At 33.4% G+C, this 144179-nt stretch overlaps 2 protein-coding genes across 2 annotated transcripts; both read right to left on the reverse strand.

Moving 5' to 3' along the window:
• Window positions 1-12102: 12102 nt before the first annotated feature.
• LOC114337759 (prostaglandin reductase 1) lies at window positions 12103-29876 on the reverse strand. The gene is made up of 6 exons (XM_028288293.2): window positions 29688-29876; window positions 19705-19810; window positions 16546-16707; window positions 14384-14657; window positions 13838-13943; window positions 12103-12368 (listed from the first exon to the last, which is right to left on the reverse strand). The coding sequence occupies exons 1-6, from the start codon at window positions 29791-29793 to the stop codon at window positions 12139-12141; spliced, it is 984 nt and encodes a 327-aa protein (XP_028144094.1). The 5' UTR covers window positions 29794-29876; the 3' UTR covers window positions 12103-12138.
• A 7941-nt stretch (window positions 29877-37817) lies between these two features.
• LOC114337758 (prostaglandin reductase 1) lies at window positions 37818-105540 on the reverse strand. Its single transcript, XM_028288292.1, has 7 exons — window positions 105242-105540; window positions 89708-89842; window positions 79356-79467; window positions 60918-61097; window positions 49239-49512; window positions 48546-48651; window positions 37818-38229 (listed from the first exon to the last, which is right to left on the reverse strand). Exons 1-7 carry the CDS (start codon window positions 105336-105338, stop codon window positions 38000-38002), a joined length of 1134 nt encoding a protein of 377 aa, XP_028144093.1. The 5' UTR covers window positions 105339-105540; the 3' UTR covers window positions 37818-37999.
• Window positions 105541-144179: the final 38639 nt, after the last annotated feature.

Raw genomic sequence — 144179 nt, forward strand, 5'->3', positions numbered from 1 at the left:
TGCCACGATTGAACGAGCTAAGCGCCATAAAAAAATTTACTCAACTCGCGAGTGGTGTCTGCTAGTTTCGGCCTCTAGAATAAGACCAAGACAATACATTGTGGAAAATATGAAATTTAATGATTTATTTGATTTACAAAACCTGGTAAATAATTATGTTTTTAACACAACCATGAACACAAAAAAAGAAAAAGTGAATTGGCTAAATATTAAATGGTTGAGATTTGACAAAGAAAAACCATCTATAATGCAATATAAATACTGTTTATCTCAAGAAAATTTTGAAGAAATAGAAGTAAATTGTAAGAGAAAGGCTGGAAGAAAAAGAACAAGCACAAACCTTGAACAAAACCAAAAGTATTTGACAAGACTACCAGTTTCACATAAAAAGAAAAAACATTTGGAATATCTTTCAAATTCTAAAGTTATTCCCGATGAATACTCCCATTTTATAAAAGACATTCCAGTGTCAACCAGCAATATTCCAAGTCGAAATGACAATTCTCTATAAATATCTGATAAAAATATTAGCTTAGGATTTTTTACTTTGCCTTTGATAGAGTATAATTTTTTGTATTTGTGTCAACAAAAATAATTATTTTTTTCAATGTAGTATCAACTTCCTTAAAAAAATTTTTTGGTACTACAAAGGTGTTAAGTAACAGCAACAATTATTATTATTATTAATATTTCGGGACCCACTAACATTTTAAGGCTCTTTAGAACTTACAAAAGGTCTTCAGATGTCACAAAATATATGAGCAATTATTAATAGGTACATGATAAAAACTATAATTTTAATAAGATTTAAAAGCTTAATTTTCAATTATTGGAAAACCAACAAATTAGCACTTAGCACATTTGCACGCTAGGCCATCGATATTTGAATTTTAATTGGGTATAATTATTATTTTATTTTTACATCTCACATTGTTTATTTACTTCTCAAAAAATGAGAACTGTGTATAAAATATATGAGACAATGGTTTTTTCAAAAAGGTTTATACAATGACGATTCAAGATATATATCTAATCTCGAGTATCTTCTTGGAAGACCTTTAAAATCAGTTTATGTTAAAGAAACTTTGGACTTCACATGTGATTATAGTGTGTCAGGTAGATAATGTGTCAAAGGACGAAAAAATAAGAGTTCTGTTTTAGTTTATAGTAAATCTAGAATTTGTAGCACCCTGCAAATTTTTTATAATTTTGGATGTTCTATTCCATCGTCTATTCAACAATTTTTTAAAAATAAAATTTGTTCGTATGTTATCAAGAAAACATCAGTTTATTTTTTGTTTTTGTTAAATTAATAAAGAAAGCCTTAAAGCTTAAAGGAACAATAAAATTAAATGTAATAAAAATTACATGCAAAATACCAATTAACTAATTAATATTATTTACATTTAGATGTTCGAATTATATCCCAACTATTGCAACCAAGATGTAAAATAACCGCAAAAGTTTTTCAAATATTGTGCCTTTATTTTAAGAGATTTTTTTGTATTTTGCTCGCGCATTTGGAAAATAATAATCTATTTAGCTGAAAAATAGAGAAATGTGTTTTAAAAAAAATTAAATACCAACAATAATTTAACAAAAAGAGTTCGTAGAGGCACGTATCATAGTATAATAAAAACCTTTTTCTAAAATTTTTCTTTAACCTAAACATTTTTGTGAAAATGTGAAAAATGACAAATCGAGCACGATTTATCTACATACTTTCTATTATATTTTATTTTTATTGTTCCTCTAAGCTTTAAGGCCTTCTTGATTAATTTATCAAAAATAAAAAACTGATGAAAAAATGTACATATTAAAAAATTTAAAGTTAGGGGTTGTAACTAATGGATGAACATTTAGCGGATGATTTTTCTACGTCATAGAAAAGTTTATTAGAGATGGAATAATTATATCAGTTTTTGTCCCATTCGAAAATCTCAATTCGTTTAAGAGATACAGCGTGGATAAATTAGTCTAGGACACCCTGCATATTACAGAGTGTAAAATCCAAATGAAATAAATTCATTTTTTCGTGGATGGGCGATTTTGGAAATAAATCCCGACAGGTCGATTTTTATTTTTAAATTATCATTTTTCGGCATATATCATACTATCATTAATCTGAGCGTGAGAACGTAATCGTTGATTTTTTTAATGGGAATAGGGGCCTTGTGATAGCTTATTTGAAAGGATATTAAATTCTCTATTCAGTTATAACAACATTATAGTTATTTATGTATTAAGGGCGTAAAATAGGCGTCTATAGACCGCGACGTATAAGTAAGAGCCCGAGCCGACAGGCGAGGGCTATTAACACGTATAAGATCCATAAACGCTGTTTACGCCCGAAATACATACAAATTTTTATGCAAGACTGTTTTAATGAACATTTATTAATAAAGATACAAAATTCCTTGCACGATCGTCTTAGTGATTATTTTTTAATGCTTTTTTTCTTTCCACCTTTTGCGAGCAATTTATTATAAATACCGTTTCAAAAGTTGCATGAATTTTATAGCCCAATTTATTAAAACTCATCCTGTATAACAATTTACCGAATCATTTGTATTGGTTAGTAAATAAAAAATGTCATATAAAAGGCATTATATTTAATTTCGATTCAGAGATCATTACCATCTTTCTATGGACCATTTCGAACTCTTTTGTGATTATCAGGAAAGCAACTGTAATGATGCTCTAGAGCATCATTGCAATTGCTTTAGTGATGAGAACAAAAGAGTTCGAAATGGTCCATAGAAAGATGGTAATGATCTCTGAATCGAAATTAAATATAATGCCTTTTATCTACCTACGGTTTTACTCACGTATCGTGTACTAGGAAGCAGAGTTGTTGATCTTTACCTCGGTAAATTGATATGTTGTGGAGTGCAACTATGTAGACTCCCCATGTCTCTACGTTCATCACCCTTTATTTCTTGCAATTTTTAGAAGGATGGGAATAGGTATAAGAGAGAATCTGTTTCCGAATTAAGAAATCCAAAGATTTTATTATTTTTAAACATTTATTTGTTTGAAAATGGAGTCTTTTGGGTTTCGACATTTTGTTAAAAAATGTCATATTGAAAGAAATATGTGTAAGAAATAATAATATGATAGAACAGTAATCTATATACCTATGTTCGCGTTCCCTAGCAACAAAGTAAATGAGTCAAGAATAGTAAGTCGCCATTATTTATCATATTGAAAGTTTCATAACACATTTTTTAAGAAGTTCTTTTATAATGGAAACTAGTGACGATGAAACATTTTTTGGAACATCACCGGAAATTTTTAAAGCAGCAGAAGATGCAAAATTAAGTTTCATCATCATCATCAACCCGTACGCGTCCACTGCTGGACATAGGTCTCCCTCAGCTCTTTCCATATTTCTCTGTTTTGAGCGGCTTGCATCCAGTTGCCGACAATACGTTTCAGATCGTCAGCCCATCTGGTTGGTGGTCGTCCTCTGCTCCGTAGTGCTTCTTCTCGTGGCCTCCACTCGACAATACGTTTTGTCCATCGGTTGACTGACAATCTGGCGACGTGTCCTGCCCAATTCCACTTAAGCGACGCGATTCTTTCGACGGCGTCCGCTGTTTTTGTTCTACGACGTATTTCTTCGTTTGGGATTCGGTCCCTCAGGGAGACACCCAACATCTGGCGCTCCATAGCCCTTTGAGTAATGCGAATCTTGTTCACTACCTTTTTTGTGAGTGTTAATGTTTCCGCTCCATAAGTGAGTACAGGCAATACACACTGGTCAAAGATTTTCCTTTTCAGGCATATGGGTAAGTCCGATTTAAATGCATAGCTCAGTTTACCAAACGCTGCCCAGGCTAATCCTATGCGACGTGGGAGCTCGCACGTCTGGTTATCTCTTCCCAACCGAATTTCATGTCCCAAGTACTTATAAGATGCAGTCTGCTCAATATTCATTCCATCAAGAACAATATTACGATTTAGCACCAGATTAGTCATTATTTGCGTCTTGTTGATGTTAATCTTTAGTCCGACCTCTAAGGAAGCGTGATATATCTTGTTCAACATTATTATTGCATCATCCATACGATCGGCTATAAGGACGATGTCATCTGCGAATCTCAAATGACTGAGCTTCTCTCCATTTATGTTGATACCATATTCGTTCAGATCTGCCTTCTTAAAACTGTGTTCCAAAAGGGTTGTGAACAACTTTGGTGAGATGGTGTCTCCTTGCCGTACTCCTAGCTGTATACAGAATTTATTTGTTTGTTGATCAGATAGTCTTACGCTAGCCGTTGCGTTGTGGTAGATATATTTTATCATGTTAGTATAGCGATAATCTATTCGGCATTCTGTCAATGCTTTTAACATTTTCTGCTGGTTTATGGTATCGAACGCTTTCTCGTAGTCCACGAATATCAGTGCCAATGGTTTGTTGTATTCCGCAGACTTCTCGATCAAGTTTTTTATTACCAGTAAGTGGTCGTTAGTGCTGTATCCGGATCTGAAGCCAGCTTGTTCTCTAGGCTGATAGAAGTCTAACTTAGCCTCCAGTCTCTTTTTGATAATTTTTGTGAAAAGTTTATATATGTGTGATAGCAGACTGATAGGACGGTAGTTTTTTAGATCTGTTATGTCACCTTTCTTGTGCAATAAAACAATGACTGCATTGTTCCATTGAGAAGGCGTTTTTCCTTGGTAAATGCATTCGGTGAAAAGTTTGGCCAAAACCTGGATAATTTTATTTCCACCTTGTTTGATTGCCTCGATCACTACTCCGTCATCGCCAGGGGATTTATTATTTTTCATTTCTGAAAGTGTCTTTTTAACTTCGTATGGTGTTACTTCTGGCATTAATTCTGATCCCTGGTTTGTGATTTTGGACAGGAGCTGATCTTGCCTTGCGTTGGTGCTCTCATACATTTCGCGATAAAACGATTCGACAACCTTAAGGATTTCGGCTCTATCCGTAGCAATGCTGTTGTCTTTATTTCTTATTCTGTACATATTTTTGTTGCCAATGTTATTCGTATTTCGCCGCAAAACTTTTAAACTTTTGTTTTCTTGAATTATTTGAGTTATTTCTCTTGTATTGTTTTCTCTTATGTCTTTTCGGATCGACCGGTGGATATCTTTATTTAATTTCTTCAGTGTTGTGTAGTTGGAGTCGTATTTTTCCGTCAGTTGTCTTCTTTTACTTATTAACTCTTTGGTATTTTGGCTTAATTTTTCTTTATGGGTCACGACCGTCGGGCAGCACTCCCTTTCGGTTTCTTTAAGTGCCTCCGTTATGAGATTGTTTGCTAGTTCGATGTCTTCTATTTCGTTTTCTAAGTCTTGTATACGTCTGGTTAGTATATCTTCATAGAGGTCGTTGTTTTCTGGAGGAATCCATTTCTTCTTTCGTGTTTTGAAGATCATCTTTGTTCTTTCCAAGTTGACATTTAATTGTATCCTTGCTCGGATTAATCTGTGGTCGCTTCCTATCGAAAATTTGTTAAGTACTTCAATATCTTTAATTATTTCTTTTCTGTTCGTTATGATAAAATCTATCTCATTTTTGACACTGCCATCTGGGCTTATCCATGTCCATTTACGCTGAGGCTTTTTATCGAAAAAAGAGTTCATCACGGATAAATTTTCCTGGTGTAAGAAGTTAAGCAGTCTTTGCCCTCGTTCATTTCTTTCGCCGTAGCCATACTTGCCCATTGCTACTTCTGCATCATCTTGTTTAAAGCCCATTTTCGCGTTAAAGTCGCCCATAACTATTGTGTAGTATGCTGGTGTAGTATGTAATGCTGTTTGTAGGTCGTCATAAAATATTTCAGTTTCTTCATCCGAGTGGCTAGTCGTTGGAGCATATGTCTGAATTATCTTAAGGTTATATCTTGCATTTAATTTGAAGATGAGGTACACAATCCTGGGACTTATGCTGTTAATTTTAATTATATTTTGGGTGTGCTTTCTATGTATAATGAATCCTACTCCACTATTTGAAGTGTCTTCTTCTCCTCTAAAATGAAATAAGTGCCCCGATTTAAGGGTAATTTGCGCTTCTCCTCTTCGTCTGATTTCACTGAGGCCGATGATGTCCCATTTTATGGTTTTCAGTTCTTCCTCCAGTTCCATCATCTTCTGGTCCGATATAAGAGTTCTAACATTATATGAGGTGATATGCATTTGTCGTTCTTTGTGGTAGCCTGATCTTTTCCGGGGATTCTTAGCACCCTCTGCTCCAACCCTTTTCCACCCGCTACTTTGGCTGGGGGTGTTGGAGCCGCCGGAGACTGAGGGCCGTTCAGTAGTTTCGTCTTTCATGGAAATTTGCTTTTGGGGTTTTAGCCATTAAAACGCCACGCTTGGCTAGTGCGTGTTGGCGAGTTGGTTAGGATGTGGAAGGAGGAAATGGTGGAGATGGGAATGCTTTGGGTTTGGACATGGTTTCCCCGGTAAAGGGATGTTGGGGAAATCCAAAATTAAGTTTACTACTCGCTAAATCTAAGAAAATATACGATAAGGTCTACGATGAATTTGTTAGTTGACCGTATTTTTAGTGTAATTGATAAAGAGCAGGAGTCACCAAGTTATCTCGACTTATATAGAAAATATGTTGCACTACGTACTACAAATATCAACCACCGACGTTTTTTTGTATATTACAATGATGGAAGATGTTCCAGTCAGGTCGTTAGAAAGAATACCGTTTGGTCAAATTCCTTGTAAAATAGCGACTTATTTAAAATTACCTACTCCAAAAGATTACACGGGCCATTGCTTTAGACTAGACGATCCTCAGCAACTTTGCTGGCTAACGCAGATGAGGATAACATAAAACGACATGCCGGTTGGAAGTCTACATCAGTAGCGGAAGGATATATTGAAGATTCCGTGTCAAATAAAATGAAAATCGCCCAAAAAATTATGGATGTAGGAAACTTATGTTTGATTGCTGAAGTTATAATTCCTTTATTAAAATAAAATACAATAAAAAAAAGTTTTGTGTTTCACTAACCACACCCGCCATCTAATATTACCGTCCGGCGGCCGATAAAGAAGCCCACGGGCGCTAAAGTGGCGGCCCGCCAAATGTATGCCTAATATAGACTTTATCACCCAGTCGTGCATAATAGATATTTATGATATAAGTGTTAAAAGTACAATTAATTTTAAGGCACGCATGTAAAAGTTTGCAGAATGAGCGAAGCGAATTCTGCAATTCACATGACTGCCTTAAAAATGTACTTTTTAACACGTATATCATACAATATTTTTTCTACAAACGTCTTATATATCAACAATTATAATTTATTCATTCTCAATTACAGGACAATACCTACAAAAACTTTTACTTGAACTTGACTGACATCCCATTTTTATATTTTTCTTGACATTACATCAAAACTGCCTATACTGTCAATACGTAAATCATAACAACTATAGCGTAACATCTACTTTTATTGTTGTATATTCTAACAAATTTTAATAGTCTTTTTCTACAAACGTGTTAAAAATGCAATAATACAGTTTAAATTAAATTTTAAAAAACCTTTTAAACCACCTTTTTCAAATTGCGCAAGTTGTACTATTAATAATAATGTTAATAAATTAAATATAAATATTTTGACGTTTCACAATTTGACAATTCACTTTTAAGAAGAGTGCCTTAAAAATTTTAAAGCACTAGTGCTTTAAAGTAGCATTTTTAACGCTCCTATGGAGTGCTAAAAATTGCATTTTTAACACGGTTGTAGAAAAATATAATTATTTACACAAAGTGGTCAATTTTTTTGAATTACATTAATTGACACAATTGTAATTTATTTAATTCAAAATAAACTTTGCTGCTGTAAAAAAACAAGAAAAAATGCTTATTTCGTAAATAAAAAATGCTTTTCATTTAAATTCAATGTTCAAGCTTGCCACTCACCTGCCTCTTGTCAGTTTGAACATTTAATTGAAGCGAAAAGCAGTGTTTATTAATTTTTCAAATAAACATTTTGTTATCTTTTCTAAGAGCAGTAAAATGTATAGGACTACTCTTTTTGATTCCGATGAAGAACAATACCCCCAAGAGAGCTTTGATTTATGTATTTGCAGTGTGTGTGTAATCTCTTGGCCTTGCATATTCAACGTCATTCCTCTTTTTTAATATCGATGTTGGTTTTGGCGAATGTCGTCAATCAGCGAGTATGGTAGGAATCCAAAACTATCTTTCAATACCATTCCATTGCAAAAATGAACTAAGACAGGATGATGGGTTATCATGCCTTTTGTTTAACCTTGTTCTAGACAAGGTAATTCGAGATTTCCAGATTAATACAAGTAGCACTATCTTTGACAAAGGGCCTAGCCGGGTAAGATGATGAAAAGTGCCCCCAACTCGATTCGAATCCCATATAGGTCACCGTTTAGCATATATGTATAGTGAAACTAACTTTCTGAAATTTGTAGCCCCCTAGGTGGTCATGTGACCCACCTAGAGCCTAATTAGGCTTTTTAAGTTTTTGTTTTTTATCTCAGCCGCATCGAGAACTAGCGAAAAACTTTAAATAAAAAGGTTGTAAGCTTTAATAATTTCTGTCCGAAAATTTTTTTTTTTTTATTTTTGGCGGGAAATTTAAATTTTAGAACGATTTTAAAATTTTAAATGAGTATCAAAAAATAACTAAGATATTCGTTTTCACGAAAAAAATATATAACGTGTATTTTTGCATAGTATTTCACCCTGAATTTTTCAAATTTTTAAAATTGGTGAAACGCACCTTTTTTTTCGTCTTTTGATACAATTTTATACATATTTTTCAAGAAAGGTAATACCGTCACTAGAATAGGTAAAAAACTGAAAAATAATTGCGGTTTGCTTAATAAAAATTTTTTGTAATCCCATCCATTTTCAATATACAGGGCGTTGAAGAAAACAAAATTTTACACATTTTTTACGATTTTGCCGAAACTACTAGGAACATTGTAATAAAATTTGGCGAGTTTTAAGAGATAGTTGTTGTGCATTTTTTGACATACAATTAAGAATTTTATATTTATCATTGGCGCGTATACGGGTAATAGTCTGAACTTTTTAAAGAAAAAAGATAGTACGCCACTGACATATCTCAAATTAACAATCCTTTTTGAATTCCTCGTTTAATTTGTGACAAAAAATCTGTCTTCCTATTTTTTCATACGACGCGCCATTTTTATTCAAAAAATAAAATAACTTAACCCTTACAAAGTATTCGAACTTCTATTAGTAGTTTCTACATCTACATACGTAAACTCGTACGTCCATTATAAAAACTAATTCGAATACTTTGGAAGCGTTAAGATATTTTATTTTTTGAAGCAAAACGGCGCCTCGTATGAAAAAATGATAAGATAGTTTTTTTTATCGCAAATTGAATGAGGAATTTAAAAATGATTGTTGATTTGAAATATGTCAGTGGCGTACTATATTTTTTTCTTTGAAAATTTCAGACCATTACCCCTAAGCGCGCCAATGATGAATATCAAATCCTCAATAACTACCTCTTAAAACCCGCCAAGTTTTATTACAATGTTGCCAGTAGTTTCGGCAAAATCGTAAAAAATGTGTAAAATTTTGTTTTCTTCAACGCCCTGTATCTTGAAAATGGATATTGTTACAAAAAATTTTTATTAAGCAAACCCCAATTCTTTTTAAATTTTTCACCTGCTCCAGTGACGGTGTTACCTTTTTTGAAAAATGTGTATAAAATTGTATCAAAAAACGAAAAAAAAAAACCGAAAAAATGCGATTTTTTATTTTTGAAGGTGCGTTTCACCAATTTTAAAAATTTGAAAAAATTCAGGGTAAAATATTATGCAAAAATACACGTTACATATTTTTTTCGTGAAAACGAATGTCTTAGTTATTTTTTTATACTCATTTAAAATTTTAAAATCGTTCTAAAATTTAAATTTCCCGCCAAAAATTAAAAAAAAAATTTTCGCACAGAACTTTTTAAATCTTACAAATTTTTTATTTAAAGTTTTTCGCTAGTTCTCTATGCGGCTGAGATAAAAAATAAAAATATAAAAAGCCTAATTAGGCTCTAGGTGGGTCACATGACCACCTAGGGGGCTAAAAATTTCAAAAAGTTAGTTTCACTATATATGCTAAACGGTGACCTATATGGAATTCGAATCGAGTTGGGTGCACTTTTCATCATCTTACCCGGCTAGGCCCTTTCTATAAATTGGTGGATATGCAGAATATATTGAATATCTTAGATAGGTCCATATAGTCTCGTTTCGACGCATTTCGATCCTTAACATAATCTGCATAAAGAATAGGCTTAAATATAAATTTCCAAATTCCCAAAGGACCAAATATATGTGTTGTAGGGGAGAGTTGGACAAAACCGGGTAGGTTGATAAAACCGGGTACCCCTTAATTCTTCTAACTGTCTGCTGCTATCTATTAGACAATGTTAAAATTAGTGTTTCTTTACCACCAACAGTCGTGTGTATTCATTTTTACCTCATTTGAGTAATCTGTGCTGGAGCAGTAAGACCTCACCTGTTTTTTGATGCAGGAAACTCGATTTTTAAGGTAAGTTGATAACTGTTTTCTCCTCTAATGAATAACTAATGGCCATTTCAAAATTTAATACATGTAACCTAGTATATTACCTTCAATTTGGCCAAAAATTTTGAATATTTTTTCATAATTCAAAAATTTAAATAACATTTAATGTCTTGTTTACGAGTTTGACAAAACCGGGTAGTCCGAAAATCGACAAAACCGGTTACCCGATTTTATCAGACCTCTTGTTACTTCCAGTTTCTGCAGTGTTTTTTTTGCTTTTAGTTAACTACAACGTGTGGCTTCTTCTGTTGAAGAAGCTAGTAAGGAAGCTAGTAGGAAAAATTAAAAAAAAAATTCCAGTCGTAAAAAATTAAAACTAAATGAACTGGACAAAAAAAAATAAAAAACGTGGTAAAAAGGGCTGCACCAAAAACAAAATTTTGGAGAGTTTGGAGGAAGAAGATAATAATGACGATGCGTGTCTATATTACAATTAACTATTTTCAAATTATAATGCTAAGGAAGGCTGGATAAAATGTGTGTCTGTCACCAAATGGGCTTATGACATCTGTAGTGCCTATGATGATGTAAATGAAGTTTTTATTTGTGTCTTCTGTTCATATATTTTCGATTTTTGTTCACATACTTTTAATAAATATTTTATTTTCTGCCCATTAGTATTTTTACATGGTAATTAAATTACTACCCGGTTTTATCATACCGGTTGGACAAAACCGGGTTTTTTGCAATATTTTCATAAAAATAAGAAATATTAAAAATCTAAGAATATTCTTAAAAATTGGCACTGGCATATCAAACTTAAGTCATTTGAGAATATTTCAATCTGCAGCAAACATTTTCTACTCTCACAGCAAAAGATACAGACGGTTTTTGGAGTGGTACCCGGTTTTGTCCAACTCTCCCCTAATATGTCAAGCAACCAGACATCTAGATGAATAATAATTGATTTAGAACTGGAAGGTGTGGATACCTTTTTATATGTTGGCTGCTTGTTGACTAAAGATAACAATGTCAGCGAAGAAATTAAAAGAATAATATAAGAAGAAAATTAAAAGAATAGTGCTTGTCACTAAGTGTTACTAGAAGAAGGCATACGGCCTCAAAACTAACCAGAAAAATTAAAGTGATTGTCTATAAAACACTAATAAGACCAGTGCTACCATAGGAGCAGAAATGTGATACAGAAGGTGCAAGGATTACTGCTTAAATGTATCGAGCGAAAAATACTAAGAAGACTATATTATGATGTTTTAAAATCTATTAGGTTAGCACGCCTTAATTGGAGAGGGATATAATCAGGAGAATGAAAAGAGCAACAGAAAAGTTTTAGACTGAAGAGGACTGATTGGACAACAAACCAAAGGAAGACCGATTTTTTTAGGTATCAAAATAGCTTAGAGGATGATAAGAATCTACTGGGGTTAGAGCATGAAGAAGAGATACCAGTGCTATGGTGAATGTTGGGGATTGTTCTGAAGAAGGCTTTGTTCATAACGAGTTACAATGCCTTTGATGATGATGATTCTGATGATAAGAAATCAAATTCTAAGATCTTTAAGGTAAAATAAATGCAAATATAAAAAATTTATTTAAACTTTTACAATTGCTTTTCCTGTGTTTTCTCCTTTTAACATTCCAGTAAAAGCTTTGAACATATTTTCGAATCCCTCAGTGATGGTCTCATGGTATTTGATCTTACCCTGTTTGATCCATTCCAGGTTCTGATTAATACCTTCCATCCATCTGTCATGCCATCTGCTAACGTTGAATCCTTCCATTTTGAGTTGTTTATTTGTAAATCCTCGTTGGAGCATAGGAGCTAAAAGAATATAGGTATATAATAAAATGATTAGAAAAAATGATAAGAAATAGTAAGTCAAACACAAAGCGGCTAGAATATGATTAGTAAAATAATTTAGAAAGTTATCTTGGCATGTCCTTGCATACGAAGATATTTAATTGTAGTAATATTATATTTTCCATGGAAGTTCTGCGTGTATATGTTCTGCAGCTCAAAGTAGTATCCACAACTTCATGTTTTGTTTTCACAAACCATTCCAAAGATGTTGTATACTATTTTCTTCAAAGATAGATAAACATGATTCGTCGAATTTGGTTAGTCATGTTGCTGATTCATATATGACTCTTGTTTATTAGCTATATTTTCTGATGAGACACGTGAAAAAAATTGTTTGCCACCTATTCTAATAGGTCACAATAGCTCCTGCTTTTGACTATGATATTATTTCACAGGTTAGAAGTTGATATGTAGATCACCTGTCAATCATTGCTCAAGGAAGTTTTTCCGGAGCAATCTCGAATTAGTGCGGGGATTAGTGCATACCCAGACGTAATATCAGATTCTGTTCCGAGGCATAATCCTGTTTCTATGAGCTGTAGTGGGCTTTCAGTAGGGTGCTAGCTTGTCTGTATACCCCCTCCTTTATTTTTGCTTGGGACCGGCAACAGTTCTGTCGAGCTACTCGATCCACCCAACAAAACTGTAGGAGGAGTATTGAACAAGCAGAATTATTGCACATAAACACGAAAAAGAAGTAGAACTAATACTAGTTGTCGCATCTACCAAAACAATCTTTACAAGAACTCCACCATTACTCAGGTGAGAGGATATTTAATTTGCCGGGACAAGTAATTAGAAGATCGACCTGAAGCTCACGTAAACAAAAACAGCAGTTTGGTACAATTTCACTGCTTTATTTCCTAATTGCTCTACCAGCATTTATTCCGACTCTATTCCTAATATTAACTTTCCCTACCTACCACAATTTGTACACTCCACCTATCTCTTTGGTCATTTTTTTCCACCTTTTCTCTTGCAAGCAATTTGTGGTCTCCTTTTTTTAGGTGCATATGTCCACTCAAGTCAAGTAGACTTAAACGCTACCAGTTCCATACAGGTCGATTCAAAGCTTGTGTGGCATGTGGGTCAATTTAAATGTCCTTATTTCAGTTACGAGTCGAAATAAGTTGAAGCTTTTTGTATACCGGACCATAAAGGAGGATACACTCCATTATTTGCCACAGAACCATTTTTCGGATGTCAAAAACATAAGAAAAGGCTTTGCGTTTTACCAATTACGCAACACATAAATGAGATAAGATTAAAAGCACCCATATAGAAATAAATTAAGAAAATAGAATTTCTGCCGGTTTTATTTAAAGAATGAAGAGACGGCTTTGCACGTCTGATGTGGCTGCGAAGGATTTGTATGACTACATAATTAAAAAAATATCCGAAATATTCAGAACTAATATGACTCTAATTACCAAGTGGTGTTTCAGTATCGTTGTAACTTGAAATTGATCCACATACTGATATTCTACCGTAGAGGTTCATTTGTTGTATAACTGCGGAACTAAGTACTCCGCCAACCTAAAAAAAAAGTTTCATGATAAAGCTTTTAAATGCCGGTATATTTTTGATTATTCACAATGAAATGAATTATTTTGTTTTTATTTATGTATTTTATTTATATATTTTCATAATATTTATGTGATTTAATTCTGGATCCTAAGTGTTGGCATGTTTGTCCAATGTAAACGACTTGACCGTTTAGCATGTCGAAAACTGTATGAATTTTTTAAATGTAATTTTACATTTACTGTTGATAAAAGACTTGTAGATGAATAAAAATCCCTTATGGGCTATTTATGTGTTATTTTTACCAAATAAATATTTCAACTGACGTTTAGTACATCGCAAAGTAAAATATTATTAAATGATTTAAATACTCAAAATATAAAAAAAAAACAATTGTACTTGGAACAGTTGCAGGAAAAATCTATCAAATAGTATAATATATTATTACTTACATTGTCAAAATAACAGTCTACGCCCTTGGGTGCAGCATTTTTTAGTTCTTCCGCTACATTTGCCGTTTTGTAATTGATAAAATGGTCAAATCCAAGTTCCTCCGTCAACCATTTTCCTTTTTCGTCTGATCCTGCAATGCCTATAACTGTGCATCCTTTAATTTTTGCAATTTGACCAACATGGCTGCCAACAGCTCCGGCAGCTCCTGAAACTACAACAGTCTCACCTGGTTTTGGTTGACATATCTCAAGAAATCCAAAATATGCTGTGTTTCTATAACAAATTACTAATTGATAGATGTAATAAAAAAAATGAAAATGTGATAGTACAACATCAAAATATAGATAAATTAAAAAGAGATAAATTAAATTTTGCACACAAAAATAACACGCAATTAAATTTAAATACACGCTTAGCGTGTAATATTCCCATAATGTTAATGCTATTAATTACTAGTGCATAACACAAATCACAATTTTCACATTTAATATCACCAAATATCTACACCAGAAGTGAAGAAAACATTCCGTATTCTGTTACCCCATAATAGGGTCCGAGATAATGGACATGTTATGGTAAATATAGAATTCAATCTGATCTTGCCATCACATCTATCTATGTATCTATGTAGCCCATGTTATCCATTTAGGACGTAGGCCTTCCCTTTTTGTCTCCATTTGTGTCTGTCCTAAGCTTAGTTAATCCATCTGGAACCGGCTTGCCTCGGTCAAAAACCAATCTCATCTGTGGTCTTCCTCTACTTCTTTTGTATTCGTATGGTGTCCAGTGTAGTATTTCCTTGTTCCACCTATCGTATCTGTGTCTGTTGTTGTGCCCCGCAAACTTCCATTTAGATGCGGCTACTTTTACTTTTTCTTTTATATCCTTCGACTTTGTAATATTTCGAATCCACTCGTTCCGTTTTGTCTCCTTCAAGCAACATCAAGCGTATTTGTAACATCTGTCTAGTTTATCTATATTATTATTGGTTAGTGTCCAAGTTTGCGCTCCATACATGATTACTGGTAACACACACTATTTGAAGACTTTTGACGATGCTTGTATGCATTGACGATTGTAAATTTCTTATTCTTCAGGATGTAGCTCAATTTGCCAAATGCCGCCCATGCTAATCTTATACGTCTTTTAATTTCTTCTGTTTGATTTTCTCTGCTCGCGTTTATTAATTGCCCCAAATATATAAATATATAAATTTATTCTCGTACTTGTTGTATTTCACTTCCTCGAATTGTGATAGCAGTATCTTGTTCTGTGTTTGTCATCGTCTTTGTTTTGCCTAGATTCATTTTTAGACCTACTGTTTTTGCCTGGTGTTCTAATTCTTCGAGCATATCTTTCAGTTCTTGCTGACTGTTAGCTATCAGGACGATCTCATCGGCGTATCTAAGGTGAAAGGTGACTTAAGTATTGTCCATTTATTTTGATTCCTTTATTTTTCATTGTAATTTCTTGCATGTCTTCTAATACATGATTAAATAGCTTTGGTAATATGGTGTCACCCTGTCTTATTCTTCTTTTTATCGCTGTAGAGTTTGTATATTCGTGCAGTTTTATTCTGATTGTAGTATTTCTGTAGACGTGGTCTATTATTTCTTTGTATCTGTAGTCTGCTACTCTATAGTGAGCTTTTTATAGCCCAATGCTCAACACTGACAATATGTTGATTTTCTTCTATCTACCTAGATTACTGTAATAAGTGTTGGTACGTTGCATAAGTTGTTTCTAAACCTCTTGGATTATTGTACAACAGGTTGGAAACAGTTGCTTTATTGTTAGGTCGGAACCGGTATTTTATTATAAGTATAAAAAATAACGACTATTTAAATAACCAACTCTAATTCCTCTGGAATCTGTTCCTGCCAGAACGTGTGGCACTTTGCATCCATGAACATGCTGAGCAGGTCTGTTCCAAATCTTAGAATGCTTGAGGCAAACTATAGTATCTGTAGCGACATACGTGCCGAGTTTAAGTTGTATCTTCTGTTCTTATTTGTTTTTTTGATAAATTATTTTTGTTTTAAATTCTTTATTTCGAGTTAATTTATACATAACTTTACACGGATATTATTTTTTAACAGTCTTTTTCATAGGCGATTTAAATTTTAATCATAAATTTTAGTACAATAGCTAATTTTCTTACCCTGGCATTCCTAGTACTCCAAGACAAAGTGAAGGAGGCAACCCTTCAAGATCTGGAACCAAGCGAAGTCGTTCGTCATTGGAAACTGTATGAGTTTGCCATCCAAAGGTACCAACAACGTATTTACCTGGAGGGTACTTTGCATTTTTGCTCTCTAATATTCTAATAAAAAAAAGGAAATAAAATTTAAAATTCTTAAGTTTTTTTAATAAGCCAATATAACATCATAAAATTGATTTAAAATAAAAACTCACATTTCATATTATAATGCCTTATTTTTACAAAAACTTAGTAGCTAATTCGGTTTATAGTAAGCAGCTTACTAGGTATCTAGATGGGATGATCCTTTATGTCTAAAAAGTTTAAACCGTTTCATTTTTGCATGTATAATTATTGATCTTTTACTATAAGCAGTGACCCCTGGTGCGGAAGGGTTACGAGGCTCCGCCCTCTCTAGACAATTGACGTACACATAATTAATTGTAATTCATATTTTCGTATCTAATATTCATATTTATCTCTTGAAAATGCTCTTCATTCCCTTTTCTGGTGTAACTTTATTCCATTTAAATATTATGATTACCCAATCAGACATAATTTTAAAATAATTACACCTATTTCAAATTTGCACATTATATTCGGGGCTGATTTCATTACTCCCGATAAAGGCATGCAGTTACAATGAAAACGACAGTCAGTAACTAATCTGGACGATCAGAAAACATACACTAGATAAAAATTATCAATTGATTGGTGAAGTACTTATTATACGCACAGCTGCGGCCACTGAATAGTTTACACCTTTATTTTTACGTTGTAATACTGTAAAATCTTAGTGTCGTACGGATTCACTAAACGTCAAAGTGTTTGTCAAAAATTTCGCGAGTACTGCAAAATAAAATAAAAAAGCTATACGCGTCCAAAAGTTGGATATTTTTAACCCAGACTTGTTTATGTAATCAATAACATATCCATTTTATTCAAAAACTTCTTTTTGAACTTATAATTTCCATTTTGTTACATTTTGTAAACTTGTGTTTGTACGGAGGTGCTCTGAGGAGATTTATGAAACCGAAATGTGCATAAGCAGAGAGTGGAAGCCCTATTCTGAAATGAACTCTTACTCATCTTTTAATTTTATTTTATTTTTATTCACTTTTGTGGGTATAAAAAAACTAGTTCACTAAAGATTATTATCACGGTGAACGACAAGGCGTGAATGCAATTATAGGTTTCATAAATTAATGCATCACTCCTTTCTGCTTTATATTTATATATTAAAAAACAGAGAGGATGATAATCCGAATTTTAGTTTCCGCCTTTTTTGGCTTAAGATTTATTTTATTTTGAAAAACTCATACAGAAGTAAAAACTTCAAGTTGTATACTGGTAAAAAATCGTTTATTCAAAAATCATACAGAAGTAAATGGGTATTTTCCCATTGATTTTGTTTATTAAAAACTTCATAAAATATCAATCGAAAGGATTGCAAAACGTTTTCGTTCTAATTCAGAACATCTTCAGTGCGTTCTGCTGAGTAGGTGGAACTAGCACACTATTTAAAGTGGCAACCTTATAGTATAAGGTTGGTTTACATAGTATATTTTAAGAAAATATGGTGACTAAAAGTCGATGTTAGTAGATTAAATTGAATACATGCTCAAAGGACAACCTGTTTCCCTGCTCGAAAATACTAGGTTCTTGCCAGTTCAATGGGCACGGATCAACTTTATTTTGATTTTTTAATTTTAATCGACCGATTATGGATCCACCACTGTAATTAACGTCACTGATGTAAAATAGTTATTTATGAAACAGTTCGTGAAGTATGCTTTTTGCGAACGCACGCGATGTTTAGAGCACGAGCGACAGCGGAGCGAGTGCTCTACATCGCGTAAGTTCGCAAAAAGTACTTCACGCACAGTTTCATACAATATTTTATCTACGATAAACAAATAAAAAAACTGTAACTCTTCGTCACTGGAATTTATTTCTATTCTACAATTTTTAGAACTTTGACATTTAAAAATTCTAACTTCTTTCAAATCACAAAACTGTCAAAACTTTTGTTGTAATTGATTGCTCACATGTCATCACCATGACAACGCGAAAGTTAGGGATATTTGATTATATGAAAGTGTGCCAAAAAACAGTGCGAAAAAGTAGATCAAATTTAAAATACATTGTTACTTCACGCACAATTTAAATCCTTCACGCACACTTTAAATCCTTCACGCACCGCTATCTATAATGACAGTTTTCACAAACTAAAAACTTATACATAATATGAGATAGAGTAGATAAAGTGCGTTTAAACGAGGTAAAAAGAGGTAAAAATTCAAAAAATCAGCTATGTACTAGATATTTATGGGTTTACACTTTAACGTATTCAGTGACCGGAGATGTACATACATACGTACCACATAATAATTGTTGTGTGTTGATATAGTTAACTTAAAGTCTTTAGAAATGCCACGGAAGGCTGTGCAAATTATTGAAACTATACTATAGTTCTAAAACTGTTTTGGAATTATATGGGATTAAACCAGAATTGGATGTAGTTAGTATTTAGTACATTTGTTTTTGATACTTCGATTTCTAATCCGGAAATTGTTAAAAAAACGATAATAGTAATATTTTGATATTTTTCAAAAATAAATTGTAAAATTTAATTTTACAAATTTTTTTTTGAAAACGCTTTTCGGATTAAAATTCGAAACATCACGAACATAATAAAATAAATTATTATTGAAATTAATTGTGATTCACCAACACCAATAAAATCACTAAAATTTTCGATTAAAGAATCTCGACTAATCATCCAAAACAAGAAAAAATGATTCCCAGCTCTGCTCTAGTTACTATTTTTTTCGATGGCTTTATATTTTTTGTATAAAAAAAAGGAATTTAATTACATATAGTCCGTCCGCTATAACTTTTTCCATGCAGTATGATTCATTTTCAATCAAATTAAGTCAAAACAGAAAGTGAAACATACGCCGATGTGTGTAGTATATAGTATACAGTATACAAAATGTATATACACATCGACGTTCGTTTCAATTTGTTTTGACTTTTTGCATGGAAAAAGTTATAGCGGACGGACTATATGTAAAATTCATGTAAGATTTAAACATTTTAATAAATATATTTACTAACTTAGCAACTTGAGTTCCCATCATGGTTTTCCCAACCACAGACATTTCAGATATGTAGGCTCTCATGTATGGGTCGACGCTGAGATAGACAGCTTCTGTTAAAAACTCTGAAAATAAAATGTTAAATTGATTAGTTTAAGAAAATAAGTACTTATTTTATAAGTAAGTATACTTATTTTTCTAAGTTGCTTCTTTAAGCGCATATCTGCCATTACTTTACAATTTTTATGCTAATTGACCTATAGTTCGGTTTTTAAATTTACTCTCTCTTCCGATGTGATTTTTGTAGGAGTAATACCAAGACACAAGCCCTCATCTCTTGGCATACCTACTGCTAATAAATACATACTCATAAATTTACTCGCTCTTCCGGTGGGGTCTTTGTAGGAGTAATACCAAGACACAAGCCCTCATCTCTTTCTATACATACTGCTAATACATAAATCAATGCTAAGCAGCAGATCCATTTAAAATACTACGTTAGCCTTTTTTAGCCAAGGCTAAGGCCTGAACCATCGACCACAAGATCATTTCACATTGAAATGAAATGATCCCCCAGCACTTTTAAATGTTGGCGACGATATTGTAGCGTGATTAGTGTAATTACTTCTAATTACAATAAAACCAGCGGTTCGTAATTTATATACGACTTTATTTTTTATTTATACAAGTTTACTTTACAAACTTTAGCTTAAGACTAACTCTATTTACAAATATGTCCTATTTATATATGCGATACAGATATTCCAGAAATATCTATATATCTCCAGCTATGTCCATGTGACTCGACCGCTTGCACGTCATCGGCGCTGCATCGGCGTATCTCGAAACATCGATAGTGTTCTGTCTGTGCGGAGACGGGAGCTGGTATACGAGGGTAGGTCAATAATTATTTTGTTACACTGCTCCCCTCTTAAGATCTGAGCGTCCCAATCAGCAACTCTAGATGGCCCAGGATGGCGGAATCTACAGGATTCTCCAGCTCTGCATACACCCCTAGAAAAGAAGTAACAGTCTACTGTCTTTGACGGGTATGACATCTTTGGGTTCATGCAACACACAGTAATCCGTACGCCAGTTTCTCTGAAGATCACTTCCAGCATGCTTCTCACAATCTTCCAATCCAGATTTTCTACTGCATGGCCAATTTTTGGTAAAGCCAAATCTTTGATGTCATAATTACAGACCATTTTCTTCAAATTAGTTAGAGCACGCCATATGTTCTCGTAGCTTGGCGTGTCCGTATAAGACTTCCTGGTCACTATATACAGCAAAGATCGAGGACCATCTTCCAATCGCAATACTCTTCCAATTTTAGGTTGTTGATTCCTTAACTCGTCCAAGCGGCCGAACTTTCTATTGAATACGGACGAGATTCCTTTAGTCATCTCGAGGTCTTGGGCAACACAGTGGGCTAGAGAGACGTTTTCTGGAACACCAAACAGATCTTGCTGAACTTCTGTGGTCACGCCGAATCTAGCACTCTTTCTTTCTGCGTAATTTGACATAAATTCCTTAAAACTTGGCTGTGGTGCATCTTTCATCTCCTGTTGGAGGACTCGGGCTTCCTCTGTTTCATTTGAGCCAGCATATGGTGCAAGACGATTTATGTGAATAACTTTTGGTTTACCGTTTGGTAACTTCTTAATTCTGTATATTACGTCATTTATTTTCTTCTTAACTTCATACGGACCTTCCCATTGTCTTTTCAGTTTAGGACACAGGCCTCGACGACGTTGTGGATTATAAAGCCAGACAAGATCACCTACTTCGAAGCTTTCATTCTTGCAGCGAGAATCATATTGATCTTTCATTCTGTCACTGGCTATCTGGATGTGTTGTCGGGCAAGTTCATGAATGTTGTTCATTCGTAACTTCAGGCGGTCTACGTATTCTTCGCCTGCAACATATTCCTCGGAAGGTCTGCAGCCAAACTCTAGGTCGCAGGGCAAACGAACTTCACGACCCAACATCAGGCAGGTTGGTGTTTGACCTGTAGTTTCATTCACGGCCGAGCGGTAGGCCATCAGGAATAAATGAATGTGTTGGTCCCAATCTCGCTGATGTTCAGATACAACTTTGGACAAGTGTTTACCCATCGTTCGGTTCATCCTCTCGACCATTCCATCTGATTGAGGATGCAGGGGTGTTGTTCTGGTCTTATTGGCACCAATCAATTTACAAACGTTTTGGAAAAGAGCTGACTCAAAGTTTCGCCCTTGGTCGGAGTGGATCTCCAAGGGAACACCAAATCGGCTAAAGAATTCTTCAACAAGTACCTCTGCAACGGTAGCAGCTTCTTGATTCGGTAATGCATAGGCCTCGGTCCATTTCGTAAAATAGTCCATGGCTACCAGAATGTATTTATTTCCAGCATCGGTTTCTGGAAATGGACCTGCAATGTCGATTGCTACTCTTTCCATAGGACTTCCAACATTATACTGTCTCATGGGTGCTCTCTTTTTACCAACTGGACCATTACCGGATGCACACAGTTCACATTTCCGGCACCATCTTCTTACATCATCTTTACAGTTCACCCAATAGAACCGTTCTCGAACCTTTTGCAGAGTCTTCGTAATACCAAAGTGTCCACCTGATGTACCGTCATGCAACTGACGCAATACTTCTGACACTTTACTTTTAGGTACAATCAACTGAAGCTTAGATTCTGTACCATCATCGTTCTCAAAGGTTCTGTACAGAAGATCATCTTTTAGTATCAGGCAATTCCATTGGCTCCAGTAGGCCTTGACTTCCGGACTACATGCACTAATGTTTTGCCAACTAGGTCTCTCACCTCGACGCATCCAATCCAATACTCTTTTTATACATGGATCGTCTTCTTGGGCTTCTTGTAACTGTTGTGGCTGCCATTGCTCATTAACGACGGTGGTTCGTCTCACGGGGCAAAATCGTTCCTCTAATTTGGCACAGTGATTACAATTTGCACTGCATGGTCGTCTCGAAAGGGCATCAGCATTTGAATGAACTCTTCCGGCCCTGTGTTCTATCTCATAATCATATTCTTGAAGTCGTTCCAACCATCTTGCCATCTGGCCCTCTGGATTACGGAATTGTATGAGCCATTTTAGAGCAGCGTGATCTGTTCGAAGAAGGAACTTTCTGCCGTACAAGTATTTATGGAAATGTTCGCAAGCCTTCACTACACCCAGCAGTTCTCTTCTGGTAACGCAATAGTTTCTTTCTGGTTTCGACAGGACTTTGCTGAAATAAGCGATGACTTTTTCCTGTCCATCCTGGATTTGTGAGAGAACAGCTCCTATGGCACTGTTGCTAGCATCGGTATCCAAAACAAATTTTCCTGCCTGTCCCGGGTAGCTTAATATCGGTGCACTGATCAGAGCCCTTTGTAGTTGTTCGAAAGCTTTTTGACACTCCTCACTCCATGTATATTCTTTGCCCTCCTCCGTCAACTTTGTTAGGGGCTTGGAGATATTGGCAAATCCTTTAACAAATCGTCGGTAATATGTACATAGGCCAAGGAAACTTCTAATTTCATGTTTATCTTTTGGTACTGGCCAATCTTTAATTGCATCAATCTTTTCAGGATCAGCTGTTACACCATTACTCGATACAATATGTCCTAAGTACTTAACTTCTCGTCGAAACATGTGACATTTCTTCGGACTTAACTTCAAGTTCGCTGCTCTCAATCGTTGAAAGACGTCTATTAGATTCTTGGCATGTTCATCAAAGGACCTTCCAACCACAATTACATCATCCAAGTAAACCAGGCATGTTTTCCATGTTAGACCTCTTAAAACTGCCTCCATTAATCTTTCAAATATGGCAGGGGCATTACATAAACCAAACGGCATAGCCGTAAACTGCCAAAGCCCTGATCCTATCGAAAATGCGGTTTTCTCCCGATCGGCTGGCTCCATGTCTACTTGCCAATATCCACTTTTTAAATCGAGTGTGGAAAACCAACGAGAACCGGAGAGAGTATCCAATGTATCGTCTATTCTGGGCAAAGGATAACTATCTTTTTTTGTTACCGCATTGAGCTGGCGGTAGTCGATACAAAAACGCGTTGAACCATCTTTCTTCTTTACCAGAACTACTGGTGATGTCCATGGACTGTTCGATGGTTCAATTACCCCTTGTTTGTCCATATCCTTGATAATCTCTTCGGCTTCATCTCTTTTCGCAAATGGAAGTCGTCTAGGCCGTTGTCTGATTGGCTGAGCGTCTCCGGTATTTATTTTATGCGTTACTATGCTTGTTTTTCCCTTATCCTTCGTGTCAATAGCAAAAACATCTTGATACTCTATCAGCATATATGTCACTTTTTCCGTTCGTTCATGATCAAGATCTTGGCATCTTTCAATGATCATCTCAACAAGCTCCTTTGGATACTTCGCCTTCGATGATTTCTCATTGGTATTCACAGAGCAAATTGAAGCCACGGGAACACACTGCCCGATCAAAGCTCCTCTACTTAACTTGATAGCAGTTTCCCTTAAATTCATAACTCTTACAGGGATCACATCTCGAACTTTTACCAAAGTTTTCGCCGTTAGGAACTCGACATTATCCACATCTTCGACCATCCTTAAACTTCCCTCTCGGCAGTGTCCATCAAGCATGGTCATCAGAATTTTCTCACTATTACCGGGTATGGTTACGTCGCATGTAGTAAGTAAGCGGATGACATCTTCTTTGTCGTCGTGAAAGGGCAACTCTTCACCATTGATCTTGAGAACTCCATTTTGAACATCCAATATTGCCCCCACTTTCCTTAGTACGTCCATCCCCAATATGAATTCGTCGGAGATCTCGGCAATTAATACTTGATGTTCAACTGTGGTCTGGCCAATGGATACTGACATATTAGCCTCGCCATATGTATTAATTAGCTCACCAGTCGCTGTTCTAAGCTTTACTGTTGCAGGTGATAATTTATTATGGTCTCGTACTACATCTGGACGTGCGATAGTTCTCGTTGCACCTGTATCCACCAAAAATGATCTACATCTATTACTGATACGACCTTCGATGTATAAGTTGTGGATTCCACCGGAGGACGTAAGGTTGACAGTTACTATGGGGGCTCTATTTCTCGAGGTCGGCAGTTGCCCCTTGGTGTCGACCCGCTCTAGTTTTCCGACGGCTGTACGATCTTCTTACAATTACGACGAATGTGGCCTACGTCTCCACAATTCCAACATCTAGGCTCGCGTCTCTTTGGCATCTGATTACTTAATACTCTCCGTATCATTTCCTCCAGACGTTCATCGTTGTGTTCGTCACTTTCTTCAATGGTTCTTACTCTATGGCCTCGTGAAGTTTGACTAGCCGTTTCGTGTTCCAATGCAATAGCAAGTGCTTCATCTAAAACTTTCGGTCTTGCTAGTCGTAAAGCTTTCTGTAGTTCATTATCTTTCAGCCCATTGACGAAGGTATCTACTGCAATTTCTTCTAAAACGCTGTCTGGCACCTCTGGATAAGCCAACCGCACCACACGAGCCACATCTGCTTCAAATTCTTGCAGATTCTCACTTGCTCGTTGACTTCTACTTCGCAGTTGTGCTTTGTATACTTGTTGTAGATGGGCATCTCCATAGCGTTTTTCTAGACGAGTGAACAAGGTCTGGTAACAATTTTCTTGACCCTTGGGAATTGACCTTAATATATCTGCAGCATCACCTCGTAAAGCAGCAGTCAAGGAAACAGCCTTTTCTTGTTCGGTCCAATGATTGGCGGTCGCAATAGCTTCAAACTGTCTAAGATATATGGACCAAGAGGACTTTCCATCAAATGGTGGTAATTTGAATCTCATATTATGCGACGTTTCGTCTCTCGGTAGTTCATCTTTCACTAAAGGATCTAACGTTGCTGCATTAACTGATGGTTGTACTTTTGTATCGGTTATCCTGCTCTCTAGCTGTTTGATCTTTTCTTCTACGGTCTCTACACTTTTCTGCATCTTATCGAATGTTCTAGAAACTTCTTCAAATTTCTCATTGTTCTGTTTACAAACTTCTTCTAGTTTTTCGTTGTTTTGCCTACAGACCTCTTTAATTATTTGAGAAGTCTCATCGAATCTTTTAGCAACATTTTCGAATTTCTCGTCGCTTTTTCTACTAACTTCTTCAAGTTTCTCGTCGCTTCTTCTACTAACTTCTTCAAGTTTCTCGTCGCTTTTTCTACTAACTTCTTCAAGTTTCTCGTCGCTTCTTCTACTAACTTCTTCAAGTTTCTCGTCGCTTCTTCTAGAAGTTTCATCGATCGTTTCAGAAACAGTTTTTAATTTCGATAAGATTACTTGTTCTGCTGACTGGAAGTGGAACGTCTTTGGGTCTTCTCCGTTCTTCGTGAGGACATCCTCGAGTCGTGCTTGTAGGACTATCTTGAGCCCACTGCTGTCCAGATCCCGTTCCTCGAGCTGTTCACGGAGCTGTTTTACTGTAAGTTCTTGTAGCAACATCTTTGGTCGGCACACACGTACTTTCCAAAATGTCTTTTAACAGTCTTTCCGAATACCGAACAATCAACGCACTTTAACTATTCCCGACGAATAAAGTCCAAAGGTCTTTTAAAGTCTCTCTGTAATTCACTTATTTATAACGCACTAAGTTAACTGAACACCGACACCAACTGTAGCGTGATTAGTGTAATTACTTCTAATTACAATAAAACCAGCGGTTCGTAATTTATATACGACTTTATTTTTTATTTATACAAGTTTACTTTACAAACTTTAGCTTAAGACTAACTCTATTTACAAATATGTCCTATTTATATATGCGATACAGATATTCCAGAAATATCTATATATCTCCAGCTATGTCCATGTGACTCGACCGCTTGCACGTCATCGGCGCTGCATCGGCGTATCTCGAAACATCGATAGTGTTCTGTCTGTGCGGAGACGGGAGCTGGTATACGAGGGTAGGTCAATAATTATTTTGTTACAATATATTTACTAAAAACTCATTTTCAATGCTAATGAATCTAAAGTTGAAAAAAATCTTTTAATTTTGAGACTTCGGCAAATGTTTTTATTATAACAAAGTAGCGATCTTATAGTACGCTGTTGGGCAACTGTATTACTGAACATAATTGAATAGACAGTTTTAAATATCACCAAAAGCACTAGTGGTCTCACGATTAAAATGCAGTTGCAAAATAATCGAAAAATAGGCAATGTTGCCAAAATGCTTGAGCGGTTTTATGTTCATAAATATTGTTTTCACAAAATTTTGAAAAATGTGGAAACATTGAATTATCCACGTTAGTCTGTACTTCCGTCCGTCTGTCCGTCCGTACACTCAACTCCTCTCCATTATGTCAGGAAGAATGACAAATGCGATGTCGAATAGAAGCTTATAATCCAAGAGAGGTGAGAAATTTGACCTAGGACTTTTGGTTTTAGAAATGCGATCGGGAGTACTGTTTTAAAGTCACCGGAATAGTACAAGTGATATATTATTCAACGCGTCTTAGCAAGGCGAGAACTAATATATATTTCCGGTTTCATTAATGCCTATCCGTCTGTTCGGCCGTCCGCGAATATAACTCGTTCGTTATTAATACAGATAGAATGATAAATGAGGTGCCGAATAAAAGCTTATAACCCAAGGACGGTATCAAAGATGAGAAATTTGACATCGGATTTTCGGTTTTTAAAAAATTGACTTTTTTAGAGAGTTTTTTGAGAATACCTCGAACAATATGCATTTAATCAAAAAAACTGTAGATATGTAAATTGTATCTTTTAGTAACACAAACCAAATTTTTTTTCTGTAATATCTTTAAGACCAATACAAACCGAGATAGAGCATGTTAAAAGTTAGCTGTTTTCGTCAAATGCATAATTTGAAATATTCACAGCCAAATAACGGAAAAACTTTGCATTTTTCGAGGAAAACTTAAATAATATTTTTTCAAGTATATAGTTAGTACTTTCAAAAAATAATAATAAAAAGTTTCTAGCCTGAAAATTAAGTGACTTATGATAAAAAAAATGGTCGGTACCTGCTTTTCTCTATGAAAAAATCAGTGAAAATAACCCCCTAACTACCCTCCTTACTAAAAATTGGTCCTCACCTTTCTGTAATTCCTTTTACATTTGTACTATCAATACACCCAAGAAGTTTGACCTATTTTAATGGCCTAATTTTAGAAAAATTTGAGTTTAAAGAAAAATGAATTTTTTGAAATTTCCAATTTTTCACCATTTACTTAAAAATATATCCGAAAATACTGGAGATACGAAAAAAATGATTGACCACGAAATTGTAGCTTTTTAAATTACTAAAATTTCCCTGTGCATAGATTGTCATTACAGTGAACAGTTAGTGAGATATAGCTGTTTAAAACCTCTATTTACAAGCAAACACCCCCTTATTCAAGCCCTTTAAACCCACCCTAATTGAAAACTAAGGGATCTTACGAAATTTAGTTTACACAGTCTTATAACACTTTAAAAATCCTATATAGTCAATTTTGAAAACACTTTTTATCGCCAAAATTGAAGGAGCTATGTTTATAAAACGAATTTTTTTTTCGAAAAATTCGAATAGTCCGCTTATGGATAATTTTCAATGTATGTATAGTACAACAGAACCGATTCGTATACTGGAACATGACTAAAAAACAATTTGTATTTGTATTTGTACATATTTGTAAATTCGTATTTTTGTGTAAATAAATGTTTTTGTAATTCTTTAATTCTACTTTTTTTCTGTATGGGTCTATTAAAATATCTACTTATAAAAACTGTAGTGTTATTAAGAGTGGTTTTTAAGGGTTGAAATATTATAATATTATAATATTATATACTAACGTATAAAACAATCAATATTTAACCAATCAAATCCAAATTTTACCCATATTAAAGTTTAAAATGTTTTTATATAATATTTGAAAATAAGGGGCAGTTTACTCCCCTAAAAATAATCAACGCCCTTAAGCATGATATAGAATATGAAGTACAGGGTGAGATGATCCTAATCCCAAATTTTTATGTAAATCGATGCAAGCCGAAATGATTCTTTTAGGATAAGTAAATTTTTTATATATACCTCCAACAAGGGTGGCTTTAAGGGTTGAAATATTATGATAGTATATCTTAAAGCAAAAAACAATAATTATGTAACTAATAAGAACCAAATGTTGACAATATTAAAGTTTAAAATGTTATTTTATAATTTTTTACCATTAGAGGTAGTTTTCACCCTTAAAAAACCAAAAGCGTACAACGACTCAATATAGAAAATGAACTAGAGGGTGTAATGAGCCTAATTCCAAATTTTTGTACAAATCGATGCTGGACGAAAAAATTGCGAGGTTTTGCCATTTTTTCAGATTCATTTTCTCGACTAACTATATTCATTGTAAAATATGATTAATTACAGTAATTAGGGCAAATTTTAACGTTTTATTATTTGTATTGGACAAACTAGTTATATGTTATGATTAAAATATTATCACATTGCCTTTCAGACCGAAAGATACCCAATTATGAGATATATAGGATTTTTAAAATATTTAAACTGATCTACTGAAAAGTTGCTTAAAATGACATAGTGTAGTTTACCTCCGAGGTCCAGAGTATATTTTTGGTTTTTATATAATGTTTGGTTAAAAAGTTCTAACCGGAAGTGTTATATTATAGTCGCGGAAATAGTACATGTGACATATCAATCGAAGAGTATTGAAAAGTCGAGCTTGACTCTTTAGTCCCGGTTTTGAAATCATTTCCGTTTTAACAATATTATGACCAAAAGTTTAGTAAAAATGACTCAAAATTAGTGAAATCGTATATAAATCAATGCAAAGTTACACAAATAGTTCAAATATTGACTTCATGTTCTATGTTCGATTACTTTAAGTAAAAGCCATGGACTTACGAAGTCCAATTACCTACTTGTTTTGTTTAGGTTTTGGTAAGAAAAAATAAAAGTTTGCTATAAGTAATTTATGTAATAATTTTATTTCAATATTTCAACTTACCTCCATATTTTATTGATGGCAACTCATATTCCTCCATTTTGAAGTCATCTTCTTTTGGAAATCCTTCGAAGACCTTGTTTAACACGAACCTCTTACCTTTGACCATGTTTAGAAACTCGGTTAAATTTTTAAGTAGTACTACTTCTACGGCAGATTTTTTATATTTTTTATTTCATATAATGTTTTAAACTGGAGTACACATTCAGAGATAAACTGATAATGGCGCAATGATTAGATATAATCATTATTACTTCAACTGAACATTTCACTCTAACAATAATTCTTGTGATTTTGGCTGGGGTAGAAATAAACTTACCAGAATGAAGGATGACTTCATTTAAAATTATCATATATCAAAAATACGTTTTCTATTAAAAATAATTTGCAGTGTTAAAATTTGTAGAATTATAAATAAAACTTTAAACAATTTTGACATACACAGTGATTGATTAGTGTGCTAAAGCTCTACACATCTAACAAAATTAAAGATATAAGATATTTACAAATAGGTTTGTAGTTTCATTATTTAATATAAGTTACAACGTTACAGGTTGTGTTGTTAATCTGTGCTAGCCAAAAGATATTATAAAACACCCTATATTTTAATTTAAATTTGAAATTATCCTTATTTCCAGAGTGCGGCAATATAAATCTGTAATTTGTTATACTAAGTAATTAAAAAATATAACGCAACTTCTATAAAAACTAACAAGTAAGTTACTTCTATATTCACAAACAAGTCTACAAGACCAATAATTTATTACAGACCTAGTTTTATAGTGTTGAGATAAAGCATGGAACCAACTAAATATCTTTAAAATAGAAATGACGCAATTCATGAAACTTTGCATTAAAATACAATCAGTGGCGAATCCAGAAATTTTTTTTGAGGGGCAGGGGTCGTGAATCTTGAGGGTGATTTAATTACTTTTCTCTGACGCAAGGTCACTTAGTCTTACCACCCCTAGGGTAAGTGGGTTTTCAATTATTGTTTTGTTTACATTGTTAACGTTGTTAACTCTAAAGCATAGTTTTAGAAATATTGACGAAAAACGTAAAACAACTACTAATTTACCGACTTCTCCCCCATCTCCCCCCAAACCGGATGCTCAAAATGGTGTAACTTTTTACTGAACAATATGTGGACCATACAAAACAATTTAGTGTTGGAGAAAAAAATTTCACTTTGGATGTCTAAGTTAGGCCTTTATTTGGACCAATTATACTATACTACCTTCGCAACTTTGGAACCGTTTATTTTTGAAGGATTATGCATAGGGTTTTTTTTAATTTAAAATTTAATGTAGAATATTTTTGTATAGAAGGTTGTTCATGCTAATCCGCATATTTTTAGAAATATTGACGAAAAACATAAAAAACTACAAATTTACCGATTTCTCCCCCCTTTCCCCCCAAACCCGACGCTCAACTTGGTGTGAATTTTTCTGAACATTATGTGGACCATATAGAAGAATTTGGTGTTGAAGGATAACTTTTACTTTGGATATCTGGGTTTGGGTCTAGTTATACCATATTATTTTACTTTAAAAAATTCATAACTTTTATTAGAAAAAGACTGAAAGCTTGAAGCATGTACCATTGTCTTCAGAAAGGTGAGAACTATACACTGTAAAAATTTCAGAAAAAAATATTTTAAAATGGAACAGAGTGGTAGTGAGGTAAACGCAAAAAAACGTGATTTTATTTTTTTTATTTTTAGGGTAAAACTGCGGTTTTGACAATGTTCCCCCACTTAAAATTTAAAATAAACCTCATTTTTGTTTTCAGCACCATGAAAAACATAAAGTATGACTAAAATTAGCCATTCACCTCATCGTGGTCAGTATCTCGAGAAATAAGCGTTTTCTTGGGGATGTGCCGCTCGTCTAATAGTTGTAGGGGAGCCCTAACGGGGATTTTTGCAGTTACTCGAGCGCTTCAGATTATGATATAGGGAGAAATCTTGTACCATGTAAATGTACCCCTACCATATATTGGATATTAATACAGGGGAGTTCGTTAAGGTGGGTCCGAAAAAACATCTATCCTTAGAAAAACTCGAAATCGTTAGATTAAGATAAGGTAAGTTAAGTACATGCATAACAGTGTATATTTAAAACATCTGATGGTTTGAGCGGGGCGTAAGGAAATGGGAGTCACAATGTTTCACAAGCAAAAAGCGAATATTTCGAGAAATAAACGTCAGATCGAAAAACTGCAAAATACAAGTATTCAATATTTTTGGAAAATATATCGAATGACATCAAACATGAACTCCCACGGAGGCGGGGTGGGGGGTTACTTTAAAATAATAAATAGGGGCCCCTTTTTTACTGCAGATTTGGATTCTTTCTTAAAAACAAGTCACTTTTATTCGAGACATTTTTTCGAATTATGGATAGGTGGAACTATAATCGGAACAAACGATTGTTGGTAATGGAACATTAAATTAAAAAATGGAAGGTCTCCACTTAAATGAAAAACTTTACTTAACTTTTTTGGTTTTAGGACCCAATCTTCACAACCCATTAGGTCCCCATAACGCTTGAGTAACTGCAAATTTAGCATACTTTCTACCCCTACTATAGTGATCGTGTTAGAACGGCATCCAAAAGTTTAATTTTCGGATAGAAATTGTTTAAGGTAGGCTTATATATCCGCGAATTTTCCATATCGATGGATTGGACGTAGAGGATTTATTGAGTATACTGCTCATTCTCCGAACCTTAATCCGTCAGATTTCTTTCTTTTGATTCGAGGGAGATGTTGTGCCGACTCACAGCAGCGGGATGTTGTGCGCAGCATTTTATTTTGGAATCTTTGTAACTTGTTTATTTGTGCCCCATAACTGGATCCCATAAGTCTTATATAATAAAATCTTGTTATCCAAAACCATTTTTTTTTGCGGGAGATATGAATAGTTCGGCAGATTATAATCCAAGTCATTGCGAAGGAATGTATCCTCCTCCCTGGAGCCCTTCTGCTGTCTATTTCCCCTTGGATAATTAGCTGTAGTACTCTATATTTATTGTGCCTCATAATGTTACATAAGTATTCCAACTTTGTTTTCTTTATAATTACATATTCATACATATCCGGCATAGTACCTCCTCGTTGGTCACCTCTATGGTCCAGAATATATGTACGTTATATACGTCGATAAGCCTACATTTCGAAGACCTCTAGTTTTTTCATTAATGTTGCGGTCATTGTCCACGCCTCCATTCCATATAGGTAACAAAACCGGAAATACATAACATAACATCGATGATCCTCTTATACCGTAAGGTGTCAAGGTGTCTTCTTTACTCCTTATTCTCTGCGAACTTACGCCACTTTTTTCGGTCCCTAGCTAATTCTTTGGCTTCCTGCCACGATTTTCCTCTATTCTGCAATATTTCTATCACACTGGTATTCCACGTTTTCCTTGGTCGGCCTCTGCTGTTTTTCCCTATCGGCCTCGCTTCCCATATCATTTTAACCTGTCTGCCGTCGTTCATTCTAAATAAGTGACCAGTCCATTTTAATTTCTTTTCATGAATTTTTTCCTTTAATGATTTTACTTTTAATTCTCTTTTAATGTCTTCTCTACGTCTTTTATCGGTTCTCCTAGCTCCCACGACTTTTCTTAAATATCTCATTTCTGCGGCTTGCAATCTCTTTTCTTGTTTGTCGTTTAATACCCAATTCTCTGCTTTATATATTGTGATAGGTACGTAAATTATCTTAAATATTATTATTTTGGTTTTCCTTGTTATTTATTTTTTATTTAAGAAGTTTTTATACAGCGAATGATATGTTCTTGTGGCTGCTTTTATCCTATTTCCAATTTCGTCTTCTTGTGTCACCTTCTTATTTAAAATTATTCCAAGGTATTTAAATGTATCTACCTGTTCTATTTTTTTGCCTTGGATTTCAATATTTAGGTTAACATAATTCTTGGAAATTGCCATTACTTTTGTTTTTTCCATATTAATTATTAGATTGAAATTTTTTAATTCTGCCTCTCAGATTCTTATGTTCTCCTCCAGAGCTCTTTCAGTTCTTACCACAATAACAATATCAACTGCAAATACGCAGGATTCGATTTTACATAACATTAAAAAATACATAACATTAAATACATAACATAAAAAAATAACGGAAATACGTAACATTAAAAAATGTTCAAGAAAGGCTCGCAAAGAAAAGAATGCTCCAGAATGACTGAATCGAATTAGCTAATTTCGATTTTAAAACATTTGTAGAAGTCCAAGGAAGGTTTAAAATGTGAGAAAATGTGATGGAATTGTATAGAAAATACTAGAAACAACAACGTTATTGTTATATATACATAGTTTTATTATCCTCGTTTAGATTTACGTCACTAAAACTGCTCTAACTCCATGCTTTTGGCACTTTATTTGATCTAAATGTGTTATTTAGAATTGTTTCATTAAATTTATAACTATTAAAATATATTCCATTATTGTATAAACTTGAATTTTCAACTTTTTCGCAGAGAAAATGTTAAAAAATAATTTTTGTTTTTGTACGTAAGTAAACAATGTTTTAAAATTATTTTTAATTATAACATATTTTCTGTATATTAATGTTCGATATTGTCAAAAATAAAGATATTCTTAATAGTCCAGAAAGCCTCTGCGCATCCGCTAGGAAAAATAATCTAATTCGGATTTTTTGCACAATCTTACTCAAAAAGGACCCCTTTTAACAAATTTGCATGTTGCCAGGACCAAAAGTTGGTCAAACATTTTTTAAACGTTTTTTTTTTTGTTTTTTTTTCCTAAAATTATTTTTTTTTGCATGGAACAAATTTTTTTTAGGTTTTTTGGATAATTTCAAACAGAAAAGGTCTTTAGTGACTTTTCTCTAAAGTTCATAGTTTTTGACATATAAGCGATTAAAAATTGAAAAATTGCGCAATCGGCCATTTTAACCCTCAAAAACTATGTGAAACACTGAAAATTTGAATGTTGCCAAGGTAGCTAGATATTCTTTAAACATCGATTGATGAAATCCCGAAGAGTTTTTTGCAATACAATGTTCAAAACTCCTTTGTTTTTTAATTGCTAATCAAGCGTGCGCGACACTATTTTCCACCGACACTATGGTGCAAATGAAAGGAATAAATTCGTTATTTCGTAAACCGGCAACTTTAAGGAAAAATCCCAAAACAGGTCGGTTTTTATTTTTAAGTTATGATATTGTGGCATATATAGTGACGTCATCCATCTGGGCGTGATGACGTAATCGATGATTTTTTTAAATGAGAATACGGGTCGCGTGCTAGCTCATTTGAAAGGTTCTTCAATTCTCTATTCAGTAATATAAACATGTACATAATTGTTTATACAGGGTATCCAAAAAATTTTTATTAAATTAAATCATTTGGAAAATTGACAAAAAAAATAAATTATTGGACACCCTGTATAAATAATTATGTAAATGTTTATATTACTGAATAGAGAATTGAAGAACCTTTCAAATGAGCTAGCACACGACTCCTATTCTCATTTAAAAAAATCATCGATTACGTCATCACACCTAGATGGATGACGTCAGTAGTATACCATATATGTCACAATATCATAACTTAAAAATAAAAATCGACCTGTTTCGGGATTTCTCCTTAAAGTCGCCGGTTTACGAAATAACGAATTTATTCCTTTCATTTGCACCATACTGCATACACATGCAACGGTGGAAAATAGTGTCTCGCACGCTTGATTAGCAATTAAAAATCAAAGGAGTTTTGAATACTCTATTGCAAAAAAACTCTTCGGGATTTCATCAATCGATGTTTAAAGAATATCTACCTACCTTGGCAATATTCAAATTTTTAGTTTTTCACATAGTTTTTGAGGGTAAAAATGGCCGATTTCGCAATTTTTCAATTTTTAATCGCTTATATAAATATATCAAAAACTATCAACTTTAGAGAAAAGTCACTAAAGACCTTTTCTGTTTGGAATGATCCAATAAACCTAAAAAAATTTTGTTCCATGCAAAAAAAATAATTTTAGGAAAAAAACAAAAAAAAACGTTTAAAAAATTTTTGACCAAATTTTGGTCCTGGAAACATGCAAATTTGTTAAAAGGGGTCCTTTTTGAGTAAGATTGTGCAAAAAATTCGAATTAGAATATTTTTCCTAGCGGATGCGCAGTGGCTTTCTGGACTATAAGCAAGGAGCACGTTTTTTACACAAATCTATATATCACTGTACATCTAATAAAATTTGATATCTGATGGGACATGTAAAGCTCTTCTTCCTTAGACTTCCAGAAATATTTAAAAATCAAAAGTAGCCAAATAAATCCAGTCCTTAGAACTAGATGTCATTCAAAATACGGGATTGCGAGTCGCTTTGGGCGCTTTTCGAACAAGTCCCATACTGAGTATATGCAGTGAGTCAGGGCGAACCCCCCTAGAATTTAGACGAGATTTTTTGAGTTTGTCGTTTGCTTGTAAAGTTCTATCCTCTCCAGATAACCCAGTTTATCATAATGTGCATACAAATCGTTTTAATCAGTACTTATCATCTCACCCTCAATGCAATCCGCCTTTCTATGAACGAATCAACCGATTATTGCAAAAATATCATATAACATTCCCGACCATATATCATCCTGCCGAAAACCCTCCTCCTCCATGGACTGTAAAGAAACCACGAATTATTACTAATCTGTCAAGATTTAATAAACATGAATCCCATCCAACCATAATATTAAATCATTTCAAAGAGATTACGGATAGATTTAGCAACTACCAACAGATATACACAGATGCATCAAAATCAGCGGGCGGAGTGGGGGCAGCAATTTTTTGCAATACCCATAATGCTACATTTAACCTGCATAACAACTGGACTATTTCCAATGCAGAGCTGTATGCAATCCTTGATGCTTTAAAATTCATTAACAAATCGAACCAGAGAAATTACACAATCATAACGGACTCAATGAACGCCCTTGGTGACATTCAAAACATATATTCCTGCAACCCTATTCATAAAGACATTTATCAAGAACTTCAACGTGCTGCAAAGGAAAACAAACACGTGGTATTAATCTGGGTTCCATCCCACATTTTAGTACACGGTAACGAGGTTGTGGACCGCCTAGCTCACAAAGCAGCAATAAGTGATCAAGTTCATCTAAATAAAATTGTGACAGGTGATGTGAAATTGTGTCTTAAAAACGTAGTTAGTAGTGCGTGGCATAAGAAATGGTCGCAGTGCTCCGAAAAATTAAAACAAATTAAAGGCAACGCTGTACAAAAACAGGCCTTTTCTTACCTAGGAAAAAACAAGTTATCTTCACTCGGCTCCGACTTGGTCACACCCGTCATACACATCTCTACAAAATAACTAGAGACAATCCTCCATTCTGCCAGCAGTGTCAAACAAATGTAACAATTAAACATATATTATCCGACTGTCAAAAATACCAGCAAACGAGAAGTAAACTTAAACTTCCCAAAGACATATCTGAGCTTCTTGGAGACGATAAAAATATCATCAAGTTTTTAACGGAAATAGGAATAAAGGACATTTAATTATACTACAAATTTTCCAGGTTTCTTTTGTTCATATGTATTTACTTAATATTGTAATAACTGTTTATTTTTAATAATGTATTTTCGATTGTTGTCGTTTATAACCCCAGTGGTTCGGACGACATTAAATAAAAAAAATCCAGTCCTTCTCGAGCTATAAAATAAAAAATATATATAAAAAATAAGTGTCACAAAAAAAATAGAGGCTATCAGATAAAATTGGAGGGTCCCAGAAAAAATTTAGGGAATCAGAAAAAAATATAGGTTTTCAGACAAAATTGAAAGGAGATACGATAGCATAGGAGGATGTCACAAAAAATTGAGTGCAGTGGGCAGTGACTGTAGAAGGCACTTGATTGTATTACCAGTAGCATGGCGACGGGCCAAAATCACCTATTATAATATGAGAAAATTTTGGTTAATCCATTATTACAAATTATATGTTTTCATATATTGCTTTGATTATAAGTTCTTTAGTAGTTTAGTACCTATATTAGAATTATTGTTAAGAAAAAATGGTTATTTTTCGTTTTTGATTTTCCAGTAAGACCTTTTGTTTCTTAGAAAGAAAATTTACAATAAAAAATACCATTTTATTTTTATTTTTCATACATAGGTAACAAGTACACATTGTTAACATTATTATTAATTAAAATCCATGTATACTGAATCATTATTTATGATTGTTTCTAAAACTTAAACAGTTAAAGTTTGAATGACAGTAGTTTCTTGTACAATGTTTAATAATTTATTTCTATAGTTTAACTACAGCTTTTCCTCGATTTTCACCCTTAAGCATCCCCAAAAATGCTTTGAAAGTGTTTTCGAAACCAACGGTAACAGTTTCCTCGTATTTAATTTTTCCTTCGCGTATCCATTGTAAATATTGTTTAACAGCTTCTGGGAATCTATCTGTCCATCTGCCGTTATCAAATCCTTCCACTTTTAGCTGCTTGAAAAGAATTGCCGGTTGGACAATAGTAACTGAAAAAAAAAACAGAAATGAAAATATGTGTCATCTATAGGAAAATCGAAACACTATGAGTCTTTACAGTTACTATAAAGGGTCGTTTTCACGCTACGTATTATTGTAGGTTTTGCGTGTCATACAAAACATACGTTTTGTCAATAAGCGGATTTAATTTTTTCGATTCGACAAGACGTACGTTTTGCTGTTTTACGCTACGTCTTATTGTACGTTTTGTGTGATAGGACAAATCCTATACGTTTTTCGATTCGACAAGACGTACGTTTTGCTGTTTACACGCCACATTATACACTGGACGAAACGTACGTTTTGTCGTACGTTTTGTATGACACACAAAACGTACAATAAGACGTGAAAACGACCCATTATACCTGGATCCCGCGTACCAAAAAAAAGTTTATTTAATAGCAAGCTAAAAATTTGTTAATAGCTTAACGGTATCTAGTCGGACAAACTTTGATGAACGGGAACACTGGAACAGGGGAAGTTTTAATTGTGGAACAAGTTACAGGTTTTGAACTTCAGACTACGAAAACGTCCCATGTATTTTGTCGAACAGAACTTTCAATTGATTTGTTACTCTTTCATTACACTCTCATGTGCAAAAATCAGACTGCTATTATTTATCAACAACATAATTGCTCTCATTTAACATGTTCTACGTGTCGGAATTATTAAAATTCCCAACATATTTGTCGGACAAACATTTTCTCATATATAATATAGAGCTTGCTACTGAATTAATTTAAAAAACAACCTGCTAGTTTTCACAATCATAAACTTGTCAGGATGACACGTTCCACAAATAAAATCACGTTCCACAATTAAAACTTCCCCTGTTCCAGTGTTCCCATACATCAAAGTTTGTCCGACTAGACACTGTTAATATATTAACAAATTTTCAGATTGTTACTAATAAACTTTTTTTGGTACGCGGGACCCAGGCCTATATTAAAAGTTTCTTAATTGGTACTCAGAAACATACTCATAAAATTGACTTGATTTAGTATTATAAAGCATGAGCAAAACATAAAAATGTACCCAAAAGAAACGTATGAATTAAAGGCACATTACCGAAATTTAAAGAATACATCCGGGGAATTTAGACAAAAAAGCTGATTCTAGGCATGCCATCGTCATTGCTTTCATAGGGATAATCCTATCTTTTTTTATATATAATTTTCAGTGCTTTCCGTTATTTTTACATACTTACTCCGTGGATTCACAACTCTTCGTGGGTTTTAGACGATTCGACAAAACGCCTCCATTCCTATCTGTCTTGAAAAGTCATTGTCCAATTCATCACGCCCATAGCTTTACCCTATTCGTTGCCTATCGGCTATGGAACTTGGCTGGGAGCCATTTTGTCGAACGGCACCTGACTAAAGTAACCATATCACGCGCTGGCTCGTTATCGGCAGCGAATCTGTTGGTCCCCTGCTATATTATGTCGGCACCGGAGTGAAGAGCATCCACGTGGTCTTCCAGTTAAGATTTCTTCCCATACTAGCCGCCTTACTGTTTTTTTCTTTCATAAGAATGCGTCTGGGTATAGTTTTTAAGGTATAAATCTTTAAGCTCTTTGTTAGTTCTAACCCTATATTGTCGTGCTTCTTCATCCAGTAAAGGTCAAAAGTCTTTTTTAGAATTTTTCCTAATATTGTTCTGAACCTATTTATTTGACGTATTTATGTAAAGGTATTTAGATAATGACATCCGATCCGAACTTGAAGTCGAAACGTCAATAAAATCAAAGTAAGTTATCAATCGAAGTAGCACAGAAAACGACAATAAATATCGTTCCCATACCACCAGATTGACAACAGGTGGAATACTTTCTTTGGTTACACTTCCTGAGATTTTCAAAATTTATAAATCATACAAGAAGACGAGGAAATTAATATGAGAGAATTTTAAACGATAGATGGCTCTAGTTCATCCGTGACATTTCTTTCTTTACAATTCGGATGGGCCCAAAGTGTGATGCCTGGGGAAATCAGAGAGAAGAGGATATGGGACTACTGATGAGGGGAAAAGACCTCCGAAACCGGTATAGACTCTTCCTGCACTCTCCGGTTTAACCAGAGCATTATGCAGCTGCTGCATTTTCGTGTTGCAAAGAAATTGAAAATGTTTATACTATTGTGTTTCAATTTATCAATCAAAGATAGAATAAAAATTTTAGTTTTTATAATATAACGCGGGCACATAAATTTGATACACCCTGTATATTCATTTGTAAATATTTATTAGAAGTTAGCTTTCAACGCAAAGTGGTTTCTCCTTAATGAATTTTTCCATGAAGAATATTAAAAATATTTTTGTAAATAAAAGTGAAGTGAAAGTTATTTAGGATTAGTATTTTAAACAGATTGTTTACGGGAAATGTAAAACCACAGGTAGATGTAATTATTATTTTTTTTTTATTAGAAAAAGAAGTCGCATCCACCAAAAGGTTATTAGCGACGGAACAAAATATAAATAACAAAAGTAAACAACTACAGGTTGTACAGAATGTTTATGGATTTTAGATAATTAACTATATTGTCGCAGGAATAGTTTTGACCTAGAGCCTGTGGTAGAGCGTTTGGGATCTTGTAGCGCTGTCTTTCTTGGTCATATTTACTACAAACTATTAAAAAGTGTTCGACTGTTAATCGGACGTTACACTGATCGCATATAGGTGGATTACTCTTTGTGAAAAGGTAAGAGTGCGTTAACCTGGTATGTCCTAGACGTAAACGCGCAACCGCAATTTGTTCTCGTCTATTGCGCGACGATGGAAACCACTGAGACACATTATTTTTTATTTTATTTAACTTAGAATTAGATTGAGACCACTCATTTCGCCACAAACACAACACTTTATTTTTAAAATAAGCTTTTAAGTCACTGGAAACACACTTGTCTATCGGCTCCGAAAAATCACTTAAAATTGCCTCTCGTGCAGTCCTGTCAGCTTCTTCATTTCCTGTTATTCCGACGTGTGAGGGAACCCATACAAATTGAACGCTTTTTCCATGTTCATGAGCTTGGGAAAGCTGGTATTTTAGCAACTTTTCAAAAGGATGTTTCGGAAAAATGTGTTTTAATGAGTTTAGAGAGCTAAGGGAATCTGTTATGATCAGGGCTTTGGTGAGTGTGAGCTCGTTAAGAAGTTTCACAGCACGGTATATGGCGTAAAGTTCAGCTGAAAATGTGCTACATGCTGGGGGTAAACGGAAAAGAAGATTGTTTTCTGAAGAAACGATTGATGCCTCCACACCGTCTTCGAACTTAGACGCATCTTAATATCCGAGGAGAAAACCTCCGGAAAATTAATGTTTAGGTTTTGAAGTATGGATTTAATTCTTTCGTAATATGGTTTTTTAGTATAGCGAATATCTTGGAATATGTTTACATATTTGTTTGTAAAAGTGTTTTGATATATTGGCTTTGAAATATTGCAAGCAACTGAGGCTGCATGTGATAGAGCGAGGTACATGCGGCGGTGATGTAGCGATGGTTCTCCTAAAAGAGCATAAATACTGGATACAGGCGTAGTTGGGAAAGCCCCTAGGATTAATCTAAGACTTTTATTATGAATAATATCTAATGATTTCAGTAGAGATTGATTAGCAGTGGAATAGGCAATTGCTCCATAATCTAGCTTAGAACGTATTAAAGATTTATACAGGAGGAGTAGAGTGGATTGGTCTGAGCCCCAGTTTTTATTACAGAGAGATCTTAATACATTTAATCTTTTATTACAGGAAAGGATGAGTTGTGAGATGTGATTTTTCCATGTTAACTTTGAATTGAAGATTAAACCCAAGAATTTGTGGTGATCTCTAAACTCCAGCTGTTTCTCATACATTCTTAGGTTAGGAGGTTGTGGCAAGGGGCTTGAAGAGAATACAACTTCTATTGATTTTTCTATTGAAAATTGAAAACCTGTAAAGTTGGACCAATTTTCGAGAGTATCTAAAAGTTTTGAAGAATTGACGACATTGATGAAATATTTTTACCTTTAATAGATACCACTAGGTCATCAGCGTATAAACGAGCCTGTAAGGGTGCTTGAATGTTTTTGATGATGTCATTTATTGCTACCAGAAATAGTGTTGGACTGAGTATGGATCCTTGGGGTGTACCATTTTCCAAACTATAAATATTTGAAAAGATATTATTTATTTTTACTTGAAAAGATCTGTTATTTAAAAAGTTTTGGATGAAAGCAAGGCAGTGACCTTGAATATTCCATTTATGAAGTTGTCTCAAAATGTTGTACTTCCAAGCTTTATTAAATGCACGTTCTAAATCAAAAAATATAGCAACACATTTTTGGTTTGTAGCAAGAGCTTCATGTATTTCACTTTCCAAGTCTAAAATGTTGTCTGTGGTTGACCGATCTTTTCTAAAGCCATTTTGTTCGGAGATTAAGAAATTAGAATTTTCTAAAACCCATGAGAGCCTGGAGTTAACAATATTTTCTAGTAATTTGCAGATTGTCGATGTCAGAGATATGGGTCGATATGATTCTGGGTCATATTTAGGTTTATTAGTTTTTAGGAGAGGAATGACTATTGCATTTGACCAAATAGCTGGCCATTGTTGGTGAAGCCAAATTCTGTTGAACATGTTTAAGAGATACGTTATGGCTGAAGCAGGGAGATGTTTCAGAAATGCTGAAGGAACATCATCAGGCCCAGGACTAGAGTCCTTCAAGTTAGGAATAGATGAGTTTATCTCTTGAAAAGAGATGGGATGGTTTAATGAATTATTTTGTGCTTCAAACGGATAAATGGGATTTTGTTCGGCGAATTCTTTGGCTTTGAGAAAATTGGCGGTATACTGTTGATTCGATGAGTGGCCTTGATAGATTCTTCCAAAAATGTTTGCAATATCGCTGCTCGATGTTATGAAATTATTATTTTCTTTTAGCCCCGTGAAGTTATATGAAGTGTGTAAACCAGATATTTTCCTAACTTTGTTCCAGACATCAGAGAGGGGGGTATTGCTATTAATTTCCGATGCGTATTTGTTCCATGAAGATCGTTTAGCAGTTTTGACAGTTAGCTGTGCCTTTGCTTTTAGCATTTTGAATTTTAATTTATTTTCGGGTGTTTTATGTTTTTTGTATCGGTTTAGGGCTGATTTACTTTCACGGATTGATGTAGCACAACTATCATTCCACCATGGTACAGGACATCGGCCTTTAACAGATTTAGATTTACCAATAAATTTGTGGGCGGCGCTTAAGATAAGTTGATTAAACTGCTCTACATTCGAGTTCACATCGTCTGTTAAATCCAAACTGGAAATATTATTATCGATATATTCGGAGAATTTTTGCCAATTTTCATTTTTTATTCTCCACTTAGATATGAATATGGGACCTGATGAGGGATAATTATGGTTTCTAATTAGGATTGGAAAGTGGTCACTACCATATGTATAGGTTTGAGCATCCCAACTGAAACATTGAGCTAAATTTGGGTCGCAGAGTGTTAAATTAATGCACGAGGAATACCCTGTTGAAATATTGAACCTTGTAGGGCTACCATCATTAAGAAAATTTATATTAAGCTGATCTAAGATATCGGCAATACTTGAACCTCTGGCAGATGTGTGATCTGAACCCCATATTATGTTGTGAGCATTAAAGTCGCCTAGAATTATACGAGGACGTGGCAGTTGCTCTAATAACCTGCAGAGGCTATCAGAACTTACTTGTATGTCGCAAGAAAGGTAAACATTGCAAATAGATACTAAACTGGTAGATGTGATTCTGATGGCAACGGCCTCCAAATCACTGACTATTGGAATTTGTACCGCCTCGATGGATTTGTTTACTAGTATCGCTACACCACCGCTTGCACGACTCGCATCTGTACGGTCTTTGCGGAAACAAGTGAAATGTTTTGAATTGTACAACTGATTGGTCTTTAAGTTTGTCTCCTGTAGACAAATAATATCTGGAGAATATTCGGATAAAAGAAGCTGTAGCATAGGGAGACGATGGAAAAATCCATCAATGTTCCATTGAATTATCGAGTTGAATGTTGTTAACAGATTCGGAGTTAGATGATACTGAGCAATTATCTACAGAAGAGTCACTGTCTAAGTCAGAAATATCTTTCCCTAAATGGTTAAGAAGTTTCTTTTGAAGTTTTGTAAACTTAGTTTTTGTAGATCTATCGTTTGCATATTGATAGCTGCTTGGTAAAAGATAGAGTAAACCAGGCATATCAGTTGTAAATCCTTTAACGACGCTAATAGTGTCGTGGGAGCCTTGGACATTATCATTCAGTAAGTACAATTGGTGGTAATTTAAAACGAATGGTGGGATATGATTATCAATAAAATTTTCAAGAGTTTCCCATGTAGATGGGACTTTAGATGAGCGCGGTTTTTTTGGTTTAGAAGATTTGGGTTTTGCAAACAGATTTTGTGATGAAATTGCTGAGTCTGAAGGAGGAGTATCGATCTCACCAATACTGCGTTTTATGGAAGAATTTGCGTTTTCGCAAGTGCTATTAGAGTTTTCACTTAGATTTTGTGGCTTTATTACCTTTGGAAGTACTGGAGCAGACTCATTGGTAATGACAGAAGTCGAGCTTGAAGTTTTGATTGTAAGATTGGTTGAAATGGTTGTTTCGGAAAATTGTGGTGATGTATCAGTTTTATTGGAGTTTTCTGCAGTTATATCTAATGGAAGAGGTGCTGATAGATTGGAGGATATTGCTTTAGGAGTTTGTGAAAACGGTATTGCCGCTGAATGTGGATGACTGAAAGTGTTGCTATGAGTAGGAGTATTAGTAATTTCTTGGTCATGGAGATTTGTAGGTGTAGGTAATATGCTCGGATTTGATAATGCATAACTTGATGACTGCTGAGTGTTTGGTAACTTGTGTAATATACTTGTTGGATCTGTTTGATTTGGTAATTCATTATTTGAATCAATATGAGTTGATTCCGTTACTGAAATGTTATTTTATTGGGATGATATGTGTCCTGTATTTTTGCAAATAAAGCAGGTGAGTGTACCTTGTGACAAAAATATGCGGTAAGGTGTTTGGTCGAAATTTATTAGAACAGAATCTGGAATTGGTGATGTTATAGGGCTTACATAAACTTGCCTCCGAAAGCTTAATATGTGACTATATTCGGGAAGAGTTGAGCTAATTTTCAGAAATGTTATTGGGGAAATAAGCTTTAAACCAATATTCTGTAATTCTTCGACTAATACTTGATGAGGAATTGACGGGCAGACACCAGACAAGACTAGTCTTTCTGCTGGAGAGACAAGTCTCCGTGCTGTTACAACTTCGCCGAGTACTTCTATAGAGCCATGTTGTTGCATGAAATTATCTACTACGGTTTTGTTTGCCAAATACAAATCTAGATGAAAAAATAATATTTTTTGGGTTGATTATTGTGCCCAACGGAATTAAATAATCCTGCAGTTTAGCATTATCGATACAACTAAATACAATTGCTTGGGTCTTACTCGGAAAAGAGTTTGAAGCGGCTGATGCATAACTGTTTGTGATATTCGAACGTTGATTTACTGGACTGGTTAGATCGGAAGGTGTGTTTACATTGTGTGAAGTCATTTTAGCTGCGGTGGCGAAAGCTTCAGTCCGGCTCTGGTAAGTGACAAACCAACCGCATGCTAGCTAACCTCACAAAATGATTGAACGGTGGTGTCTATTTATTATTTGACGTTTTCTTTTCACAATAATACAGTAATAATTACGTATAGATGACTTACGTAGTAGTATCTAGTAGATAAACACTTTAATTTTAAAAAACTATTTAATAATACCACTTGTTTTTAGTAAAAACTAGGAGTACAATATCAGTACAACTTCACCATACCTTGCCAGGGCCGGTCTCCGATGTAATTATTAGTTCTTAGAAAATTAAGGTAAAGAAAGTTTGGAATTTTAATCTCTTTTTGTTTAACCCCGAGTAAATTTTGTAGAAGTTCCCGAAAGTAATTAGTATGATGGTAGGAATATTTTTGAAAGTATGAGTGAGTGTTTCGAATGAAAAAAAGAAGGGGGAATAAGAAATGTCTCTGATTGGTTTGGCAATTTGGAATGGGAAGGAGAGAAGGTTGAATTTTCAGATAGTTTTGGAAAGAGGGATTATTGTGTTACCGGCATTCGGGAAGAGCAGTCAAAAGTTTTCGTGAGTAGTTCAGAAGCAAGTACTAGTGGTTGTTTTAGATAGTGAGAGTAGCTGAAAATGGAATCCTAGTCAATCGAGAAGAAATACCTCTTTGATTCTGTAAAGTCCAAGAGAGTAAGTTACAAGAATTATCGTTATTAAAATTATTTGTGACACCAAGTAAAAAAGATACTTGGGTCTCAGGAGATTATTGTTGAAAGAAAGAGAGGAGAGAGCTTTGGAGTTTATTGAACGAGTACTGGCAAAAAGAGGCCTGGCTTGTGCTTTGGAGAAATAGTTGCTGGTATCCTGCTGGATTGTTTACCGAGAACGGAGAGGGCTTTGATTGGTAGCCTAACATAATCAACAATTAGGAGCTGTTTGGGTCAAAAGGAGACATCATTGTGTGTGAATCAAAAAGGTCAATCAATAACCTATGTGATAGATTTTCTTTATAATCAGAAGTTAATTTTTTTTACGTAAAAGCATATGCATTAATATTCCAACATTTCAAAAATTTAATAGGAAGTATAAGTAATTTTGCGAATTCCAAATTTGTTTGTTTAGCTTGTTTTATTACTGGTATCAAGAACAAAGCGGTAAATATTTGTTTGAATTAGATTAATTTATATGGTAAAAGTTTCTTTTGGACAGTTATGCCCACAGAATTTAATTGATAAATTTACAGAACATTGCTTTTGATAATAAAAGTAACTGTATGTTTTTATTTATGATTTTTCTATTTATTTCCTTTTCCTATTTTATCCCGATAAGGATCAACTAAGAGATACTGAAACCACGAGAGAAGATAAGTATAACATAAGATAATTTAGACTTTTTTTTATATTATAAAAAGGCACCCTGAGATTTTTCTTAATTTTTTTGTATGATTTGCGACAATTGGATATTTGATTAAATAATTAATTGTAGTAATCAAATAAATAATAATTAATATAAAAGTAATAGAGAGCATATAATAACAATACATTGTCAGTAAAATCATTTTTCAAGTTAAATTGTGGCCTGTTTCCCAATTGGATAGTAAATTAGGATTTTTCTACCCCAAATACGTAGTCTGTTTTCGTTTGTTTTTGTTATTGTCCACGTTTCGCTTACTATTACCATACAAAACTACGGGTCATTTGATTGTTTTATAGAGTTGTATCCTTGTATGTCTTGTTAGCTGTTTGGAAATTATAAGGTTTTGAAAGGCACAAAGACAGACTCTACTTGCTTCTCGAACCTGGTGAAATTCTCCTTCATCATTAATCTCGTGTTTTCTATTAGATCGACTGCAAATGCCAACAGTATGTTTGGTTCTTCTCAATGATATACTGTAGTCGGTTTTTCGATTCTTGCACTTCTGCTTCTGATTATGTGCTCCAGATCTTTGTTAAAGAGTTGTAGTAAAAAGTGCATCTCTCTGTTTTAGCTACGTTAAAGCTCTGTTAAAGCTAAGCTAAGTTACTGCATCGCTGTGTACAGTCTAACCCTGAATACTCTCAAATATTTGTTTAAACTCTATGAACATCTGATGAAGCTCACGATCAAACTTCCAGCCTGTTTTTATTATTAGTTTTATTATGAATATCTCGTCAATTGTAGAGCGACCCGGTCTAAATCCGCATTAACAATCCCCAACTATCCCTTCTGTAAATGTTTTAGTTCTTTTTCCAGTACTTTTGAGATATATTTATTCCCGTAAAGTTTTTCATTTTCCTTTCTATCTTTAATTAAAAAACTTTTATATTTTGGCTTTTTTATGTTTTGTATCCAATTGCAGAATTTTGTCGGTACCGGTTGTTGCCAACCAGCCAGTTGGCTTATTGTGATTTGTGTATATTGTAGTCTGTGTGTTGAGTAATTACCTTGTTACTAAGTAAAATTGGCTTCATTGTCTTTACAAAAAATGGCTTATTGTATCAAAACGACTGCGGAGCTTTGAGTGGGTACTGATCTGACCAGGATTGGAACTTTATGATTTAAAAGATGACAATTTAATTTTTTCAAAATTAAAGTGAGGATTAGATTGGGGGTTTAATTTCATTTTGTAATTTCTTATTTTAAAAGATGGTAATTTTAATATGATAATATTTACCGCTAAATATGTGATTAAACTATCAATATATGATTAATATAATTTGTTTCAGATTACCTTTTGGTTTAACAGGTGTGTTATATGCTGATATTGATCCACAAACGGCGACTCGCCCAAAATCGTTCATCTGGTACAAAACGGATGAGCTTATTTCTCCCCCTACCTAAAAAATATGAAATTTGTTTTATTTCAAAAAATAATGATTTATTTACAAGCAATGAGAAAGTAATCGTTAAACCGTTCATTCAATAATTACTTCCACAAGACCATCCAAAACTTATTCGGATTTTGTGACTGACGTTTTAAAAGAATATAGACGGTCAAATATGTTTAAAAGAAATTGAGTCACTAATTATCACAATACGTAGTAATGTCTGGATTGATGTAAATCCTGAAATAATTCTAAACTAATTAATTCCTGGGTAGATGAAACTGTCAGGAATTATTAAGTAGGGGCAGTGTTTCTTTCCAATAAACGAAAAGAAACTGGAGAAAAAGAAAACTGAAAAACACATAGTTTGGAAAATTTTAGTGCATATAATATGTCCCGTCCCGTTATAAAAACTACTTCTCTAATGTAGAGATGACTCTCGTGAAAGAAAAAACTAAGTTAAAAAGAAAAAACATCGACCTATTTTAGATAAAATATATGTTAATATGTATTTGTGTCCCCATGCCATATTCTAATTATTTTTTATTAGCACTGATGTATATTACCAAAAAATATTTAACTACTTTATTATCACTTACGTTATCAAAATAGCAATCAACTCCTTTAGGTGCCACCTGCTTCAACTTTTCATCGATATTATCTTTTTTGTAATTAATAAATTGATCAAAACCAAGTTCTTGTTTAAGCCACTTTCCTTTTTCATCTGATCCTGCTATTCCTATGACTGTTAATCCTTTAATTTTAGCGATTTGTCCTACCAAGTTACCAACAGCACCAGCTGCTCCAGATATTACTATGGTTTCTCCAGCCTTTGGTTTGCAGACTTCTAGTAAACCAAAGTAAGCAGTCATGCTAAAACAAAAAAAATGAGGTAAACAGTTCAAAACATTCAAAACATATGAGTTGTTGCAGTTGATTATAAAGGGTAAAATCGAAGGAAAAATGGATCCTGGCTGACGATAAATATTCTGGCTGAAAAACATTTGCGACTGGTCCGAGTTAAGAATACAGACGCTTTTAAAAAAGCAGAAGATACAGATGAATTTGCAATGGTTATAGCCAACCTTCATTAGCGAACTATTTTAAATGGGAAGTAAGCCACAATTTTACCAAAAATTTTTTTTAACTCCTTTATTCCGCAATCTATCAGTAATGACAATGAGCGTCTTTGTTGATAAATGATTATGACATGTACAGGATGCTTAATTAAGCACCCTGTTTTATAATGTAGCTATTGCTAACTTTGTGGCATTACCTCTAATATTTACAATATGTTACTATTTACAAAAATATGTATATTACTAATTACTTAAACCTATTAATTAAGTCTCTTGGTTTGAATTTTTTTAATCTGCTTTCTTCATGTTCATGTAAGTCTTCAAACAACCGCTTAACTAACTCGTTAGGATGTTCAGACACTCTTTCGCGATATGTTGCACTATATTCACTTATCACTTCTTGCACTGTTGGAATTGCTAAGTCTCGTTGGATCACGTAGTTGGGTACGTAGTATGGAGCATCAAGAATCAGCCTTATCGTCTTGTTTTGGAACCTCTGTATTATATTTAGGTTGCTATTAGAAGCTGCTCCCCAGAGCTGGATAGCGTAGGTCCAAATGGACTTTATAATGGCTTTGTTGACCAGTAGTTTGTTCTCTAGAGACAATTTCGAGTTTCTGCCGATAATCCAATATAGACGGCTTAGCTTTAGTCCTAACTGTTTGCGTTTAGTGAAAATAGGTTTTCGCCATGTTAGTCTTCTGTCTAGATGGATTCCCAAGTATTTTACATCTTCAGCTTGAGGTAAATTGTTGTTGTTAAGTTGTACTGGTGGGCAAGTTTCTTTACGGAGTGTAAATGTTACATGTGTAGATTTTAGTTCGTTAGCTTTCATGCGCCATTTCGACAGCCATTTTTGTATCTTGTTAAGGCAGATTTGAAGTGGTCTTGATGCCATCTTTGGGTCTTCGTGTGAAGAGAGAGCAGCTGTATCGTCCGCAAATGTAGCTATTGTAACCATCGGTGTAGTAGGAAGATCACTTCTGTACAACAAATACAGGATAGGTCCCAGTACACTGCCCTGTGATACCCCTGATTTTATGGCGTTCAGAGAAGAGTGTTCTTGGTTTTGTCTGACAAGGAAGTGTCTATTAGTTAGGTATGATTTTAGTAGCAGTAAGTGGGGATATGGAGGTAGCTTCTTAATTTTATAGAAGAGTCCAATATGCCAAACTTTATCAAATGCTTGTGACATATCAATAAATGCAGCAGAACAATAACGTTTTTGTTGGAAGTCATCGTTAATCTTGTTAACTATTCTATGTACTTGTTCGATAGTGCCATGTTTGTTTCGGAATCAAATTGGTAGTCTGGAATTAAGTGCATCATTTCTGTTATAGACTTCAGCTTTTTGACGTATATTTTCTCGAAAATTTTGGAGAGAGTTCGTAGCAAGCTAATAGGTCGATAAGAGGTAACTTCATCTAATTTTTTGCCTGGTTTAGGGATCATTATTATTTTGTGCTACTTTCCCAGATCTTTGGGTAGTACCCTAGTTTGAGGACGGCATTGAAGATATATGTTAGTAATTTAAAGCATTTGGGTGTTGATTCCTGAAGCACTTTTTCTGCGATAAGGTCATATCCTGGTGCTTTTTTAATGTCAAGTTCATTCATTATTATATTTCTGGTTTCACTTACTAGAATTTTTTTTATAGGCAGGTCTATTTGGAAGGGTGCATTAAGTGTTTCGTCTATTTCTTTATCTACTGAATGCTGCTATGGATCTTATGGATGGAATACTTTTTTAAGTGTTCATTAAAGACTTCTGATTTTTCTTTGTCATTTCTTGCCCAAAAAAATGAATTTAATAACGTTTCGACGCCCAAGTCGGGTGTCGTTGCCAAATACAAAATAATACTAAATAAACAAAAATGTTGTTGCTTAGTAAAAACTTCTTCTGATAATTTATTTAATCTGACTCATTTATATCGGCAATTCAGGCATGTAATGTTCATTTTAAAGTAGAAGACTTTAAAATGATATTAAATATATTTCATTAGCGAAGTCGTCACTAGAAGAAGAAGAAGAAAGTCTCTAAATCATATAAAATTGTATCATAGTTTTTATAAGGTATTATGATTATGGCATCTCCAGTTCCTAATGTTCATTTAGACATGTTCAAGGTTCATTTTTCTACTGTTCTACTGATCATTTTACTAATAATTACAGTATTATTTTTATTTTGTCCCATATACAGGGTGAGGTAGATAAAGGGCCTATTAGAAATATCTCGAGAACTAAAGATAAGAGAATAATGAAAATTGGAATACAGGGGTTTTGAGGTATGAACTATTTAATGAAAATATTTTGGTCTCTTTGCTACTTCCTGATATACCGGAAGTTGATTGTAACTTCGTTATGTTAAATGGGACACCCTGTATATTTTTAAATTTTAGGATTCCGCTCGATGTCTTCTTTCTCAAAAGATGAGGTTTTTGTAATATTATACAGGGTAGTTTAAAAGATAATTACGGTTTTTTATAAATTTTGTAGCAAACTTCACACCCTGTAGAATTGTACTGATTTGATATCAAAAACCCCATTTATGTTCAAGTGATTTTTAATATAGTCTGTAATTACCAAAAATTAATAATATAGCGAAATGTTTAATCTTAGTGTACACGGTTGGTCGAAACTCGGAATGAGTATTTTCAAAGTTTTCTTAAATGTGTTCCATAAGTTATTCGTAGTTCTTTAAGCCAAACATTAATTGCAACAAAAATTACGTGAAATTTTATTAGGTTTGCCGTGAAAATATTCAATCATAATAGTTATTTATGATATAAGTGTTAAAAGTACACGTTTAAGTTTAAGGTAGGGATGGCGGTTTTTAACAAAAAACCGGTTTTCGGTTATACCGGTTTTTTTTTGCTTACGGTTTAACCTGGCGGTTATAACCGGCCAAAAAAAAACGGTTTTTGGAAAAACCGGTTTTCGGTTTTTTTAATCCAATAGGTTACAAAGTTACATTTACAATTACAATTTTCCTCTCCTCCCAAAATCAAAAAATTCCCCAGCCATTTCAACTTATAAAAAATTTCCCAGACTCTTTGAAATGGGATTTAAAAAAAATAATATCAACATAAATATTTTACTTAAAAATAAATTGGATAATGCAATATATCTTTTATTTTTACTACAATCAAAAAAATGTATCATGTATTACTGTTAACACGTTTGTATATATTTCTAGAATAGGTACATTTTAACTAATTTAATACTTCCTGTATGGGTGTATCGTTTTGAAAACGTAGGGAAATTCTTGGAGATTCGTATTCGTAATCAGTAATACGATATGCATAGGCAGAGCATTATTTTTGGTAATCAGATAAAATCATTCACCGACTTTCAATGTCAAGAGTTTAAGAGTTTAGTGTGAAAAATAGATGATGTTTGGCTTGCGTCTAATTCATACAGACACTTCTTATGTAAATATTATGATTACAAATACCTTTTCAAGGAAATATTACATAAAACTTAATAACTGATTCTGCTGGCTGATGTGAGATTGCACTTCAGTTTGCTTCTGTATTTATAAAATAAAATAAAATTTGAATTATGGTTTTGTTTGGAATAGTTACTTGAGAATAATAATTATTATGATTGGGATCCCAAATAATACCTAACCTAATCCTAATCACCGTAAAAACCTAATAACCGGTTTTTTCTTTAAAAAGAAAAAACCGGTTATAACCGTGACAAAAAAATAACCGGTAAAACCGGTTATTGCGAAGTAAAAAACCGGTTTTAGGTTTAAACCGGTAGGTTTTTCCCATCCCTAGTTTAAGGCACGCATGTGAAAGTTTGCAGAATGAGCGATAGCGAGTTCTGCAATTCACATGAGTGTCTTAAAAATGTACTTTTTAGACAACATCTACAAAAACTTTTACTTGAACTTGACTGATATTCCATTTTTATATTTTTTTGACATTTATTAAAATTGCCTATACGGTCAATAGTGCAGCCGATATGTGAAACAATTGTGCATTTAATGATAGAAGCATATCATTTGGACCACATATACTACACATATAAAGGTTCAAATTTAGATAGGAGGCCATCTCAGATTGTACCTTTTACAAAAATGGCGGGGATTCAAAATGGCGACTATACATATGTGACTAATAGCACGACAACTTTTGAACGAGACTTCAGATTTCAACCAGATTTGGTATATAAGTTATTTTTTTGATGTATAAGATCGAGGTCTTGAACCGGAAGAATCGGTTTACCAGAAGTTGTGTTTTTCCTGGTTTTTTTGTAAAAATATGCTGTTTTTTTTTTCAATTCTTCCACCCTGTATGTACTAATTTTTTAAAAAGCTAATACCGCCATTGAAAAGAGCGTAAAAACATTTTGAAGGAAATATTTTTAACTTTTTCGTTATGTTAATTACCATTTAATAAATGCAAAACGTATCTTTAAATATACCTATATGCGGCAGATTGGTGCAAATATTATAAGAATTATTGTGCATTTAATGGTAGAAGCATATAATTTGGTCCACATGTACTACACATATAAAGGTTCAAATTTAAATACGATTTAGATACGAGTCCATCTCAGTTTTTGTTCCTTTTACAAAAATGGCGGGCATTCAAAATGGCGACTTTACATATGTGACTAATCGCGCGATAACTTTTGAAAGAAACGTCAGATTTCAACTAAATTTGGTACATAGTTTCTTTTTTTGTTGAATAATATTGAAGTCTTGAATCAGAAGAATCGGTTTACCAGAGTTTGTGTTTTTACTGTTTCTTTATGTAATAATATGTTGTTTATTTTTCAATTCTTTCACCCTGTATATTATTTAGGAAATATTTTGAACTTTTCAGTTGTGTTAATAGCCGCGTAGATGCAAGTTAAAAATAGACAGCAAAATTGTAGAACAAGTAATGAAATTCAATTACCTAGGAGTAGAGATCACTACTGACAGGAATATAAGAACGGAGACCACAACACAAGCGACAAAAGCGGCAAGAGTAAGTGGTTGCCTCCGAGAAACCATATGGAGAAACAAATATCTGACCACGGAAAGCAAAATAAAAGTATACAAGACAACAGTAAGACCTATCCTAACATATGCAGCGGAGACAAGGACCGATACAAGAAAGACGAAATAACAAATCAACAATATCGAAATGAAAGTATTAAGATCAATAGCGGCATATCATTAAGAGACAGACAAAGCAACAGAAGAATACGAGAACGTTGCAAAATTCAAAATATTAACAGTTGGATAAAAACAAGAAAGAAAAACTGGAACGAACATGTAAATCGAATGGAACCAGATAGATTAGCGAACATCTGTAAAAACAACAAGCCGTATAGCAGAAGACCCGTTGGAAGGCCGCCGAAAAGGTGGAAAGACAATGTACAGTCAACAAGAACTGAAACAGAATAAGAGGCAGACAAACAGGAGTAATCCTAGTCGCGCGAAGAAGAAGAAGAAGAAGAAGAAGAAGAAGAAGAAGAAGAAGTTGTGTTAATTACCATTTAATAAATGCATAACGTATGTTCACATGTACCTATGGGCGGAAGATTCATTTTGAATGCCCGCCATTTTTGTAAAAGACTAAATATGAGATGGCCTCATATCTAAATTTGAAGCTTTGTATGTGTAATATGTGTGGTCCGAATTATATGCTTTTACTATTAAATGCACAATAATTCTTATATTATTATTTGCACGAATCTGCCGCACATAGGTACCTACATGTGAAGATAGGTTATGCATGTATTAAAAGGTAATTAATATAACTAAACAGTTCAAAATATTTCCTAAAAAATATTTGTACGCTCTTTTCAACGCCGGTATCACCTTTTTGAAAAATGAATATATACAGGGTGAAAGAATTGCAAAAGAAACAACATGTTTTTACATAAAAAAAAACAGTAAAAACACAAATTTTTGTAAACCGATTCTTCCAGTTCAAGACCTCGATATTACTCATAAAAAAAATAACCTATATACCAAATTTGGTTGAAATCTGACATCTCGTTCAAAATTTATCGTGCTATTAGTCACATATGTATAGTCGCCGTTTTGAATGCCCGCCATTTTTATAAAAGGAACAAAAACTGAGATGGCCTCGTATCTAAATTTGAACCTCTATATGTGTAGTATATGTAGTCCAAATTATATGCTTCTACCAATAAATGCACAATATAGTACGTCGAAATTATTCTAGTAAACTTTGAAAAGCTTCTCTTCTTGGTTGTCGTCTATCAGGGAGTTGCAGATGATAAATTCTTATTGCTAGTATTACATTTTTGTTATACTCTCCTAGAAAAAAAACTTTACTAATCAGTTCCCCATTACAAAAATTTATATTAGTAACGGTAGCAAAGCAACTTGAACTACAAAAATAATACAATGCCTAATGATAAAAAACTCGGTAGAATATGGTTTATTTTTATTAATATTTTATGCACCAACAATCTTAACACCGTAGGAATTTTGGTATCTCATCCAATATTAATAAATTAAGAATCATTTTAGATAAAAATTTATTTATTTTCAAAAAATTATTTATGATTGAATATTTTCACGGCAAATATAAAATTACACGTAATTATTGTTGCAATAATTCATGTTTGGCTAAGAAAACTACGAATAACTTACAAATTAAAGAAGTTAGGTATAGGGAATGCTTAAGAAATAAAGAAGTACTATAAAACATCATTTCATTACATAACTAAAATACAGGGGATTTCATTTAAGAAAACTCAGAAAATACTCATTCCGAGTTTCGACCAACCCTGTATACTAAAATTAAACATTTCGCTATATTATTAATTTTTATTATTAATAGACTATATTAAAAATCACTTAAACATAAATGGAGTTTTTGATAACAAATCAGTACAATTTTACAGGGTGTAAAGTTTGCTACAAAATTTATAAAAAACCGTAATTATTTTTTAAACTACCCTGTATAATATTAAAAAGCCTCATATTTTAAGAAAGAAGAATCGAAGACAATCCAAAAATATAAAAATATACAGAGTGTCCCATTTAAAAAAAACGAAGTTTTTTCCGGTTTCTTCCAATCAGCGTCCGGTATAACCGAAAGTTGCAAAGAGACCAGAATATTTTCATTGAATAGTTCATACCTCAAAACCCCTGTATTCCAATTTTCATAATTCTCTTACCTTTAGTTCTCGAGATATTTCTAAGAAGCCCTTTACCTGCCTCACCCTATACATTTCTTTTTGTATTTCATTAAAAATACATGGTTCCAAATTTTAAATTTAGATTGAGTTATTGATTTTGTTTCACATATTCTGTATAGCATCCATTGTACTCCAAAAATCTACTGAGAAGAGATCGTTGTAGGCAAGCCTACAATTATTCCTCGTTTAGCATTCTAACCCACCTCAGAGAAGTCTCAAATCTCTATTTAGTCTGATTTGTTCCTTTGAGGGTTAACAAGTTTGCGGCCACCCTTTTGTGAGTTAATTGTCACAATATTATGGGCTAAAGCCCGAATTGTTATAACTACTCAAAGCATATCAATATAAATTTTATTTACTTTGTTACAAAAATATGTATATCTACACTCACCGGCACAAAATTCAACACCCAAAATTTTTGATTAAGTTTGACAATCTATAACTTTATTACTTGTACTCTAATTTTCAAGATTTTTGTATCAGTTTGCAGGTACATAATATATTGATGTCGTTTTTTATTATTCCGGTTAGTACATTCTTTCACGGTTTTTGCTCTAAATTTTAAAAAACCGCTTGGATTGACATGAAATTTGGCACACGTATAGCTTACATGTCAAAGAAAAAAAGTGATATTGTGCCGATGTGTGCTTTTTCCCTGGGGACGACTTTCATCCCCTTTTGGGGGTGAAAAAATATATGTCCAAAATAAGTCCGGAAATGGGTAAACTGACTAATTTTAAGTAACTTTTGTTCTCTAGAGCTTTTTCGCTAAGTCAACACTTTTCGAGTTATTTGCGAGTGAATATGTTCATTTTTCAACAAAATAACCACATTTTTAGACGGTTTTTCGCAAATAACTGAAAAAGTACCTAAGTATTTTATCGAAAAAAACATTCCTAGCAAAAATATAGAATATAAAAAAGTAAAAAAAATTGGTGTACGCGTTAGGTCTGTAGATCTCATAGAACCAGAGTTATAGCCAATGAAAAATAGATTCATATTCACCAAATTTCAAATAGAATATTTCGACGTGAAATATCCAAAAAATTAAGCACTTTTTGAGAAAAACCCATTATAACTTTTTTAAAATGTTTAAAAACGCTTTATTTCTGTTTTTTACAGAAAGTTTCTAGCATTAAATTTAAGCAAGTTACGCTTAAAATAAAGTTGGTCCCTTTTGTTTTTTGGCAAAAAAAATTCGGGAAAGCCACCCCCTAATTAGCAACTTAAATGAAATTAATCGTTACCGCTCCACAAATTATATTAGTTATGTTGTATTTATATGATCTGTAAGTTTCATCGATTCAAACTGCTTATTTTTGAAAAAATTTGGTTTCAAAGTAAAATTTTTAAAAATTTTAATTTTCAAAAATATGCTTTTTTTCAAAATAACTTAAAAATTGTTAGAGATACCAAAACTTTCGAAAAACAAAAAATTCAGCATTGCTTTTCTGAATATCATGTATTTTTTTGTTTTTCTGTTAGACAAAAATTGATTAAGATTTGTTGTTTCTAAATTTGCATACATTCATGATCAGTGACTCGTTCAACCCTTTTAACTACAGCCCTGTAAATATAAGGACTTTGAACCGATGAAACTTACAGTAAACAATACATACACGAGTCAAGTAACTTGTGAAGTCGTAATGATTAAATTCATTTAAGATACTAATTAAGGGGTGATTTTCTCGATTTTTTTACCAAAACAAAAAGGGACTAACTTTATTTTGAGCGTAACTTGTTTACTTTTGATGCTAGAAATTTTTTTTTAAAAACAAAAATGAAGCTTTTTTTAAACACTTTAAATAAGTTGAAATGAGTTTTTCCCGAAATGTGCTTCATTTCTAATTATTTCAAGTTAAAATATTCCATCTGGAACTTGAAGAATATGAACCTATTTTTCATTAGCTATAACTCTGCTTCTACTAGGTATAGAGACGTGGTATACACACCATTTTTTTTAATTTTTTACGGGCTATGTTTCTGCTAAGAATGTTTTTTCGGCAAAATACTTACTGTTTGAGTTATTTGCGGAAAAACGGTCTAAAAGCGTGGTTATTTTGTTGAAAAAATGAATATATTCACTGCCAAATAACTCGTAAAGTATTGACTTAGTGAAAAAACTCTATAGAACAAAAGTTACTTAAAATTAGCCAGTTTATCCATTTACCGACTTACTTTGGACGAATATTTTTCACCCCCAAAAGGGGGTGAAAACCACCCCCAGGGCAAAAGCACATATCGGCTTAATATCACTTTTTTCATTGACTTGTTAGCTATGTGTATGCCAAATTTCATGTTAATCCAAGCGGTTCTTTAAAATTTAGAGGTTTTGCAATATGTTATCGTTAAAGAACGGACTAGGTAGAAATAGCTATTTGTATAACAAGGGAGGAAAGTGCAACTTTTCCTCCCGAGAATGAAGTTTACTGCCCGACGCGTAGCGGAGGGCAGTAGTCATTCAAGGGAGGAAAAGGCACTTTACTCCCATGTTATACATATGGTTTTTCCACCTTCCTCAAATAACCAGTCATTTTTTCATTTTTACTTAATTTATTTATGTAACTAACCAACAAAATTTATTAGAACTAAAACAACAAGTAGGTACAATATAACTGTCAACTGTCAAATATAAGTCAAATTATTAATGTAAACATTGTTAAATCAAAATAACAATTTACTGTTTTTTACCATTCTGCAAAATACAGGATGTTTTATAAATAAACGTTAAAATGTATAGATACTTCGTAATAGAAAATAGATATTATACAGGGCATCAATAAGTTATATTTCATGAATGAAATACCATGACGTCACTTTTACTTTTCCTCCCTAGGGAGGAAAAATATTTTCCTCCCTAGGGAGGAAAAGTACAACTTTGCTCCCTACAAACAGGCCCGGAAAAGTATACTTTCGGTAGAGGTAGGTGGAAAAATTTTTTGCTTAGATGATGGCATTATACGAGGGTGAATGGAAGCGTTGTATTTTCTCCTAATTTTAAAAAATTCTGTGGAAAAATTGGAGGACTGATTTTGTTTCATACTCCTTTTGTATTATCCTGGGCGTATCACTAAGGTTTTATTCTTGAATTATCCGAATATCTCTTTTCTTGTAAGAGCTGTAAATAAAAACACTGCTTTGAAATTTTTCTTAATTAAAAATACCAAACGCACTAAAATTAACAAAACAAAACAATTCAATATTGGGTATGTCCACCTTTTGCAGCAACGACTGTTCGCAATCTGTTTGGCATCGAATAAAGGTGTGTTATCCTTGCCTGGGAAATAGCCCGATATTTCTCTACCAGGGCCATAACTTTACCAAATTTTCGGGAGGCCTAGGATGAAGGCGAATAGCTTTTTTTAATTCATCCCATAAATACTCAATAGGATTGAGATCTGGGCTGCGTGCGGGCCATTATAATCTTATCAATCCAACTTCTATTTTATGAGTAAATCAGTGTTTTTATTTACGAAAAATGGTATAGCTCTTACAAGGAAAGAGATACTCGAATAATTCAAAAAACAAAAGTGTAGTGATGTCTCGGGGATAATATGACAGGACTATGAAAAAAAATCAGCTCTTCCATTTTTCCAACGAATGTTTTAAAGTTAGGAGAAAATACAACGCTTCCATTCATCCCTGTATAATGCCATGCAAGCAAAATTTTTGTGTTGCCGGAATAATACCAAACGATATCAATACATGTACCTACAAATTGGTGCAAGAATCTTGAAAATGGGAGTACAAATAATAAAGCTATAAATTGTCAAACTTAATCAAAAACTTTGTGTGCGGAATTTTGTGCCGGTGAGTATATTTGAGATGTCCCTACAGATATTAAAAAATGTAGATTCTAAAAAGCAGAAAATAATACTTTTGCAGATAAACAACACGCATAATTTAAAAAAAAATGATTTAAATAGTACCTACCTAAAAGATTACAAATTAAATGAGGAACAATAATAATAAATGACATTGATTATTAACTAATTTATCATACTTTTCACAATATTCTTACCCGGTCATTCCCAGTACTCCCAATCCTAGCGAAACTGGCAACTTTCCGTAATCTGGTAGAACATCCAGTGGTTTATCTTCATCTGGTATTTGTCCATTTGATATGGTTAGAGTTCGCCATCCAAATGGAGCACGGACATATTTTCCAATGGGATATCTTGTATTTTTCGTCTCTACTATTCTAAAAACAATCAGAGATAGGATATTAACAATAAAATGGGTTAAATTACACTTGCAGGAAAGCATGTGAAATTTACAGTTACTATTATACATGTGTTAGTCTTATGTGTCACTCACTTAAACTGCTTTTTAAGATCATTTTCAATCAAATTTAATCGAAACGCGAGGAACCAATGAGAAAAAATTGGGAACAAACGAAGCCTTATTTATCTGAAGCATGGAAGTATATTGAAATCTGAGATAATATCACAAAGGAACACGGAGATCCCATAACTATGTCAGGTTGGGAAGAATATTACAAATATCTGTTAACGCAAGCAAGACTACATTGCGAAATAAATTATTGAGACTTCAAAACAGATCCAATAGACGAAGACGAAGTACAGTCAATCAGTATGGACGAGATAAGACGAATTTTAAAGAAATGAAAAATGGGACGCCGCAGAGCGTAGGAACATCCCTATGGAATTATTAAAACTCTGACCGTCAATATTAATAGAATTGTTGATGGATATATTTAATAAATGTCTAATCAAACAAGAAAATATTTCAGAATATTTAAGCTTGGTGTATCAGCTCTATCGACAAAAAAAGAGACAAAAATAAATGTAAAAATTACAGAGAATTAAAAAAGAGTATGAGCAACAGAGATGGAGTTCCGAATGGGAACAAGGAGAAATAGAATAAATAACATAGAGATTAAGAAAATAATGGGAATGAACTCAGATATAATAGACTACATCGAACGGAAGAGATTAACCTGGTAAGGACAACTCAGAAGAGCAGACCAAAATCGTTAGATAAACAGAATAAGAGAGTGGAACCCAAAAAAAGGAAAAAAGGCAGATCCCGAATATTTTTCAGAGATGTAGTGAATGCAGCAATTAAAAGAAGAAATCTGCAGGAAGGGGACGGGAAAAACAAAAAAAAATCCGGAGCAAACGGTTGAGTGAAGGAATACAGTGAACACTGTGGAAATCCTTAGTATATACACAGAGGCATAAGCGTAATTAGCTCATTGGGAGGTTGTAGGGTAGATTGATAAAATAACGAATCGAAAACCAACATCAGGAAATAGAAGATCAGATCTCAACAAATTATAGAGAAAGGAACAGTCAGAAATTTCCCGATTAAATTAGGTCAGCTTGCTCATTCGGAGTTCAACTCAAGTTAAGCTCATTAAAGGAGTTTAAGGCATAAAGTGCGTTGTACGTGATACGCACTTCATGCCTTGAACTCTGTAATGGCGCTGAACTTAGCTAAAGGCCTATGAGACAGTGTCTTTAAAAAGGTTGTTTAAAATATTGACGAAGGTAGGTCTAAAAGTAATCCATACATTAGCGTTATAGTGAACAAGTACATAAATACAAAAACCGCCGTTAAATTAGAGAATACAATTTCAGACGCGTTTATTGTCATAAGAGGGTTAAGAGTTCTTTATCCCCACCTCTATTCAAAATTATATATTCAGGTAGTATTAAACAACTGGAGGAGAAAATGCACGTAGACGGGAATAGAACTTGAGAACAAGTACTTAACAAATATTTCCTCTGGCAGACGATCAAGTGATTATGACAACTAATGAGGAAGACATGGATTATATGATTCGAAAGTTAACCGAAGAATACAAACATTGGGGACTCACCATCAACATTAACAAAACGAAATATCTAACAATAAAGGACGAAGAAAGAGACCAACAACTCTCGATTAGAGATATAAAAAATGCGAAGATTTTAAATACCTAGACACAGTGACAGCGAAGAAAGAAACATAGAAATGAAACATTCAGCAGAAAATGTGATACAGACACCCAACTCATTACTTTGGTATCTTAAAATTAGTTAACGAATAAAAATGGCAATCTACAAGTTCGTTGTAGAACCTGTTTTGACCTACAGATTTGAATGTTAGCAAATGACAATAAAATAAAAGAAAAAATTGAAAGCGGTAAAAATGAAGAAGTAGGTCATATCCCAAATGAAGAAATAAGAAGAATAGGAAGGAATTATAGTACTGTAGATACAATAGAATCCAAACAACTTTTATGGATGGGCATGAACTTCGAATGAAAGACAAACAATGGCCAAAATTAAACTTCTCTTCTTCTATTTCAGCTTGTTTGCATCCACTGCTGGACAAAACCCTCCCCATGAGTCTCCACTCTTCTCTGTTTTGTGCTATTTGGTGCCACTTTCTTCTTGCTTTTGCTTTGATGTCATCTAGCCATCGTTTTTGTGGTCTTCCTCTACTACGACTGTGTTCGCGTGGTCTCCAATGTACCGGGTGACCCAATAAGAACGGCTCTCGGCCATATCTCAGGAACCGTTTATAGTACAGCTTTGAGAAAAAAATATTTATAATAAAAGTTGCCTAGGGAAAAGCCTGGAAATTATTTTCATAATTGTAGGTCCACCGCTAGAGGGCGTAATTGAATATCAAAAATTAAAAAATCAAAATTTTACAAAATTCACCTAATGAAAGGGCACTGGAGATCCAATCATCGTATTCTTCATACAATTCTGCACATATTTGATTTAACAAGTTTAAGTCTACCTTCGCAAATAAGAGGTGGGGGTGAGTGGGAACCTTCTTATGAAAAAATGGCTGTAACTCCGGTTCTGCTGAATCGAATTTTACATACTTGATCTTGTTGAAACCAGCTCTTTTTCTCCAATGTAATAGTTTTATTTGTGAAATAGCCTAATAAGTAATATGCAAGCTAGGAGGCGTTATTTAATTATTTCCAGAAATCTAGTTTTCTTTGGAAAATATTAAATACAAGTATGCATTTTTAATATTGTATTACAAAATTAGACCAAATTAGCAACATAATACCGGAAACTGCATGTCGATACCTTTTTTCTATCTCGAGATATCTTAAGAAATGTGTAAATTTTAAACATAACTGTTACTATCATCTGTAAACGAGGTTAAGGAAAAGTAGTGTGTTATGGAAAAAACAAATAAATATTTTCCAGGTGTAAACGTATATAATTAAAGACAAACAACACTATTAAATATAACATAGAAATAAAAGAAACTACTTACTTAGTCTTAGTGACTGCCTAATGTTCAAATTATTGCCCATCATTTACTCTTTCAAGGGTAGATTAAATAGCAAGAGATTTAACTGTTTTAGGCTTTTATTAACGGATATTTAGACGGATTAAAGACCTTGATTGTGCCACTAGGCCCATTACTCGAGAAAACATGATCTAAACTAGAATCTAGAGAATACGAAACGCCATTCAAAGCATTGCGAAAGCAGAAATTGAGACTGCTGTTCAATCTACTCTTGAATAAGTAAATGCTTGCATCGAAAATGATGGACAACAATTTGAACATTTATGTCGTCACTAAGTATAAGTAGTTGCTTTTATTTCTTTGTTATATTTTATAGTATTGTTGGTCTTATTGTTGTTTTAGTTAATTATATACGTTTACATCTGGAAAATGTTTTTTTGTTTTTTCCATAGCACGGTACTTTTCCTTAACTTCGTTTACCGGTGACATTAAAAGTTGTTTAAAATTTACACGTTTTTTAAGATATCTCGAGATAGAAAAAAGGTATCGACATGCGGTTTTCGGTATTATATTGCTAATTTGGTCTACTTTTGTAATACATAATTAAAAATGCATACTTGCATTTAATATTCTGCAAAGAAAACTAGATTTCTGAAAGTAATTAAATAACCCCTACTAGCTGGCTTGTTCCTTATTAGGATATTTCGAAAATATGACTCTTACATTGACATCAAAGAGCTGTTTTCAACGAAACCATGCCTGCAAAATAATTGGATTTAGCTGAACCGGACTTACAGCTATTTTTTCATAAGAAGGTTCCCACTCACCCCACCTCTTATTTGCAAAGGCAAACTTAAACTTGTGAAATCAAGTATGCGTAGAATTTTATAAGGAATACGATGATTGGATTTCCAGTGCCCTTTCATTAGGTGAATTTTGTAAAACTTTGATTTTTTAATTATTGATATTCAATTACGCCCTCTAGCGGTGGACCTACAATTATGAAAATAATTTCCATGCTTTTCCCGAGGCAACTGTTATTATTAATATTTTTTTCTCACAGCTGTAATATAAACGGTTTCTGAGATATGGCGGAGAGCCATTCTTATTGGGACACCCGGTACAATCTATCTCGTCCACCTGTCGTTGTTTTGCCGTACCACGTGTCCTACCCAGTTCCAATGCATTTGCGCAATTCTTCCAATTACATCTTCCACCTTCGTCCTTCTTCGCGCTTCCTCATTTCGTATATGTTCCCTCAGAGATACTCCTAACATAGCTCGTTCGATCGCCCTCTGTGTCGTTCTCAATCTATTGGCTGATACCTCTGTAAGTGTCATGGTCTTCATTCCACAAGTCATAACTGGTAGAATACAACTGTTGAACACCCATTTCTTTAGATTTATTGGTATCTTTTTGTTTTTTAACACATCACTGAGTCTTTCTACTGCTGACTAAGTCATTCGGATTCTTCTAGTTATCTCTGCCGTTTAATTCTGTTTGCCTAGCTTGATCGTGTGACCTAGGTATGTATACTCTTCGACACTTTCGATTTCACTTCCATCTAAGTCGATTGTGATATTTTGATTTTGTCGTCACTTTTGTTTTATTTAAATTTATTTTTAAACCGATTTTCTCATATTCTCGTTTCAGTTCTTTCAGCATGCAGAGTAACATTCAACTATGTTCCATGAAATAGAAGCAGAAGAGGAAGACGAGTATTGGAATGGAAAGAAGTAATCAGAGGGATACTGAGAAAGAAAGCCATAAATGACGTGGAATGAACCGAAAAACCTAGAGATCGAAATGCGGAATGCGACAGAGGCTGTAGGATTCTCGAAGATATACGTATACATAATTTAAACTATTAATAGCAAGATTTTCTCTCTCTAAGATTTATTTTGTGTATATTCAAGGATATCTGATCAACATTATAACCTACAACGAAAGTTCATTGGGCGACCAAAGTATTATTAATCTTCCTTTAATAAATACTTGCTTAAATTTTTATTTACCTATAAAATTTGTAACTATTTCAGATATAAAATGTTTGCTTTTATAATATAAATATATCACATTTCTAGAACAAGAGAATATAATTTTAAGTTACAATTCACAAAATACCTGAAAAAATAGTTATTTATGAAACAGTTCGTGAAGTGTGCTTTTTGCGAACGCACGCGATTTTTAGAGCACGAGCGACAACGGAGCGAGTGCTATACACTGCGTAAGTTCGCAAAAAGTACTTCACGCACAGTTTCATACAATATTTTATCTACGATAAACAAATAAAAAATCTGTAACTCTTCGTCACTGAAATTCATTTCTATTCTACAACTTTTAGAACTTTGACATTTAAAAATACTAACTACTTTCAAACCACAAAACTGTCAAAAATTTTGTTGTAAGTCATTGCTCATATTGTCATCACCATGACTACGCGAATGTTAAGGATATTTGATTATATGAAAGTGTGCCAAAAAACCCATTGAAAGTGTGCGAAAAAGTAAATCCCATTTGAAATACATTGTTACTTCACGCACACTTTAAACCCTTCACGCACTGCTATCTATAATGACAGTTTTCACAAACTAAAAACTTATACATAATATGATATAGAGTAGATAAAAGTAGTTTAACATTGAGCTACATTTAGTAAGCACTACGAAATGCATGCAGTTATCAAAAAGCTAAAATTAAATAAAGTTTTAAAAATGTATTAATCCAAAAAGTGTATTAATAGGCCTGGATACCGCGTACCAAAAAAAGTTGATTAATAGCAAGCTGACAATTTGTTAATAGCTTAACGGTGTCTAGTCAGACAAACTTTGATGTACGGGAATACTGGAGGAACAGGGGAAAAACATCCCGTGTATTTTGTCGGACAGAACATCCAATTTATTTGTTACCCTTTCATTAAACTCTCATGCAAAAATCAGATTGCTATTACTAACCAACATGATTTCTGTCATTTGACATTTTCTTCGTGTTCCACTCATTAAAATGCCCATTATAATGCCAAATAGCAAGCTGACAATTTGTTAATAGCTTAACGGTGTCTAGTCAGACAAACTTTGATGTACGGGAATACTGGAAGAACAGGGGAAAAACGTCCCGTGTATTTTGTCGGACAGAACATCCAATTTATTTATTACCCTTTCATTAAACTCTCATGCAAAAATCAGATTGCTATTACTAACCAACATGATTTCTGTCATTTGACATGTTCTTCGTGTTCCACTCATTAAAATGCCTAGTTGGTAATAAACACCAGTCTGATTTTTGCATGAGAGTTTAGTGAAATAGTAACAAATAAAGTGGAAGCTCTGTCCGACAAAATACATGGAACGTTTTCGTAGTCTGAGGTTCCAAATTTTTAACCTGTTCCACAATTAAAACTTCCCCTGTTCCAGTGTTACCACACATCAAAGTTTGTCCAACTAGACACCGTTACGTTATTAACAAATTTTCAACTTGCTATTAATCAACTTTTTTTTGGTACGCGGGATCCAGGTCTATTAAACTTATTTGACATCTCTAGGCAACTACTTCGTTAAATTGTTTGAAAAACGCACAACATATTTTTCATTTCCATTTACAACCAAATGTATATATTATGTAGTTTTAGCTTTTTAATTCATCAACTAAATGGGATGGAAGGTTTGACGTTCTATGACTTTTAAAAAGTAATCATGAGGAAACTCTTAACAAGATGTTATTCAAACGATTTTTCAAACGTGTTTTGAAAGTCCCATAAGTAACAAAAAATTATTTTAACAGGTGTATTATATTTTTAAGTGTTTCAAGTTTCTAGTATATTGTAAAGTGATGGATTAGAATAGAAAATGAAGTCATCTAGATTATTTGCAACGAAGTAGGCAAAACAAAACAATGAAACTAAATATAATGTTTCATGTTGTTCTGAAGCTATTTCCTTGTCGCATTTTTGTAATCAACTATTTTCAATGGGAAATAAGCCACAATTTTACCAAAAAAATGATTTTTAATAACGTTTAGAAGCCCAAATCGGGTTTCGTTGTCAAAATACAAAATACTACTGTTAATAAAATCATTTTTTTTTGGTAAAATTGTGGCTGATTTCCCATTGAAAATAGTTGATTATAATATTTCATGCACAAAAAACATGCTTTTTTCAAATTCGTAAAAATATGCGTGATATATTATGCGTGATATTGCCAAAATGTTGTAGACCTAAGCTAATAGGGATGACTAATTCTCAAACATTGAAAGGTAACAGGATGTATCATCATAATCAATGACATTCGTCACTCTTTGCCACGTTTATTCTTGCCTTCCATATTTGTTGGTCGTGTGTCACTATTTACCATTTTCTTAATCCCATTTTCTCGAGATCCTCACTGACTGCATCTTTCCACTTTCTTCTAGGACGTCCTACAGACCTTCTTCCCTCTGGCCTTTCCCAAAATACTAGGCTTGATCAATAGAAATGTATCTTTGTTTCATACAAATAATGGCATACTCTGTTTAAAGAATTTTTGTGGCTGTAGGTCTAAGAATTATTTAACGGCATTTTGTATTTCTTCGTCCACCTGATGAAAAGAATTACCTTCTAACGCCATTTTCAGTGGCCCTCTCTCTCTCTCCCTCTCTCTCTCTCTCTCTCTCTCTCTCTCTCTCTCTCTCTCTCTCTCTCTCTCTCTCTCTCTCTCTCTCTCTCTCTCTCTCTCTCTCTCTCTCTCTCTTGTCCTTTCCCCATTACTGAGTATCGTGATTTCTTCCAATATTCCTAACAATGTTTCTCCATTGGTCTCTATCTTCAGCTGCTCTAAGAGCCTCGCAGAATGAGATGAAAAGATATTAAAATCTTAGAGCCATAAATCGGAACTATAGCGTTGATACTCTAATATCCTCTATTTCTTTCATTGTAGATTTTTTCACTTCCTCGGAGACATAAGGCCGAGCATTTTCGTGCAGAAGAATGACAATATTTTCTGGACGTTTTGATCATAACGATTGATAAACCTTGTTTAAGTTTCCCTGTATAAGTATTCGCTAATATGCACTCTAGTTTCCGAAAACTCCATGAGCAACTGTCTTTCATGGTTGAAAAAACATGTTAACAGGACCTTGCTCGCAAAAGGTTGAAATTGGTATTGCCGCACGCTGATTGTACTTGGACGGATTTTTAACAACAAAAAAACAACAAACAACAAACGGATCAGTGTGATGTGTACAAACATAACTTTTATAGACATAATATATGAGAACTTTAGTTAATTGAATATAATTCTGTCCACGGCCAGGCGCAGATCTAGAAATTTATAATAGGGGGGGGGGGCTAGACTTTTAGAAAATATTATTATCCAGATTTAGCCATACGGCTCATGCTCCATCTAAGTCTATGAGCCCAGTACGGTCCCAGCATAGCTTGTAGTTGTCGTTTTCAATCATTCTGTTAGAGACGTATTGATACCAACGGAAATGGTGGGTTTGGAGAAGTCGCTGTTTATTGCCTAATATCTGGTGAATAATCCTTGCTACTGAAATAACGCCTGGGAGCCCGCGGTAAGATATTGGATAGTTTAATTTTGCTTGACATCCATATCGGCATTTGTCATTTGGGACTTAAAGGTCTTCAGATAATTTTAACTCGGAATAACCTGATCTTAAATGGCCAGTAGGAAATCCTGTGTTTCCGCAAACATCCTTCCTTATGTCAACCAATAGTTCGACGCTATATTGCCGACATGTGCTTGGCTGATCTCATTGAGATGTCGCCCATACAGAGCAACGGTGTAACCAGGATGATCCTAAGTGGGGGGGTAAAACTACTGCTAAATACATCCATATTGGGGGTTATAACCCCCAACCCCCGGTTACGCCTATGATACAGAGGAGATTTACTCATCCCGATTCGCATTTTTGTCTTGCTTGGAAAGGTGGTTTCTGCTCATTGCTTGTTCCATCAGTTTAAGTCGCGCTGTTTCATCTACTGCCCAAATTGTGCGACTTAGAGTAGATGTCTCACCCTGCGTCTGACAATAGGTTCTTAATTTAGCAACCAGCTTCTCCAGTTGCTCACCTATACCCATAACTCATCTTCCTTCTAGATACCGTGGTAATGTCGTTATCTCTACTGCACTGAGAGGATGACATTCTTGTTACTTTGTGACAAGTGTTCTTGTTTTCTGCTGAAGACTTTCTATATTTGTTTTTGACCACTTTATAAGTAGCTAAGGTTACAAATAAGTAGCTGAGAGCGAAAGAGGCGTTAATATTATTAATGCATATTTAGTCATACGGCTCTTACTTTCTATGAGGGCAAAATGCACTCGTCCCAGATATGTATGATATCAAAAGGATTAAGGTCTGGTGGGGCTCCTTGCGTGCTATCGAGCCCTAGGTGACCTATATTCCGTGGCAGTAAACGGCTAGCAGCCCCTGGAAATATATTGAATGGATAAATTCTGACATACTCATTGTTTAAAATGTAGAAAACATTGTTGCATAAATTAATATTTCAAATCAAGCATTTTGAGTAAAATAATTACACGAAATGATAATTTGTAGCAGGGATGTTCCTTTGCTGAAGTGGGGACAATTGTAAAACTGTACAAAGATTAAATTTAAAGAGTAAATTACAGTAGGGAGGTCTAAGGCCCCGTTTGTCCCCCTCTGTATCCGCGCCTGTCCACGGCTAACCTGACCTGTTTCAATTGAACAAGCTTATACATTGTTTATAAGTTGATTGTAGTTACTGGGTAACGCATGGCCTGCCAACTTTGTCAACTGGCTGTTATATATCTTGCTATAGTTTATTTGCATGGTTTATGCACTAGATGTAAACAGTAGTAGTTGACAGCGATATCGTCACCAGCAACGAACGAGATGTACTTGTGTAATGGCGTGAATTATTCATTATTGTAATTAATAGGATTATTTTTTACTTCATTATGTATTCAGTGATTACAATAATTTATATACTATATAAAAATAACTAATAATCGAGAAAAAGGAAAAAGTGATCACGTGATTTTAATAATATAATTACTGTTGCTATGGAACGAGTAGATACAGCTGGAACACGTTTAACAAGTAAAATTGTTGTTTACGTTCAGTGCATGTCGTATTGAAATTTAGTGTAGTTTTATTTTCGAACAAAGAGTCTAGGCGCCAACGCCCACGGCGCTACTATTTTAAAACTACGGTCTAAAACCGATTGTAATCGCAACTATTTTGGTGTTTCGGGACTGTAAAATCGCGGGGATTGGTCCACTAGGCGATCCGCCGGAAAGTGGTTATTAACTAGTTTCAAAACGTTATTTTCAAACAGTTGCGTCGTGGCCACTGGACCTACTGCAAGGGTCATCTAATTTCACATCCAAGTCGAAGAAGTCCACATTCCAAGACTAGCAATTGATTTACTTCTTTTTTTGTTAGCATCCATGTTAACTGCTGGTCGTATTATGGTTTTGTTTGGAGGTACTTTTGTTGGTGGGGAATTAATGGGAGATCGTGCATGAATCGTATCACCTGACATTGTGGTTTTATTCACTATTATTTGACATTTCATCCTGGAAAGACTTAGCTCGGCACGATGTCTAGAAATTATTCAGCTGTATTACGAAAATAGGCGTTCAATGAAGAATGTATTTCGTGCGCTTAGAGTTACTTATGATCCACATAATTGGCCTACCGAATGCACAATTTGCTATACCATCAGTAAGTTTGACAATCAGTTTACGTTATTGGATAACACATGACCAAATAGATCACATTCAACACGTACTATAGAAAACATAGCGGCGGTAGCGGATGGTGTACGCGAAAATAACGAAGAATCGATTCATCGCCGTTCCCAAAAGTTTGGCTTGTCGCATGCAACAACTTGACGTAGATTATTATTATTATTATTATTACATAGAAATAAGGGCTGGAGTCATGGAGACCCATAAGCCCATTTACAAGAAAAATGAAATAGTATCTACATTACAAAAATTAGCTTCGCAAATAAACTATAGACTAATAGATTGTGCACAACACTGATCAGTTTACAAACAAATAACTGTCTAGTTGGTTTTTGAAAACATTAATAGATGGAGAATTTATAATTTCCGTTGGGAGACTGTTCCATATACTAAAAATGCGATTACACAGAAAATGTAGGCGCTTTATCGACGAAAAGGGTTCCTTCTTCACTTTCAAACTATGTCCACGTAGTCTGCTGTGATCGTCTAAAATAAACAAGTGTTGCAAATCTCCATATCCATACTTTAAAATTCGGAAGGTGATAATTAAGTCACCACGGAGTGACGAGCTTCAAAAGTTGATAACCCGGCTAAAGAAAGTCTTTGTTGGTAATCTGGCCTTCTTCGTTTGAAACATAGTCTGGTGGCCTTCTTTTGAATATTTTCGAGGAGAGTTCTATCGCGCACTAATTCTGGGCACCAAACCGTTCCACAGTACTCCAGTAGGGGTCGGACATAAGTTTTATACAAACGAATAGAACCCGAAAATGATATTTTTGTAAAAGTCTTAGTAAGTAGGTATAACTTACTATTCGCTTTTTTAGTAACGTTTGAAATATGCTCCAACCAACTCAAATTTTCAGTAATCGTTACACCAAAGTCACTATATGATTCCACAGTATCCAGTAAATGCCCGTCTGTCGAGTAAGACAAACGAGGGTTATTTTTTCCCAAATGTAAAACCACACAATTATATCTATTTAGAGGTAACATCCAATCCGAACACCACTTGAAGATCGAATCTAAGTCACTTTGTAAGTCTTGCCCATTCAAGAGTGGGTCAGCAAATATTTTTGTATCGTCTGCGTAGAAAGCTTTCCTAGATTTGATATGAGATTCAAGATCACTAGCATACAACACAAATAGAAGTGGACCCAAAACAGATCCTTGTGGAACACCACTTAAAACCGTTTTTTAGATGACAGCGACTTGCCAACTCTAACACAAAACTCCCGATTTGTTAAAAAATCATTAATCCACTCAAGAAGTTGTCCGCGAATGCCAAAATGTTCTAGTTTATACATCAATTTTCTTCTTGGTACTCGATCAAATGCTTTTGCAAAGTCTAAATATATTATATCCACAGGTCGTTTTTTATCTAATGCTGCTGTCCACTCATTAACACACCACAGTAAATTAGTCATGGTTGATCGACTTTTCACAAAGCCATGTTGTTGTAGAGGAATAATTTTTTCTCGAAGTAAAAATTCTGAAAGACACTCTGTAATAATTGATTCCATAACTTTACAAATAACAGGTGTAAGGCTTATTGGTCTGTAATTATTAGGATCTAACTTATTCCCTTTTTTAAATATAGGTGTCACCGAAGCACTTTTCCAAATTAAAGGCAAAGAGTGTGCATTAAAAGATGAACGCATCATTAGTGATAGTGGAACAGAGAGGACATCTGAACATTTTTTCAAAAACAATGTAGAAATTTTATCGGGCCCTGGAAATGAGTTGTTTTTTAATTTGTCAATATGGCGCTGAATGATTTCAGGTGAAAAATCAATATAATCAATTTTGGGAATAAGTCGTGGATTACTGATTATAGGAAACTAATTTTGAGACGGTTCAATAGCAAAAACTTTAGAAAATGTATCTGCGAGAATATTAGCGACCTCACACGTGTTCTGACAAATCGTTTCATCATGCTTTTTTAACAGTGGAATGGACACTTTAGAAGACATAGCAGACCTAACATATTTATACAGTTTTTTAGAGTCGTTGCAGCTTACAATAGATTCTTCATATGCCATTCTGGCTTCGTTGATATACTTTTTTAGTATTCCTGTGTAGTTTTTGTGAGTTTTCAAGTCACGTGTACCACCTGTACGTTTGTATTTTCGCCATAATTTTCTTTTGTGTCTTATAAGTGATATCAATTCACCGTTAATCCATGGTTTAAGTTTGTTCCTATAGTAAGTTTTTTTTGTAGTGTTGAGTCTTTTGTAGTTGTCAATGATGTTCATGAAATTATTCCAAACTTCTTCCGGATGTTCTAGACTTCCCAGTAGTAATGGCCCATCAACATCACGCAATTGAAGAGAGAGGTTTTCAAAATTTGTTATTTCATGTATAACTGTATTTTCAGAAAGATGATTATATTTCATAAGAAACTGTATGTTTGTCGTGATAACTACATGATCAGAATTGCCCACTGGAGTGCGAATCACCGGTTCTGTAAGCAACTGGCCATCATTTGTAAAAATCAAATCTAACGTTGATGGTAAATTGTTTATTCTGAAATGAGTTGGATTGGTAATCAATTGGTGTAGATTAGAACTTTGAACAAAATTTGTAAAAATGTTTTTCGAATTTGTTAGTTCATTGTTTACAATAGTCAAAGGCCAAGAGATATCGGCAAAATTAAAATCACCAAATAAGACAAGGTTTTCAAGGTTTGAAAGGAGTTCCATTTTTTCAATCAAGATTAGGTCATCTTCTAGGACAGTACTACCCGGACGATATATGCACGCCAAGTGAATAACAAGTGAATTAAGAGAAATTTTTAAACATAAAAGTTCAATGTTAGGTACAACAACATCCAGATTAGCAACAGAAAAAGTCTCAGAAATATCTAATGACAAGTATATGCACACTCCTCCCCCTCTTCGATTGCTGCGATCAAATCTGTAAAGAGAGTATCCATCTATAGTATATAAATTGTCAGAATTTTTTTGTGTTAGCCAAGTCTCGGTGATTAATATTATTTTAGGTTTTAAATCCTGAATATAACATAAAAGTTCATTAAATTTAGAATGCAATGTCGCTAAATTGGTATAAAAGCAGAGCGAGTCGTAAAAGCAGGTTTTTATAATATTATTGTCGAAAATTAGTGATTTTTGGTATACCACGTATGTATTTTATTGTTAAATTTTGCCCTCCGTTTTCCTTTCTAGTCTCTAACTCAGATCGCAATTCTTTTAAAAAGTTAACTTGCATAGGTGTCTTATCGTCAACAATGGATACATTTTTTGTTTTCGTTTTTTCTAAGAGTTTCCTTTTATTTCGTAGAATTTGCTAAGCTTTATACTCATTATTCATTACCATTTTAATCATTCTAGGAAATCTATCACCAACTTTGCCTACTCTAAAGAAAGTAACCGGGGTAGCATTACATTCTACAGCCGACAAAATTTCCTCCAAAAATTTTTTGTCTTCATCTTTTTTAGTTTGAATATCATCTGTAGATTCTGGTACGCCTTTGACAATAACATTTTTGGCACGATTAATACGATCGACGGCTTCATTGGCGATATTTTCAGCAAATTGTGGTGACGAATGTTGGTCAGCAGATGATAATTTAATTTCTAGATCATTGAATTTCGTTGTAATTTCAGCGATCTTTTCATCTATTTGACTAATTTTTAATTGTAGATCATCATTATATTCCTTAAGAATGGATTTTAAATTTGAAAACGCTTCAATATTGCTTGAGCAGTTGTTACAAATAATTTTAATTCCTCGCACCTTACATCTGGTTATGCGATCATCTTGGAGAAGCTCCGTACATGCCAGGTGAATTCCTCTTTTGCAGGCATCACATTGTAGGGCCGAACGTTCACGGTCGTCGATCGCTTTTAAACAATTAGCGCAGGTTTGACTAGTTGGCATGGTGGGAGTGATAGATAGTAATTAATGTATATATATATATAATCGGTTTATAACGTTCTACGACGTCTTCCGATTCCCAATCGCCATTGCTCTCGATCGTAGCACATGTCTTCGTTCAAGCCTCTTTCTCCGATTTCCCTATGGATTCCTTCTATCCAGCTTTTCCTAGGTCTTCCTCTCTTCCGCCGTCCTTTTGGTGCCCATCGTAGCACTTGCTTGGGTAATCTGTCTTCTTCCATACGTTGTACGTGGCCAAACCATCTTAGTTGCTTTGTTTAGTAATTAATGTAAATAATGTAAATAAAACTGACCTTGCAATACGATGAATTTATCTACACACAGGCCTGGATGCACTTTTCTGGAGCCAAATTCACCAAACAGACTGGATAACACTTTAACTTATGTGCACTACTTTTAAAAATTTAATTTCAGATAGTTTACCACTGCTAATTCCAAAACTAAACGGACTATCAAAATAACGTGTGTACCTTTCAACAGCTCGCTATACTCCGTTCCAGATTACGTAAGGATCTTGGTTTAAATGCCAACAAAATTCAATTAGTGCAAGATCTGACCGATCTGAAGAACGTCACAGTTTCAGTCGCAGTGCCCTTGATAAGCTTGCAGAATATCCACTGTTTTCGAAAAAAAAAATTGTTTTCCTATAAGACCCATTTTTGTCTTAACGGGGACGTGAATAAATAAAATGCCCATATTTGGATTGATGAGCAACCCGAACAGGTTCAAAAGTTGCCATTACATTCAGAAAAAAAGACTGTTTGGTGTGGTTTATTGGCCGGTTGAATCGTCGTCGGTAAATATGTCTCTAAAACAAAGGCCGTCCAGAATGTTACTGTGAATGGAGACCGTTATCGCGCCATGATAATGGACTATTTGGTGCCAGAAGTTTAAGCTCGTAGTTTCAATGACATTTGGTTCCAAAAATATTGCGCCACTTGTCATCTTCTTCTTCACGTGCCATCTTCGCGAGGGAGGTTGGCAATCATCATGGCTATTCTGATCGTAGATGCTGCTGCTCTGAATATTTCGGTTGATGTGCATCCGTACCATTCCCTCAACTTACGCAACCACGAGTTTCGTCTCCTTCCTACACCTCTCTTGCCCTGGATTTTCCCCTGTATAATCAACTGAAGTATGTTGTATCTCTCATTACGCATAACATGCCCCAGGTACTGCAGCTTTCGTGTCTTGATGATTTCCAATATTTCCAGTCTTTTGTTGACTCTTCTCATGACTTCGTTGTTTGTTATATGCTCGGTCCATGATATCTTCAGGATTTTTCTATACACCCACAGTTCAAATGCTTCCAACGTTTTAGTAGTGGATGCGTTAAATGTCCGTGCTTCTATCCTTAAAGCAGAGTCGAGAAAATATAACACCTTGCCAGCCTAACTCTTAAGTCTAATTTCAGTTCTCTTGCTCAAAGTACTTTTCTCATTTTATTGAAGTTTGTTCTTGCTTTCTCTATTCGAACTTGGATTTCTTTGGAGTAATCGTTTGTGTAATTAATTATTGTGCCAAGATAGTTGTAGTTTTCTACTTGTTCTACTTGTTTCTACTTGTCATAGAGCCCGTGAAAGTATGGCTGTACTGCGAAAACGATTCGGTGAGCACTTTATGTCACGCTTCAGACCAGTGAATTGGCCGCCAATATCCTGCAACATCACACTTATAGACGTTTTCCTTTGGAGCTACTTAAAGTCCAAAGTGTACATGAATAAACCGGCTACGATTGAGGCATTGGAGGCCAGTATGACTCGAGTCATTGGTCAAAAACCAATCAAAATGCTCGAACGCGCCATTGAGAATTGGAACTTCAAAATGGACCATCTTAACCGCAGTCACGGTCAACATTTGAAAGAAATTATCTTCAAGAATTAATTGTAAAGAATCATTGTTTTTTTAACTACCTCTAAATGAATCAATCTTTATATCTGAATTTTTGTATTTCTCTTTTGAAAATTTTTCAAAAGAGAAATTCTTATTAGATATTTATAAATGAAGAATGCATCAACAGCCAAGAGATAAGAGCGCACACTGGAAAAGCTAGTTCCACCTTCAACCGTATGGGGGCCTTTTTCAAGAACCACAACCTTTCTCTTAGTATAAAAGTAAGAATGCTGCGATGCTAAGTCTTCTCTGTCCTTGTTTATGGTGTTGAATCGTGGACCTTAAACGAAGATAGGTGCCGAAAATTGGAAGCATTTGAGATGTGGCTATATCGGAGAATTCTTAAAATCCCGTGGACTGACCGGGTCAAAAATGAGGAAGTCCTTCGGAGTATGAGGAAGGACCGAGAGGTACTAACCATGATCAAATCTCGACAGTAGGAATCCTTTGGACACATTATATGACATAAATCCAGATAAGACCTCGTACAAGCCATCCTACAAGGAATAATATTTGGAAAGCGAGGTCCAGGAAGAAGACGAACATCTTGGTTAAAGAATCTTAGAACCTGATTGAACAAAACATCTGTGTAGCTTTTCCGCGTTGCTGCAGATAAAATAAATATTGCCATGATAATCGCCAACATTCGTCACGGATAGGCATATCAAGAAGAAGAAATTGCAAAGAAAGCAATCTTACATTGCAAAGAAAGATCTGTTTCAAGTTCTTGTTCTCGACAACTTCGAAGTTATTATCTTTTAGTAACATTTTGCTTTATGTACCTTCGTTTGTGTTTTGAAGCGACCATGTATTTTGTTTTGTCCTCATTTACTTACTATTTTATAATAAAGAAATATCCCAAACTTCGAATGTTGATTGTGCTACTGCATCCATGTATCGACAATGGCGAGAACGACCTTTGCTCCGCGATGAAGCTATGTCTGCTTTGATATTCGGAACAATTTTTCGGATGAGATGTTCTAAAGGACAGCAACAACAATGGGGACCGGGGACGTCCGATCTCCCTATCTCAGTCTACAATTTACGCAGAGAGCATTTGATATTTTCCATCCCATTCTAACTTGTGTAAAGATTACACAGATTTGCGTTACCGAAGACAGTTTCTTAGGTTTGCTAAGATCAACTGTTGATTTCCAAAGGCTTAGATGATTAATCGAATAATAAGCCTGTTTCAAATCTATAAAGACCTGATGTACGTCTTGATCATTGATCAATGATCTTGACGCCCAACACTTTTCAAGCATTTCTCTTGTAGTAAGTATTTGATCAATGGTCGAATTTCCAGGCCTGAAGTCACAATGGTTTACAAAGTCACCAAATGTTCCTTTTTTTCTCTCTTATGTATTGCCACAATAATACTGTCACATCATTATTTCGGCATTATTTCTTATTGCCAGGCCTCTTCTATTAATTTATGGATTTTACTTATTTACCTACCTACTGGATACCTAGTTACTGACTGGACCAGAAAATTTATCGTTTTTAAGTGCTTTTATCTAATTTCTAATTTCTTCTAGGCCTGGTGGGGATATTTCTATTTTGACTGTTTGATACTCATTTTTTTTGTTTTCATCATTTTCATAATACGACAAGATATATCACATAAAATAAATGGATTAAAGCGTTTTATATGAATGGATGTATTATATTTATAAATTTAATTAACAACTTACTGTGCTATTTGCTGCCCCAAAAATGGTTCTCCAAGTTTTACTTGATCTGGAAAAGACCCAAGTACTCTCTGGTATGGGTCCACGCTTAAGAAAACTGCTTTGGCTAAAAATTCTATGGCATAAAATGTATTAGTAATAGTATACGTATGTTTCAGATATGTTTAATAAATTAGCCAAATGCCAAAATAGAAGAGTGTTTGCCACGTAGATCACATTAAGGTTAGGGTTCCATTCTTGAAAATTATGGGGATATAACTTCAGTCCTTAAATCATTTTAATTAATGTTCAAAAAGAGGAGCATAGGATTAAGAATAGGCGGTTAAAACGTGGCACTGGTCCTATTACTTTCCTTCCATACCGGCCCAAGAAATAGAAGATTAATCTGCTATACTTCCAAATAATACGAGCACAATAAAATGAAGAACGAAATTATTTTATAATTTATCATTTTTTAAATTTTTATGAAATACAATATGTTTAATGTTCCTGTTCTGTGTAATGTTTAATGATACTATCAGCAGAAAAAACCAAATGTATGACAACATCTAAATACCCATTACGATGTAACATCGAAATAATTGATGGGAAAATAATAAAGCAGGAAGCAAGATTTAGATATCTGGGAATAGATATAATCAGTTTAGACCAGGACGCATCTGTAAAAATATTAGTACATTTGGACGTTGAGAAGTGACTTAAATTTTTTTGCAGAAGTTGCTTGAAAATAACTCAAATAATAATATTTGAGTTATCCTCCCTCTCAAAAAGGTCCGGAACATTGTTTAAATAATCAAAATGTCAAAAAATGAAGGAAAAATTCGATTTTTCTCTTCGTTTTTTGATTATAACTTTAAAAGTATTTATTTTCGAGAAAAGTTGTACTTACATAAAAGGTGCGTAATAAAATTTTCTACAATATAGAATTGGTTAAAAATTTAAAAAATAGTCACCCTTGTTGCAAAATAGCAATAATTTCGAATAAACAATACAAAAAGAAAGTATTCGCATTTTACGTTTTTCAACTATTTATGCTACACTTAGGACCTTAGTATTTCACCCAGAAAAACTGATACAGTAAAACAATACTGTAAATTTCATTAAGATCAGTTCAATAGATTTTGCAAAATAAATTTTGCAATCCAGCTTTCCCAAAACAATTAATTTTGTCAAAATGTTACAGGACTGAAAATAAAGCAGATAGCAAGTTGAATTTTTTTTTGCATATAGAAGTGCACTGTATCTTTCATTTGCAATTTGCAAAATTAAAATCGATTAGCTACCACCGCGTCAGGAATTTTTTTAAATAAACATTAATTATTGGTGCTACGCGCAGGACAGCGGATAGTTTGCTCTGATTGGGCATTCCAATGCCCTTTGATAATGATTAATACATTTTAATTCTTATTACATTTTGATATAAATAAATAAATTTGTTTATTGCAAAATAAAAACACATACTCTATCCTTTGAAATAACACTTTATTTAGCAAAAACTTTCTTTGTTCATATATTTTAACTTAGAGATTAAAAATTTATTATTTTTAAACATATGCAATTGTTTAAAAAATACTTCACAAAAAATAATAAAATTTGTTTGATTTTTGTGGAATTAAAATATTAAAAAACAACAAAATATAGAGTAAAAAAATAATATATTAGATAAAGATTGGAAGAAATTTTGGTGGAAATCAACTTGTGTGAATCGAACACCGCTGTCCTGCGCGCAACACCAAAAATTAATGTTTAATTAAAAAATTTCCTGACGGCGTGGTAAATTATCGATTTTAATTTTGTAAATTGCAAATGAAAGGTACGGTACACTTCTATAAGCAAAAATAATTTCAACTTGCTATTTGCTTTATTTTCAGTCCTGTAACATTTTGAAAAAATGAATTTTTTTTTGCGAAAGCTGGATTGCAAAATTTATTTTGCAAAATCTATTACACCGATTTTAATGAAATTTACAGTGTTATTTTACTATATCATAAAGTTTTTCTGGGTAAAATATGAAGGTCCTAGGTGTAGCATAAATGGTTAAAAAACGTAAAATGCAAATACTTGTTTTTGTATGGTTTCTTTCGCAATTATTGGTATTTTCCAACAAGGGTGACTATTTTTAAAATTTTTAACCAATCATATATTATAGGAAATTTAATTACGCAACTTTTATGCTGGTACAACTTTTTTCATAAATGAACAGTTTTAAAGTTGTAATCAAAAAACCAATAAAAAAATCGAATTTTCCCTTCATATTTTGACATTTTGATTATTTAAACAATGTTCCGGACCATTTTGAGTGGAAGGATAACTCAAATATTATTATTTAAGTTATTTTCAAGCAATTTCTGCAAAAAAATTTGAGTCACCTCTCAACGTCCATCTCAAAACAGATGCGCCCCGGACTAGTTACGGAGATGCTGAAGAGGACGTACGACAACAAAGCTTAAAAGCAAGTAAAACGGGGTCTCTTAATGACACAATCTAGAAGAACACCTAAGACAAGACACAAAAGCAAGAATCTATAAAGCAGCAATTAGACCTATATCGACATACATGACGAAGACAAGACCTGACACATCCAAAACGAGACGACTACTAGAAACAACAGAGATGAAAATACTCCGACGAATATCAGGGAAAAGTCTGTTGTATAGGGAGAGAAGCGAAAACATAAGAAGACCATGCAATGTAGAAGACATAAATGGATGGGTGACAAAACGAAAACAGGAGTGGAACGAACACATTAATAGAATGGCAGACGATAGGATAGAACGAATAGCACGAGATAAGTCACCAAATGGACGAAGAAGTATTGGCAGACCAATTGGCGATAACTTCAACAATTTAGGAGGCTAATATTGAAGAAGAAACAGGCTTTAAAGCCTACATACAAGAAGGAAGAAGAAGAAGAAGAAGAAAAAGGAGAAGAAGAAGAAGAAGAAGAAGAAGAAGAAGAAGAAGAAGAAGAAGAAGAAGAAGAAGAAGAAGAAGAAGACATAGGTAATATAGGTAGGTATATTTCTTGTAATGAGTGGAAATATAACTATTGACAATAATAACATACAATAAACAGACACTTACAAATATCTGGGACACGAGATCAAAATAAGCAGAGACAATCACGCACATGAAATACAGAGGCAAATAGGCGTTACATGGGCAGCATTTGGCATACTAAGCCATATTCTAAAAGTTCAATTCCCATGTGTCTCAAGCGAGAGGTTTATTACTAGGGAGCGGATTTTATGCTAAATGCATATTGCATGCATATTTTGTGCATATTTAAAAATATTTAAGTCCAAAAAAATTTAAATTTTTGAATTCGAATAAAATATTTCCCCCCACAGGCTGTCGTATCTATTAATTCGAGAACTACCTGAGGAGAGACGGTTCATTCACTGCCTTTTCATTTTTTCTTAGAAAATACCCGATCTTTACACAAAGTACTTATATTATAGTGCTTATAGTACGCCGTTTTAAAATGATTGTAGGATGTTAAAATGATGAAGGATGGTTTACCGGGAAATCCGAATTTTATTTACTTTTATTAGTAGTGTTCGCACAGTACAAATCGAGCATACCCAGAGTAAGTTCGGGATTAGTTTCCAATGCGCAGGCGTCAACGTAAACTTATCCTGGACATGCTCAGGATTTTTCGCTTCGCGAACAATTTTCGGATTCGCAATGTAACGACGGGTTGCATACATTAAGGTTAGAGAAGGAAGACTTTTGTTGTCTCTTTCTTATTTCGAAATAAATGTCAAAAAAAAATGCAAATGCAACAAATTTGTATGTCAACAAAGAGAAAAGAGAATAAAGGCAACAGGCAAAGGATTAACTTTCTATTCAATAATTCAATGCCTTTCTTAGAAGGTAGAAATTTGATTAGACCCAAGTAGCAATTTTTCGACGCATTGGTTGTCAGTACAAACAAATGCACTGTATATAACGTTGCCACAGTGGACTTTCAGTTGTTTCGGCCAACGACCCCTAACCCGACTGACATTACGATGTTACAACGTTAAGTAATATCTTTAGTTATATGGGCAACTAAGTTATTACTATTGTGACAACTACATATCACAGTTAAGTTTTTTCAACAATCGCAACTACTTAAAAACGTTATAATGCTAAACTAATTTACGCCCATGGGTTTTCTGGCCGACTAGGTAGTTGTCTCTTACGACCCCAGGGCCTTTACGTATAGTTCTATAGATGTGTGACACGTTTACGGCAACTTCAGGAGCAAAAAAAGAATTTACTTTATAACCTTACTTTTTTCTTATTATTTTATATTTTATTTTGCTGTAAATATTCGATTTATTTAACAACATGTTTATTTGTTTTTTATTAGCTGGTTTCTCCATTGTCCATTGTTTTATCAGTAGATTTGATAAGCTTAAATCTTTGTATCAGCTTTGCTAGACAGGGTTGCCAGGCCAGTTCTTACTCTTTCAGTACTATATCCGTTGCAAGATAATTTGGCTGAAACTCCGACAAAATATGTACTTTTTGTACATATTTTGTCTGAATTCCATCCGAATTATCTTGCAGCGGATAGTAGTTTTGCTTTCAAAAAATCAATAGAAATCAGTAGATTCTTTTTAGGCCCTGTAAATACAGTAAAATCTGTGTTAACGGTTACCTGTCAAAATCGCCCGGTTTCATAATCAACTTAAAGTAAACATTAAGTAAAGTTCACTTTAAAGTTGACATTTACCCATATATGAATTGTGATAAAGGTAGGTACCAACTTACTTAAAATTTAAAATCCACTTTAACTGATTATGAAACCGAGCGTTACAATCATTTTGAAAATTCTCCAAACCAATTATATGAAGATTTCCTTATTTAGATCTGGTATTTACCAGTTTCATTTCTCTGTCCATCTATTATCATCATCTACGTCCTGAATCTTATTTTCGGTAATTACATTGGGAAATTGTAACAAAATGTCTGAAAATTAATTTAGAAATGGGGTGAATACTATTAAGGCCGCGTCCCACCATCAAATAATTTGATCAAACTGGTTTGAGCAAACTGAAAGTGACAGTTAGTGACGTCACATCCTGAGTGTTCATTGTGGATAATAATGAAAAATTTTAATTTTAAATAAAGTACAAACAAGTTAGACAACTCAATACAAAAAATTTGATCAAACTAGACTGATAGTGAGAGCACAGATTTTTAGAATTTCAAAAAAATTGCAATTGTGACGTCACTTTGACGTACTTCCTCAAGGTCAAGTTTGCTCAAACTGTTTGATCAAATTATTTGATGGTGAGACGCGGCCTTTAAAAAGCAAATTTTATTTTAGTGATAACAAAATATTGAAATATACCAAACATCTAATAAAAAACATTGCCTACTAGAATTTTTTAAATAATATCAAAAATATACCAAAACAGTAGATATCTACTAAATGTGGCAACGCTGTTAAGGAGAATGAAGCACTTCATTGCACTGGTCACATGACCTCTGTCACCCAATAAGAGGGTGCGTTCTAAAGTGGTTGGGATAGTCGGTCCAGGCCGTGTTTGGTCGGCGATTGGACTTCTCGGTTGTCTCATCCGTCTATGGTTGGTAATAAGGTATATTTTAAGTAATATTGGTAATGTTGTTTAATGCACCATTTTGGTTTTTTTGGGATGTAAAGAAAATAAAAACACAAAATATAAAAAATGCAGGCATTTTCTAATACCTTTAAAAGCACCATCACTACATTAAATTTATACAAAACATATTTAACATAAATTCTGGCTTTTATATTAAAATTAGATTTTTTAAATTTACATATTTTTTGTTAAAAAGGTGATAAAAAATGAGCGCGTGTGTTTTTTAAAGATGGAATATACATATTTGACGGTAATCTGAGATGTGTTTATAAATTTCTTATCAGGTAATTTTGTTTAAGCCCTTATTTATGTATTTATATAAATTTAAATACCTGATATGATGTCAAAATAGTTTACTTTTTATATAGGTAAAAAAACACTCTTTGAGCCACCATTGCACGCAGACACTTTTTATAGTCGCTTCAGTTATCTTATGCAACGCTTAAGGTTGCCTAGGCAACGTCAAGACAACTCAAAAATCGTCCACCAAATTAGTGCAGAATTGGGTCGTCTTCTAGGCAATAACAACGTTGTAACAAAACGTTGCCACGCGGTAGACGACGTTGTCGCATCGACAAATTGCTACTTGGGGAGTCTTTCTTTATTATTTCCACAATATAATGTGGTTATTTCCACTCTGCAATCCAGCTTACTTTTTTGTAGAGAGTAAAAGATTGTTGATATTTACATATAAAAATAACCTTTAACTTCCTGGGGGTTGAACATTATCTGAAGGAAGGAATAATTTAGTAAAACAATAATTTCCAATTTTGATATCTATGTATTGAATTTAATGGGTTGTGGCATTGTGTTGTGGTTTATTACACCACAAAAATAATGAATTATAACAAGACACAAGAAATAGTTTCAGAATAAGTTTGATGTATTGTTTATGTTTCATTATATTCAATAAGAGACTAATTTAACTCATAAATTAAACTGAAAAATAAACCACAAGAATATGTAGGTACTTATAAGCTCATTTAGATAGAAGAAATTAAGTAAAAACAGAGTACAATTTATTGTAATACATACTACCGTAATAGATAATTATCGAATATCGAATAAAAATAATACTAGAAAAGGTACCTACTTATTTATAAACATACGAAATGGAAAACATTGACAAAAACAACTAAAAAAGCTTTAATATAAAAAATATTAAAATTTGTTTGAAGAATATTTAAATGATACAACACTTTACATAATTTCAAAACTTTAAAAACCAGAATCTACATCTACAAGCTGTTTAACAAAACAATATTTTAGGTTAAGAATTGGAAGGAGTAAGAACAGAATGTCAAGAAATTCTTCCCAAATATTTTGTGCGCCTGTGCGAACTTAAAATCTGAAACAAAATCCTCGAACGTCGAGAGCGTATCCCGGATACCTTCAGGATCTTTTTTCTGTACTGCGCGAACACCGAATTAAAAATCCGGAGGGTGTTCAGAGGGAAAGATTTGGACTCCGCGAACGCCCAATTTTGTAATGCGCAGGCGTTCTCCCTCTGGGTATACCCAGGACGTACTGCGCGATCAAAGCTATTATATTTAGTACAAGTTGTATCCCAATTTAGTAGGTACCTATAATTCTGGTGATTCTTTTAAATCCCCTATTGTTAAGAGAATTTACACCTTTAACCATAGCTTTACGATTTTCTAACGGGAATTGAAATATTCATCAGATCCCGTCTTTACGGCTTTAAAACTTTGGAGGACATAATATGCGAAATTTTTAATGGAACATTTGAAATTGATTTGCTGCAGAATTTTCGACTTTAACAAGTTATTTTAAATACCTCCAATTACTTCTGTTGATGTTGAAAGGAGTTTTTCAAGTTATAAAAATATTTTATCTGATCGAAGAAAATGTTTCCTCGTAAAAAATTTGGAAAAACACATTGTAGTGAATTATAATCGAAGACATATAGTGATATTGTTGTTTTATTTTAAATAGGTAACTATTGATATAAGTTTTTGTAAAAAAATGTAAATAAATTGCATATTATAAAAAATAATGATAACCCCCTAGAATAGAGTAGAACAGAAAATTTGTGGTTTCTCGAAATGCGCACTTTTTGAATTTTTGTGCAAATCTTGCGCATATTTCGTAATTTGTTACTGCATATATATGCGCATATTTCATCAAAATTGAGCGCATATGAATCTGCTCCCTATTTATTACCAATGAATTTTGCCTGTACAAACTTATGGAGAAGAGATTTTAACATGTCTATCAAGTTAGCCCCCGAAAATTAAAAAACATTGTTTTGCTTACGTTTTTAAATTGTGCTAATGTTGTGCTAATTTGTGCAGATATTATTTTAATTTGTGCTGATACGAAAACTCAATTACACTATGATTAACATTCGGGGGCCAACTTGACTCTCAGCCCCCGGGTTTTTTTTTAAAATATAAATTTATTTTAATGGTACGCAATTGTGCTCGATGTATTTTGAATTGTGCCGTTGGAATTTTTGAAAATGCTTCAACGTTACGCATTTTATTTAACATTTAAAGCTCGGGGGCCAACTTGACCCTAAGCCCCCGGCTTTTTTTAAGAATATAAATTTATTTTAATGGTACGCAATTGTGCTCGATGTATCTTGAATTGTGCCGTTTGTAATTGTAAGCGACGAAAGAGTTTGTAATTTTCGATAATACCTATGGTACATAAATATAATTTTGATGATGTGCCAACTTTCTTCTTGTAATACTGGTAGCTTTAAATATTCTACTACTAATGCTTGTGAATCGTTTCATTCGCAATTCAATAAGTCTGTTTATAATTCACATCCAAATATTGTTTAATTTAATCATAGCCCAGGCGAGATCTCTAAAAAATTGGCTAAGTGGGTTGTGGAGAGTCGGAGCATATATATTTTGGATCGAATGGCTCGGAAATATTATATAAAATAAGAATTTAAATATACGCCAGTTGTAAAACCTGTGAGAAACTCAGGAAAATTCTTGTGAGTGAAAAATTCACTTTCTAGATCCCTGTTGTTTGATATTTGATCCGAAATATCTAGTAAAATATTATACCTACGATTGACAGTTAGTTGAAAATATTTTGTCCGCAACGAAATTTCCTATCGACATATGTATAAAAAAATCCATCATACGAAAGTAAAAATTAAAAAAAAAGGTGCAAAAATAGTGTTTTTCGGCCAAAAATAAATCGAAATTTGAATTGTAGCTGTTACTCCAATTTTTATTGTAAAATAAATTGCGTAACGTTGAAGCATTTTCAAAACCTCCAACGGCACAATTCAACATACATCGAGCACAATTGTGTAACACAAAACTGGATTCACATTCTTAAAAACCCGGGGGCTGAGAGTCAAGTTAGCCCCCGAGCTTTAAATGTTAAATAAAATACGTAACATTGAAGCATTTTCAAAAATTCCAATGGCACAATTTAACATACATCGAGCACAATTGCGTAACATGAAAATAAATTCATATTAAAAAAAAACCGGGGGCTGAGAGTCAAGTTGGCCCCCGAGCTTTAAATGTTAAATAAAATGCGTAACGTTGAAGCATTTTCAAAACCTCTAACGGCACAATTTAACATATATCGAGCACAATTGTGTAACACAAAAGTGGATTCACATTCTTAAAAAAAAACCCGGGGGCTGAGAGTCAAGTTAGCACCCGAGCTTTAAATGTTAAATAAAATACGTAACATTGAAGCATTTTCAAAAATTCCAATGGCACAATTTAACATACATCGAGCACAATTGCGTAACATGAAAATAAATTCATATTAAAAAAAAACCCGGGGGCTGAGAGCCAAGTTGGCCCCCGAGCTTTAAATGTTAAATAAAATGCGTAACGTTGAAGCATTTTCAAAAATTCCAACGGCACAATTTAAGATACATCGAGCACAATTGCGTAACAAGAAAATAAATTCATATTCTTAAAAAAACCCGGGGGCTGAGAGTCAAGTTGGCCCCCGAATTTTAATCATAGTGTCATTGAGTTTTCGTATCAGCACAAATTAAAATAATATCTGCACAAATTAGCACAACATTAGCACAATTTAAAAACATAAGAAAATCAATGTTTTTTAATTTTCGGGGGCTAACTTGATAGACATGATTTTAACACTGCCGCAAAAATCCGCGAATAAACTCAAAGTTACACAACGAGCCATGGAACTTGAAATGCTGAACGTGAGCCTTCGAGACCACATAACAAACCAACAAATCAGCATCAGCCAACGATCAGGAGTTCAAGACGTCATCGAAAGAGCTGTGACGCTTAAGTAGAACTGGGCAGGGCACTTCGCTAGAACACAAGATGGACGGTGGATACGACGAATCATGGAATGGAGGCTCAGAAACTATAAACGAAGCCGAGGACGACCACCGAGTAGATGGATCGACGACATTAAATTAGTAGCGGGAAACTGGCTACAAGCGGCCCAGTGTAGAGAACACTGGAAAGAACTGAGGGAGGCCTACGTCCAGAAGTTGACGCTATTGGCTGATTGATGATGATATCTCGGTTGTCATAACCTAATATAAACTAAAAACGAATATGTAATATGCCATACTATGATAATTTTTATAATAAAATTCATTAAAGGAAGAAACCTGCACATATTTATTGTTATTTTTCTTAATTACTTTATTCATTATTATTTAATTGATAAGATGTATTCATTTAAACAAGAAATATTATATAACTTATAACTATAATGGGGGGAATAAAATAATTGTAGACAACTTACCTCCATTTTTTAGTGGTGGCAAATTTTCTTCCCGAATTGTCATATCAGTATTCTTCGGAAAGCCATCAAAATATTTTACAAGGGTCCAATATTTAGCTTTACAGGTTGAACTAGCGTCACCTAAATTACGGTTGGCTAAAAAAATTACACTGTTCAATAAATTAAAAACTAAAATTATCTAGGTATCTAAATATAGTTATTTTCCTAACAAGTGCAGAAAGTCATTCTTTTCCGCACGCGACTGCAGTTTGCAGAACGACGCGAAGCGGGAGTTCGGCAAGCAGTCGAGTGCGGAAAAGAGACTTTCTGCAAGAGTTAGGAACAATATTTTTTCTAAGAGTCTTTAAAAAATTACCAAATCTTAATCAATTAATTTAATTAATATGAAAATACATACACAAATTAATTCTTAGACAAGGTTGTCAAAACCAAACTTTCAATATAATTAGTTAGCATGACGACGATCTTGGTTTCCATGATTTAAAACGACTGTTATTGTCTACCGATTTGACTTTCGAATATTATGTCAAAATAATTTTATTTCATCGAATTGTCTCGTTAATTTCGTTAAGGCTATGGGTACATAATTCGCAAATATTTTACGTGTATCCCTACTTTTTCTGTCTTTACACGGCAAATTACGTGTAGTAAAATTCACACTGGTGTGGATATGTAAACATTACTAGAATGTCATTCTACTTGAAAATGTCATAATTAATTTAAAGAGATGGCTTTTGAATGTTCTTGGATAACTGTTATTTTTATAATTGCAAATTATTAATTCAGTTAATAAATGTGATAATTTTTTCACTAACTATGTTTTCAGTGATTGTAATAATTTATTTGTACAACAAAAACTAATAATCAATCGAGAAAAGAGGAAAAGTGTTAAAGTGATTTTTTAATAATATGTTGTTATTTTGGAACGCTTACAATTTTGAACATCTCTAACAACAAAATACTTGGATCACAGGATATATCTGATGTATTCTCTGCTTGGATCTTTCACAAATAATACACAATAAATAATTTTTTATTAAGTTCACGTCTTAAATCAATTATTTATCAAATACACTATATATCAATAATATTTAATCAATTTCTCAAAATATTCCCGATGCAATGTCAAATATTTAAAATTGTCACTGATTGTCAGTGTCTGACTGACAATATATGCTGACAATATTATATTCGGTTGAGTGCGTTGTAAGACAAAGACAGATTTGGAAAATATTACCACGGCATTGTGTTCATTTTTTTCAAATCCTGAAAAAACCAATAAATATTTTTGAAAAATTTAAACGCAGAATGAAAGACTAAATTATTACCGAGGGCCGAAAGTCCCTTAGAATAAATAAAAAGTTTATTTTGAATGAGATATTTGAATTTAAAAATCACACTAAATTTTCTCTTAGTTTTTTCACCCCTGTAACTTATTAAAATAAACATTGTAGAAGTTCTCAGGGACTTTCGGCCCTCGCTAATAACGTAATCTTTCATTCTGCGTTTAAATTTTTCCAAAATACTTATTAGTTTTCTCAGGATTTGAAAAAAATGAATCCCCATTTGAATAGCATTGCAGCCGAAAATACGTTCCGATCCTCTTAAAACAGAAACACAATAAGATATATTTGAAATAAATTAGTAAATAATATCTAAATATAGTATTTTTACTACAAAAGCGATATTACGTAGGTCAAAATTTTTGACGTAAGAGAACTGTCAAAACATTTGAATGTGACTTTTCATTATTGCCATGTTTATAATAGTCACATTCTAATGTTGTGACAGTTCTCTTACGTCAAAAATTTTGACCTACGTAATATCGCTTTTGTAGTAAAAATACTATATTAGTTTATTGCATGTATTTTAATTACTTTAAGGCCACATTAACATATCTAAATTAACACGCGTGCGGAAAAGTAAAAACCGGGTGCGGAAAAGTAACACGCGTGCGGAAAAGTAACACGCGTGCGGAAAAGTGAAACTTTCTAAACTAAAATGCGTGCGCGAAAGTAGACATTTTTGCACGCTCGTAGAAAAAATGTATTTCTCTATGATTTACTATTTTTGCAATAAATACATAAATAATATTAGGTCTGGATCCCGCGTATGAAAAAAAGTCGATTAATAGCAAGCTGAAAATTTGTTAATAGCTTAAGGGTGTCTAGTCGGACAAATTTTGATATATGGGAACACTGGAACAGGGGAAGTTTTAATTGTGAAACAGGTTACAAATTTGGAACAGTCAGACCACGAAAACGACATATGTATTTTGTCTGACAGAACTTCCAATTGATTTGCTACCCTTTTATTAAACTGTCGTGCAAAAATCAGACTGCTATTTATCACCTGTCCTAATTCCTGTCATTTGACATATTCTACGTGTTCCACTCATTATTCCCGTTTGGTGATAAATAGCAGAATGATTTTTGCATGAGAGTTTAATAAAAGGGTAGCAAATCAATTGGAAGTTCTGTCGGACAAAATACATCATGTGACGTTTTCGTGGTTTGACCATTCCAAATTTTTAACCTGTTCCACAATTAAAACTTCCCCTGTTCCAGTGCTCCCATATATCAAAGTTTGTCCGACTAGACATCCTTAAGCTAGTAACAAATTTTTAGCTTGCTATTAATCAACTTTTTTTTCATACGCGGGATCCAGACATAAAAATTTTGCTGATATTATAAAAAAAATTCTCGAATAACCGTACATAATGATGCTTTCCAATAGAAGTTTCAATAATATCTGAAAGAAAATGCAATTTTTGCTTCAGTCTGACCCAGTACTGTCGCCTTTATTTAAATGGACCCATTTTTTTCATGTATTTTGACACGTAGATTTTTTTGGGTAACAGTTGGTCCGAATGTAGATTCGTTATAAACAAAAAGAAACTGCTATAAACAAATAAGATTGTTATAAGCAAAAAACTTGCAAAATAAAAAATAAGCAAGATAAAACAATTTTTTTGGATTTTTTGGGTCTTTCTAGACAAAAAGTAGTCCTACGAATATTTTGGTAGGATGCATAATTTTCGAGATAAATGCAGTTAAACTTTCAAAAAATCGGAAAATTGCAATTTTGGAACCAGAAAAACTTTTGTTAACTAATTTCTTTATGCTACGAAGAAATTGCCTATTTGCAGGTTGAACATACTTTGTTGCACCGTTTGTGCTTGCGTGAAAAAAAATACTTGCATAAATAAGCAATTATTATTATTGTGTAATGTTAACAAATAAAAAGTACTTACTCGACAATTAAATTCACTGATGTTTTCAATGCATTTCTTATTTAAAATCTAACGGTGCGCGACCGCGTAGAGTAGGGTACAAGTGTAAGCGCCTGCAAACAGCCAATTGCTACGTAGCATACATGGCCGGCACACGTCAATATCCTCAAACACTATTTGTTTATAGCTTTGTTTAACAATTAAAAAACTAATTTTTAGCAATTTAAATAATCAAAACCGGTAAAATTTGACTTCGACTTTCAAATGCTGCAAGCAGAATTGCCATTTTATTTTTTAATCAAAAGTTATTCGGGTTCAAAAATTGCAATTTTTCGATTTTTGAAAGTTCAGGCGCGTTTATTTCGAAAATTGTGCATCATACGAAAAAACTTGTAAGAATATTTTTTGCTTAAAATGATACGAAGAATACAAAAAATTGTATTTTTTTTTGTTATTTTGCATGTTTTATGTTTATAACAATCTTATCGACATCCGGACCGACTATTACCCAAAACATTCGTGTTCTGCGGGTCAAAATAAATAAAAAAAAACTTAGGTAAGTCCATCTAAATAAAGCAGACTGTTGTACCCCCCCCTAGCACTAGCCGGGTTTCTCTAGTGTTTTTCCTCTAGTGTAAATTCGGCGGGCTATAGTAGAATAAAATAGTGCGGGAAGTACAATACCTTGTAATATACCGTGAGTTTTATGTATGGAAACACACAATTATCTCGGAAACGGCTTGCACGATTTTCATAGATTTTGGTGGATAAGGGTTTTCTGAGGTGGCCGATATTATAGTGTTAATTACATTGTTGTCAGATTTTTCGTTTTTCTGGAAATCTAATGAACTTTCTTATTTCAAATGGAACACCCTGTATATTTTTTGCGTTTTGAAGTTCTAAAGAAATACTGACTATTTTTTATGTTATATTCCCTATACCTAAATGCCATAATTTCGGAGTTATTGCTACATTTATTAAAAAAAAAAAATTAAACAAATTATAAAAATCAATTTTCTCGGCTCGGGTAAATATTATTTTAGATTCTTTGGATCATTGTGAACAAAAAAGATATTTTGTAATTTTTCTATAAAATTTATCGTTTCCGAGTTATAAACAATTTAAAACTGAAAAGAATCGAATTATGACGATTTTCAAGGTTCAAAAATACAAATAAAAATTATTAGTTTTGAAACTGCGTATTACCCAAATACAAGTTCAAGCCTTAGTTTACCAGATAATGATAAGTAATTTGAACTTGTTTTATATTAAAATATTTTTTTAGTTGTTAATGCAGCGATTAAAGCGATGTTTTAGAATAAAACGTACCAAAAACGCTTATGGCCAGCTCCTAGAAAAAGGATAGAGCTTGAATTAAGGTACTTCGTAATTTCTAAAATTATATTTTTTATCACCAACCGCCACTAAAGTCATATATTATTGTACTCATTTGCCCTCATTTGCGGCAGTAAAGTAACACTTTATTGTACTGAAAGAAGCATTTTACTTTACTTGCCGCGATTAATCAAATTAACCGAGATTGAATGTAAGTGGTCGATGGCAGTAATCGAATGGCGAGTATTTGAGTGGACTTACAATTTATTTACTTTAAGTATTAAAAATATTGTACGCAATTTGCGATATTATCAATTAAATTTATGTCAAAAAGTGAAATTTTGTAGTATTTTGTAATTATATTCATATCAAATAAATTAAAACTTTACCGATTTAGGTAGTAATTATCCAATATTGACAACTATCGATTAAAAATTGAAAGCGGCCATCTTGCAAGTTATCTGTTATCACTGTCATGGAATTATTATGACGTCTAAAATTTAAAAAGTTCTTAAATTGTAAATTGCATGTAAGTCTTAAAACCAATATCAAATTGTCCTTCACAATACATTTCGAACATTTGTACTTATGGTAGTGGTATTTTCGGACCGCTGATCACAGTTTAAAGAAGCATAAGAAGAAAAAGAAGATTATCAAGCTTCTTGACAAGTGACGTCCGAGCATCACTGTTTTTTTTATTTTATTTTATTTTTATCGCACAAGACATGGGTGGTAATGGGGGGGGGGAGCGTACAAATATTCGAAATGTAAGATAGGACAATTATGATTGTCCCTCCTTAACAGGTAAGTCAACCAATCAATTAATTATGTAACCAAATATTATGTTATATCAATAAAACATATCTTAACCGATTATCAAATATACCAGCAAACGAGAAGTAAACTCAACCTTCCCAGGGACCTATCTGAGCTTCTTAGAGACAATACAAATGTCAACAATATCATACAGTTTTTAACGGAAATAGGAATAAAAGACATTTAATTTTATCACAAATTTTTCAGGTATAGTTTTTGTTAGTACATATGTATTTACTTAATATTACAATCTCTTTTTATTTTTAATAAGTATTTTCCATTGCTGTCGTTTATAACCCCAGTGGTTCGGACGACATTAAATTTAAAAAATATATGTTGGCGATAAAATTTTGTATGCACCACGTCAGTAAAGACTCCTCATCGAACTCGTCTGTTACTTGCCTCGCTCGCTACGCTCGCTCTTCTCGTAATATCAGACTCGTTCGATAAAGAGTCACTTTACTGACTTGGTACATAAATAGCTATTATTTGTGTTTTTCAACCTTGAAAATCGTCATTATTTGATTTTTTTCAGTTTTAAAGTGTTTATAACTCGGAAACGGTTGATTTTATAGAAAAATTACAAAAAGACTTTTTTATTCCCAATGATCCAAAGAACCTAAAGTAATATTTACCCGAACCGAAAAAATTGATTTTTATAATTTGTTTAAAATTGTTTTTTAAAATAAATGTAGCAATAACTCCGAAATTGTGGCATTTAGGTATAGGGAATATAAAATGAAAAATAGTCAGTATTTCTTTAGGACTACAAAAAGCAAAAAATATACAGGGTATTCCATTCGAAATAAGAAAGTTCATTAGATTTCCAAAAAAACGGAAAATCTGACAACAATGTAATTGACACTATAATATTGGCCGCCTCAGAAAACCCTTTCCCACCAAAATCTATAAAAATCGTGCAAGTTGTTTCCGAGATAATTGAATGTTTCCATACATAAAACTCACTCTGTATATGGCTTCATAATAATGTATCATACACAATAATGCATAATACAATGCAATAAACTAATATTTAGATATGATTTACTAATATATTGCAAATTTATCTTATCGTGTTCATGTTTTAACGAAATAAACGCAATAATTCGTTGAAATATAATTTTTCTACGGCCGTGCTAAAAGAGCCACTTTCACGCACGCATTTCCTTTCCGAAAGTTGCACTTTCCCTCACGTCGTGCGGGAAAGTAAAATACCTTGTAATATGGCATTATAATATATTATAATACATGCAATAAACTAATATTTAGATATTATTTACTAATTTATTTGAAATTTATCTTATTATGTTCATGTTTTAATGAAATTAGCGCGATAATTCGATGAAATAAAATTATTTTGACATAATATTTAAAAGTCAGATCAGTAGACAATTACAATGGTTTTGAATCGTCGTCATGGAAACCAATATCGTCGTCGTGGTAACCCATTATATTGAAAGTTTGGTTTTTGACAACCTTGTCAAATTATTAATTTGTGTATTTTCACTTCTAAATAAAAAATGATCTTCTTCTTTAAGTACCGTGCCCAAATTTTTAGGCGTGGGTAGCTTCCATAACAATTTGCTGATATCGTTCTCGATCTTGTGCGGCATGTAACAATTGATCTGCTGATAAGCCAGTCCATTGAGGAAGGTTTCGGAGCCATGAATATTTCTTTCGACCAATTCCTCTTTTTCCGTCGATCTTTCCATTGAGTATTAATTGCAGCATCCTTTATCTGCTACCTCTCATTATATGCCCCAGATATTCAAGTTTTCTCTTTTTTATCATCTTCATTAAGTCACCTTCGACTTGACCTACTCTGTTTAAGACTTCTCTGTTTGAAATGCGTTGAACCCAATATATTCTGAGCATTCTACGATACGACCACATCTCAAAGGCTTCTAATTTGTTCATCATGTTAACCTTCATGATCCAGGTTTCACATCCATATAGTAATACAGGATACATATAACATTTTAGGAACTTGATTCTTAGTTGTAAGTTCAGCTGAGAGTTGCTCAGAATAGATCTAAGTTTCATAAATGCTCCTCTTGCAATTTCTATACGAGTTTTAATTTCTTCATCCGGATTTAGTGTCTCGTTTATCAAACATCCTAGGTATTTAAAATGGTTAACTTTTGTTATTGATTCATCATTGACAATTAGTTGCATAGGGCCGACGTCTTGTTTACTAACCACAAGTAATTTTGTCTTTGTTGCATTTATGTTAAGTCCGTTATTGGAGCATTCTCTAGTGACTCGATCTATAAGGAATTGAAGATCTTCGATATTTTCAGCCATGATCGCGGTATCGTCTGCATATCTGATGTTGTTAATAGTTTCTCCCCCGATTCGAACTCCACATTATCCTTCCAAGGCTTCATTAAAAATTATTTCTGAGTATACGTTAAACAAAGTTGGGGATAACACACAACCCTGTCTGACACCTCTTTGAATGCAAATTTTGTCTGCTTCTTTGCCGTCTACCAGAATAGAAGCTTCTTGATTCCAATATAGATGTTGTAAAAGTCTCAGATCTTTATCATCTATTCCAATCATTTCTAGATATTCAAACAACCTATCATGTTGAACTCTATCAAACGCCCTCTCAAAATCTATAAAGCAGACGTAAATTGGTTTCTGTACTTCCCATGATCGTTGAAGTAATGTTAACATTGAGAACAAAGCTTCCCTTGTTCGCAATCCTTCTGTGAAACCGAATTGTTTGTTTCCCATTGTCTCTTCACATTTCTGCTTGATTCTATTAAGAATTATCTTAAGAAGTAGCTTGAGAGAGTAGCTCATGAGACTAATTAGTCTTAAGTCTTTACATGATGATGTATTAGGCTTTTTTGGGAGTGGAATAAATGTAGACTCTAACCATATCTGTGACATCATGCCAGTCTCGTATACATGGTTATAAATGTTTGTTAGTTGTGAGACATTGTCGTCATCCAGAAGTTTGAGCCAGTCTGATGGTATTTGGTCAGGGCCTGGAGATTTCCCATTTTTGCTCTGTTCGATGGCTTTCTCTACTACCGCTTTTAAAATATTAGGACCAGTATTCGTATACTTTGTGGTGTTAAATGGTGGCCTCGTATCCAGGAAGAGCTCTTTTATATAGTTAGTCCATTCTTCCTTTTTTCATCTAAGTCGAGAATTATTTTACCTTTGGAGTTTCTCATAAAGTGAGGAGTTCTTTTTCTCTGTCATGTTTTCTTTGTAGTTCTTCCATTTCACGGCAGCTTTGTTCCATCCAGTCCTCTTTTGCTCGCTTAACCTCGTATCTTATTTGTCGATATATCTCTCTATACCGAATCTCGCCTTTGTTTTTCCAATTTCTTCTTTGTTGAATAAGGTCTAGTATTTTATCGGTCATCCAATCCTTTTTCTTTATTGCGTCTTTTTCTGGTTTCAAAACTTCGTTTGCTATGATGACCATGGCGGAATTCATGATATCTAGATTTTGACCGATATTTTCTTATTCAGATCTTTCTAACTGTTTTTTAATCTCACGATTTATCTTATTTCCGAACTCATCTGATATTACGGCATTTCTTTAGAGTCGAGTATTAGGTTTCTTCTGCGTATAAAAATGCTAAAAAATTATATAATTCTATTTTTTGTGGCTTTTTTCCAAACGTACGGCCGTCGAAAAATTATTGTTTCTAACTCATGCGGAAAGTGTCTTCCCCGCACTCGACTGCTTGCCCGAACTCCGCTATCGCGTCGTTCGGGTCAACGGCAGTCTCGCGTATGAAAGTATCACTTTCCGCACTAATAGTTAGGAAATAACTAGATATATTATTTTGACATAATATTCAAAAGTCAAACGAGGAGACAATAACAATGGTTTTGAATCGTCGTCATGGAAACCAATTTTATTTTATTGAAAATTTGGTTTTGACAACCTTGACAGAGAACATATTGAACAATTTAAGGATCAGCTTACATCAGTGATACATTTGCAAAATGCCACGAATTGCTCGTTTACATTAATATTACCAAGCAATAAGTAAAAACATTCTCGTTTTTGTTGTATGTTGTATTTACTCGTAAATAAAAATTGATAAACTCTATTTCCTAACTCATGTGGAAAGTGTCTTTCCCCCACTCGACTGCTTGCCCGAACTAGTACGGAAAGTATCACTTTTCGCACTAGTTAGTAAAATAACTATTTACCCTTAAAATTCACCCCTCCCTCTTTCCGACCTCATATCGCCCGAATTATATTTTATTTTTATTTATTATTTAAATTTTTTTTCTTTTATAGTGGGTGTCATTCTGTTCGTACTTTTGGTCTCAAAAATGAATGGCTCTGACCCAATTTATCAAAAACTATGCCATCAAAAGTTTTTACGTTCGGTTTCGAGAAAACTGGGAAAGACACATGAATAAACTATGACAGCCTGATATTTTGTATTACAAACTAATACCTTACGTCAAGCTTCATGCAAAAGTTTAAGGAGATGGATCTGAAATTAATTTGGAAATTCTGCCCGCATGGTTCGAATCCAGTTCAGAGCACAATCTCTTTATTTTTATTTTTATGCAACATCATTTTGTTTGTAGGTAGAAAATTGAGTCTAAAATGTGTATTGTGATAGAGCAATTTTAAAATAAAATTGAATTAAATCAAATAGAAAGAGAAAACTAGTTATTTATCTCTCGAATTGCTAAAAGGTGGAGTAAACTTAAAACCATCACCATCCTCACAATATAATCTATAGCTACTTAATATTTAAAAGACATAAACAGAAACGTTGGCAACGTTGCTTGGCTAGATAAACAAGTTCGGAAATTTACTGTAAACAAATAGCGAAAATTCTTAAAACGGAAGTGAAAATATTTAAACACCATACCAAGTCGTATCTAAAGACAACAGCGAAGTGTACAATCAAAATTCGGAGTGAAACAAACATTTTTAAGTGAATAAAACCTGCAGAGCCAGTGCTGGTCAAAAAAACAAGGTTAGCTATAAATAAACAAAACAATCAATTATTGCATTCCATAAGAAGGTAACTGCTAAACAATTTTTGGCGGTGTTGCCAAATCTGAAAAAAGCACTGAGAAATAGGGAAGAAAGAAATAAATACCCTTTTAAATAGGCCAGTCTAAGAAGGGTAAAAATCTCCGCGAGGTTGAATCGGATTTTTGCACTTACCGCAGACAGCCAAATTATACGTATGTAAAAAATATATTTAGTATATCAAATAGTAACAAATTATAACAATCAAATAGTAACAATCGAATAGTAACAACATGGAAGAATTCATAAAAGATTTGCTAGAAAAATTGGACAGAATGGAAACAAGGGATATGAGGATAGAGCAAAAATTGGATGGAATCTAAGAAGAGCTTAAAGAACTAAGAAATCAAAACCAGGAGCTGAAAAGAGAAAATATGCTACTAAAGCAAGAAATGAGTGAAATAAGAGCAGAAAATAAACAAATGAAAGCTGAAATTAAAGAAGTGCGAGAAGAAATGGAAACGCTAAGCAAACTAAAATTTAAGGAGGCAGTGCCAAAAAGACTAAGCGACCTAGAGGATAGAACGGAACGAGAGGAGAAAAGGAAAATTGAGAAAAACGTAATAGTCAGGGGAATTAAAATAGGAGAAGAGAATGTAAAAGAAGATCTAGAAAATTTACTAAAAATAAAACAACGTTGAAGCTCAAATAGAACAAACAAAGATAATTAGACCAAGAAATTCACAGCCGTTCATAATAGCAAAATTGGAAAATATACAAGATAAAAAGAAAATAATGGAACAAAAGAAAATCCTCAAAGGTACAAAAATATTTATCGATGAACAAAGAACCTATGAAGAACGAAGAATACACAGGCAAGTAAAGAAAAGAGCAGAGGTGGAAAAGGAAGCAGGGAAGAAAGTGAAGATGGGCTTCAAAAAATTATGGATAGACGATCAACTTTGGGAATGGAATAACATAATAAAAGACTTAAAGCTGAAGTGTACTGGAAACAACAGAGAAAATCCAAAAAACTGAAAGAATCAAACCGAACGATAGTGGAAACAGACCCGGCTAAGGAAATGGATAATGATAATAATAAAACAATGTACAAGAAAAAGAGGAATAGAATTAACATGAATAAAAGAGCTAAACCCATTAAAATTGGATCATGGAATATCCAGACAATGCTAAAAGTAGGGAAAATGCAGGAAATTGCTTTAGAAATGGAAAAATACGAACTAGAAATCCTATCACTACAGGAGATACGATGGAAAAATGAAAGAACAGTTAAGAAGAAAAACTTTACTATGTATTACTCAGGAGAAGATAAACAGGGGAAAAATGGAACAGCTTTTATGGTAAGCAAAAGAATGAGAGAAAAAGTTATACATTTCAAAGCTATTAATGGAAGAATCTCCTACATTAGAATCGAAAATAAACAAGCCAATATATCTTTAGTTAACTGCTATGCACCTACCGAGGAAGCAGACCAACAAGATAAAATGGAATTCTATGAACTTTTAGAAGAAACCTGCGAAAATATTCCTAAGAACGATATCTTAATAATACTGGGAGATTTTAACGTGCAAGTGGGAAAAGAGAGCTACAAACAAAATGTAGCAGGTAAAGAAACGATCCACAATGTCACAAACGATAACGGGGCAAAAGTTTGCAAACTGGCAGCAGCAACAAATACCTACATCGTCAGTACAAAATTTATTCATAAAAGGGAACACAAGATAACCTGGATGTTACCAGGGAGATCAGATGGCAACCAAATAGATCATGGTTTGATTTTGAAAAAATGGACCAAGATAATACAAGATGCGAGATCCTTTAGAGGAGCAAACGCTGACACTGACCACATACTCTTAATAGCCAAAATGAAGATGAAAATCATCAAAGCTAATAACAAAGTAGGAAAAAGAAGGAAGTGGAATTTAACCAAATTAAAAGTGCAACAAACAAAACAAGAGTATTCAGAGGAATCAGTACAAAAACTAAAGAGGTACGATGGTACGAACATAGAAGAGGAATGGACAAATATAAAAATGAGCATCATAGAGGCTGCGCAGCAAACCATAGGACCTCAAGAAAATAAAAAACTAAAGAATGGTTTGACGAAGAATGTCGATACCAAAGTCAACTGAAAACGCTGGCACGAAACAAATGGCTTGGAAATAGCGGACAAGAGGAAAGAGAACAATACCAGAAAGAAAAGAGAGAAGCGGCCAAACTTTATAAAAGGAAGAAAGAGACATGGATCTCAGATCAGATGCAAGAGATCGAAACAAATAATAGAGACAACAAAAAATTGTTTGAATATATAAAACAACAATATAATGGTAACAAAGTGACCAGCAAAATAAACAAAAAAGATTGGGAAAATCACTTTAAAGATATAAATACAAGCAACCAAGCAACCGACACAGAAGAAGATGATATAACAGATAACCGAGATGAAGAAGAAGATGCACCTACCTACCAAGAATTTATAGAAGTAGTAAAACAACTAAAATTTGACAAAACTCCAGGACCAGATGAGATTAACAATGAACTTATTGCAAATGGAGGAGATGACCTTCTAAACCGTATATATAAATTAATGGTCAGTATATGGGAAAAGGAATACATGCCTGAAGAATGAAAGAAAGGACTCATTATACCAGTTTTTAAAAAAGGAGACCCAACGCTTTGCAGCAATTATAGAGCAATTACACTATTAAATGCAACATATAAGATCATGACAACAATTATAAGAAATCGGCTAACCAGATACACATAAAAAACTTAGGACCATATCAACAGGGATTTAGAAAAGGGAGATCAACAATTGATACAATCCACGTTTTAACGCAAACAATCGAAAAAAGTTACGAACATGGCATAGAATTGCACATATTGTTTATTGATTTCCAACAGGCTTTCGACAGCATCTACAGAAAACAGCTATTAAAAGAAATGAAAAATATGAATATACCTGCAAAATTAATAAGATTGACCAGAATGACAATGAAGGACTCAACACCAAAGGTCAAAACAGTGGATGGTGAAACGAAGAATATCAACATAGAACATGGGGTAAGACAAGGTGACAGCCTATCGACAACGCTCTTTAATATAGCCTTGGAGGGAGTAATTAGAAACAGGGCTAACAAAAAAGACAATAATCCAAAGTTCTACACAAATAATAGGGTATACAGACGACCTAGGGTTGATAGCCCGTGACAAGAGAAGTCTAGAAGATGCACTGCTAACATTGAAAAGAGAGGCAAAAATCAGGGGGTTAATAATTAATCAGAAAAAACAAAATACTTAATAAGTACGAGAAATCAAGACCAAGTAAATAGAATAAAAGAGATAAGAATAAGTGATAATGTATTCCAAAGGGTTGACTGCTTTAAATACTTAGGAGTGATAGTAGATGGTCAAAACAGAAGAAGCATAGAGATAAATGAAAGAGTTAAAGCAGGTAATAGAGCATTCTGGAAATACCACAAGTTACTTAAAGAAAAAAACCTGAGCAAGAAAACAAAGAGAAAGATATATAGAGCGGCAATTAGACCAGTCATCACCTATGGAGCAGAAGCAATGTGCCTTACAAAAAAGATGAAGAAAAACTGAGAATAATATAAAGAAAAATTATTCGGAGAATACATGGTCCAATCAAAACAGATCAAGGAAAAATACGAATTCTGATGAATCACGAAAAAAGAAATCTAATGGAAGGAGAAGATATAGTGAGATTCATTAAAGCACAAAGGCTAAAATGGTTTGGCCACATCCAACGAAGAGAATCAGATGCACTAATTAGGCAGATAACAAATTGGACGCCAGTAATAAACAGACCTAGAGGAAGACCGAAAATAAGATGGGAAGACCAACTGCGAGAGGATATATTCAATATGGAAATTACAGGCTGGAGAGAAAAAATACAGAATAGGAAATAATGGAAACAGATTACAGAAAAAGCAAAAAAACACGAAAATCTATAAAGGATAATGAAGACGAATTATGCGGATCAATCCACCGCATGAAATGGATAAAAAGAACTCATGAACCTGAGCGACCTATACTCTATACTAGAGTGACCGGTCTATATATATAAGATGTAACAGATATTATCATGATTAATATGCTCTTTTTGTCGTATTTCTAACCCAATAATAATATTTATATTAGTTTGTGCCTTAAAAAAAAAGGTGCCCCCAAAGGTCGTAGGAACTTTATTTTTTTTAAGTTGTGTATTTTATCCAGATGACCAAATGTTTCATATTCAACAGATCAGGACCCTTTTTTTGCACACCATACAAACTCGATAATACCCTCAAGTTCAGGTACATTTAAACAAATTTTAATAAATGATAAAATTGTATTAATATCTTATATTATCTTCTATCTCTATAATATCTATCTTCTATTAATATCTAAGATAGTTCTAAGATATCTAAAATAGAATGTATTAAAGAGATGAAAAATAAGCGATAAGGTGTTATATTTTTTTTATTAAAACTGCGCCTCATATCAATAAAGGCAAGAAAGATTTTTTGTTTAAAATTAAACGACAGAATTTAAAAATTTAATTTAAAATATCAGTGGCGTACCATTATTTGTTTTAAAGAATTGAGACTATTCCCCATACGCGCCTATGATGAATATACATTCCTAATTGTATGTCAGAAAATGCGCAAAAAGTACCTTTTAAAATACACCAAATTTACATACCTCAACCGGTTTCAGAGCAACAAATAAATCGTAAGTTTGTAAGAATAATTAACACCCCTTATCTCTGAAACGAAGCATTTGCATAAGTGTATATAGCAAACTGTCATTGTTTTTTCATGTAGAATCACTCATGAAGTTTATTGCACTTATTTACTAACACCCTGTATATTATATAAATAGGTATTTTTCAAATTGACTAAAAATGGACACATTGAAATTCGGTAATTCAGAAACAATTGATCTCTGAGTATTGGAGCAATTAGACCTTTTGATTGAAGCGCATGAACAAAGCTACTCTCTGCAAAATTTCAGTCAAATTAACAATTCAGTTTCAGTTTTCAGTTTCAAACAATTAAATAATATGTTTAAATATCCAATTAAAATTATATTCAAGTTTGTACAGCTTATAACCTGAACTATATATTTTTTTAAAGTTATTAATTAAACTTACCAAAATTTGGCACATGCAGTGACCTATTATTGTTATTTTTAACAGCACAGTCAAAAACTGACAGTTGAAAAAACACCAAAACCAACCATTTCCACATACTGGACTTTTTTATGATACTCTTAAACAAATGTAAAACAACAATCTACTATTTCAACAGTTTGATCTCATCTGAAGATTTTATTTTATGAATTCAATTATCTTCTCGGGGATTTTGAACCTAGCTTCAAACCAGTTTCTTTGTTGAGTAAATATAAAAAAGAAACGAGTTCTTTATGCTTTTGTTTTTAACAAAATCGATTAAACTAACGAGTTAATTTCCAGAAATCCCAACTACCTGAGATGATTTGATTATTTTACAAATTATCATAATGATAATTATCGTTCTTGGAAAACGTTTAAGATTAGTTTAGCGATGATAATCCTTCAAGAGAAGATGACTTGTTTAAATGATAATGTATGATTTAAGTCAGTGGTAATTACTAATAATACATAATACACTAATATAATACACTAATCATAAAAAGTATCGCATAATTTTTTAAACAGAAAAAAGTTTAAAAATAATTTTTAGTTTTTAGCAGAATGTTATAATATTGTTTATCCGATATGACTTTTCCCATGTTTCACGATTCATTTTCAAACAAATTAAGTCAAAACATAAAGTTAAACGAACGTCGATGTGTATATAAATTTTGTATACTGTATACTATTGGGACCGTGCAAGTTCGGCAAAGTGACATCTGGTTTCTACGCTCAGCAACATTATTCGCACTTTTAATTATATTGGCCAATCATATTAATCCTGGTTACTGGATAATTGTCAAGGCCATAGTCCAAAAAAATAATAAGAAGAAAAAATAAGATTCAGGTTGTGTTTTTAAAACGTAAACAATTGTATGTAGTAAATAAAATTAGTTATTAAAATGCAGTACTGCAAGCAAAATACAATTAATTAAATTTACCTTTATATAATAATTGCATATCACATCAATATTGTGGAGCAAGATATAATTTTTCTTCTTCAATGACAGTACGTATGAAATATACGTCAATTTGACAATTTCAATTGACATATGAATTATTTAAGAAAGTTGCAATATTTCTCCGCTATTCTCGCACGATCGTTTCTCGTATCCCCTCCAAGTACTTGCACACCGCGAATATACTACACACATCGGCGTACGTTTCGCTTTATGATTTGACTTAATTTGTTTGAAAATTAATCGTGACGCATGGGAAAAGTTATAGCGCACGAACAATACTCGTCTATTGTCTCCTTTAGGTATCTACAAATACATAATATTTCCAGTTGAAACGTGTTTTTGCTGACAAAACAAATAGTTAAACTAAACGTTGTTAAAAAAGAAGAATATTTATTTTGGAGATTTGTGTTCGAGAGTTTGATCTATGCATTATGTCTGCTTGGGTTTTCAATGAGGAGGTGCGTTCTTACAAAAAAAAAAAAGAATGTGTGTGTACTTTGTACGCACGTAAGAAGTTATACTTCTATTTATGATTTCAATGAAATAAATATACTTTAGAACAGTTTATTTATATTTTCTTTAAAGATTAAACTAATTTTTACGTACTACTTTCCAAAAATTTGTATTAAAACAATACCAAAAATTAAAAAAAAAATAGGAAACACCCGGATTTGAACCGAGGACCTCTTGATCTCCAGTCGAACGCTCTACCACTGAGCTATACTCCTTTTGTTTGTGCGGGTGCGGACCACAAGATTTCTCAGACATAGTGTCAAATAGACCAAGTGAAGAATAAATAGTTATTTATGAAACAGTTCGTAAAGTATGCTTTTTGCGAATGCACGCGATGTTTAGAGCACGAGTGAAAATGGAGCAAGTTCTATAATCGCGCAAATTCGCAAAAAATACTTTACGCACAGTTTCATACAATATTTTATCTATGATGAACAAATAAAAAAAAACTGTAACTCTTCGTCACTGGTATTTATTTCTATTCTACAATTATTAGAATTTTGACATTTAAAAATTCTAACTTATTTCAAACCACAAAACTGTCAAAACTCTTGTCGTAATTTATTGCTCATTATGTTATCACCATAACAACGCGAAAATTAAGGATATTTGATTATATGAAAGTGTGTCAAAAACAGTGCGAAAAAGTAAGTCCCATTTAAAATACATTGTTACTTCACGCACACTTTAAACACTTCACGCACTGCTATCTATAATGACAGTTTTCACAAACTAGAAACTTATACATAATATGACTAAGGGCCGGTTGTTCGAACGCTAATCAACAATGATCATTATCAAATAATTAATTACTCTCAATGTAAACTTTGTTTGGGTTGTTAAAAACATAATTAATTACAATTCTGAGACTATAATCAATTAATATAACAATAATTATTAACATAATTAATAGTAAATCTCATAATTGTAATTAATTATGTTTTCAGCAACCCAAACAAAGTTGACATTGACAGTTTTGGTGACAGTAATTAAATATTTGATAATGATCATTGTTGATAAGCGTTCGAACAACCGGCCCATAGAGTAGATCTTTATCTTATTCCCGAGGTAGACAAATCTAAAGATAAAAAAAATATAATAAATGTAGTTACTAAAAACACTAATATATTCTTTCCACACCTTTTTGGTCTAATACATCCATAACTTAAACATTTAGAAAAATAAAAAATAAAACGGGATAATACCCGAAGGTTGGCTGTATACCTTCTAGTTAAATAAAATTAACATGAAGTAAAACTCCCTAGTGTAGTTGGTATATTTAATAAAAATTCTAAAAAATTTTAATAATCCAAACGGATTACGTTCATATCGCTTTCGGACCTATCAGTCTATCATCAGTGAACCTAAAAGTAAATAATCTCACTTAATAAAATTGAAAAGGGTGAAATTTTGAATGTTAAAAATTGAAAAGTGTGGTGAAGATTACTTACTCTCTGTCCTTTCTAAATAGCCACAATGCCAAACACTGGTTAAGATGTATGTTCTAACTACATAGTGAAATTTGTAAAATAATTTGGCTTACCCTCTGCCATTTTCTTACCCTACTTTTCCATTTATAAATCATTGACCTTATCTATTTTTCTATTCGCCGCTTGGGTCTTCACTTCGTTCTTTGGTATTTTTCAAATTGTTTTACTTCTCTATTAATTTAATTCTTTTTATACAGGTCCTCTTTCCTTTTTACTTTTCTTAAAAACTTAAAAATTTTAATCTGCTACATCTAACTTTCTACCTACTCCAATATTCTAATTTTACAACTTTATTTTTGTTTTACTACTTTTAACTTTTAATTATTTTCCAAATACAGTTTGCGTTTTGTGCATCCAGCTGACACACTTCTTTTGAATCTTTTGTTCATTTATATATTGTATCAACTTCGATTTAATTTAAAAATTCAAATAATTCCATTTTCTTTTCTATGCATAATTTTACAATACATTCCTATATGTTTAACTATAACTAACACATTTTCACATTCCGTTAATTATTTAAAAAATTTTCACCTCACAATCTCATACCAGTTACATCAATTCTCACCAATTTTTCCAAATAGCTATTTTCATACAGAATCAATATCCTACTAGACTTATACAACCAACATTACAGTTAACAAATTTACCTTGCCTAAACACACTATTCAACTTCTCTATCAATTCAACGTTTTAACTTTCACCCCCAAAGCTATATACCAAAATTTTTTACTTTCATTAACGACTAGTTCAATCTTACATTTTGTTTTCATTACCATATGACAATAATTTCGATCAAATTTAATTTATAGTCAGTTTTATAGTAATGGTTGTAATATTTAAAAAAGTAAATTTAAATTCTAATATTAAAAATTAACATTCCAACACAGAATTAAACTTAAATTTCCGTAACCACATTGGATCCTGACCTTGGTTAATACCTTAAAAATTGCCCTTTTCTGGATGTCAATGTCACTGACATTTGAAGTATTTCAACTTCCTTCTAAATTCTAAATCATTGACAGACTAAACGTAGTTCAATGTAGACCTACATAAATATAGATCATATATAAAAAATCTCTTAATTAATGGAGTAGAGCATCATGTTGCTAGTAGTAATCCGTTGGCATCCAATGTAAGCCACACTATTTTACAAATTTCACTATGTAGTTAGAACATACATCTTAACCAGTGTTTGGCATTGTGGCTATTTAGCAAGGACAGAGAGTCAGTAATCTTAACCACACTTTTCAATTTTTAACATTCAAAATTTCACCCTTTTCGATTTTATTAAGTGAGATTACTTACTTTTAGGTTCACTGATGATGGACTGATAGGTCCGAAAACGCTATGAACGTAATCGGTTTGGATTTTTAAAAATTTTTAGAATTTTTATTAAATATACCGACTACACTAGGAAGTTTTACTTCATGTTAATTTTATTTAAACATTTAGCTTAAAACAAACGGCATACTGTCTGTGTGCGCATGCGCGTAGAATAATAAAAATCCACTCCCAATCGCGCCTAAAGAAGTATACCTTCAAAAATGAGTAATATAACGTCAGATGAAGTTGCTCAAATTGTAGTTTAATCGGAGATGGACGGTCGCAACAATATCCTGCTGATGTTATGGGAATCCACCAATCCAGCCTTCAAGAGCTTTAAGAAGGTATAGAGAAATTGGACGATACACAAAAAGACCAGTTCCAGGACCTCCTAGGTGCACGAACACCGCAGATGAACGTTATTTACATCTGCAGACTTTGCGTACACATCACGTTATAGTTAGACAACTGCAAAATTATCTTTTCACAACTCGTAATGTTCTAATAAGTGCCAATTCGGTTAGAAACAGATTAGGGGAATTTGGGATCAGTGCCAGAATGCCTGCTACTACTCTACTGTTAACGAGGGCACATCGTATGGCATTTTTAAATTTTGCACCAGGACATGTCGATTGGGATATTAACGACTGGGCTAATATTATTTTTATTGATGAATCAAGATATGCACATTGTGAATCCGACTGTGCAAAGCCTCTGTCGGATTCACAAAGTGCAAATACTGACTCATCAGTAAAAAGGATATGTGCAGAGAACATGGTGTCGATGTTCTACTGGTTCAAGAAACCCATAGAGGTACTGCAAGCCGCAGACCAAGGATTCGAGGTATGAAGCTTATACTGGAGAGACCACATGAACAATATGGTAGCGCAGTCTTCGTCAGACCAGATATCGACGTAGCGTCCACATCTCTAATAAATTAAAATGACATCGAGATCCTCACAGTGGAGATAAACTCCTGTACAGTAACGTCAATCTGCAAACCACCAAACGCTGACTTTGCTTTTGAGGAACCGAGTAACTTTCAATCACATCAAGTCAAATTCGTACTGGGTGACTTCAACTGTCACAGTGTCGCGTGGGGTTTCAACGAAACAGATTCCAATGGCAAAGAACTAGAAAAATGGGCTGACAGCATGATCCTAAAACTTATTCACGATCCAAAGCAGCCTGCGTCGTTCAACAGCGGAAGATGCCGCAGAGGTTACAACCCAGACAATATATTTGTCAGCGACAGAATTGGAAACCACCTGACAAGAATCGTTGGAAGCGCCATCCCAAAGACACAGCACAGACCAATAATTTGTCTTTCCAACGCGGCAATCAGATACGAAATTGTTCCTTTCAAGAGAAGGTTCAACTTTACTAAAGCAAAATGGGAAAAATTCTCTGAAACATTGGATCAAGAAGTTTCCCAGCTAGGACCTTGCCCTGATTCATACGATAAATTTGTAGAAATCGTAAAGCAAGTATCACGGAAATTTATCCCTAGAGGTGGTCGAACTGAGTACATAGCGGGGCTAAATGAAGAATCTAAACCCCTATTTAAAAGATACGAACAGCTATATGAAGAAGACCCTTTCTCGGAAGCGACAATACAGGCTGGGGAGGAAATGTTACATGCGATATCCGCCAACAGAACGGAAAGTTAATGCAAGCTGGTCACGAGTTTGGACATGAAACAAAACAGCAGACGTGCCTGGAAGCTGATTCGGAATCTTGGCAACGATCCCGCTGCTCCGGCAGTCAACATGACAGAAGTCACACCCGATCAGATAGCCCCTCATCTTCTAATGAACGGTAAGACGACATCAAGAAAAAACAAGGTGAGAGCTCAACGGAATATCGACGAAGAAAGAGATGTTCTAGGTACCTCTTTTTGTCTAGAGGAAATGAGAGGCGCGATCCACCAAATGAAAGATAATAAAGCGGCTGGCATGGACGACATACGAACAAAGCAAATAAAGAACTTTGGACTAAAAACCGTAGAGTAACTCGCAAAAATTATGAATTGCTGCATCCGTACATTACAAATCCCCAAAATCTGGAGGAAAGCTAGAGTGGTAGCCCTCTTAAAACCAGGGAAGGATCCGGCGGATACAAAGAGTTTTAGACCTGTATCTCTTTTGTGCCACCATTTCAAGGCCTTTGAAAGAATAATACTGAACCGGATCGCAGAATATGTTGAGACTAAAATAATTCCAGAACAAGCAGGATTCAGGCCCGGAAAGTGCTGCTGCAGTCAAATTCTTAGTCACACCCAACGTATTAAAGATGATTTTGAACGTAAGGAAATAACAGGAGTAGCGTTCATAGACTTAACTGCGGCCTATAATACAGTTAACCATCAACGGCTACTCGCAAAACTCTATGAAACTACAAAGGATTTCCGACTAACAAGGTTAGTGAAATGTCTCCTCCAGAATAGACGCTTCTACGTAACGCTCCAGTCCAAGGACAGTCGGTGGAGGGACCAAAAAAATTGGCTACCACAGGGAAGTGTCCTCACGCCGATTCTATACAACATATACACCAACGACCAACCCATACACTCACAAACAAGGCAATTTGTTTACGCTGATGATACAGCTGTGGCAGCTCAGGGAAGAACCTTCAATGAAGTCGAAGTGAAACTGACAGATGTCCTGGGAGACTTAGCTCTATACTATGATAAAAACCATCTGAAACCCAATCCCACAAAAACCCAGGTATATGCTTTCCACCTGAGAAACAAGCATGCCCGAAGGCCGCTGGAGCTCGAATGGCGTAGTCAGATGCTGGAACACAACAAGACGCCAAAATACCTTGGCGTCCGTCTGGATAGAACTCTGTCTTACCGATACCACTGTCAAGATGTCAAGAAGAAAGTAAGTGCCAGAAATAATATCATCTGCAAGCTAACTAATACAAAATGGGGAGCACAACCACACACTCTCCGCACTTCTGACTTGGCATTATGTTTTTCGGCCGCGGAGTTTAGAACACCAGTACGGGCAAACTCTGCTCACGCAAAGAACGTCGACATGGCTCTAAATGAAAGGGTCCGTATAATATTGGGTTGCCTGAAACCGACACCTATCGAAGAGGTATACCCCATAGCTGGAATTACTCCACCACCTATCAGGAGGAAAATCACGTCAGAGGTAGAACGGAAAAAGCAGGAGACGGACCGAAGACACCACTTATATGACCACCAAGCTCAGCCAAGCAGACTAAGATCTCGGAAAAGCTTCCTGAAAACATCAAGATCCATCCCCGAAACGCCAGAGACGCGCCGAATACACCTATGGCAAGCGTCAGCTACCGCGACACATTTTCCTCCCTCAGAGGAAATGGCTACTGGACACAATTTACCGTATCCGACTTGGAAAGCGCTAAACAGACTAAGAACCGGCGTTTCACGTTGTGCTAGTAACCTGAAAAAATTAGGATACCAGGAGAACGATACCTGCGCCTGTGGCGCGGTTCAGACCAGCCGGCATCTACTATCATGCACAGAGATGAGAGAGACCTACACAGAAGAAGACTTAATTATAGCAAATGACAGGGCCATCTATGTGGCCAACAATTGGAAATACAGAATTTAAAGTTGTTGGTGTTCCGGACACGGAAAGTAAGTAAGTAAGTAAAAAGAATATTAGTTCAGTCGTTAATATCACTATCGGCATGTTCTGGTGAAAACTTAAACGTGCTAATACAGTGTGCACTCGTTAACAATAGAGCAGTAGCAGGCATTCTGGCTCTGGTTTAAAATTCCCTTAACCTGTTTCTAACCGAATTGGCATTTTACGAACCGAACATTACGGGCCACGGACTGTAGAAAGATCATTTCTCAGTTGTCTGGCTGTAACATGATGTGTACGCAAAGTCTGCAGATGTAAATAACGTTCATCTGCGGGGTTCGTGCAACTGGGTAGTCCTGGAACTGGTCTTCTTATGTATTCTCCACTTTCTCTATACATTGTTCCCATTTCTACTCATGCAACCAGTTCTACAACAGACGGTTCACGTTGATAAAATATACCTTTATGCATGTGCGAAGTTCGTTTTGTGCCATTCGAAAACTGCGGATCATCTAGTTTATATTTGAAGTCACATTTACATATATATCGCGCCGTCCGCATTTTATGAATCACTCTGAGGACGCGATATCGCGTTTTCCGCAGTGAAAGGGTTAAAGAACTTGAAACGCTGGATTGGTGTATTTCCATAACATCAGCAAGATATTGCTGCGATCGTTCATCTTCAATTAAAGCTACAAATTTGGGCTTCTTGTTCTGCAAGCAAAAATTCAAGCAGACATAGTACACAGATCAAATTCTCAAACACAAAAAATGCCCTAAATAAATATTCTGTTTTAATAACGTTTTGTTTACTTTTATTTCTGCAAAAACACGCTTTAACTTGAAATGTCATTAGTTTTTAGATACTTAAGGCCTTGTTCATATAGGGCGGTTTGCCAACGTCGACGTCGCGGTTTACCTGTTTTCCCTCTGTTTATCTTGGTGACTTCAAATGCGGCATTAGGGTGAGATCAAGTAAAACAGGGGGAAGGGAAAACAGATAAATCGCGGCGTCGACCTTGGCAAACCGTCTGCATATAAACAAGCTCTAAAGAAGACAAGAGACGAGTATTATAACTTATAACATTCTGCTAAAAATAAAAAATTATTTTTAAACTTTTTTCTGTTTCAAAAATTATGCGATACTTTTTGTGATTAGTCTAGGTATATCAATCTAATGAGTAAACAATCAACAAGATGTACAGTTGAGTCTGCGAATCTTTACCCGTACGTCATCATTTAAAGCATACGAAATAAGTCGATAATAAGTTGGAAATTGAAATTTGCTAAACGCAACAGCAAGTCACTTACTGTCACTTGCTGTTGCGTTTAGTAAATTTCAATTTCCGACTTATCATCGACTTATTTCGTATGCTTTAAATGATGACGCACGGGTAAAGATTCGCGGACTCAACTGTAACTTTGTGAATTACTTAAAAATGTTGTGAGGCATATTTGAGGCATAATGTGTTGTGAGAAATATTTAATGATTAGAAAAACTAATACTGTAGCGTTTTCCTTATAGACGGTATGAAAATTTACATGTTATTAAAAAACAATAAGTGAAAACACAAGAATAATGTCAATAGGACAAAAATATTGGGGCTTGAAAGGATCGGACATCCTTCCTGCAATATTATGTTAAATTTCCGATTAACCCTTTATACACTCTGGGCCAAAATTAACCGGCCACATTAAAAATGTGTAACGTGTGTAAATTTTTGATGTCTTGTAGATTGATTGCAGATTTGGATTCCTTGCGTAAAAATACGTAACTTTTATTCGAGACGTGTTTTCGAATTATGGATAGATGGCGTTATAATCGGAAAAAACGATTGTTGGAAATGGAAAATTGAATTAAAAAATGGAAAGTCCCCACTACAATGGAAAGTTAACTTTTTTTGGTTTTAGGACCTAATCTTCACAACCCAATACGTCCCCATAGGGCTCGAGTAACTGCAAATTTAACATACTTACACCAACATAACCAAAAAAAGTTAACTTTCCATTGTAGTGGGGACTTTCCATTTTTTAATTTAATTTTCCATTTCCAACAATCGTTTTTTCCGATTATAGCGCCATCTATCCATAATTCGAAAACACGTCTCGAATAGAAGTTACTTATTGTTACGCAAGGGATCCAAATCTGCAATAAAAAATGGAGGCTCCTATTTAAGATTTTAAAGTTACCCCCACCCGACCTCCGTGTGTGGTCGTGTTTGATGCCATTCGATAGATTTTTAAAATATATTGAACACGTCGTTTTCAGTTTTTTGTTCTGATGTTCATTTCGCGAAATATCGCGGGGTTCCTATCTAAAATTTTAAAGTTACCCCCACTCCTCTCCGTAGGCGGTCGCGTTTGTTATAATTCATTAGATTTTTGAAAAATATTAAACACGTATTTTTCAGTTTTTCGATCTGACGTTAATTTCGCGAAATATTCGCTTTTTTTTAGAAATTTTGTGACTCACCCATTTCCTTACGCCCCTTTCTAATCGTCAGATTTTTGAAATATACACTGTTCTGCATGTACTTAACTTGCAGTAAGTAACTCCTAATTAAGTCTGTTCAATGGTAAAGTTTCCTTTGACATTTATCTTAATCTGACGATTTCGAGTTTTTGTAAGGATAGATTTTTTTCGGACCCCCCTTAACAAACTCTCCTCTATTAAGAGTCCATATATGGCAGGGGTACATTTACAGTGTACAAGGTTTCTCCCTATGTGATTTTTTGACTCGCTCGAGTAACTGCAAAAATTATTCCCACTTGGGTTCCCGTACCATTAACTACCATGTGTGTTATATAGACCGGAAGATATTATACAGAAGTTCAGCCACGATTTTCTAAGTCCTGCCTTTTGCAATACTGAAAGGGTAGACGATGTACTTACAATCTGTGGAAACATCCACAAATTTCCTGTGACATTTTCCTGTAAAAATTAGATTTTCCCAAAAAATAGAAATAGGGCTTTGCGATGAACTTCTAAGTCCTGCCATATCCGTAGATAGACAGGATACTATCGATTTTATGAAGAAAATTTTTTGGGCAGGAGGGTTGCAAACGGGGTAACGGAGTATATATGTATACAAATATGTAAGGAAAATAATGAAATTTTCATGATTTTCTAGGTCCTGCCAACTAAATAAACTAAACATATTTATTTTAAAATGATCAAAAAAAAATATTGGCATGACGTCTCCTAATGTTTAAGTATACTTGTCCCTTGGAACATTCTGCGGAAAATGTTCACACTGATTCCGTGATTTTCTTAGTCCTGCCTTTAAAAAGTTATAATACTCAAATACAATCAATACCTTTTCGGTACTCGGCAGGAAGGTTAAACGGTTCTTGTAAGACGGCAGGAGTCCTAGATTTGTAAGAAAATTCGTGGAAAAGTCAACGATTTTCTGAGTCATGCCATTTTGCACATGTTTAAAGAATCTTAATATAAGTCTATTTACAAAGAGGCAGGATGGTTTTATGGTTATTCTGTATACAGGGTGGGGCATTAGTGTGATAAAGTCCAATTACTCGTTTGTCGTAAGATATACGAAAAAAGTTATTTAGGTAAAATATGGGCCACAAATAGGACTATGATTTAACAGTATTTTCTAATATACAGGGCTACCCGTTTTCACAGGGTGACACAAATTTATGTTTTTTTAAATGAAATATCCTGTATAACTTTACATTTTTTGATTCTACTCGATGTTCTCTTTAATAAAATATAGTGTTTTGAAATATTATACGAGGTCGTTTAAAATATAATTACGTTTTTTTGTTAATTTTGTAGGAACATTCACACCCTATACATATTGTTAGTGATTTGATATCCAAACTTCTATTAATTTATGTTTAAACGATTTTTAATATAGTCTACTATTATCAGTTATTAATAGTATACCAAAATGTTTAATTTTAGTATACGGTGTTGGTTGAAACTCGGAATGAGTATTTTCTGAGTTTTCTTAAATGGGACACCCTGTATATTAGTAGGTATTATAATAAAATTATATTTTATGATACCTTTTTATTTGTTAAGCATTTTCTATACCATATTTATATATTAATTTCGGCAGTAAATTGATACAGACAAATTACTCAGGTGGTTTTTGGGGTTTCTGAACAAGAATGTCACATTAGAACAGATCTTTAGCTAGTGCTCGAGGTGACTAATACATATACACGCCATATTCTTAAATTTCGAGGCTTTCAGACAAACTGGTCCGCCTTTTTTTGTTCCAGAGATAAATCGATTCCATCAATTGCGAATATCTAGTACCGGTCATAGGAATCTTTTTTGTCTTTCCCTTTTAGGTATTTTTGACACTAGATTATTAAATTGTGAGGTATTCTCGTACTAAAAGTCTCTAGCTCAAAATTAAGTGACTTATAATGAAAAGAATGTCAGTCCCTATTTTTTCAGCGAAAAAGTGATCGGAATCAACCCCATAATCACCACTCTAATTAAAGTTAGTCATTTACCTTATTTTATCTTCTTTAATTATGTATTATTAATAGATTCTAGAAGTATGACCGGCTAGAATTATTACTTTTAAAAAGAATGGAGTTAAAAGCGAATAACGAATTTTTGTAGTTCGGTAAAAAATTACCTTTTCTTCCGAATAGAAAGATTAGCATCACATACACGAAAAAATGTTTTAATATGAAATTGTAGCTTATTTAATTCCCAAGAACTTGGTTTGAAAAATATTTTTCTACGGTAAAAATTGAGTGAGCTATTGATCATTATAACTTGTAATAAAATGCAAAAACTACCTTTACCAACGCTTCCAAAGTCACCTTTTTTTGCGATTGAGAATATTAAATGAATTTAATATCAATAGCCTTATAGATCTTATAAAAACCTACACAATTATTATTTACCAATCTTTCTAAGATCAAAAATAAAACAGTTACGGTTAAAAAATCAATATATTTTTTGAACAAAAAAAGGAGAAATCCAATTGGAAGCATACTAATGTAAGTTAGAGGTGCTTTTAGTAGTTGGCCTTATGCATTCTTCTTTATTTCTGTATTATTAATAGATCCTTGAAGTTTGACTGGCTTAGAATGATTAGATTTAAAAAAAACTGGAGTTAAAAGCTAATAACGAATTATTGTAGTTTGATAAAAAATGCCATTTTCTTCAGAATAGAAAGATTAGCATCGGAGATACAAAAAAATGTTTAAATATTAAATTGCAGGTTATTTAATTCCCAAGAATTTGGTTTGAAACGATTTTTTCTACGTTAAAAATCTAGTGAATGGTAGATGAGTAAGTAATCGAAAAGCATTTAATTTTCGATATAAAACTAACACTTTCGATAGCGAATAAATCGAAAACTATTAATTTTATCAAAAAAATGTATAAAACATTTTTTGCTTAGAATGAATATTTTTATCAAGTTTTACGGTCAAAATATAATAAAAAATTTCCACCCCCGAAATGGGGTGGCAACCACCCCTATGGTAAAAGCTCCTTTCGGCATCATATAGATTTTGAACCTTGGACTAACCACTACTTATTCTCAAATTTTCAATAAAATCGATCCATTCTGTAAAAATTGCGAGGTGAAAAGCTTCGGTTCCTGGACTAGAATGTGGCGTTCATGAGTCGTTCGTCACTCTAAAGATGACATTATGGTCTGCAAAAACAAATAATATTTATAATATTCCTAATAAAGCACCATATTATGGTGCTTTATAAGAGACCAAAGCGAAGCGTTAAAGCGTTGATTGAAATATTAATATGGGTTATCAATACATCAATCAACGGTTAAAGGAACTAATAAAACCGAAACACATAGGAAGGATACATGAATTAACTATTTGGAAAAGCTCTATGCAGAGGAAAAACAAATGACACTAGAACCGGAAACACCAGAAATTAACGTAATTCCACAGAAAGTTTGAAAAACATCTGAAAGGCGGAAGAACGGAAAAGCTGCAGGTTAGGGTGCATCGAAAAAATAAAAGAAATGTTATATCTAATAGCGTGAAAAAGTTGCTACTGTTATTTTTCAGCATATTAGTATTTTTCTTTTTTTTTTCTGAGCGAATTTTCTGCCCCGCAACGACCTTGAATTTTATTAAATATCTGATTTTTATGGAAATTTCAATTTATATTATTTGGAATAAAATATGAGCTAAGTCGATCTAAAATCAATTAAAGAAAACTAAAAATGTTGTCAATTACAAATTTAAACGATATTTAAAGTTTTATTTGTTTTTTCAGTCTCCCCAGCCCCTTTGAAATGTCCCACTTCGTGAGTCCGTGCGTGTAATTTTCGCTTATGTTTGGTGCGATGCGTTACTTTGTTATTATTGTTGTTTGTAAATTAAAGATCTTTAAAATAGATAAACCAGGATCATGCGGAATAAAATCAAGATGTGCTGTGGACCGCCCCATTTTTGGGCAACCACCAAATATACCTCAAAAATGTTTTACCGAAATACAAACAAGCGATGAAGTTTTGTGGTTGCAAGAGGATAAAAAACTCAGCAAGAGAGAGCCAGAATTTTCTGGTATTGCCGAACACGTTGCAATTAAGTTGGAGGAAATACGGAAAAAGGCTTTAGTTCCAATAATTTAACATACAAGAATTATTCAGCTTTTAAAAGCCTATCATGACAAATATAAATATAAAACTTATGAAACCATTTAAGAACAAGCAAAACAGTGAATTTTACAAAAATAAAATTCAATGCTTTAAGAACAAAAGTAAAACTACACGTTTCGATCTTGCAGCATGCAAATGTGACACTCTGATTAATTGTCTTTGTAGCAAATCTCAAAAAGTGCCTCTGGATGAGCGCGAATTTCTATTAAATCAAAGAGGTTCCAGAAAAATGGTGATAAATAAGCTCGATTGATAGGGAAAACAAAAACAAATATAATCAGAGAGAACAACGGTAAAAGAAGAAAGTTACCGACGCAAAGACAAAACTTTAGCTCAAGTAAAAACAGTACCAAGTTGTATGGTCAATCGATCGTGGAAGAACACATAACATTTGTGCATGAGCCAGGGTGCAAATATTTCGGATATGGGTATCCGCTGTCTGGTACATACATCAGAAAGTATCAAATCCAGCTATTGCATGTGACGAAAAAGTCGTAAATACTGGCGTTAATGGTGATGTAATACGGCTGTTAGGAGAACATTTTTAAAAACCGCTTCAGTGGTTTGTATGTCTGCGACATTCAAATGATCCTTTGGACATCAAAAGAAGTTTGCCAGTGACCAAATCAAAAATAGTGAGGGTCTTCAAACTTTCTCCTATAAAAATTTTGATTCAAACGACTACTTTGAGTTAATTAACTAACAAGAATATCACCTTACAGAACCACCTATATTCATATTCTCTAGATTTTCGAGTGACAATCTGCGAGATTTTATTAAGAATCCTAACTTAGACCCTTTTAACATTGAGATTGAGAAATATCACCGCCACAAACAATAGAACGATGTGTCAAGCTTGTGACACAAGCTTCTCTATCAGTTTGTGGATCGTATTCGAGGGATGAATTTATAACAATTCGAATTGATTCCAGAAAAACTATGCCTCACTTTAATGCTAAATCGGAAAACATCTTCGAATATAATGCTTTTACCATATTTTTTTGTAATATTTATATACCTAATTTTGTACTTTGCTTTATATTTATTTTAGTATTAAAAAACTTGGGTGACGTCAGGGAGACGGATAAGTTAGCCTATTTTGTTATAAAAAGAATGTTTTAGTATACTTTTCTTAAGTAAAATTTTTAATTGCCTTGTGAAACCAGAAAATATTTTCCAATTTAAACCGAATTTATTTATTCAAGTTCTATAAGGTATTACATTTCCCTTACAAAAGAAATTCGCATATTAATGTATTTTTTCTAATTTTTAGTTGCCGTGGGGGGCAGAAAATATTTTTTTATTTCAACGCAATTTTACTAAAATACTAAATAGTGTGTTAGGCAACTTTTGTGAGCTATTACATTTTCGTTTCGAAATAAAATTTTTTTTCGTCTGTTAACATTTTTTCAAAATTTTTAACTGTCTTGGGGGGGGGGGGGGAGGGCAGAAGGTATTTTCCAATTTCGGAAAAATTTTACCAAAATACTAACAGTTGATTGGGCAACTTTTGTGAGGTATTACTTTTCCATCGCAAAAAAAATCTTTTTTCGCCTTTTTCGATGCACCCTACTGCAGGTAGAGACAGAATACCACACGAATTACTAAAATATTGTGAAGCAGCAAGATCAGAACGATTAACAACATTAATTAACAAAATTATAAAGCACCATAAAATACCGGAAGAATGGTAAACAAGCGAACTAATTTAACTATTCAAAAAGAGATAAAAAACAGCCAGACAACTGCAGAGGTAGGTATAGTATTGTTACATACTACCCAAAATTAGAACTAGTTTATAGATAGTGGCCTTCAAAAGTAATAAAAGTCTATTCAATGGTAACGACATTTTTAGTTTGGAATATAAATAAAACTGGTTACTAAGAAAAAAACATCAAATTTTTCTGTTTGTTTTTTAAAAGCTGCCTTGAGTTTTGTTTATGTAGGGATTGAACTGGTCGTAATGGGCCTCCATTGGCTTTGTCAGCAGTCAATTAAGCGTGAAATGATTTACCGCAAGTAACATCTGAGTAATAGAGATGAAATATACTTAATTATGCAAGAATTTGATATACCAAGGAAATTGGTAAAATTAGTTCATGTCACCATGATTCACACAATAGCGCAAATATGAGTTCAAAATCAATTAACAGATCCATTCCAGAGAGCTAAAGGTTCAAAACAGGGAGATGGGCTGGCTCCGACTCTGTTTAATATATGTATCTTCTTCATGTGCCGTGCTCGATTATCAAACGTTGGTTATCAAATTGGCTATAGCAATTTTGTTAACGGTAGCTCGGAAAAGGGACGCAGAGGATCTGTGATCTGTTATACCATTCTCTCAGGTTTTAAGCCATGACGTTCTTCTTCGACCTGGCCCTCTTCTTCCGTCTACCTTGCCTTGTATTATCAAATGGAGTATATTATATCTCTCTGGGTGTCTCATAACATCTCCAAAACATTCAAGTTTTCGATTTTTAACTGTTCTGATGACTTCCGTGACTTTTCCCATTCGGTGCAAAACAACTTCGTTACGAACTCTATCCACCCAATTTATTCGTAGGATTCTTCGGTATACCCAAATTTCAAAGGCTTCCAATTTCTTGAGAAGAATATCTGTTAAAGTCCAACCTTCGACACCGTACAAAAGAGTGGAGAACACATAACCTCTCACTAATCTAATTTTAAGATTCAAAGTAATGTTGTTTCCACATAAAAGTTTCTTTATCTTAAAGAATCTAGCTCTGGCCTTCTCTATACGTATTCTAATTTTTTTGCTCATGTCCCAGTTCTCATTTAGATTACAACCAAGGTAGGTGATACTGTTAGTTCTCTCGAATTGTTCACCATAAGCTGTTACTACTTCCGGTTGTATTGGCGTCTTACTGAAAACCATCACCTTGGTCTTTGCGGTGTTTAGCTTGAGTCCATCTTCATCACACGTTGTGGTAATCCTATTAATCAGATGTTGAAATTCTTTATAATTGCTCGCAATTAACAACGTGTCATCCGCATATCTCAAATTATTAATATTGACGCCATTCATTTTGATACCATATTGAGCATTATCCACTGCTTTATTGAAAACAAACTCAGAATAGATGTTAAATATTAGTGGTGACAAAATGCCGCCCTGCCTTACTCCTCTTCGTATTTGAAGTTCTTCTGACGTGTCCCGACCAATCCTGATGTTTGCACGTTGATGCCAGTACAGATTTTTCATAATGCGTAGGTCTTTATCATCAATACCCACTTTCCTAAGAATAGCAATCATTTCAGTATGTTTTACCCGATCATAGGCCTTCTCAAAGTCAATGAAATATATATAAACCGGATGTCCGACATCTCTGCATCACTGTACCATAACCTGAATACTAAACAGTGTTTCTCTGGTCCCAAGGTTATTGCGGAATCCAAACTGTGTATCACCAAGCTGTTCTTCTATTTTTTGATACATCCTAGAGTGCAAAATTCGTAGAAATATCTTTAAAACATGACTCATCAAGCTAATGGTTCGGTAGTCACTACATCTTTTCGCGTTTGCTTTTTTAGGTATCGTCACAAAAGTCAACAGCAGCCAACCCGTTTGTATATAGCCAGTTTGATAAACTTTATTAAAAAGATGAAGGAGAGATTTTTTACCTGAACTTTCGAAGAGCTTTATTATTTCACCCGGTATTTCGTTTGGTCCCGTCGCTTTTCTGGTCTTTGCTAATCTTTCTTTGCTAATCTTATTGCTTGTTCAATTTCGTCCCTAGTTATGTCAGGTCCTGAAACTACTTCGTTAATTTCAAGCTCGGGCCTTTCATCATTAAATAGTTCCTCAATGTAGTCTTTCCGTCTGTCTATTTTATCCAAATCAGTGATAATCAATCAGTTTTCCGTCTCTATCAACGATGTTATTTGCATATTTTTTGTTCTGACCGGTGAGTTCTTTTATTTTTTTATACATATTAAAAGAATCATGTTTTGTCTGTAACTCTTCAATTTCTAAACATTTGTCTTCAAAGTATGTTTCTTTTGCCGCTCGTATTTTAGTCCTTATCTCTTTATTAATGCGTTTATACATTTCGATGTTTTGGTTCTTATATTTGCGTCTTTTTTCCATCAAATTCAAAATCTCATCGTTCATCCACTGTTGCTTCTTTTGATTTTTCTCTTTGAAGTTTGGAGTTGGGTTGCTTATAATCGTTTTGATTTGGTTCCAATGATCCTCGATGGATTCTTGTTGTTCTCTATTCTCAAAATTGCTCTCTAAATTATTTGCAATCCCCTGACTGCTGATTCTAATAAAATCGGTATCCAGTTTGTTAGAGGATCATTGTTGGTTTATCTGTTTAAGTTCTGATTTTATTTCGGCTAACAATACATTGTGATCAGATGGCACATCGGCGCCAGGATAGGGTTTTACAGATTTTACTGCATTTCTGTAACGCTCACTGATGGTTATGTTTCTTACGATATTATGGGGGATATCTGCTGGAGATTTCCACGTATATAATCTCCGTTTAGGTAATTTTGCGAAATAATCTCTCCTTTCATTTCTATCGCCCAGTCCATAACATCCAATAATATTACTTTGTCTGCCTTTTCCTATCTTAGCATTAAGGTCACCCATCAGAATGGTGAGATCTTTAGTCTTGAGTTGGTCTGTAACAGTTTTTACATCGGCGTAGAACTTGTCAAGTTCTTCCAGTTCACTTTACGCTGTCGGATGTATGTCGGATGTATATAGGAATATGTTAAAAAAAAAATTGTTCATAAACCGAAAAAATTTATTGTTTAATAAGTCTAAGTAGATTGTAATGTACGCAGATGTGGATTTAATGGGACGAACCACAAGAGACATTATAATACATGTAACTTTATGTGGACGTTGAAGAAAATGCTAAAGAAATAGGGCTAGCTGTCAACGTAGATAAAACTAAAGCCCTAATACACACATGGAAACAACTAAACTTGCAGAATTTGACAATAGACGACGATAATATTAAGATAGTCAATTAACTCACATACCTGGGCGTAGAGATAACTGAGGACGGCAGCGAGGAAGAGGAAACACGGAAAGAGATAATGCTGGCTAACAAAGTATAATTCTCTCTGTCTTAGTGATGCCTCCGGGATAATATGACAGGACTATGAAACAAAATCAGCTCTTCTATTTTTCCACAGACTTTTTTAAAATTAGGAGAAAATACAATGCTTCCATTCACCCCTGCAGAATGCCATGCGAGCAAAATTTTTGTGTTACCAGAATACATAATACCAAACGACATCAACATGTACCTACAAACTGATGCAAGAATCTTGAAAATCGTAGCACAAATCGGAGAAAATAAAGTTATAAATTGTCAAACTTAATCAAAAATTTTGGGTAGCGGAATTTTGTGCCGGTGAGTGTATATACATAGGTAATATTATTCCTCTGTTCCATTGGTCTGGTAGTCTGTTTTGTGTCCGTGTTTTGTTGTATTAGCTAGTCTATTATTTTATTTAATTCTCTTCCTCCGTATTTTAATAATTCCATTGCTATTTCATCTTCTCCTGTTGCTTTTTCGGTTCGGAGGTTTTTAATTTCTTTTTGTACTCCTTCTTCTGCGGGAATTTCTACTTCATCACTTTCGTTACTCGCGCCAACTTTTTGTGATCGGATACTCGCGCACGGTGCAGGAGACCGGGTCCAAAAATATGGGTCAGCAGTGTTTTAAAATTATTTTTTTTTTGCAAAATTGTGTACGATTAAATTATTTAATGAATATATGATCATATAATTTTGTAGATATGCGTTTGTGTTCACATTATATTACTTTAATCAAAAATTTAATAATTTTCATTGTTATCCATTTATATGTATATACAAAAACTTTGGAAGTGAAAAAAAAAATTGAATATGGTTAAATTTGTTTACTAAGAACTTTAGATCTTAATTCAATACACAAAAAAAATTAAAAATAAAGAGTAATTGTAGTAACAAAAAAGTTATAAAAATTAATTAACGTTTTTAAAACATGAAATACACAATGGTGTCACATTCATTGGAACAATGGTGTTCCAAACACAGATATTTTGAGCATATTTGGCAGTAAAACTTTGTTTTTCTATTTTTCTTCCAATCACAAACAGCACAGCGATCTGAAGTTCCTGGTGTTACGACTGGTACTTGTTCTGTTGGTAAACCACATATCTCCCTAAACCTCATTCTGATGGTTCTGGGTAAGTTATATATTTATATTTATATATATAAATATAAATAAACTAATCTATAAACATTGAAAATAAGGAAAAGATCTTAAATTACCTTACTAATTAAAAATATCGATGTGTGATCCAAACACAAAAATTGGTGCACAAATACTCGCACACGGTGTACGGGACCGTGTTGCGTAATAACAAAAGGACAGTACTATTTTTTACACTGCGAACTGACTTTACCCACAGTTGATTGACCACTGAAGAAGTATACGAAGTAGCCATTCAAAATCCCCACTACAAGCAGAGTTACAGGAATTTATTTACAGGCCCGGTCTCCCACACCGTGTGCGAGTAACGGAGGGTTATCTTGCAATATTGGTCTTAATTTTTTATCGCAGTGTGTTTCCTCCGTATTGAATAGCATTTTTTCATAATATTCTTCCCATATTCTGCTGATTTGTTTGTATTCAAATACAGTTTCTTCTTTTTGTTTTTTTAGTCCACTTGTTTTAATGCTGGGCGTATTTTTTTTGCTCTGACTTTTTTTTTAAATTGTTTTATATCATCATGATTTACAATGTAATTATTAACTGAGTGTAGTATACTGGTTTACTTGTTATCCCGCTTCATTTGTGTCGTCTCCATATTTAACGAGACACCACTTCTTGTAGTTGGTGCGCTACAGTTGAACAGGACGTGCAAGTGTGTAGTCAAAGAATTTTCTTTTAAGACCGGATGATGTGGCCTAAAATAAAATGTAGCCTTCTTACATACACGTTTTCCACACTCTTAAAACATAGTGGTTTTAAACCAGTCTGTAGAAAAAAATGCTAAATAAATAACAAGAGATATAAATTAATATTGTTTAATCCAAACCTGTAAGGAATGTTTGCTCTAACATTTAAGGCACGCAATTGGTATCAGATATCAATCGATCAAGACCGCTGCAAAAGAAACTAGTAATAAATTCACAACAAAAAACAAACTGCCTTTTTCAAGAGGTAGCTACCTCGCGTGACAAACACCATTAAATATATATTAGATACAGTGTATGTGAGAGGGTGTTGTATTTATATCTTTTTTCTTTCTTTGCCTCCTGCCTCTGATAAAACATACCAATTCGTCAGTCACCGAGTCGACAGTAATTGTTATCGTTAAGATAATCAAGGGTTTTAAATTAAAATGTGAGGTATATTTCATGAATTTGCGACTGTTTTAATGTTTTGGATTAAAGCCAATGATACACTCTACTTTAATCATAAGAAGTACGAAAGTAAATTGCTCTAGTAATGAAAATAGTACGTTCTTCTTTAACGGTAAAATATTGCAAAACCTCTAAATTTTAAAGAACCGCTTGGATTGACATGAAATTTGGCATACACATAGCTAATAAGTCAAAGAAAACAACTGATACTATGGCGATGTGTGCTTTTGCCATGGGGGTGAGTTTCACCCCTTCTCGGGGGTGAAAAAATATATGTCCAAAATAAAATCGGCATTCGATAAACTGACTAATTCTAAGCAACTTTTGTTCTATAGAGTTTTTTCACCAAGTCGATACTTTTCGAGTTATTTGCGAGTGAATTTGTTCATTTTTAAACAAAATAACCACTTTTTAGACGGTTTTCCGCAAATAACTCAAAAAGTAAATATTTTGTCGAAAAAAATATTCCTAATAAAAATATAGTTTATAAAAAAATGAAAAAATTGTGCATAATATACTAAGTCTCTAGAGAAAGTACAAGCAAAGTTGTAGCTAATGAAAATTAGGTTCTTATTCGTCAAATTCCAAATCGAATATTTCATCGTGAAATAACCAAAGAACGACACACTTTTCGGGGAACACTCATTTCAACTTTTTTAAAATGTTAAAAAAAAAGGTTTAATATTTTTTTTTAAAAACTTCTAACCTTAAAAGTAAGTGAGTTATGCTCAAAATATTGTTGGTACCTTTTATTTTTTGGTAAAAAGGATCCCGATAAGCACCCCCTAATTACCATATTAAATAAAATTAATCATAACCGCTTCACAGGTTACTTTGCTTACTTATTGTTTATACGATCTGTAAGTCTCAGCGGTTCAAATTGCTTATTTTTGAAAAGGCTGTAGTTAAAATAGCTTGAACGAGTCACTAATCCCGAGCGTATCTAAATTTTGAACAGCCATAGCATAACCGATTTTTGTCAAACAGGAAAACAAAAAGTCCAAAATATTCAGAAAAGCAAAACGTACATTTTATTACCTTTTAAGGTTTTCGGTATTACTAGTAATTGTTAAGTTATTTTGAAAAAGAGCATTTTTTCAAAATTAAAAATTTTCAAAATTTTATTTTAAAACCATTTTTTTTTTTCAAAATAAACACGTTGAATCGATGAAACTTACAGGCCATATAGACACAACATAAATAAAGCAACATGTGAAGCGGTAAGGATTAATTTTATTTAAGTTTTTAATTAGGGGGTGATTTTACCGATTTCATTTGTGCCAAATCAAAACGGGCCAACTGTATTTTGAGCGTAACTTGCCCACATTTAATGCTAGAATATTTTTTTATAAAAATAGACATAAAGCTTTTTAAATTCGTTAAAAAAGTAACGATTTTTTTCCAAAAAGTGCTTAATTTTTTGGTTATTTCACGTTGAAATATATTTATTTGAAGTTTGGCGAATATGAACCTATTTTTCTTTGGCTATAACTCTGCTTCTACTAGGCCTGGAGACTTCATGTATACACCACTTTTTTCACTTTTTTACAAGCTATACTTTTGCTAACAATGGTTTTTTGATAAAATACTTACTTTTTGAATTATTTACGAACAATTGTCTAAAAACGTGTTTGTTTTGCTGAAAAATGAACATATTCACTCGCAAATAACTCGAAAATTATTGAATTAGTAAAAAAACTGTATAGCATAAAAGTTGCTTAGGATTAGGCATTTTATCGAATTTCTGGCTTATTTTTAACGTATGTTTTTCACCCCCGAGAAGGGGTGAAACTCACCCCCAGGACAAAAGCACACATCGGCACAATATCACTTTTTTTTTTGACACGTTGGCTATGCGTATGCCAGATTTTATATCAATCCAAACGGTTCTTTAAAATTTAAAACAAAAACCGTCAAATAATGTACTAAAATATATATTTATATATTTGTACCTGAACAGGCCTTAAAGACCCATAGCTTCTTGGAGTTTCTCCACGGTTTTTATCTATTCTCCTGTCCATGGCCGCGTTCAGAATTTGTTTTCCCGATGGTTTCCTGGTCTTCCTTATACACTTCTAGCCACTTTTCTCTTGGTCGACCGAGTATCTTTGTTTTGACGATCTGTCCCATTTCTGGTTTTCGGTACAGCACTCTAATCTCTGAATTTGTTCGTCTCCTCCAAACGTTTTCATCGACTTTTAGTTTCCCAAATATTTTCCTTAGGATACTCCGCTCCTAGATATTCTGCATATTTTCTTGATTTTTGTTCATGAGCCATGTTTCTCTTCCGTAAAGGGCTGTGGTCTGGATCACTGTTCGGTATAGTCTCAATTTTGCCTGTCTGGAAATATTTTTGCTCTTAGTACTTTGTGTGGGGCTCCGGCAATCTTCCTTTCTCTCGAAATTCTCTTCTCAATTTCTTGGATTTCCTCCTTTTACTTGTCAGAATTTCTCATAAATACTCAAACTCCGTCACGTTTTTAAACCACTATTATTTACTCTCGTTGTTTGTGGTAATCTTCAGTGATGTTCTTCATAATATGCGGTCTGTGCCATTTCCATATACTTTGTTTTTTGCTCATTACTCCTCAGTCCATACTGCTTAGCCTTTACTTCGGAGAGTTTGAAAATCCTCAGAAGTTCCCTTTCAGTTCTTGCCATTGGCACTACATCGTCCGCAAATGTCAGAACCTGACTTCTGTTGTTATAGAGCATACCTTTAATTCGTATTGCACTCTCTTTTAATATTGTCTCCAACAAGAAATTGAAGGGTACTGTGGACAGCGGATCTACCTGCTTTAATCCCCTTTAACTTCACATTTTCCTGTTAGGCTTCCTTCTATCCTTACTGTATTACCGATCATTGATGTCATTTTTACTAGTCTTATCATGTTTTCCGGAATTCCAAGTACCCTTAGCGCCTGATACAGATGCCTTCTTATCACAGAATCGTATCTACAAAGAGGAGGTTTAGCTTTAACTGTTGCTCATACGAGTCATACGTAATGCTCTGAATCAATTTCAAAACGAAAATAGTGAAACTATTAAATAGTGAAAGAGAACGAAAATAGTGAAACAAGTATATTCGGATAATTCAAAAAACAAAACCTCAGTGATACCTCTAGGATAATACAAAAGGAGTCTGAAACAAAATCAGCCTTCCAATTTTTCCACAGATTTTTTTAAAGTTAGGAGAAAATACAACGCTTCCATTCCCTCCCCCCCCCCCCCCCGTATAATGCCATCTAAGAAAGACTTTTTTGTTACGGGAGTAATAATAAACGACATCAATACATGTACCTACAAACTGATGTAAGAATCTTGAAAATCGGAGTACAAATACGAAAGTTACAGATTGTCAAACTTAATCAAAAATTTTGTCATATTCTATTCAGACAATTGCTGTGGACCAAAACAAGAATACGTATATAACGTCGCTGTATTTATTCGCTGTGCACACGTTAAAAATTAAAAAAATTACACATAAATTTTTAATAAGGGGCCACAGTCAGAAAGAAGCCGATAGTGTGCACAGTCTTATTGAGAAAGAAGTTAAAAAGAGCTTGAAATCTGGATCTGTTTACACTCCAGACCAGTATGTAACTTTAACAAGGGATGCTAGAAAATCGAATCCACCTTTAATTGTGCACGAGATGAATTATCAATAATTTTATGATTTAAAAGGTTTGCAAGAAGAATTGGGGTATAACTTTACGATTAATACTGAGGGAGAAAATGTTAACTGAAAAGAAATCAAAGCAATACAATTGAACAAAGATAATCCTACATATTTTTTTAGAAGACATCATACAAGGATGAGACTTATAAACAGGTAGATGTAAGGAACAAACGAAAAAAGATGGATCAATAACGGAAATAGCACTCAAACCCGTCTATACAGAAAAACAAAAATTGAGTACAAACAAACGGAAAGATTTGCAAAAGCACTGCTATTTAAAGGATTGATTCCTTCTTTTTACTCCCAATTTTATAATTCAATAATTTAATCGTTTTTTAAATTCATAGTTCTAAGATAAACGTTGTGCCATATTTGAGACTAGCCACACAAGTTTCTTGAAACAATCTATTTTATATTTTCGGTTTATTTCTAAAATGTATTAACATCTTTTCATTGTATTATTTATATAGTCTGGGCTGATTATCGGAGAATAGGCCATTTTTGGGAAAAGTTATTTACAGCAATTTTATTGCTGGAATCGAATCTTATGATTGTATATATTAATAATATAGGTATGCAAAGTCCACAGATAGTGTGCTACTTTTTTATAAACAAAATGGCGCCCGAAAATCGTGTTTTTTTCAATTTTTGCTCTATAACTCCAAAGATTTTAGCTTTACACCAAAAACACTCAAATAAAAATTCACCGCAATTAAATTCTGTATAGAGACTTTTTTTTTCCGATTTACTTCGATGAAAACTTTCCCCGGAAAAAGCGGGTTTTTCCAACAAAAGTTTTAATTTTCAACTAAACTTTTAGATAAGTATTTGTTAATCAATAATCAAATAACTTGGTAATGTAACAGCCCTTTTCGTATAGATTATAATTCCAGAAGCCGATGGAAATTGAATGAACAGTTTAGGAACAACTGAATTGTTAATTAATTTACGGTCGCTATAATAACGACAATAATTACGACGCATAAGAATAACAATGGTTTTTCCATAAAAAGACACTATACCTATCTAATATACTTTACGGAATTGAAATTGGACTATTTAAGCGGCCTCCGGAATATTTTAAAATTATAAAGAATTTTTTGGCTTATAAACAAATAGAATATCCCGGGAAATAATAAATAAAATTAAATTATAAAAACGATATTCGAAAAGCAGCGGCAGGATGCTTCTTCTAAAAGAAAAAACGTTTAATTATGATGAGTAGTTCCTGAGATACAACTGGTCAAAGTTGATCGGAATTTACGGCAAAGATATAAACAATAGAATAATAATTTTCAAACCATCACCTTTTTATTTTTGTCGTCTTTCTCCACACCAATTTTCATATCCTTAAAATACTCATAACATATATTACTATAATAAAAACTATCGATAATACGTGTGAAAATTGCCAAAAATAGCAAAATTCCAATAAAAAATTAGGTTGGAAAAATGTAACCCTCAAAGTTCAAAATAGGTATACGTTAAAAAAATGCATTTTCTCGGCTTCTCATGGAGCAATTTCCTTCATTATTTTTTTGTTCCCAAGTAATTCGAGTAGAGCCATCGAACTAACGCATTATTAAATGTCAAACTTGCTTTTGTTTTGTTATAATAAATTCATTTATTTATTATAACACAAAATTTTAATTTGTTTAAATAAAAATTGTTTAAATAATCATACAGCTTTCAAATGAGAATATTTATGTTTTCAACTTTAAAAGGTACACTTGTAGTAAGTTTATCTAAAAAAAAAGCCTACAACTGGAAAAAATATGTAGATTTCTGTTCTTATTTATTAATTAATCTATTATAACAAAACAAAAGCAAGTTTGACATTTAATAATGCGTTAGTTCGATGGCTCTACTCGAGTTATTAGGGAACAAAAAAGAATGAAGGAAATTGCTCCATAGGAAGTCGAGAAAATGCATTTTTTTAACGTATACCGATTTTGAACTTTGAGGGTTACATTTTCTCCAACCTAATTTTTGATTGGAATTTTGCTATTTTTTGGCAATTTTCACACGTATTATCGATAGTTTTTATTATAATAATATATGTTATGAGTATTTTAAGAAGATCAAAATTGGTGTGGAGAAAGAGGACAAAAATAAAAAAAAGGTGATGGTTTGAAAATTATTATTCTATTGTTTATATCTTTGCCGTAAATTCCGGTCAAATTTGACCGATTGTATCTCAGGAACCACTCATCATAATTAAACGTTTTTTCTTTTAAAAGAAGCGTCCTGCCGCTGTCTTTCGAATAGCGTTTTCACAATTTAATTTAGTTTAATATTTCCCGAGATATTCTATTTGTTTTAAGCCAAAAAATTGTTTATAATTTTAAAATATTCCTGAGGCCGCTTAAACAGTCCGATTTTAGTTCTGTAAAGTACATTAGATGGGTATAGTATCTTTTTATGAAAAAATCATAGTTATTCTTACGCAACTTAATTATTGTCGATATTATAGCGACCGTAAATTTTTAATTAACAATTCAATTGTTGCTAAACGGTTCATTCAATTTCCATTCTACAAATACACTATCAATATTATTTAATCAACAACTCAACTGTCAAAGTCGTGCTCGTTTTTCTTGGATTTATCCAAAAAAATATTAATTTTGGCAGTTTTTTGGTATATTCCGGACTTATTTTCAAGTGTATTGGTTTACTAAAAGTTTCTGTTTTGTGTGTTATACGGGTATAATATTATTTTGTTCCCCCATGGGGGAAACAAGTGTAGGGACGTCTTCGTTGACGAAAATGTCAGTAGATAATAGTGAGGCGTCTCTGGACAAAAATGCTTGCATGGAACCAGCAAAGAAAACCTTTAACCTGCTTTCAGATAAGTATAATATACAAAATATTTGGTTTTATATTGAGAGACTTAATAATGAAGGTAGTCTGGGCAAATTGCATCCTATGTGTGTCGCAGATATTTTATTTAAGAACCTTAAACTCACTAACATTGTAGAAATCAAAAGTTTAGGAAAAAATCGCATAAAAGTTATGTTGAAGTCCTTATTGGAGGCAAATAATTTGGTAAATAATAAGTCATTGAAATTGGAAAACCTTAAGGCTTACATAACAAATCATTTGTTAGAAATTAAGGGCATAGTACGCGATGTCGATACGAAATTTAATGTAGATTATTTAATGGAAAATATAGAATGTTCTTCTAAAGTCACTAATATATACAGAATCAAACGTAAAATTACAAATGACAATAAAGTTGAATTTGTCAATAAAAAAATGATAATAGTCACATTTGAAGGCAACGTTTTGCCAAATTATGTTTCCTTTAATAAGGTATTTTGCCCCGTAGAACAGTATATTACAAGGGTCGTTCAGTGTTACAAATGTCTTTTATTTGGGCACGTATCCGGTCAGTGCAAAAGCACACAAGAACGATGTATGCAATGCAGTCAAATTAAAGAAAAAGATCACAATTGTAGTAAAGAACTCATATTTTGTATGCATTGTAAGAGTAAGGAACATATTTCAATATCAAAAAAATGTCCTCAATTTGAGAAACAAAAACAAATTAAAAATATAATGGTTGAGCATAAGATGTCCTTTCTAGAGGCACGTAATTACTGTGACAAATCTTTTTCAAATTTTGTAAGCAATAATTCCTTTGAATGTTTAGCAGACAATGAAAGGAATTTTCCTAGTCTGCCTTCCACTAGTAAAAATATTTCGATATCTAAACCAGTTTCTTAAAACCCAACTTCTTTTGCTTTTACTCAACCTGAAATAAATAATACTAATAAAAAAAGAAAATTTAATTCACCAAGTGCACAGACGACTGCTGAGAAACCGATGTTCCCTTTTGTTTTCGGGCCTAATAAGCCTTTACCTGTTAATACAACCGTACCAAATTATGGTAATATTGAAATTAAGAAAAATGTAACAGATATTCTTTCTACTTTTATATTGCAACTTTTACAAGGTATACAAAATTTTGATGATATACGATCAATCGATAAAAAATTAATAGTCAGTAGCATTGAACAGGTATTGGAGGGTACTTTGATTAATATTAAATAAATAATGCCCTGTCAACCTAAATTAAAAATAATACAATGGAATGCTCGTTCTGTTGTCTCAAATAAAAATAGTTTGATGCATTACTTAGTAAGTAAAAAAATAGACATAGCTCTTATTAGTGAAACATGGTTTAAAAAAAATGTGTTATATAATTTTAATGGATATAATCTGGTTCGTAATGATAGGTCAGATGGTTATGGTGGAGTTGCAATACTTATAAATAAATCAATTTGTTTTACTGAACTAAAAATATAAAATAATAAGTACAATAATGAAATACAGTTATGTGCTATAAAAATTAAATATGGAAATAGACAAATTAGTTTTATATCACTGTATAGAGCACCTAAAATTAGATGCACAATAAATGATTGGATGAACATATTTTCCCAGGTACAAAAACCAGTTTTAATTGGAGGTGATTTTAATGCCCATCATTCTGTTTGGGGTTCAAATACAAATGATGAAATTGGAATACAACTGATTAAAATGGCAGATGATCTTGAATTTACAGTTTTAAATAATGAAAATCCAACTTTACTAACTCAACCTAATCAGAATTACTCAATGATTGATGTTACTCTCTGCAGTCCTGATCTTGTTAGTAAGACTGAATGGTATGTCTCTTCAGACACTCTTGGATCGAATCACTTCGTTATACATGCGGATATTTGCATTAAAGACGAAACGGAAACAATTTCACCGAAAAATAAATGGAACATCAAAAAAGCGAATTGGCCTTTATATACTTCTTTGGTACAAAACTTTTTTAATAAAAATGGTGATGTTCAAAATAATGTATCAAGCAAATATGGATATTTAATAAATAGTACAAATTATGCTGCTGAGATTGCAATACCACAGTATAGAACTTTTAAGCCAAGAACCCGAAATCCGTCACCGTGGTGGAATACTGAATGTGACATGATTATTAAAAAGCGTCAATTATCACTCAACGATTATAAAAAAGAACGTAATTTTGAGAACTATATAAAATGTCAATCAATTATGGCAAGTACCAAAAAACAACTAAAAAGTATTGCAAAACAAAGCTGGGTCAATTGGGTTTCTTCTCTCAATAAATCAATTCCATCATCAGTACTCTGATGATGGAAGTGTAACGAGTTAAGGCGATTGACTACCCCGCTAATTGAAATAATATTCGAAAATATTACCCCAATCAACTAAGATAGCCATCGTTACACCCTTAGCTTAGCTCAGTCACTCAGGTGTGTGTTCGTCTTGTCCTAACCTTAGATATGAACTCTGAAAATTGGAATGGAAGCAAACAAAACATAGTTTTTAACTAATCATGTTTATTGTTCATAAAGATATAATAAATAAAATGATTTAGTAAATTGCATTAACAAATGTATTTAAATTCTTGCCAAAAACTAACAATTCTGGATTATACTTATGGCTTTTGGTAACTGATGGTATCTTCTTGATGTCGTATGGTACTGCTGCTGGTTCTGCAACGGGCTCTGGGGTTGTAGGTGTTGTATTCCACCAGGCCTACGGATGTTGGTCGTTGCAGTCTTGGTTATGTGGTTGCAGCCCTGATGACATGGTCCTCGTTGTTGTATCGCCGGCGATTTGAGGGTTGTTGAAACTCCCGGAGGGAGAACGGTGATTTTATTCCAAAAACCCAAGAGATGATTTGATGGAACGAAAAAAAAAATATAACAAAAATCATTTTTTATTTCAACCTATTAGCCTAACTGAACTAAGTTATACCTTAAATAATCATCCTAGCACAAGTCCTGGCTATGACCATATTAAGTACCCTATGATTAATATGCTTCCTGCAATCGCTAAAGATCTTTTATTGGAAATATTTAATGAAGTCCTATATGCAGGTACGGAAGAATTTAAAGAAGTCATTGTCATTCCAATTTTAAAACCAAAGAAAGATCCGAATCTGGCACAATCATACAGACCAATTTCACTTATGTCTTGTATTCTCAAAGTTTTAGAAAGGATACTGAAAGTAAGACTTGAATGGTGGATAAATGAGAAAAAACTACTTCTAAATTCTCAGTACGGCTACAGACAAGGATGTGGTACTATGGATGCCCTCGCTACTATTGTAACTCATATTCAAAATGCATATTCTCGAAATACATATGTACCAATGTTATGTTTGGATATTGAAGGTGCATACGACTGTGTTAATTTAGATATGCTAAAAGACAAAATGATTCATCGATTCGAAATACCTTTTCTTCTAGCTCAAAATATTGTCAATTTCTACAAAAACAGGAAAATATATATCAGGGTTGAAAATAATAAACTCACTGGACCACGTTTTAATAGCTCAGGTCTCCCACAGGGGTCAGTTTTAAGTTCTTTTCTATTTAATCTTTACACAGCTGATTTTCATAATATTAGTATCGACAATATTTCGTTTAATATAATACAATATGCTGATGACTTTTGTATTTATACTGAATCTAAAAAATATAATGATGGCTTAAACACATTGGAAAATATCCATGAACATTGTTGTGAGTGGTTTAAAAAAAATGGTTTTGAGTTAGCAAACAACAAGTCTAACATTTGTATATTCACTAGACACAATGTACCTCAAAGAGAACAAATACAATTAAATGATGATTACTTTCCTGTTTGTAAATCAGTAAAATATCTGGGTATGATTCTGGATACCAAATTGACCTGGAAACTGCACGTTGATTTTATGCTTGATAGATGCAGTAAAGCACTAAATTTTCTTAAAAAACTTGGTGGGGTGCAGATGTTGAAACATGTCTTTTATTTTATCGTTCATATATCAGATCTATTATAGATTATGGCTCAGTACTGTATGGATCGGCTAGTAAAAATATTTTAGGTCGCATAGATGTTTTTCTAAACACAGTATTGCGCTGTTGCATAGGTGCTATGAGATCTACCCCTATTGAACCACTCTATGTTGAAACAATGGAACCGCCGACTAAATTCAGAAGGGAATATCTCAGTCAAAAATTTCTTCTTAAGATCCGATGTTACAACACTTGTTTATATAAAGAAATTAGTACTTTAAATTATTTTGATTTAACAAATAAATATTGGGCTCACAAAAACTCGCCACCGTTATGTGACGCATTTCGAAATACTGCGGATAATAATACTGAACTTGCAGTTGCAAATAAAGTGGTAGATTTCGAAGATTTCTTTGAGTTACTAAATCAAGTAGATATTATACAACCCAGTTATCATGAGCACTCTTTATTAAACAGTATTGTTTTAAACAACTACCTTACAAATTGGTCAAAATCTGTTTGTATTTATACAGATGCATCCAAAAGTTCAAATGGTACTGGTTGTGCCTTTTATATTCCAGATAAATTTATAGAAAAAATGTTTAAACTGCCCTCAAATTTCTCCATTTTTACTGCCGAGGCTACGGCGGTATATGAGGCTTTAATTTATTTCAAGTTGGCATCCTATAATTCCGCAGTAATTTTATCTGATTCATTATCTGTGCTTACTGCTATTCAAACACCTCACCTACCTTGTAGTACTTCTAATCCATACATTTTTTTAATAAAAAAAATTTTATTTGAAATTAATAAACACACCCCAAAAATAAAACTTATGTGGATCAAAGCACATTCAGGACTTACACATAATGAGCATGTAGACCAATTAGCTAAAAATTCCCTCATCCATGGAACAGTAACCAAATATCAGCCCTGCATTCTAGATGCTTTTGCTTGTTTAAGAACTGAACAGATGAAGAGCTGGAAAACACACTGGGAAAGGTACTGTAACATTTCAACAACACAATACAGTTTGATACAACCGATTATTCCAGAAAAACCTTGGTATAAGAATTTCACCCTCCCTCGCAAATACATATCCACCATCAGTAGAATTAGATTTGGACATGCATGTTATCCTGCACATTTATTTAAAATAAACATATTAGATTCGAATATTTGTCAAGAATGTGAGGTTAAAAGTGACTTGAACCACATTTTTGAATGCAAAAAGCATGAACACCTAACCAATCACCTAATTAAAAGAATTATAGACCAGAACATCCCACTCCCTGTAAATATTCTCTTTATTCTGTCACTGAATAAAAAGAAAATTTTTGACTGTTTGGTATCTTTCTTGTCGGATAGTAAAATATTATTGTAATTAGTTATAATATTTGTATATAGTATAGTATTTGTAAAATATGTTTAAAAAAATATAAAAAAAATAAAAAGAAAAAAAAATTATAAAAAAAATTAAAAAAAAAACATGAAACAAAAAAAAATAAATAAAGAAAATTAATAAAAAAAAAAATTAAAGAAAAAATCACTAAGAGGATTTAAACCTCCGCGGGGATGAACCGGGTTGACATCCTATCGTAGTGACAAAAAAAAACAAAACAAAAAACAGCACAAAAAAAAACTGAAATAAGATACAAAAAAGAATGCATTTGTTTTAATATTAAGATTAATATTTTTATTTGTAAAATGTATACACTATGTGTTCTTGATAAACATTAAGTAATATAATATATTTATATTTATTAACATAGTATGTACATTAGCTGTAATGAGTAGGTAAATAAGAAGTAAAAAATTGTAATAATATTATAATAACCAAGTTTCACTAATTGGCAATATCTTTAATACATTTACTTATGATTGAGACTGGCTGAATGACCATAGTCCAAGCCAAAAAAGAAAAAAAAATGTGCTTCTGAAATTATAATCTATATGAAAGGTTCTTTTATATTACTAAGTTATTTAAACATTGATTAACAATTACTTATCTAAAATTTTAGTTGAAAATTAAAGATTTTGTTGGAAAAACCCGCTTTTTCCGGAGAAAGTTTTCGTCGAACTGAATCGGGAAAAACACGTCTCTGTGCAGAATTGAATTGGGGTCAATTTCTATTTGGATGTTTTTGGTGTGAAGTTAAAATTTTTGGAGTTATAGAGCAAAAATTGAAAAAAACACGATTTTCGGGCGCCATTTTGTTTATAAAAAAGTAGCACACTATCTGCGGACTTTGCATACCTATATTATTAATACATACAATAATAAGATTGGATTCCAGCAATAAAATTGCTGGTAAATAACTTTTCCTTGTATTTTGCTAATTAGCCCAGAGTAATAGTGTTACTGATGTTTTAGTTTAATTTTGTAATCAGGCAATTTTGTTAATAAAGATAAATAAACGAATAATCAGTATTTTATTATAAAGAAAACGAAAATTCATTTTGTGTTTAAGAAAATATAGAAACAACTAGGATTAATTCAGTGTCAACTCAAAGTTTTTACATCAAAACTGCAACAAACCTAATTGTTTATTTTACATGTCAGGTCATTTAGCAATAAAAGAGCATCATGTAGAATTATTTCATCGGCGCAGAATATATGTTTAATCATAAAGTGAAATAACTATAAACTATCAAAAGAACAACACATTTGCACCCTTAACAATAAACGAGAGGATTAGCATTTACTAAAATCTAAGAGCTTACTAATTAAACTCTCCACACCAACCTTTAGAATTTCTCTAACCCGTATGATTTTTGTGAAATTAATTTTTAACCTGTACTGTGCAAAACTTAAAAACTTTGACTGCAAATTCCCACAAACTGTGTTGTTTGATTTTTTTTCTTTTTTTCTTTTTTTTTTATTAAAGGTGCGATGTGTTCAAGAAGTTAAATTGGGAACAACGTAGAATAATTCAAATTGATGCCAGATTTTTAAGTCACCTAAGATTTGCTGATGACAGAGGAACTAATCTTCATGCTAAGAGAGCTTAAACAAGAATGTGAGAAATTCGGTTTAAAAATGAATTTAAATAAAAAAAGTGATGACAAATCAAAATATCACAATGGACTTATATAGAAGTGAGATCGAAAATGTAAAAGAATATATCGTTGTTTTGGAAGAAGAATGTCACAACTAAAAAATTACCATTTTTGAGGTTTACCCTCTAACCAACTCTAAATGTTAAACTTTATTATGGGAAAAATTGTCAAAAGTTGCACTCATATAATTTCCGCTAGATGGCGACTTATGATAGTTTGACTCTGTCAAACCCATGCATTATATTTTATGGAAAAGCGGCGCAATATAGTTGTGTTTCAGTTGTTGTGGAAATTACCACGTGTTTTTTGGAGAACAGTGTTACAAGTTAAAAAGGATCGTACTTTTTAGGATTTTGAGTTTAATATTTAATGCAAGACATTTACATTTCGTCTTAGGTTAGTATTCCTTATATTAGAATATGTGCGTATATATAGAATTATTATGAGTAATACAAGTAACATTTCGAACAAATTTTGGGAAAAATTGTCCCAAATGCTAATTACAGGAAGAAAGGTGAAAAGAAGAAAGGTGTTTCTATTTATATTTAAATGATAATAATGGGTTATAATATTGTAAAAATTTTTCTTCTTATGTTTTACCTTACCAAGATTATAATGAAAACTAGCACATTAAAATTTTAAAACGTTGCTCCTGAAAATTAGAACTTTTCGACTTCTGACAGTGTTCTTCCAAACCACCGATATATAAATAGGTGACACGAAACAGAATCACACGGCAGAGATAACTAGAAGAATCCGAATGACTTGGGGAGCAGTAGGTAGACTTAGTCTTGTGATGACAAAAAAAGTTACCAGTAAATCTAAAGAAAAGGGTATTCAACAGTTGTATTCTATGAGTAAGACACATATGGCGATCTAACGAGCTATATTACGAGTATCTTTGAGGGAACATATACGAAATGAGGACATTCGAAGCAGGACGAAGGTGGAAGATGTAATTTTAAGAATTGGGTAAATGAAATGGAACTGGGTAGGACACGTGGCACGGCAAAACATCGAAAGGTGGACGAGAAACATTGTGCATTGCAAAAATGGGGAGAAACTGGCACCAAATAGCACACAATCGAGAAGAATGGAGAACTCATGGGAAGACCTTTGTTCAGGAGGGGATGCAAAAAGGCTGAAAAAGAAGATTTAGTTGTAGTATAACTGTTGGGAATAAGATAACTTAAATTCTTTATCTTGTTCTACTCTTTAATTTGCCAGGTATCGAAGTAAAACCAATCAAATTTAGGGTAGCTGCAACTAATTATTGGAAACTCAGTCAGATTTCGTTCTTTTTACAAATTTTCCAACTTTTTATTACTTTTTCTACTGACACTGACAATTATCAATATTTTTATATAAATAGCTTAATAGGAGCGACTTAAAATACTAACTTTGTTGACAAATTAGATAGCGACTGAAAAGTATCTAACTTGACATCTGCACTAACTAATTTTCTAATTGATATGAGTCAGAAATAGTTTAAACATATTGAAACAATAACTAAATTAACTCATCATCTTTGGCTCTATAACTTATGGTGGGTCGTAGCCTGTTCTAGAATCAGCGTCGATTCTTTCCTATCTTTCGCCTTGGTTTTCCAATTTCGTACTTTTAACACTCGTTAGTCGTCTACCAATTGTCTCGTAAATTGTGCTCTGGGCCTGCTTGTTTTCTTCTCTTCTACAATAATTAAATTAACTCACATTGTAAAATTGTAATATTTACCATTTATTATTGATATTCCTCTGTCAAGTAAGCACAATATTTAATGTACTTTTTTCTATTCTCATACTATAATATTTCAATTATAATTTCACTACCTGTATCATTATAGTCCAAGTAATGAAGCTTAAAATAGGACAAAACCTCGCAATTTTTACAGAATAGATCGATTTGCTTGAAAATTTGAGAATAAGTAGTAGATAGTCCAAGGATAAAAATCTATATGAGGCCGAAAGGCGATTTTATCATGGGAGTGGTTGCCACCCCATTTTGGGGTGGAAATTTTTTATTTTACTTTGACCGAAAAAGTTGGTGAAAACATTCATTCTAATCAAAAAACGTTCTATACATTTTTTTGATAAAATTAATAGTTTTCGATTTATTCGCTATCGAATGTGTTAGTTTTATATCGAAAATATCAATGTTAGTTTTCTGCTAATAACTCAAAAAGTTTCCGTTATATCAAAACAATTTTACTTAACAAAAACGTACCTTTTGAAAAAATAAACAAAGCAGTTTTTTTATTTTTTTTAAGACCAATAGTAATCGAGCAATACTATATGTTAATTATATGTTAGCTCTTCTTTGTCAAATGCTAAATATTGTAGTTTCAAACTCAAAAGACGGAAAAATTGTGCATTTTTCAAAGATAACTTGTTCAAACTAATTTAAAGTATTTAAAAATATCTATCTACAGAAATAAAAAAGTCTTTAGCTCAAAAATTAAGTGACTTATTAATAAAATAACGTCGGTCCCTATTTTTTTCAGCGAAAAAGTGATCGGAAACTTCCCCCTACTTACCACTCTAATTAAAATTATTCATTGACCTTATTTGATCTTCTTTATTTATTTATTATTAATAGGTACTAGAGGTTTGAGTGGCTTGGAATGATTAGTTAAAACCTAGAACCATAGTTTCCTACCCTTTTACAGTCAGCTCTTTTTGCAACTTAGGATTTTAAAAGGATTTAATATTAACAGACTTATAGGTCTTATAGAGACCTACAAAATTCTTTTTTACCAGACTTTCTAGGATAAACAATAAAAAAGTTACGGTTAAAAAATCAATGTATTTAAAAAAAAGGAGAAATCCAATTGGAAGCTTAATAATGTAAGTTAGAGGTGTTTTTAGTCAATGGGTGGAATGCATAAAACGTAGTACCTGCTAATGCTTCGAGTACGTACTACATTTTTGAAGAATTTGCTACACTTACAAAACATTTGCTTTCCTCCGTAGCATCTGCTACTATTTACCAGATACACAGAAGGATGTACTACGCTTTTGAAGTATTTGCTAGTTTAGTAGAATTTGCTTCAGTTTAGGTGAAGTTGGTGGATGAACGACTTCGGCGTAGGTGTTTTTGTTAAAAAATTGTGTTAAAACATTTATGAATGTTCGTCGTAGAAAAATGCACATACCAGGAGAAAGATACAATGACGATATTTATCGTAAAATATTTAGGTAATTATCATGAATCGTGCAGTTTTATTCATACAGTGGGCTGGAATAAGTGTTACCACCATACTAACTCAATTATTTTTAGTATATAAGCAAAACGCCCGGAGAGGTCAATTTTTAAAATAATCATAGTATATTATAGCATCAATGTTTCGAACCTTGCGCAATTCCTCTTCAGGTGACAGTTATACCTTTGATTTTTTAAATGGGAAAGTACCTTACATGACACACAATTTAAAAGCTTCTGAAATACTGATTACAAAAATGTATAATACTTC

This window comes from Diabrotica virgifera, chromosome 5, assembly GCF_917563875.1.
Source record: "Diabrotica virgifera virgifera chromosome 5, PGI_DIABVI_V3a".
NCBI lineage: Eukaryota > Metazoa > Arthropoda > Insecta > Coleoptera > Chrysomelidae > Diabrotica > Diabrotica virgifera.

Coding starts and splice junctions, on each gene's coding strand:
- LOC114337759 (XM_028288293.2), bottom strand. CDS start 29,793: ATGGTCAAAGGTAAGAGGTTCGTGTTAAACAAGGTCTTCGAAGGATTT. Junction 19,811..29,687: donor GCCATCAATAAAATATGGAG/GTAAGTTGAAAT, acceptor TTTTATTTTCAG/AGTTTTTAACAGAAGCTGTC. Junction 12,369..13,837: donor CGATACTGAAACACCACTTG/GTAATTAGAGTC, acceptor ATATTCTTTTAG/CTCCTATGCTCCAACGAGGA.
- LOC114337758 (XM_028288292.1), bottom strand. CDS start 105,338: ATGTGGAAATGGTTGGTTTTGGTGTTTTTTCAACTGTCAGTTTTTGAC. Junction 89,843..105,241: donor ACTGCATGTGCCAAATTTTG/GTAAGTTTAATT, acceptor TAATTTTTTTAG/CCAACCGTAATTTAGGTGAC. Junction 61,098..79,355: donor TTGGGGCAGCAAATAGCACA/GTAAGTTGTTAA, acceptor GATTGTTTTTAG/AATAGTAGAGACGAAAAATA.